This window comes from Homalodisca vitripennis, chromosome 4, assembly GCF_021130785.1.
Source record: "Homalodisca vitripennis isolate AUS2020 chromosome 4, UT_GWSS_2.1, whole genome shotgun sequence".
NCBI classification, from domain to species: Eukaryota; Metazoa; Arthropoda; class Insecta; order Hemiptera; family Cicadellidae; genus Homalodisca; species Homalodisca vitripennis.
The window spans coordinates 11,978,172-12,122,350 of NC_060210.1; the positions used below are offsets into that span (position 1 = coordinate 11,978,172).

The window sequence follows — 144,179 nt, forward strand, 5'->3', positions numbered from 1 at the left end:
GTCCGTGACATCATGTGATATCATTGAAAATCACGGGATGTCCTAGCGATACCGGGTAGTGATTATTGACACATGATAGCGACTACAATAACAGTTATTGGCTCTCTGTAAACTGTGGCATTGACTTGAACATCTTACTCCCAGTTATAAATAGAGTCCGTGACATCATGAGATATCATTGAAAATCACGGGATGTCCTAGCGATACCGGGTAGTGATTATTGACACATGATACCGACTACAATAACAGTTATTGGCTCTATGTAAACTGTGCCATTGACTTGAACATCTTACTGCCAGTTATAAATAGAGTCCGTGACATCATGAGATATCATTGAAAATCACGGTATGTCCTAGCGATACCGGGTAGTGATTATTGACACATGATAGCGACTACAATAACAGTTATTGGCTCTCTGTAAACTGTGCCATTGACTTGTACATCGTACTGCCAGTTATAAATAGAGTCCGTGACATCATGAGATATCATTGAAAATCACGGGATGTCCTAGCGATACCGGGTAGTGATTATTGACACATGATACCGACTACAATAACAGTTATTGGCTCTATGTAAACTGTGGCATTGACTTGAACATCTTACTGCCAGTTATAAATAGAGTCCGTGACATCATGAGATATCATTGAAAATCACGGTATGTCCTAGCGATACCGGGTAGTGATTATTGACACATGATAGCGACTACAATAACAGTTATTGGCTCTCTGTAAACTGTGCCATTGACTTGAACATCGTACTGCCGATATTGAGTGTGAATCTTTTTTACTCATCATTGTTTAAATCGAATTTACCTATAAATAAATTCAAACTTTTATTTTGAGTTAAATTATGTGAAGATATGATGTTTATAGTATTTTATTGAGTATGTAATCTGCTAAAAATATTGTTAATAACGCTTAACACAATAATCGGTGATTAAAAAGATACCTTTTTTATTTATACTATGCTTCATATGTATACTAATGTGGAATACATTTAATTAAAAATCCATAAAATAATGTAACAATTACCACGTTCAAAATTTGGCCAAAATTGCTCCATCATTTTCGTTTTATACACATCCCTCAACGCTCGGACATAATTTACACTCAACACTGTTTTTAATAATAATTTACACTCAAAAAACCATTTCTTGATTCGGGGAAACATATTTAAATGGCACTCTTAAAAGAAATAATTTATTCTTATAAACAAAGCCAACGGACTATTTCCCAAGGATAAGAAGATCCAGACCCATTAAAGAAAGAAAAAAAACCAATAGAGAGTTAGCATCAAATTATCACAAACCTGACAGCCTATTATAATGACGTCATTGATTGGTTAAGCATCCACAAATCGTGATAGAGATCGTGATCGCCTCCTTAACTCACTTATATAAGCAGATGTGTCTCAGTTTTAAGATATTGTATTGTGAGGTACAATATAACTGTATTGTAAGGTACTGGTTACCCAGCAGGGATCACTTCTGGCTGGTTTATACCTACCAGTTGAACCCACCACTGGGCACAGCAAAAACCGACGTGCCACTTCAATCTGGGCAACCTTATGGATGTCCAGTAGCGGCACATCACTAACCGCAAATGTTGAGATTCTGGGATTCATGGGAAATTCGATAGGTCTAGCCTACTGTGGAGGATGGCTGTTGGAGTTAGTGGGGTTTGTTCCCTTACCTCAGAGGCTCTTGTTAACCTCAACAAGGGTGTGCCACCCCCTGCCTACTTTGACTGGAGAGGCTGGTTCACAGCTGGCCTCCCTTCTTCCGGGATGACTTTGAGATGTAGTGCCCTAATTCTTCCTCATGGATCTCGATAGGAGGCGGCCCCTACTCCCTAACCTTACCCATCCTGAATATCCTATCACTCCGGAAGCAGCGCAAAGGTCCTTACAGGACTAAGTGCAATTTATAAGCTTCTTGTCCTAAGAAAAAAAAAAAAAAAAAGGTATTGGTTAAAAATGTTCACTGAAGATGGTCCACTCCAAGAATTTTAATATTTCGGTTTGAACCGGATATGTTAATAGTATGTCATAGTTGTAACCCGGACCAAGTTAGCCTATGAACTAGAAGAACTACGCTCTTGATTTATAAGTACTTATTGATTGTCATTAAGCTCCAGAAAATCCATTTTTGTTTAAAATGTTATTTAGTGTGTGTATTTTTACGACACATTGAATGACAACATTTTCAGTTTTATAAAAAATAAAGAATTGTAGTTACTATTGTGCAAAAGGGAAAAAGTATTCCCTTAGTTCGTTTATGGTATCATTTTGTTGTGAAAAACAAGTTACTTTATGCGATGACTGTAATTGTATCAAGTGATATGCTGCAAATTCACGTACAAAACAACTTATTTTTATGAATACAGTAGTAGCTTCTAAGTTACTTATCGTTACCGAGTCAAACCCCAATGTGTAATGGAAGTTTATCGTAAAATACTAAGTATCATTAAACGTAACGTAATCGTATCAGCAGAGCTCACGGACCACACTATTATCAAACTCCATATATCCCTATTAAACCGATTTTAATAACACAAACAATTTATGAAATGGATACTTACACTTTAATAAGTGTTTAAACTCGGAGGAAAATGAACAACGATTACCGATTACCGATTCCCGATTAGTGATTACCGTCTCGTGACGCTGACATTACCGCGATCACGGGGATTACCACGATATAACCGATACGTATTTGCTATTCAATTATTAGCAGAAGGGGCTTAACGAATAGCCAACTAGCTAACCAAATTATAGCCTGCAACAAGTCATTGAAAATGGCTGCGAAAAGGTCAGTGAACAATCTCCGCTTAATGACAGCGGCCCCGGGTCTGATTACTGGCCATAAATGCAGATTGGCCCAAATTATTGACACTAGGTGCTTTTGTTGTTTTAGCGGTCGAGCATCTCCGCTGCGGGCCTTGGCGTTTGGCGGTCTTTGACAGTGGAACACCGAGCTTCGCTCCATCGGCCCGAGGCTTGGTTCTCTTCTTTAAATGATGGTAGCAGACAATGCCACTTTCCTTCCAAGCTTCTTACAACGGAACACCTGACATGAACGTGTTACTATATAACGTAATTATTTATTTCGCTATATAAATTTGGGGGTGAATAATATGTTGGTCTACGGGTACTTTATGCCTTCATTTTAGCGTTTTGAGATATGCCTCTATGTGTCTTACCCAAGCACCTTTTTCTAAGGTTGTACTTTTTTAATGTTTACAACCACACATTGGTCTTTTTTAAGCAAAACCAGGGCATTTTCGAGTCACTAATTCCGCAGTCCGGACACTGTCTCAGAAATAGCAACAAATTAAATATTCCCCCCCATGCAACCTCTTTTTTCAAACATCACTGTTTTTATAATGCCGTAATTTTTTATAATTCTCTTCCTGTGGACCTAAAGAATGTAAATGATATAATGGTCTTTAAGAGATCACTGAAGACTTTTTTAATAGAAAAATGTTTTCTACACCCTCAGTGAATTTATTGGAAGTAAATAGTCTGTATGATGTAAAATTAATTAGTTTTAATAATTGATTAATTATAATATATAAATATTAATAATTGATTAATAATAATTTTATAGATACAAAACTGTACATGTGGTTTTTTTTTTAATATTTATGACGCAATCCAATGCATGTTACATGTCTGATGGAAATAAAGGATATTTGATTTGATTTGATTACACAAAGTCTGAATAGCCAATAAAATATTGAAAAAAAACTATTGGTTGCGTATTGAATTAAAAAAAAAAACAATCATAATTCAAATTCGTGAATAAAAATTAGGTCATAAAAGCGCATGAGGTCTAAAATTGCACATAGGGGCTAAAATCGTAATGGCTACCAATAGAGCCGGCTCTTGGTCAGGTATGAATCATCGCTGTGTTGACAATGTACACTGAAAATTATTTTTTTAGGTAAATAAATGTTACTGCAAATATTTACAGCTGTTTTTGGGACATGGGATGTAAATGTTAGATTGTTTTATGTCTTAAATAGTCCCCAATACTGAGGGGAAGGGGGTGCACCCAGTTAAAAACAGCAATCACGTTAAAATTTTACACTTTGTAGTAAAGTACACCAAATTTGATATTCTGGTTTAAGCTGTATTTGACTTTAAGACTTTCAAAGCCGAACCTGAAACTTTAGGTATTAAATTAAGCTAAAACCCCAATTTAAGTTAGGTTCGATTAAAATGTAAAGTAAGCGAATAATGTTCCACTTTTGCAAGTATCTTAACGAAAATACAGGTATAAAATTGAAGATTCGAAAAAGTACTGTAACGCCTTATTATTTATTTCAATTCGATTGAGCAGCTGATTATACTATTTGGTTGCATCTTTTTATTGCACTATGTTCTACATTATTATTTATAAAGAGTTAGAAGTACAGGTTTCGCTGAGGTTGCACGCAAAATTTCAAATCTATAGTTAATTTTATTCTTAAGATTCCGCGGACAGATCGGTATAAAAATGACACGTCATATAAAATTCATTCTTGTAGAAATAAAGTTTCACGTAGAAATTAAAGTTTACATATAATATATTTTTCGACATATCCTGCTACACAACACATTCAGAATTTCGTTTCTTAAATCGGGTTTAGTAGGGTATCACTGTTTAGATAATAAGATTCGACACAAAATATAAAGTTGATATATAAGTTGGGGTAGATAGGCTACTCATGTTAATATATCACATGTTTAAATCAGTTTACACACTTAATTATTTTGATATTTTCACGTTGCATTCTTGGTTACCCGTAGACCAATGTAAAAATATTCTTTAACGCTCAGCTAAATCGCATGGTCTGAAATTCATCGAACTCAGTGTTCTTCATATAGAAATGAAGCTTAATGCTCAATTCCGAGTTTATAGGTCGTATCGTTTTCAAGTACCATGCGGACAGACACACATACAGATAGAAATATAATTAGTGAAAAGCTTCGTTATAGCTCAGCCAATTAGTGTAATATAGGTAGCAAAAGCACACTTGCAGCGTAATCAATCTCTTATACTCTGTTAAATGTTTCTGATCTTTACAGCTGTAAAAATACCAAATAAAAAAATTGATTTTGAAGAATAACTGTCAGTTATTGAAAACGTATGTAGTTTTCAGTCACATAAGTTGTTATAAGTAAAACATAAGATGAATAAAGTAAAATTATATGTATGTATAATTTTTTTTATTGTTGAGGTATTTAAATAAATGTGTACATTAAAGATCAATGGTAAATTTAAGTCTGTGATTTATGTTAATTTAATTGTTATTTTAACATGATAATAATAAATGAATGTTCAGGTATTAAATTAAATATAAGTGATGGTATTATAATGTAATTAGCTGTAAAAACGTTCATAATGTCATTCTTAATGTTAATATTGAATAAATTAAAAACTGGTGTGACATATTTCTTAGACCCCCCCACGAAGCATACATTTATTATATTCGATGAGTCATAATGAGATTATCTTTGAATTTTGTTAAATTGTGATATTACGTTTTCCGGATACATTTTAACACAGTATATATATATATATATATATATATATATATATATATATATAAAAGTAAATTTACACAGTATATATATATATATATATATATATATATATATATATATAAAAGAACATAATTATTAATATTGTTGTTTAATGAATTCCTTCTTTTACAAATACTATTTCTCTAGTTTGTCAACATTATGATTCTATTGTAAATTTAAATTTATTGAGATTACCTATACAATTTTGTTTAGAGATCAGGTTTCAATGAGTAGCAGTATTTCCGTGAAATAGAAATCCATCGTACCGAGTTCCAAGTTATTTAGTCGTGTCAAAATCTTTGTTCTGCCGGGTGTTGCACTGATAGAATTTTTATACATATTAACATTTTGAACAAGTCTGAAGTAGCAAAATATTCCAATCTTAGTCTCTAAAGTTGCGAAATATTGATTGATTGACTGTTAAATGTAATCAACTGTTCTGTTTAAACATTGTTTTATGACAGCACAACCACATGTTTAATTTATTTAACCCCTATTTCAAATGTTTTTATGTTTATAGTCTACGCTTGATAGTAACATCACCTCTTATTTCAACCGTTTCTGCAATCACAGCACAGAGTAAGAAATATCCACTTAAAAATTAATAGTTTTAGTAAATAATTTACTTTGAACTGTACATTTCAGCAAATCTTAAGTATCTAGTGCTTGTTCAGTACTGTGATGCAAATATAAAAGGCAAAGTCACTATCTAACTTGTACTACGAGAGACTTTGAACCGTACATTTCAGCAAATCTTAAGTATCTAGTGCTTGGTCAGTACTCTGATGCAGATATAAAAGGCAAAGTCACTATCTAACTTGTACTACGAGAGACTTTGAACCGTACATTTCAGCAAATCTTAAGTATGTAGTGCTTGGTCAGTACTGTGATGCAGATATAAAAGGCAAAGTCACTATCTAACTTGTACTAGGAGAGACTTGTAGTAACTCGTATAAATTGAGAGACTATTACAAAACCCATGTTGGCTGTATTTTGACAAAGGTAGGCTTCTTATACCTGCGTATGTATACATATTTTCTTGCTCGGGAAAGAAGACAAAATCAATTATGGAACAAGAATACTAAGATCGGAATAAATCACAACGGTCATAACACTTTCTGACAGATTGTCTAATTTTGTGGCAACAAGACAAACCCATCATTGACGTCGGAAATATAATTCCCTGGAACCAGAAGTGCTCATACACGTGCGAAACCTACGAAATTCCGTGCAAAGCCGCAGGTAAGTGCTAGAAGTAGGGCATAAATGTATAGGCAATGAAACATTACAGCTCGATAGGAATAGATATTTATTGTACATTTAAAAAAACAGTATCTGACGGTCCGAGCGATATTTCATTTTACATACATACATACATTTAAAACTCACACTAGTATTTACAATTTCATTTAAGTATATTTACAACACTGCTGTAGACCTCGAACTTTAAGACTTTGTCTACATTCTTACAGAGTTTGGCATTCACAGGGTATGCTACACTGGTGACTTAAATAAATTCTTCATATTATTACAATAATTTAATCAAACTTTCTACCAAGTTAAAATACAATAAATTTTTTGTTTTACACACTTTTCATCAAATAATTAAATGAGAATTTAAATGATAGAACAACAGGTTGTAATTTTTTAACATAGATTAAAATACAATTGAATGTATATAACTGTACTGAAAATAAAACTAAGTGATATTTATTTTAACATTTAAATGGTTTGGCACATATGATCACTTTATTACATTACTTAAAATGTAATCTAATTCCAGTTGGTGTTTACTAAATACTATAATTATTATTTGTTACAAAATGATATAAATACTTAGTTGTCCAACAAACCAATTTAAGCTGGGAAAAAAGTAATAATTGTTGGGAAATTATACACACATTTCTTTACATGTATCAAATACTATAACTCATTGTGTGTATTTCAACATAAATCTTTATTTATTCGACTCATTTCACACTAGTATTTTAGTTACCGAAAGAAAAATAAAACAATTCCAGGTAAAGACAGAAGGCAACGCTTTCCTATACTAATTTAGTGCAGGTAACAAGTAAAATCATCTTAAAGTAATATTTCCTTAAAAGAAACTTTTAATATTTATGTGATTTACAATAACAAGGAAACCATGCGTTAAAAAAAGCCCTGTATTTTTGAGAATTGTTTCGTATACCAAATTAGTAAATGGGGGTGTAATTTTTGTCGAAATAACGTTCTTAACTAGTATGGAATTGTATAGTTAAATGAATCACTAAATAGAAAGTATTATAAACAGTATTATTCGAAGACTTCGCTTCAATAAATAACAACATAATAAATTATATTTATAGCTATTAAAACTTAATTAAAAGCTGGTAATTGATCTTAATATTAACACCGGTTTCACTGTTACACATTACTGTCACAATAAATAGAAGAGTCCATAGCATAGAAATATAATTACAAATGTACATCGAAATAGGACTAGGTTAGATTATGTACAAAGTTTTATCAGTGATGAAATCTCATTACTATCAAACTCCTTAAGCACACATCTCATTTTATCGTATATTACTCAGTCATTAGATTATTTGTAAAGCCCTATATATAAATTTAGAAAATTTAACTAAAACGTATTATTTTATTTTTGTCTAAATTTAGTACCCCTTATATAATGCATTATTATTTAAAAAAATGTAAATATGAATTAGGTTATAAAGTTATCAACAAAGCCATTCAGTATTTAATTTTTATGTAGAGTGTACCTCAGATTAAGGATAAATCCAAAAACATCCTCAGTTGGTTATTTTATTTACAAATAGGAAATAGATTATTGTAAATAAAAAACAATAGTTTCATTTGTAATAATAAAGTACTAAAAGGTTATTTAATTGCATTTGTTGTGTCGATTAATATTCAGTTATAGTTATGTAATTTATTAAAGCTTTAGAGGACTAAAATATTAAATATCTGAGTAAAAACAATAATCGAGAGCTATCTTTAGCAGAAACGTCTACATAAAAGGTATATGTGAAAAATCCAAAAATTCAATTAATTTACGTTTTTAAATTAAGTTCACCTTGGTTGGCATGATTAATTTCAGCAGCAATGCACGTTGCTAGGCTAATAAATGCGTTGTGAATATGATTCTTATTTTGATTACTTTGTAAAATCACTGATGCAGAATTTTGTAAAAAAACATCGGCTCTAAGGTTACACCCAGTGGAAGTCCCAATCACTATTCACTTTAAGTTTCAGAACCGGAAGAGCAACCGTCAGCCGAGTCTCTCATATGCCTCTGCATGTGGTGTTGATATTGTTGTTGCTGCTGACTATTCTGTTGCTGTTGCTGCTGAGTCTGCTGCTGATGTGCGGTCTCCTGCTTCCATTTATTTACGTGGTGAGAGTTTTTGTTGGCCGCCGCCGCCTGCTGCTGAGCCTTCGCTTCCTCCTCTTGCTGCATGCGCTTGTGTTTCGTCCGTCTGTTCTGGAACCACACCTTCACCTGGAAATAGAACGGAGTGGTCAGCTTGATATTGTGACACTTTTACTCAACAATATAATTTACTAAAGATACACATTGGGCTTGATGAGCATAGGTGATGATGTGTAAATAGTGTTTTAATACTTCAAAAGAAAGCTCTTAGAATCATGTATGTAAAGTTTACTTAAGGACTAGCTGTAGACCATTGTCTATAACCCAGAATATCATGACTGTGGTTAATATATATATATATATATATATATATATATATATATATATATATATATATATATATATATATATATCTCTTTTAATGTCATTATTAAGCAATATTATGAGAGCTTAATTGAAAATGTGATGTCCATAGATATAATAATAGAAATAGAAGTCTTACTGATATTCCATACAACAGGCTCACTAAATCTAAATCTAATCTGTATCACCAAGGTATTGTATTTTTTAGTACACTTCCAGGCTCAGCTCGGACCTTGAAGACATCAAAATTTAAAAACAAACTGACTGCATTCTTATCGGCAAACCCATTCTACAATCAAAGTGAGTTTCTTGCCATCTCTCAGAGTGACTTTAACCCTTACTTCTAATGCATAAAGTGCTTGCTTTTAGTAATGATTGAATACTGCACGGTTTTTACATAGCCTTTGGTTTTTAGTTTTAGCCATGTTTGTGTTTTAGCCTCTACTGACTAAACTATTATACTAATGTTTAAACGGTACTAAAGTTGTATACTGTGTTTTATAATATAATTTTTAAAGTTCTAAAATGCAATTAAGAACGACAAATATCTTTTGAACTAAATGTCATCCAGTTATTTCTCAATAACACTATTGATTTTAAAATGGTGCAAATAATATATAAATGATTCTGGAGGTTTTTTAACGCCGTGTCTTTAGATATAAGAGATAAAAACTACAACTTTTGGATTTTCACTTCCTAATTATTGAAGACAAAATATATTAATACAAAAAAATATATATATATATAATCTGAAATGACAATAATCTTTAGGATCCTGTAAATTTAACTTCAAATGTCTTATAGTAAGTCAATCATATAAATACATTTAAGAGCCAAAGCAGGCTTATCGAATAATTTTGCCACAACGTGTATCATATAGTTAGAGTTTAATGTGCTGCACTTTCATCGATATTCATGAAGCTTTCAGGGGAGTAGCACCTGAGGCGTGGAAGGATCAGGGGCCACATTAAATTAAAAGGGCGCTAAAGCAAAACATCGTCTCTCGGGGCTTTTTGAATGAACCTTCGAGCAAAGCAAACAAAAACTCGCAGACAGCCACGGGATCACTAAATCACTTAAAGTTGCACAAGAACTTTACAATTAGCTCTAATCGAGTTTATAAAGTAAGTTCTGATTGGTTGGGGAGTTTGACGGTGCCCTCCTATTGGCTGTGGGGCCGAGACACCCCTCCATGATAAAGGGGAGATACAGACACACTTTACAACGTAATTGTTAACGCTTTTTAACGACCTCATTAATAGCCAACATTTAGTCACTCTAGGCGAGGCCATTAAGGCTAAATTTGTTCACGCTATCGGAGATCTTTGACCGTTGTTTTATTGATTGTAAAGCGACGGCCTAGGCAGTGTCGTAAACCAAGTGGAGGCCGTCGATATAATGTAATTGAATGTTGAGCAAGCAGAGGTGCGACCGTACGTCCTCAGTGCGAGGGAGAGTGTGGGCTCTGTATTAAACGTGCTGTTTGATTTTCATTATTCTACAACGTAGATAGTATATTTCACATAAGAAAATGTCCTTTCAGTCCTCTAGAAATTTAATTTGCCGTACGAGAAGCAGTTGGCACCAAAGCATATATCACAAACACAACAATTGGTGTGAATTACTGAAAAATATAGCCTATAATGAAATTAAGATAAAGTTTATGAACATATTAGTTACTCGAAGTCAGATGGATTAGATATGAGTAGCTCAACTATAAAAAGTTCAATATTTAGGATATCATTGATGCCTTTGAATAGAAGTCTCTTCGCATCTTTTGACTACACACCAGTTAAAGAAATAGAATTCAAGGATTGTGAAAATTAGTTAGATCATACTAAAGAAAACAAGTCAAAGGTGGCGTTCCACAAGGTTCTGTATTGTGTTTCAAAGCCAGTTATTATTACATTAACTACTTTACTGTGAAACATATCTTCGAAATTATTCACAACCGTGTTTATTTATTGTTTTCATTAAAGCAAAACATACATGACTTGGTGATACATCATTCCTCTTACCAATAATTCGAAAAGAGCTTTAACAAACCGTGCATTGTGTCCTTATGTCGATCATGGAATAAATACCTTGATAGTATCAGATGTAATGTCAAGACTGTTAGGTTTCTGGTGGAATTGTAAAATTTATTTATACGAGTATGAGTATGGAAAAGTAAATGGGAGACAAACAATTTGACTTCGTCCAATGATAAATGTATTGTGTTTAATTCAACTTTAATTTATTTGTAATTGTGGTCTTGGTATTGTGAGATTCCCTACCAAGCTAAACTATATCACCAAACAAAACTAGTATTATTAGTGTTTTAATTCTACGATGATCGTGTTATCGTAACGTTTTAGCGATCATCGGCCAATCTTACTGCAATAAGTCCGGTTTCAAGTCGTCTAACGTTCGATGGATTATCCAATGAGTAATCCCCACGATTGGTTTTGCGGTTGGGCTCATTATGTCGTAAAGTAGCGAGTGTTCACAGTATTGTAATTGAAAGTGAGTGATTCGCTGCAAAATGTTAGCTCGTGCCGGTGAATCGTGTATCTCCAATGGGGACTATAACGTTTTAAATCTCTTGTAAACAGCATCTGAACGGCTATAGTACTTGTCTTAGCACTTTATTGTGTATTGACCCATATTATTGTGGATCGAGAAGGAAATGCTTTACGAGTATTTTGAAAGGATAATATGATTGTTACGGACCTGAAAGAATTATGGTCTATAATGATTTCAGATTATTGTATTGATTCTTAGACCTTGTGACAATAACTTCATTATTCATATTAGATGATTACCACAATTATTTCCAAACAAAATTATGTTTATTTTTGAGTCTGTGATATCAGCCTTAAGATGTCATGGATTTTAGAGTTTTCGAAAATGTATATGATAGTTCCACGTGAAATTATAGGCACTTAAAGTCAGAACCAAACAGAAAGTCTAATAATAAAAATCAAAAACTTTCACAGCACGTCATGAATTATAGTTTAGGACGTAACGTGTTTTTTTTATTTAAAAAACCATTTCATTTCGTATAGAACAAATATTTTTAAACGGTTTTTTTAATTACATAACTATAAAAGATAATTTATTTAAATCATAAATTACAGTGATAAAAATGTTGCTTTTCTACTTTTTCCGGATTAAGAGAAGTTCTTACAGCTATGAATTTAATATAAGAAAACATTTTACAAACCCAATAATATTTATTGATTGTACCAAATTAACCTTTGAAAGACCCACAACTATGCCTATAAAGTATCCGTCTAGTAAAATATGGCTGTTCCTTTAAAGTAGCTGTCAATAAAAGTACAATTAAGAATTTAAATAGACCCAACAATTGAAACAAATATACACAAATGAGGATAAGTTTATGTAGTCAACTGAAATCCTTATTAGTGAAAAGTTTTCAACGCCAGAATTTGCAATTATTTTTTACACTCTGATTAAAGAATATTGCAAAGCTGCTTTATCACTCAGTTTCATTGATGTCATCAATTTGCGGAATACTAAAATAGTTCTATGACTAGTAAACTGTAAACGGTCTTAGTATAGGGATAAGAACGATAGATTTTTTTCATGCAACTTTCCTCGCTGAGGTGTAAACAAAGGTGGCATAGCACATTCCACCACGTTGCATGCCTACGCACAATGTTACGATGTTGTTTCATAACTTTTGAATGTTGACTTTAACTCCAGTTCACCTTAATGTAGCGTCTGGAACTGACGCTGTCATATACTTGAATCCCGGCATTTTGAGCCATGTTCGTCTGAAGAAGTAAACAAAGTCTTTACCTAGGTTTTAATATATATTGTAGTCTAGCTGTATCCGGTGTCAAAACGATTGAAAGAGTTCATTTTAGCTTCTTCATCACCGACTATTTTTGAATCTCTCCATACGAATATGTCAACATCGTCAACATATAAGTCAACAATCGCATTGAATCGACTCTTCTAACAATGCGAAAGGATGGGTAGTTGCGGATCTTTGAAGTGAGAACGAGAAATTATTTTTTAGTCTACGATATGACTGTTTCTTAGTATCGTAATTTATAAGGTTCCAAAAACTAGAACACATGTTGGAAGATTTTTTTAGTTCGCCTTTTACCACATTAATTTTGTATTTGCATCAGGAAAATAACCGTGAGGTAGAGATTTCAAAGACTATCTCTAATACAAAATGTTTCAAAGCATTCTTAAAAAGGAAATCATACCCGTAGTTTTTAAATTACGAAATAATACTTTTAGGCTATTAAATGTCGTGTCGCTAAGTGTAAAAGCGGTTTGATTGAGGGGGTTTGATTTGAATATTGTTCGTATTTCAATATTAGATTATGTTCGTATAAATTAAAATGACGAAAACGAAATATTAGCTTACATACGATAAAAGTACTAATTCTGTGCTGAATAAATGCTATGTAAATCCTGATATTTCTCCGTTTGGAAAAACTTGGAAGGATTCTTGTTTCTTGGAAAATGACACGGCAGCGTTTTTAAACACGGAGGAGTTGAGAACTATCAGGCAACTTGATTACAGGATGTCCCATAAAACTTAACTAGCAATAAAATACAGCATTATTCCTTGCATGAATATTGGGGCTCTCTGAGGCATTATACAATAAAACGTAATATAATGAAGTTGATGCAGTAATCTAAGTACACCAACGGGATAAAGAGCTATAATGTTTGCATAACGGGTTTAATGTTGCTATGAAATATCTAGTTCGATAAATAACGCATTCTGGTGTTGCTTAATACAATCCGCTTGTGTTTTCTTAAATAATTGGCCAAGTTCACGAAGCTCCCCTAACGTTGACGCCGCTACATCAACTACGCCTATTTGTCTTTAGTACCGCTGCCCTAAGTGGATGCTGAAACCCTCTCCCCTTCCCGCCACCCCTCCCCCAGGGGGTGATTAGTTCTGCTCCCTTAGGGGGGTTATAATCTGCCTTCTCATTGGTCGGATCTGCGCATCGCAGGGGTTAAAGTGGTATAAGCCCTGGGAGCGATATAAGCTGTATTTGCAGCACCATGTTGAGATAAGCCGTTTATCAGCTTTTACCGGTCATTTTGGGTGAATAGTTCAAATTGCATTGAGGTAATTTTTCTTGTTAGGTAATTTTTTGGAAATGGGAATTTTAAAGTTTAATGGGAATACAATTTTGTTTGTTTAAGTTTTTGAAGCAAATCCATTGGGAGTAGACACCTGTATGAGTTTATTTGGTTCCAATATTTTAATAACAAATTTTCAAAATCAAAATATTTTATGCACGAACACTATTATCACAAGTATCTGAAAAATACAAATAATTTTCTAAAATTTTACTTTGATTGAAGTAAACTGTGTGTTTCAGAACGAAAAGCTTAAAAAATAAATTCAATTTGAGTTTTTTAAACTTTGTTCACGTCAGCAATAACAATCTAATATAATTGGTAGAATGTAGTGTCTAACAAGTTCTTAATCCAATTCTAGTCGAAAAAGTGATGGTCGCGATATATATAAAATTATATCAACAGCTGATTCCTAACCCAGTTTGAACTTTCAACATAATAATACAACCCATCTTATTCCAAAGCATAAATTAAACGAGGTATTAAAATGTATAAGTATATTTTATTATATTAAAATTATTCCTGTACCCGAGCAAACAAAATACAAAGTAGGCTATACTTACTTTATATATGCTATATTATGAATTACTAATACAATATACAGAAGGGGGAGACTTTTGATTCAGGAACGAATAGAAGACATTTACTCGAAACTATTTAAAATTCTGACTAAAATAATTAATCTTAATGAAACAGTATTATCGAGCACAATGTCTATGCAGTTTGTTGATAGAGATCCAAGTCATATATTCACACTTCCTGGAATATATGGCTTAATTAATGTGAATCAATTACTGTCGATTGTCTCTTAATATTGCGAGATAAGGCTGTATGACGTCAATCCCGCTATCTTTGACATCTCGCTATCGCCAACAAACTAATATGTCACCAGTCACGAGACTAATTTGAAGCCAGACGAAAATTAAACGCTAATGCCTCTATTTAGACATGATGATCGCTATAATTGGTTTTTTATTGTAACTGCCGGACAGAATTGCACTGTTTAAGTTATTAACAGTTTAAGTTCAAACTCTGACGTCAATTGGCCATGGTTGTGAAACAGTTTAATTGTTTCAAACGGTTTTAATTATTTGTGGAATATTACAAATAAAAGTTTCACTAGTTGTTAACCTTCTGAAAACTACATTAAGTGGGAAGCGACTAAAAATACTAATGCAGAGTTAAATACCGGACAACTAAGAGTAGTAAATAAAATTGTCAATATTTCTATAGCGTACATAATTAAATTAAATTATTTTATACGCCAAACGTTTAACTATAAAATATTTTAATTTTTGCTGAATTTAGTTTACTTTTAAAATGTTTGAACTGCCACCATTTTCTGACTGATAAAGATTTCGAAGGCGTTTTGCGGGATACTTCTTTTCGTGACTAGTTCTTAAAGTTGATGTGCATTACAACCCATGCTTACATTAAAATCTTTCTACTGACTCCTCGTGAACCGGTCCAATAGAAGAATAGCAGGACACAGAATGTATCTAAAATTAGGTGTTTGTATGCAGTAATCATATGTGCAGTTTCGTAGCTTTATGTGATATGGTTACAATAAAATTAAGCCATTCTTAAATTTGCACATAAGATGAATATTAAAACTTTCAAGTACCGCCATTTTGTTTAGGATTTACCTTTTGAAGTATAATTTGTGACATAATGTTTTACCAATTAATACCTTTACAATAGTGTGCACATAAACCTATGCTTACATTTAAGATTTTGAATCGACTCCTTACGAGCCATCTCCCTGAGGTGGTGAAGACCTACTGATTGCACAAAAAAGTTCAATTTTATGCCTTATTTCATTACACAAAGTTTTATGTTTGTAAAGTTTACTTGCACAGAAGATAATTAGATCGTTTCAAAACTTTTCAGCACCCCTGTATAGTCTTTGTCAAATCAGATCAAATAAAAGTTGCATTTAATTCCATAAAGTACATAACTGTACAAACAGATTGTTTAATAATTATGAACACTTGATATTAAAGAACTTAATAGCTAATAATATAAATATGAAATATGTTATGTCGCGAAAAAAATATATCCATGCATAAAAATTAATATAGACAGTTTAAATCGATAAAAAAATAAGCGTTGATTATTCGATTTTGCAACCCAAGTACAGTAGATTTAATACATGTTAAAGGAAAAATAGCATACATGGGCCTTAATGGCCATAATGCAATAGTGTATATATGTATAATGTGGTCTATTACTAACATCCGGTTCGATTGAGGTTTGGTTGGGCCACTTTTTATTTAAACACTTTGCGTAGTACTTTCAATTGCATTACGCAACTAATGAAGAGGCATTTTCTTGTAAAAGTTATAATCCACATGAAAATTAAATCAATTCTAGAAGTGAAATTGTTGTCTAACAGCAAACATCATACTTTATCCCTTTCGTACCCTCCAAATACGTGATAAGGTAGTATAATATTGATAAAAGATTTACTGATAAATCCGCACAAGTACTCGAACAGAAACTTATCTCGAATTAGATCATGTTGATCATACATTATCCCTTCAGTACCCTCCAAATACGTGATAAGGTAGTATAATATTGATAAAAGATTTACTGATAAATCCGCACAAGTACTCGAACAGAAACTTATCTCGAATTAGATCATGTTGATCATACATTATCCCTTCAGTACCCTCCAAATACGTGATAAGGTAGTATAATATTGATAAAAGATTTACTGATAAATCCGCACAAGTACTCGAACAGAAAACTTATCTCGAATTAGATCATGTTGATCATACATTATCCCTTCAGTACCCTCCAAATACGTGATAAGGTAGTATAATATTGATAAAAGATTTACTGATAAATCCGCACAAGTACTCGAACAGAAACTTATCTCGAATTAGATCATGTTGATCATACATTATAACGACAGGAATAATCTAATAAAATAGTTTTTAATAGGTATATCATCCATTTCTATATTTTGTAAAGAGTTTAATCTTAAAAATAAATCTTTAGTGGCATCTTCTTCGCGTTGGAAAAATAAAGCCAATAACATGTTTACGGACGAGGCAGCGCCACGGTTCATTTCTGGCGGAAACTGAACGATAAAGTTGACATCAACATTTCAAGATACAAAGCGACTTCCATGTCGAGGGAATGGATCTGGAATGGTACATAAGGAGGGGTTATCGACTACAGACAGGGGATGCGGGGTCACCCAGGAAGCGGGGTAGAAGCCAACTATGCAACAATAAAGTGATTGTTGGGTGCGGATCCGGATCTGTTCCCATGGCAACAGTCATCCCGGCAACAGTCATCCCGGCAACTGCGAATATCTCGCTCCATCTGTCTTTCTTGCCAGACATATATTGTGTTTACTTTGAACTATGCTGACTTTGTTAGACTGTGGTTCAGCCAGGATGATACTAGATGTAAGATGCATTACCAAAGCATCTTTCAACTTCTATGATGTACTGGTGAACGAGTTTTCGTAGTATACACGTGCGTGTGATGGGTGTCCTTTATATTAGGATTCAGAGGCAGCTTAACAGAAAAACTACGAAACAGGCGTTCTACAAGTTTACATGGATTCCGAACAACATAGATTCCGATTTTGGCCAAATCACCGTTTAGTGAAAGTCCACCTTTAACATTCTTACATCCTTCCAGTAGTGACCTTTATAAGGATCCATGTCATCAAATGGGGTAGCGTAACATGTCAAGAAACTACAAAAGATGAAACTATAATTTCGAAACACTCTAGTACTTGATTCACAAGAAAGTTGATTGTGAATTTTAAATTCACAATTTTAGTAATTTCACTTTCCAAACAAAACTGTAAGTACGTTTTCTTATAGGAGTCGAGAGCCAATTTAGATTGCACACCACACAACCCAATTTTCCGTGAAACGGTAACGCTTTCTCTATAAGAAATTGATTGATCGTCAGTCGCACTAGTTTTGATGAGGGCCAAGATGGAAGGTAGCAAAAAGGGTTTTATATTTACATAAAACTATTTTTTCCCTAAAATTATATTTATTTCGTCAAACAAACAAACCGTCAGAGGCGTTAATATTAGTATTACGCCTTCAGCTAACGTTTTCTGTAAGGTTTGGGAAGAGAGAATAACAGAAGAGTCATACTTAGCTTGTAAAAACCAAAATCGTTGAACTTTATCAGTAAGGTTTGGCAAGAAAGAATAACGGAAGAGTCATACTTAGCTTGTAAAACCCCCATTGGCTGAACTTTATCAGTAAGGTTTGGCAAGAAAGAATAACGGAAGAGTCATACTTAGCTTGTAATGGCTGAACTTTATCAGTAAGGTTTGGCAAGAGAGAATAACGGAAGAGTCATACTTAGCTTGTAAAACCCCCAATAGCTGAACTTTATCAGTAAAGTTTGGCAAGAGAGAATAATGGAAGAGTCATATTTAGCTTGTAAAAACCCCAATAGCTGAACTTGATCAGTAAGGTTTGGCAAGAGAGAATAACGGAAGAGTCATACTTAGCTTGTAAAACCCCCAATAGCTGAACTTTATCAGTAAAGTTTGGCAAGAGAGAATAATGGAAGAGTCATATTTAGCTTGTAAAAACCCCAATAGCTGAACTTTATCAGTAAAGTTTGGCAAGAGAGAATAATGGAAGAGTCATATTTAGCTTGTAAAAACCCCAATAGCTGAACTTGATCAGTAAGGTTTGGCAAGAGAGAATAACGGAAGAGTCATACTTAGCTTGTAAAAACCAAAATCGTTGAACTTTATCAGTAAGGTTTGGCAAGAAAGAATAACGGAAGAGTCATACTTAGCTTGTAAAACCCCCAATGGCTGAACTTTATCAGTAAGGTTTGGCAAGAAAGAATAACGGAAGAGTCATACTTAGCTTGTAAAAACCAAAATCGTTGAACTTTATCAGTAAGGTTTGGCAAGAAAGAATAACGGAAGAGTCATACTTAGCTTGTAAAACCCCCAATGGCTGAACTTTATCAGTAAGGTTTGGCAAGAAAGAATAACGGAAGAGTCATACTTAGCTTGTAAAAACCAAAATCGTTGAACTTTATCAGTAAGGTTTGGCAAGAAAGAATAACGGAAGAGTCATACTTAGCTTGTAAAACCCCCAATGGCTGAACTTTATCAGTAAGGTTTGGCAAGAAAGAAAGAATAACGGAAGAGTCATACTTAGCTTGTAAAAAACCAAAATCGTTGAACTTTATCAGTAAGGTTTGGCAAGAAAGAATAACGGAAGAGTCATACTTAGCTTGTAAAACCCCCAATGGCTGAACTTTATCAGTAAGGTGTGGCAAGAAAGAATAACGGAAGAGTCATACTTAGCTTCTAATGGCTGAACTTTATCAGTAAGGTTTAGCAAGAGAGAATAACGGAAGAGTCATACTTAGCTTGTAAAACCCCAATGGCTGAACTTTATCAGTAAGGTTTGGCAAGAGAGAATAACGGAAGAGTCATACTTAGCTTGTAAAACCCCCAATGGCTGAACTTTATCAGATTGAGGAGTGAAGGGATAACAAGCAGAGCAGATGTGCTCCAAAGCAAATAATCCACATCGGCGGTTCACCGCGCGCGATGTGTGATTGTTTATAATAACGGCCGAGCCCTGGCGGGGCCCCTCCCCCCTCTCCCCCTTCTTCGCACCTTATATAATGTCGTCGTGATCCTGGCGAAATTGTGCCGATCATCCGGCACGCTTGTGTCAATATTATTTTTCAATCCCGAGGGAACGCTCAGGGAAATGGTTCCGCTCCTTCATAAAGGGGGTTACCACGCGCCATTGTCTTTGTGCGGGAACCCCAACAGTCTGTTTAGATTCGGAGATATTTCATCGTGCTCGATTTACTAGTAAGTAAGCAGTACGATTTTTATATCCTTTATTCCAACATTTTTGTTGAAATAATACATGTAATATACCTATTCAGTACAAATTGAAATCGCATGACACCAATACACCGTGTACAACAAATTTAATTGACTTATGACAACTACTAAGAAAGCTAAAAAAATCGAAAATAAAATGTCCTGATTTGTTGTTTCACCTGATCTGTAACTTTCTTCTTGAGAGTCAGCTATAAAAATAATAACTTTAGTGTTTCCCCATAAGAGTAATGTGAAACCACAAGCAGAGTTATACCCTAACTTTAGACCGTAGCGTTATGGAAGGTGTCTGATTTTATTATATCATAATACGCATCCAAACAATGTTTTTGTTACGTGTACACACTTTCATAATTTATACGAGCAATACAAATGTCTGAAAGTTTTTCTGTATAACCAATAAAATATCGAAAAATCTTTACAAAATAAGGAGTTAAAAAACTTCATGAGGTTTAAGGTTGTTCTTAGGGGGAACGAGTTAACATCATTATCATACAGACGGGTTTAATACGTTACTATGTCACATTTTACTTAGTACACACGTTATTATGATTGCGTGTATTTTCTTATTTCTATCGTTGCTATACATTATTATGACACGTTATTCAATATTGTATGTAAAATGGGGTTTTCCTAGATAAATAAAAATCTAAAAATCTTAACTCAAATTTATTTTCCACCTCAACATACTCTCACAAATTTGTCGTTTATAAATATAATGAGGATTACTTTATTTAGTGGTATTCAGGAATGTGTTTACATTGTATAATATTATAACTTGATTGAGCTGAAGGATTGTGTACAAATTCAAAGGTGGAAACCATCTCGAATGAGTAATTTCGGTGGAACCGTTGCGTCAGTTCGCTTTTAAAATACAAACGTGGACATTCTTTTTAAATAATTTTACGCTTAAATAAAATTTAATCTATTCTTAGGACTCACTTAATCTTTTAAAATTGAAAAATATTCATTAAAATGGTTGTTAATCCAAGTGATTTCTGATAGTTAATTGAGCGTTCACTGCACATATTATAATAAATAGTTACGTATAAATTAGGCTACGAAGTTGGTTTTCTTTCTTAAATGTAAACTAATATAATTTTGGTTAGTATCTAGGATTTGATTTTTACGCTCAGACCATTACATAAATAATTATTACTCCAGGAATTATTAGAAGTGATTGTTTTTTTCAATGAATAATCCAGCCGGTGGATTTATTGAAATGGGAGGGCATAAAAGAGTTAAAGATTAAAAATCTAGTTATTGAAAAAGGTGATATATCTAGTTTTGATATAATATAATTAGATCTAATTATTTCTGTACCTGGTTTATGTGTACCACGATTAGAAATATAAAATCTGAGAAAAATGATCATTTAATATTTTTAACCTTTTTCATACTCTAAAATTTCTACCTTCACCAAAAATAGGTTGGCTGACGACCAATTTCTTTCTTAGAGGAAATTTGTATATCCTCTACAATACAAGTGTTTGGTGACAAGTAATTGGTCGCTTAATACAATTTTTGAATTATAAATTAGGCTACGAGCTAAATTTTCTTATTTAAATTTAAATCAGTATATTTTTGTAGCTATACAAGATTTGGCTTTACGCTCAGACCGTTACATGAACAATTACTATTCTAGGAGTTGGTAGAAGTGATTGGAAGTTTTCAACGATTAATGTGACACTGCGGGCACATCGTGAGCGGCATATCCCGCAGTACACGATGGCGGGCGACAATAACCGGCATTGTCCCGCTTTGCCAGACCGTACAGAACACATTACGACCCTCGACATGAACTGCCTGAAATTAGCCCTATTTCCATAACAATCGGCCAAATTTGCACCAATGGGGTGACGTTTGAAAGGGCAGATGCGCGAGTACGGTTGGTCCCATCAAATATGGCGTACTTTGCTTCTAATGACTTGGAAATTGATGGGGTGCATTGTCGTCCGATCGGAAGGGTGAGATAGGGAACCGAGCTTGCGCAAGTCGCGGACGCTGAGAGAGACGGGGAAATTGAGAGAGAGAGCGAGAGCTTGCAGACTCTAGCTCATCTAGTACGTTATATACGATTCTGTATACACAATATTCTTTGAGTTTTACCCCATAAGACCAATGTTAAACCAATATTTCCATTGGCATAGTGTAACGGGTACAACGGTTATCGCAAGTTAACCGTATCAAGCAACGTAGAGTGTGGCTGCTGCTTGGATGGGCGATCGCTAAGCGATCTTTGTTCTTGCAAGCAGCCCGCCTGCCCGGCCGTTTGTGGTGGTTCGGAAGTCACCTTTAAGCCGTTGGTCCCCAGGTTAAGTGTTAGAGAGGGCTTCTTAGCCCTAACTTCCCCTGGCTTTACTTTACTTTTAAACCTGATCAAATCTACGCCAATCAGTTTTAGTTTTTTCAATGTTTTTTTTAGGTTATTAGAAAAATAAATTTCAAACTTTGTTACATCTCATTACTTAAATATTCAAAAGTATACACATTACAAATAAATAGTTCACGAAAATGGAATGAATACTTAAACTATAAATTACAAAACCACGAAAGGATGGGGTTTTGTAAGGAAGAACAACTAAAGTATCGAAACATCCTGAAGAGCATTTGGATGGGTGTTAGTTTTATCTTTTAAATGGGACATCTACCAAAATTGTACTAATAGAAGTAAAGTAGTAAAAGTGTGTTTTGAGATTTAACATTTTGAATTTATAGTTAATTATAAATTTCTAAAATTTGTATGATGGTCTTGTGAGTAACCGTGATGGCACAAAGGTAATCACAAGATAAATACATTTTTAAAGAAACTGAGTACAATCGCACGGGACTAATAATGTGTAACATATGTAAAATAACCTAATTACCAATATGAACATCTACTGAGTGTTTTATTATATCAGTAGATATTTTATAGTAGTGCTAATAATAGTTTAAACACTACTATAAAACCCAAATGTGTTCATGTGGCAAGATATCTCGAGAAAGAGATTTAATCTGTAGATTTTACATTTTTCATGAAACTTAATCTTTACACAACCAAGGAATTTGGCTATAGAAGCCTATCTTTAACTTATAGTTTGAAATAATAGGTCAAGTCATGAAGTTACTTTATTAGATTAGTTTGATGAGCTCATGCGATACTCTGTGTTATAGGTTTATACTATTAGGGTTTTCTGATGCAGGAATTTCATATTGGTTATGCGTTTACTCACTTTAATTTTTATCATTAACACTTTTCAAATGCGAATATTATGCCACAGTAACTTTACGGAACTAAATGATAAATTATATATATATATATATTGTGTATTTGTGAATCTGCCTCACGTTTTTACGAGTATAATACTACACTATAAAATATATTTATGCTAGGAATTCACTGCACAGTCCCACGCTCCCATGGGAAACGAGTATTTTACTAAGGCATTCACGAGCTATAGTAGTAAAGGTACGTTCAGTTAAGTTGAGCGAAAGCTGTAAAATCCAGTTGTACATGTATTTTGTGGCACCCAGATAGCTTCTGCGCAACGTGTAATCGAGTCTGGGGCAATGACCTTTTAGGTCTGAAGTGTTCGCAACTAGAAGTTAAAGGATGTCTTATTTTAACAGTCTACGTGAAGGCTAGAAAACTTCTTCTCGTACAACACATAACTTGGGAATGTTAGAAAAAATATATGACCATTGACTTGATGACTACCGAACCACCACCAATGACCGGGCAGGTGGGTATTTCCAATGACTGGATCGTTCAACGGTCACCCATCCAAGCAGCATTCATGCTCGACTCTGCTTAACTCGATATTGATATGACCGCTGTGTCGTCTAATTCTGAGCTACTACCTCCACATTCATTACTGTCTTTATAGGCAAAAGCTACGCATTTTATTTTCATGAGAATTTCAAAAAAAGAATAAGTAAGATAATTAAAACAAACTACACAAACAATGGAAAAAGGAAAGGAGTTTCGATTATTATGTTACAGTTAGTATTGAAAGAAACAGTGTAAATCTTCTCAGCTAACGTACATAAATAAGCTTCTTCGTGTTTATTTTCTTCTTAACTCTAAATAATATATGTACATACGCACTGCCATTATGTTTAAACCAGCAGAAAAGATATCACGTCTAAGTGATTTCACTTAACTAACTCGTAATATTTAACTCGTAATTTCCATTAACCTTAGCCTAGTTAGACAAGAAAAACTGTAAATAAATTGGTTAAAATGAAATAATAATTTTGTTGGTTTGGAAAAAACCGCTTAAAAGACTTTGAATCTGAGGACGTTTTCAGATGTTTTGGAAGAGAGATAAAAAGTTTTAGCTTTATGTTTATATGTAATACTGTATATTATTATATGTGATAGCCAAATTGTTAATATCCGTGCCAAATATTGTAAAATGGTTTCAGATGGGAAAACACCTTTACTTTTGTACAAAAACAACAAATTTGAAAAAGTAATAGAGGTGGAAAATCAGAATCCCAGAAAAAGTAAAAAAATATAACAGAAACAAAAGTGGACCGAGAATTGTGCCTTGAGGTATTCTGTTTGTGGATACAGCAAAGTTAGAGTGAAAAGACATTTCTTTACATATAATTTAAATTGTATAAGTTACAGAGAATTCATTTTAGTACTGTCATCTTTTAATGCATCGAAATTTAGAGAGAACACTTTAAAATTCTATACATAAACGTTTTTAATACAGGTTACTTGCATTACATGAATTCATTCTATTGGCACTCTTCCAACGGTTTTGTCATTTGTTAGGATGATTATTGCATAATCATCGACATCAAATTAGTAGATTGGAACGTTGCCATTGTTCGACCTCAGGTTTGGACACAGTCCGCCTACACTAGACAGTTCCAGTGATACGAAAGTTAACGGCAAATAATCAGTTTGTGTCCTACTTCAGTTTTAAATTATCCAGTAGTATAAATACCCGTACCTGTGTCTCCGTGAGTGAGAGCGATTGGGCCAGCTGTTTCCTCTCAGCGCCTACAACGTAGTGGTTTTTCTCGAAGGCGTGTTCGAGCTTCAGTAGCTGGCTAGGGCTGAAGGCGGTACGTATCCTCTTGGGCTTGCGGAAGGGCTGCAGGAGAAACCCGGGAATGTCAGGACCTGCACACCAGAGTTTACAATAGTGTGGATGGAATTATAAAACTAATTATTTCAGACAGTAGCAATATGTATCCACAGTTGTCATATTATTTCAGTAAGTGAACATTAAAAGTAGATAAGCTTAGCAAAAGTTACAAAGAAAAAGTTTGATCGTAAACATAACCTAACAGATATGAGTAAAAATCACCTAACATATATGCCTAGCTAAAATGACAAGCCTTATCACTACAGAATGACACAGTGCATTGGAATTAATTCATATTGATAAAAATGAATTTGGTTTAGGTAGACATTCTGTGACGGATGAAAGAAATAATATTAATGTCTTTGACTTCTGAAAGTTGCCGTGTTTCTTACGGCGGATTGTCTTCACGATTAAGGTCAACAACAAAAATTATCTTTATCACGGTCGGTATAAATGAAGCCTGAAGTATTAACTTCCTCCTAAATGAAACTATTCCCTTGGAGGTGGTAGGCTAATAAGAAAGAAGGAGAAACAACGAAATAAAAAAATTGCGAAACCACAACAGCGACAAAATAAACAGAGGAGTGAAATATTAACCTAAGTTATTTAAGTTCATTTTCAGAGACTGCGGTGAAGTTCACACACTTTACGCGGACACCCGTAATCAGCGTAAACCACCGGGAACAAAAACGCGAACAACAGAACAACTGGACCATTGCAACGCGAGGAAATAAAGGCGAGAGGCGTCGACACAGAACTAATCACGTACAGCGGTGGAAAAGTGGGGCAAAAACGCAATGAGGGGATTGGGAATGGTCTCTAATTAGGCTGAAAAACGTTTTGAAAATAAAAGGTGACAAGTGCAACAAAACACAGCCAATTAAGACAATTATCTGGGAGCCAATTAAGGGACAATGCGACGGTGACAACTTGTTCACAGGTCTCGTAGCAAAGCGGCTCTTGTCTCATGTCCTTGCTTGACGTGACCGGGGGACTCCCCTGCGCGCTGCGGGACATCTGTATCTTACAACCAGCATCCGTTACGGAAGCTGTGTCCATATTTGAGAATAAATTAATAACTTTTCAAATTTAGTTTTCCTTGGCTATTGGTTCTGAGCAAAGCGTAACATAATTTGTAATTTTAATGACTCAGAATGTTTGTGTTCCTTCTGTATCGGCGTCTTTCTTCAATAGCCTTTGAAGAAAAATTGGTTTTTCATACGATAAATTGTAAATTGAAGTTCTCAAAATGACAAACATTTAAAGTTGCAACGCTTAAATATCAACGATAAAAAATTCAATATTTTCTACGACAGTTGTTAAAATACAACAAAAAATACATGTATTTATTTAAAATCTTTGATTTTAGAAGAGAGTGGTGATAATATACAATATCTTTGCGCTAAGATTTTGCTAAAGGTTAGAGTTGAAAATCCTCTCCTTCTCCAGATTTTTCGAGTATATATCCTTATATTCAACAGTAAAAAGTCTGTTCTGTCTATCTCATGTTAGTAAAATTTGTGAACAACGTATTTCATGACAGATTTAAAACAGGAGTAAAGGTGATTAAGATTCCCGACTTTGGGATATACATGTTTCACAGTTCCATATTATTCCAGCATACACACCAGTCCCTTCGTTCTCCAGTCAGAATTACCAAAAACCTTCTTAAGTTTGGTTCATTTAATATTTCACATAATTCGACTACTTAGGATGAGTCACCTGAACTCAGAATGTATATTTAGAAAATTGTTCCATATTGAGCACAATGAGGCAGTGAAATGTTTTCCTACCCAACAAACACCGTAACTTCAAAGTTCATGTTCCTTAGCTTTTTCATTCTCTTCTCTATATTTAAACTCGAACAGGATTGTGTTAGGGCAGCTCAGCCGTTTTAAGGATGTGCTTTCCGAAAGTTCTTCACGTTCCGGATGGTACTATATGATGCCCTTAAGTTCCTTCCAATTGCATACAGAACCAATAAGCCCTGTCAAATCCTAAGTTCATGTTCCTCACAAGCCCCATCTAGACACTCAGGAGATTGCACGTATTCAGACAACAAAGAAACACTACCCACCGTCGCCGGAGATTTACAAGTTGCCAATTGGTTAGCCGAGAGCTCGCCTCGCTAATATTCGAAGCGTGAGCCATAAAAGTCCACAACGTCCGTTCGGCTCATCTTCAACTATCCCGCGTTAAATAAATATATTTAATAACTTTGTTAGCCTCCAAGCCATAAAACGGAAAGGACCGGATACGTCCGGCCTAGCGTCAGCGTTTATAGCGTCCGTCGCCTCAGACGCATAAAATCGATATGTAAAGCGTTCAGTAATGTCTGGCCAAGAGTTCATAACTATTTATATGGACTTTGCACTCAGTTTATGTGACATCAGATCGGTAGCTGTAAATTAAAATTGTATTAACAACGTTGCATCAATGGGATTTTAGTCAGGAGGGGAAACGTGTGATTTGAGTAGGCGTTTAGTACCAACGATGATACCGTACTCCAAAAGTATCAAACTTGAGATTTAAAAAATTGAGTTTACAGATTCGTTTTAAAGATTAAGTTGTGCATAGGTTAGTTATTTACCTCAAGAAGAGATCAGATTCCAGATCTCGAAACTTATTGTTACTGATTTTTTGTATCATTGAAAGATGGCAAATGTCCGGAAAGTCCTGTTTCCTTCACAATCCTTCCATCGCCAAAAACAAACTTCAAACATAGTGTTATTAACTTTAAAAGCACAATAGAAACCACTGAGCTCCCTGAGCGGTAAACCAGTAATATTACTAGCTCTTTACTTGGTAGTATACAGTGAGCGATTCACGCTATGAGAGTAACCAGTCAAGATGCTAAAAGATGTAAAAATGGCCTGAATATTTTTACAAATATAATTAATCCCCTTCATACTTTCGGGAGGTTCTCAAAGGATCTGCCGAGGGGCTTGAAACTGTTCACGGATCAAACACCACCCACGTTATAAGTCGGGGCAAAAAGGCGTGAAACGGCAGAAAGCCACTCAAAAAACTGTCTTGGGCATCACTAACAGTAAAAAATAAACAAACCCTACAGCTATTGTTACGCTGTCACTGAGGAGGGGTACAAACCGGGAGTCTGTGTCAATCAGGTGTGCACTGGGCGGCTGTGGGCCCATTGTTGGGGGATAATAGGCTATAATAGTAGAGCGGCGCGGTGGTACATGGCTTGTGTGCTGTGTTAATGTTTCCTTGTGATAGTGACACGTCTAGCGTTTCTGTTAGACCTATATTTCGTTTAACTAAGGTATTGTAATTGAATATTTAAATTTAAAAAGTGTATAGAGATATTTGGGAATACCGATACCCAAAAGAGTTCAAGTCGTTGGACTTTGGATCTGAGTTAGAGATAGCGCAAGTTCAAGTCTTTGACCGTAGTAATTGTTATCAGTACTACAGAGATTGTACTATATCTGCTCTCCGTCTTTATCCTGTTTGATAAGATCCTCGCACAGGCCAGTGGCCCATGAAGATAGCAGAATACGGTTTACAAAGACAATCTATCTCTCCTTTTTCTAGTTCTCCTTTTCCAAACTGACTGATTATAATGCTTTATCCCATATACCTGTAAATACTTGAGAGATTCGTAAATGTTGATGTCATAGCAGGCCTATTAAGCGCAGTCTCATTCCTCACAGGGCACACGGGCTTCCAAACATTACATCAAATCTAAAAAAGGTGTGAAAATGCCTTACCTCATTCGATTTTTATACTGTGCGCCGTGAGAAAATTTGTTCTCGTTACAAAAACGTGTACGACAACGATCTTCTGAGGACGTGTTGAGAGTGAGAATTGTCGATGAATGGTGAATGGTGCGAGAGGAGGAGAGGAGCAAAAGGAAGAGCAAGAGCGGGCGGCGGCCGGCCATTGAATGGAATGGGAGCCGAGAAGACAGACAAGCGTGGAAGCGCTCAACACTTCTAGTCGGGCAGATAATAAACACACAATTTATTTACATTTGATTTATGCCCGCGGATCGGATGGCAGTGACGTATTTACACCTGACAGCGGCCTAGTGGTGCGGAATGGCCCCGCCAAATTTGGTCCGAAGCCTATTAGGGTCCCACGAAGCGAGAATATCACTTACATCTCTAACAAGCTCGGACTGACACTTTACTCAGCCAACAATGAACACGGTCCGGACTATCCCAAGGCACCTGCTTGGGCCCCATCATATTCCAATATTTTTTAATTATTCCATAAAATTGAATGTGATGAAACTATTCAATAAAGCACAGACTGGGTGTAAAGCAAATATAAATCCAGTTACTCAGGTATTTAGTTGGATTAAGTTACGATTAGTTGAACTAAATGGGTTAACATTTCTTGAAAAGAAGTATAAATAGTTTTCATGGTCAGTATTACAATTGCCACATGAGATAAAACGTCGCATAGAGGCCTCTAGAGTTCACCCCATCTCTGATTAATTAGTAGACTTTCCTTCAAGGATCCCGCAGAATATCCATCTTCTATCCATGGACTATATAACTTTACATTTGACAACGTTGTATGTCTGACGTCTTTCCTATTAAAGAACACAACCATTGACAATACTTTTGTCAACAGGAAGAAAAAGGCTTTGCTCTTACCAACAACAACGACTAAGGGTCTGCACCACCTGCAAGCGGCCTGCTGTATTGCTAATCACCTGATGCAATAATTGTGCCCCGATACATAGTCAGGACTTCTACTCAGTCCGACGGTAATAACAGTGTGCCAGCAAGTGTGCCGGTGTTGTGGCGTGGCGTGCTATGTCCTCCAGCCTCGGGATTAATTATTTCCTTGTGGGAAAATTTCGGTCCACGCCTTGCTAAGTGTCGCCGCGAGAAAAGCCCGCGGACCATTGATCAACAGATAATTAATGATAATGCCAATGTAGCCGTAATATGCGACGTTGATGGTTGGTGACTCAGATAATGGGAGCGACTGCTACACTTATTAGATTAAGATTTGAATTATTAGCTACTTCCCAAAGGGAACATAAGTTATAGAGATGCCCTTGGAGTATATTGAATATCACAACTTGAATTATGTAAAAGATTTGGTGCCTACCATAACTCAAGTTAACTTTTGATAATATTCAAATATCCTTTGTGAATTTGTAATAACAATACATGAGGGCTTTTTGATGAGTTCATAACTACTCCTCCTTGCACAAAATTTAAAAAAATGAAACGGGATGACTCATAAAGTAGCCTACCCCGGTTTCAAGTTCAGGCCAAAGTAAGCCAAAACATATTTCCGACCAATCAGTCTATTGCAGGTTTTAATTGAACAAAATAAAAATAAAAATTTTAGTTGAATGCCATGTAGAGTAGTGTCGATTTAGAGAGATCCAATTTTAACATTTTTAAATATTCTATTTAAAAAATTATAAAACTTTTTGTCCTTAAATATTGAGATTGTATACGGATTTGTATTTAAAAACTTCGTTTTCTGTACAGTAAAAAAATTTTATTTTAAGCAAATTTACTTTTAGTATAATTTTTAGGATAATTGTACCAATAAGTTCATGGTTAGAACGATTAATAATAGTAAATGTTTAATGTTTTAACATTTTTCAATCTTAGTCTTAAAGAAAAAAAATATATCAAACTTTTGCATAGAGGGTAATACAAAAATCTAGTAATGGGTATCTATAAAGTACGCACAATCTGCATATTAACCGCATTATGACAAAAAACACAAGAATTTTCAACTGTTTTTTCGCCACATGACAGATACATCAACGAACCTCATCAAGATTATTCTATCATAGATAACTAATAGACTCTAAATTGTTATAGGAATACAATTTACAGGTGAGATTTGTTAAACGTGTAATTCTATACCGTGGAGACAATGACTTGTAACATGACAGGTGTTGTGGCTTTGGGTGTTAGAGACGAACTCAGAACAGCCAAGTAAACACTGTTGTGGTTTTGTTTTTGTGGTGGTCTTTCTCACCTATCTCAGTTTCATACCACAGAAATATTAAAAATATATTACGCGATTGAAAATACCCTAAATAAAATGTAATTTTAATGGAACTGTTTTGAGAAAAACTTTTTTTAAAGCACGAAGGTTCTCGAAGGTCTTTCGTGGTACTCTTTAATTAAAACCTAAGAAGGAAATATGATTGATTTTGTATTATACCAGTTACTTCTGGTAGAGTTCACTTTCGACCAATCAGTCTATTGCAGGTTTTAATTGAACAAAATCAAAATTAAAATTTTAGTTGAATACCACATAGCCGTCTATGTCGCTACCAGGTCAGTAGCGGGTGAAATGCGCCATTAGCATTAGCAATCAGCTGAAGGATGAGTGAAGAGAGCTGAAATGTCTTCACTTACGTCAGTCACTTCAGGGTACGTGTTTAATCTTTCAGAACATTTGTGCCGTGGCGGGAATTTGTTACATTAGTGTTGTGAAACCGAGATGTATCGCCGGCAGCAGTATGCCTTCCACCCGAAGTCGCCGAGGACTCCAGATCGGCGATGGCAATTAGAGTCAAACTCTTCAAGAAGTGGCCCTACTTTGGTCGGAAATGACTGACAGTTTTGGGTAATTTGATACCCTGCTCATTTTTACGAAAGTGTTGGCTATTATTATATTCCTAATCATCGACCTCCCCATCGGCCTTTACCACTTGAGACTGACTGGAATTCAGAGTCGGTGTAGCAATTAGAGTCAAGTATACAAAAAGTGAATGGTTCGACCTTATAATCTTTTGACAGTTTACCGAAGCATAGACCCTTCTAAATACTGCACAGTCAATTTCAACAGTGGTTTAAATGAGTTCTACGAAAATTGTTTTAACCTTTCAGTAACCTATTCATTATAACTGATTTCTAACCGTCTAATCTGGGAAAACACAGTAATGTATTTGCTAATACTATATAGAAGGCTTATGATTTGGTGTCTGGAAACAAAAATGGGAAAAATCGTGACTTCATACAGAGGAGCGTGACATTAATGGCAGCTTGTCATATAGAACAAATCACTCTGTTTAATTTCTGAATTAACTCTGCTGAAGAATATAATGGTAGAGGTAGTGATCAGAGATACACTTGAAAGGGACTTTCACCTTGCTGACACGAAGACAATCTCGCTTAATTTGGTCCATTTGTCACCCAACCACTCCAGCTCAAGCACCTGTCAGGCCCAAAACGGTCTAATGTTCCAGAAGACTTTCCAACATCAAGGGGGCTAGTACATGAGGAAGGAGGCAAAAGACTGTGCCATTAAGGTCGCCCATCAGGAGGTAATCAATATCTATCCCTCGCACTGCGTTCTCTGGGCCCCTTCACGTAATTGTAACTCGCGTCAACATAATAGTTGGACAGATTTGTCGAAATCACTGAGTCCATAAATTGTTCCTAAATTAAGAAATCAAACAATGCTAACAAATGCAATTCCAAATAGCCTTCTACTGGGTAACTAAGAGAAGCCAACAGAATTTGCTATTGATGAGCTAAATTCCGTCAATGGTAGTACTACGCCTGGACGCTGGATTGCGCTATTATAGTCTAACCATTCCAATGAGAATTCTGTGTATAATATATTTTTCGTTAAGAACGCAAGTATGATATTGGCAAGATGGTCCGAATCAGTTATTATGCTTCGTGACTCAAACTGACAGAGCACTTTGGCAATTAAAAGAGTTCCTGCGAAGTCTTTCCACGTTATATTCTTTACAAAAAACTGTAAAGACGTAAACTAAAGGAAATTGGACTCTTTATTTTACAATGGGGCACTTCCTTGTAAAATCCTTGTTTTAGAAGTAATAGGCCAAAAATTAGAAAAACATTTTTGTTGTATTTAAAGAGAACTTCATATTTGCCCTCACTTCAGTTGGAAAACATCATATTCGTGTTCACCAACCCTGAAAACTTAAAATAACAACAACGAAAGAAATATTACACTGGAATTTTCCACCTGAACACACCATTTGCCTGGGCTATATAAAGTTTTACCGGTTAAAATCCAGCTGTACATGCTGCCATCTTGATTATAGCACCATAACAACCATTATAAGGCTATAGCACTTTTGCAACCTTATTTTTAGTCGTAGAACCAATACGAATTGAAACCAGTTTTGGATTTAGTTTTAGTTTATTTAGAAGAAATTCTTTGTTTATATATGTGTAAATAATCAAAGAGTATATCATTGATAAAAACTAGAATATGTTTGGAGGCGTTTTGGTTATTTATTTAAAATAAGACATCTCCCTTAACTGTACGGTCAAAAAAGGGCGTAAAACTACACGAGGTTTAACGTTGTTGTTATGGGGAAAGGAAAACTCAAAGCCGTTTCACCATAGCCGGCTCTTAATAAGACTTATCTCATGGATACGGTAACTAGAATCTTTGGCTTCTACGACAGGAATCATGTAGGAATTTCAAAACATTACAGAGCTCTGACAAATTTTACTTGCTACATTTTTAAGCAGGTTTAGTGACAAAAAAAATCAAATTTATCTTTTAGGTTTCTCAGAAAAGCTCAGTGTTCCACCAAGATCTTTGAAACCTCTAAAACTGCTTATGCATTATAAAAGAAGAGATATGTTAAAAACTCGGAAACGATCCTACACTCTTAGTAAATGATATACATCAATTTCTGTCCTATAACAATACCGGATCCCATTAATAATAACACTTTTCTCTCTAGAGCTTCATAGAAACAGAAATAGTGATTCCCAGATGGTTTCTGGCCAGATAAGCTGAGTTATGAGCTCTTATCAAAGCAATGAGATATAGAAGTGATGGACCGAGGATCGTTGTCAATAACGTTAATAATAACACTTTTCTCTTCAGAGCTTCATAGAAACAGAAATAGTGATTCCCAGATGGTTTCTGGCCAGATAAGCTGTGTTATGAGCTCTTATCAAAGCAATGAGATATAGAAGTGATGGGCCGAGGATCGTTGTCAATAACATTAATAATAACACTTTTCTCTCCAGAGCTTCATAGAAACAGAAATAGTGATTCCCAGATGGTTTCTGGCCAGATAAGCTGTGTTATGAGCTCTTATCAAAGCAATGAGATATAGAAGTGATGGGCCGAGGATCGTTGTCAGAAACATTAATATTAATTAATGACAACCATAAACTGGGCGACTAATTATTGACATTACTAAGCTATCAACTAAACTGTTATATCGCGCACATTAAGATAATACGCACTGAATTACGCTCTTCCTCGGCAATTACTCACGGCTAGGCTGTGCTGCGGGCTGGGAGATGTCAGAAAAGTGATTTAAAAATACTTGGGATTGTTTTCGTGTTGCACAAAACATGATATAACTAGACTTCCATAGAATAAAGTCTACTATGAAATGAAATAATAATAATAATAATTTATTCCATCAATAATTTACAAAGTATAATTCACAATAACTTTTTCGGAATTTACTGACCACTATTACCAGTAGTGTGGCCAGTGATATAATCTAATAATAATATTAATACACTCAATCTAGAGTCCAGCAACTTAAGTAGTTATTTAAAATCGAGCCTCCAATTGTAGTGTTTTCTTTTTATTTTATTTATTTTTTAATACTTTTTTAATACTACTGACGTGAACCAGAGCTGATAGGTTTCTATGAATATAGTCGCATCCCTATGAGAGAGGGTTAACAAAGCGGCTCTCCAACAAAAAGTTCACTGGTTCGATTACCGGGTAGGTTAACTTACATTTTCAAATTGGTTTGATAAGTCTGGAAAATGTTCAATGCAACCAATTAAAAACGCCATCGGCGTTGTAGAAACCCCTAAAAATTCTATGCCCCTAAAAAAGTATAGAAAGTTACTAAGATTATAAAATTCTAGGGTCAATCTGATACCTTATATTTTCTAACCATTTCAGATGAATAAGTACTTGTCCCAGAATACTCTTAGGTATTGTTAAGCTTTTGTAACTTATAACGATGGCAAATGTTTGAAATCCTGTTATCTTTACATGAAAGGGTTTTGTTCATTAACATAGATCAAATAAATCTATTTGTGTCGCCATCTTGCAGATTAAAATGGCTGAATGATGACAAAATCTTTTGCCTGATAGTAATTCCCAGATGTGTTCCTGAGAATATTGTGAGCGACAACTAAACACTGGTTGGGGAAAAGTTGTAAAAATGAAGACAATAGGAAATGCAACTAAATACAACAATTAACTTTAAACCATTAGATATGATCTAAGTGCTATTATTTTTAACGTGGTTAAGAACACAGTCGTTCATAGTAAAAATAAGTAAATTGCAAATAAGTTACATGTAATTAGTCAAGATGCAGCTCTTGTTATCGTACTCCATTTTAAATGAGTAATTATTGTTACTGAATCCGTATTTGGCCATTAATTTGGTGAATGTTTTAACCGCTAAATATATATGAGTAATGTGCATGAATCAACAATAACAGACGTGATAAGTATAAGCCAAATATTCACTACTTACTTTCACGCAATCAACCAAGAAAGTCGTTCTTGGTTGAATTCCGTGGCAGCGTCTTCCGTAAAATACATTATTTTAATAGAATCTAATTTACATCTTGGATGTTTTAAAATCAATACTTAATACACTACATAAATACACTTAACATCAACTCCGACGTTATGAAAGGAATCATTAAAGGTCCTTAAGAGTTTGTGTAGAATTTAGTTTAGTTCTCTTTTTGCTCGCTTCTGCTCCACAGCGTTTTATATTTTTGGAATCGCTACTGTTTCAATTGAACAATAAAGGATTGAACTGTGTAGTATTTCTTTGCCTTTTGCAAAGAATTTACCTTTACCCTTTCTAGTTCATGTCTCTGAAAAATTCCAAAAAAGGGAAAAAGGCCAGAGTAAAATAATTATGCACGGTTAAGTCAAGTAGTAGTCTAATGAAAGCAGAATAATTTTCTGTGCAAAGATATTGTAAATATGATCCAATGATCCAGGAAAATGTTAAAATGGTTAAGGAAAGTGAATTGTATTTTATTAGTTTAATATATATCAAAAGAAATAAAATGTAATAAATTTGGTTAACAACATTTTAATTTCATCTATTTAACGAAACCTTTGGAGTATCTTAACTCCAATAAAGTGGTAAATGGTTTGTTTACCAATATCTTATGGCCTAACATATCATATTAATGTGATATGTTGTAAGTGTGGGAAGTAAAACCATACAGAACTCCAAGGCTTGAAGTCATGAATGCCTACTATGCGTTAGCCCTCGCCTTGATCCAATGAACTTACACGACCACGGACGGTCCAGGATCATCTAAAGCCCGGTAGATCCTTGGGTTTTAATTATTCCCGCTAACGGAGGCCCTGAAACCGCAATTATTTGTCCATCAGAGCCAGTTGATGGCTTTTTAAGTAATGCCTCCCGATGACTGAGTAGCCAGATTTCTAAACTGCTCTAGCATGTGGGGGTGGGTGTTGTCGGCAACGATTCCCATAATCAGGTGGCTGGGACGTGGGCGGGGTGCGCAATCATATGAGATATGAGTTTTTAATTTAGGAAATACGACAAACTACCAACTACCAACAACGTTGAGTGTTTCACAAACAATCCGTATTATTAGAGGGACAGTGAATGAATTGTACCAGAACCGGTTAATTTTTCTTGAATGAAAACACGGTTACTTTTTAAAATTACTAACTTAACTAAATATGAACACGGATGATTTCTTGAAATATCACCGAGACCATATGATCTCTTAGCGTTAACGTTGAGTTTAGAATATGGTGCGGCGTTCCACTTTGTTAATAATTCCGCGCTGTGATGTTCCCAATCAACACGGCCAATACTATAGAAGTCATGACTTATTCAGTAAGAGAGTAATAATTAAATGTTACCTTCGCCAAATTGCCTAATAATTAATCTCTTTGGATCCTAGATTAAAATATACGTTCCTAGATTTCCTTGGTTATTGGGATGTTGATGAAGTCCCAGAAGAAGTCAAACGATCTTATGTATTACTACATATGTCTTATTTGAAAATTATGATTCTACCAGTTACCCGCGGCTTCGCTCGCAATGTCGTAGGTTTTGCACTTGCGTGAGCACTTCTGCTTCGAGTTAACTTTATTTCCGACATCAGTATTGAATTGGACTTATTCCCTCGATCAAGAAAAGTATATAAAATAAACGGTATACATATATAGTCATTTTAATGTGCTCTGGTCTTAGTATATTTGTTCTAAATCTGATTTTGCCTCTCTTCCGATCAAGGAAATATATATACATACACAGCTTTGAGAAGCCTACTTTTGCAAAATAAAACTTAGATAGGTTTCATAACAGTCTTTCAATGTGTAATAAAAGTTAGACTACATTGTCATATCTGCACTGATAGCAGTGACCCGCTGCTTTTTATAAAATTTAGTAGGCGTTGCACGTTTATGACCACTGCTTGTTCAGTGAATTATGTTTCCGACGCCAAAGTTGAGATTGCCTTGTTGACCGATCAAAAAAATACGTCACAAAGTTTATAATTATGGCTATTGTAGTTTACTTCGTTCTCAGTACGTTTTATTCTATAGTTGATTTTGTTTTGTTTCCCAATCAAGAAAGTATTTACCACAGATCGGAAAACCCTACTTATGTCAAAAGAGAACTAAGATGAGTTTTATATGCCTTTAAATTTATAGTAAAAGATTTTTTATAACTTTTAGAGCTGAATTTAGTATATTAGTTCAAAAGAATATTCCAGCAAAATGTTATATAGCATAGTTCTTGTCGACTGCTTTGAAGGGAGTATTTAGATCTCATTTTAAGACATGTTCTACCTAAACCAGTATTCTAACGGCATGAACAATAATAGTTACTCTTTAGGCAACTTTACTCACTACAAATGTAAATAAATTGAAAACAAGAAAACAATGTTTACACGTAAGAGTTGATTACAGTTGACAGACTCATTCAATAAATAATACACAACTAGAGACCAAAATGGGTTTTTTGTTACTTTAAAGAGCAGTGAGGCGTAGCCAGAAGGAATAGACCTATATTTCATCCCAGGAACTGTAAGAATACCCTTGTATACTACAGTACAATCGAATTTTCAATGTCCAATAAAAAGGGGAAAAAATGACTTTAATTTATATATATTGCGATTTCCTTCACAATAAGAAGCAAGCAAAAATCCTTCTTTTCGATAGAGCAAAAATATGATATTTTTTACACATGTAAAAGATATGATTAATACGCGTACAATAAAATTTCGGTTGAAGGTCAAGGTAAGATTAAATATTTGGAATATATAAATAATATAACAAAATTTAAATAGTTTGAACGACTACTATAATATAGAAAAACTATTTACAATTGTACATTTTGCATCAAAAGTAAGAATATGTAAACTGTTACGAGTTTAAAAAGTTTCGTATGAGTCTAAAACCATAATAATCGATTAATAACCATTTTCAAACATTAGTCGACCTCATACAGTGAAAAAACTCACTCTCCCTCATTCTTCAAAAAGTCCATCAACCTCAAACATAATTTAACATCCTACGTTTTTGAAGAAACAAATAATAACAAAGCAATAATCTACTTTCTTCACAGCATAGTATTCTTTGTTTGAGCATTTAAATTTACGTCGCAAGTGTTTTATCATGACTATTCTAGGAACTCAATCTAATCAAGTAAACAAATACTTGGGGATTTTTATTATGTTGTTTCCATGACCGCAAGGAAGTGTGAATAATTTGCAGATTATCCTATCTGAGTGGTACTGATAAGCCTACATCAACAGATAATAGTTTCCTCTATTCGACGTTACTGTTCTTCACGCAATGCTTATTTTATTGCATCGTTAAAATTAATTTTTATCTACAAATAAACAACAGATAAGGTGTACGAAGAAACGATCGAAAATCTTGAGTTTATACTATGTCGTTGTGGTTAACTTTCTTATGTTATGTTTTACAGGTAGGCCTATGTTATACTCGAATATTAAATTTACGATGCATCATAAATATCACTATGTTAGTCATATAATTCGGGGGAAAATTTTATAGCTTTAATTATATTTCTATAGAAAGTACAAATGAATAAGAATCTTAACTACAGTAACTATAAAAGTTAACCTTTTAAAATAACGAGTATTTAGTGTTGTATAAACAATGTAATTGTTATTTTAAGAGTAGTAAATATAAGATACGAATTCAGAATAACTGTGATATCTGTGCAATTACATGAGTAAATAATTTATTTCTTTTAAGGATAACTCAACGTAAAATATTTTAAATATAATAAAACAATTATTCGTGTAACATTACAGGAATTATAGGCAACTTTACGATGCTATTTATTCATGCACTAAGATAATAACGCAATTTGCAAAAACTGCAAATTCTTAAGCTTGTCGGCTGGTGTCAGACTATCACCTAGGTTTCTGTTAGACCCCGAGCCGAAAATTTTTAACACAAGTCATATCTTGAAATGCCTCGCTAGTCAACAAATGTTTTCTCTAACATTTTAAAAGGGTTTACGAACTATGCAAAACGTGTGGATACTATACAAGAACAGAATGAGCAGAAGTTTCAGCACCACGTGTTTGTGAGATTCTGGTTCATTCAGAACTTGGCGCAACATCCAGAACATCTTACTTTTTGTTCCAACCTGAGTCTCAATTACAATGGCTTCTCTTTAAGTATATCGGGTACTCAAGACCTCACCACAGTTCCTCTGTAAAAGCCCTTTAATGTTTACACCTTTCCTTTTTCTTGATTTTATTTTAAGGACACTAATTGCTTGATTTTGTGTTCACCAATTCAAATATCTGGAACCAAAAGGGGAAAATGTTTAATACAAACTTCCAAAGAAATCCGTATTGGCCTATGCAAAAAAGTACAAAACTTGGAATGCTAGCTTTTGGGGTACTGCATTACAGTGCTTACATGGTTAATTGGAATTCAGCCCCAATTTATGAGTCAACAAAAATATGCAATTCCCTCAGCACAAACAAAAATAAATATGATTAATATTTTCAAAATACCGATATATGAGGCCGTAAGGCCTGTTTGTTTTCTTACATGCATCCAGAATTGGAGTATTATGCCTACACTGTTACTCCAATGTAAATTGAAGTTGAAATGGTGTATTCGTTAGTATAGTTCACGCGCCACTTTCAAACGATACCTTCATTATTTTCCAAGTTTCCAAATAGGTACAAATTAAAGGAGCGAGCCTGTCGAGTCTCGGCACATCCTGTACAACTGATTGCCTCCAGGTGACGAATCGTGCTCCCACAAAGCGCGCTATACCTTCCATTATAACCATTCTAATTGATAGAAAATCCAGTGGGAAGGGACGAGATGGGCCGGTGTAAAGCAAACCTCTTGTTAGCACATACCAGGCGGCCGAGCACGGGCAGACTCGGCATGATATACTGACGCGGCGGCAAGCCCCTCCCCCCTCATCTGATTGGTCGGACCAGGTCATATGTTCCTGTAATTGTAACAGCTGTTACACCTCGCCTGTCCCCACAGCGGATATACCGATCCCTAATTGCCTCACACTCGGCCTTTGTGTGAACCTGTCGATCGGTTCACAACTGAAGCCTAACCTGGACATAGCCTAACGCCTAAGTCAATTTCAGGATTTTAACGGTAAATTGTCTCCCTTGTTGAATTTGTGATAGCTCTTAAGAGCCTACTGTAGCAAAATACGCCTAAGTCAATTTCAGGATGTTAACGGTAAATTGTCTCCCTTGTTGAATTTGTGATAGCTCTTAGGAGCCTACTGTAGCAAAATACGCCTAAGTCAATTTCAGGATGTTAACGGTAAATTGTCTCCCTTGTTGAATTTGTGATAGCTCTTAGGAGCCTACTGTAGCAAAATACGCCTAAGTCAATTTCAGGATGTTAACGGTAAATTGTCTCCCTTGTTGAATTTGTGATAGCTCTTAAGAGCCTACTCTAGCAAAATGGCCTTTAGTTTTCGCCATAAGAACAATGCTACATTTCGTGCAAGTTCGCTTTAATTTTTGATCGTAAAGCTATGGAAGTTGTGTCATTTTAAAAGATAAAACCAACACGGATCCATTCTCCTAATGAGAGCTCTCCAAGTGCCTCGCCCTCACACTCACAATATTCAGCTCTTTGCCAAGCATCACCATTCTAACAATTGTCTACGACATAACGCTTTACCTAGGCTGATGAGAACTGGCAATGAGATGTGTTTCAATGTAGAGTTCTTTTCGCACCTTCAGGAATATCGTGCAGCCAGTTATCCGAATAGCCCACTACCTTAGTATGCTGTTATGTGTAGTAGTAATACTGTGCCTTTATTAAGACGTGTAGTTATTGTTTTTTTTTTTTTCAAATATTTATTGTTGATGACCGTTTTCTTTTATTATTATTAACTTTGTTACTGTTTTCTTAATTAATTTTATGTTTTTCGATTTATTATTGATCTATTACTTTTTGCTTTGATCTATTATTTATTATTTTCCAATGCTTTGGTATTATTTATATTTCCTTTATTGTTATTATAATTTTGAATTTTATTGTTGAAAACCTTTTACTTTCTACACGTGACACACTGGTTGGTTCATTGCTTTGTTTTTGTTTTTTGGCTGTTGGTGGTTGTTAACTGTTAGTCTAGCTATTTGTTACGAAATGTAAAATGGTGTATTGTCTTAGAATAAAAATAAATAAACAAATACGCTTCTAAAGTCTTTTGAGTTCTTTGTAAAGTATATACTTTTTTAATATATACATAGAGAATCTACCTAATCATTACAAATCTACCTATGTGTACAAATTTTGTTATGCAAGTAAAATTTTAGTTTAGGTAAATCCCTTTCGTAGAAGCTAAAGAAGGACTCATATGAACAGATTCAAGTAACCGTATTCACTTGATGCATTGTGTTAAGAGCCAGCTTTAGTGCTTGAGGATTGCTATTGTTCTAAAGAAGCTACAATCAAGGGTACCGTTAGTGCTAGAGTCTAAAGAAGGGGAGTTTTTAGATGATGGACGTTTATGTTAGGAACAAAGCTGTACTTCGCATTTTACTTAATAATTTATTCAAGAGTACGTCGCGTCGTGTTTTAACGAATGTTATTTTTTCCCTTTTTTAATCCTTAACTATACCAAAACTCAATAATTTGGTAATCGCAGTCAATAATTAAAATAAGTATGTGTCACTAAAGGATTTTTTCCCAATTCTTGACCACCACGACACATGGGACACGTATGATATGTATTGAAAAGTTAAATTTAGAAAACTGTTACTTAGTAACACCAATCTGGGAATTATGATCTGTGAGTTATGAAGTAATTTTGAACCGTAAATTCAACTATGTATTGAAATTATTTCTAGCCCTACAGTTTCCCAGACAATTCATAAAGAAATTAAACCTTGCGTATTAACTATTCAACAGTTTTAGGTTTCAACATAAATGATGGGCTAATCATAAAAAATAAATATCATGTTCTTGGACAATATATATGATTGTCTATGTCACAACTGCTAAATGTTTTACTTTTCAAAACTAGCTATTCGATTAAAACAGTAAAAGTAACACATCCTAAATTTGTGTAATTTACAAGTAGGCTATTTTACGTCCATTAGGAAACTTAATAGGCGTGTGTGTGTATAAACTAATTGCGCCCAATGTGTACATTTAGAGACAGTCAACTCGTCTACTCTTTACATTAAAAAAAAAACCTTGAGGTTGTTAATACGTATAAAAGTTACCGAAAACCGCAAGTCATCAAAAAATCCAAATCCGCCTTAAGAGGGGGGGATAGTGAGTAGCGTACAGCAAGATTATACGTTATTTCCTAACCATCCAACACAATTAGGCCTACTTTGCTTATAGATATTTCATGTTAGTCTTCTTACACAGATATATTCGTTTCATAAAACAATGACATATGAATCATGTAACTGTTAGAGAAGGAAAACCACGAGTATAAATCAAACCACGTGAATCATCCAGTGTAAAATTACTGCTTTTAAAAACTCATTACGCCAATGTCAGATGTCTAGCTATTGTGTCAACAAGTGACGTTCAGATCTGCTTACCTCTGTTATTATCATAATGACGGTAAAATAATGACCGGAAATGTTAAGTTAGCGTCAGAGACACTGTTTCCGGTGGGAGGCGTTATTACAAGCGCCGCTAAATATCAGTCTGACGTCTAACACTTGATCAACTTGCTTTCTCAAACGTTAAATGTATTTTTGAAATTATAATTTTTTCTAAAGGTTTTGCATTTGAGTTCACGGATATGTTTACACATTAAATACACTACTATTTACTCCTTTTGAATGTTGAGTTTAGTTCTAGTTCACCTTCCTTCTATTGCAAGGTCTGGTAACTGACGGTGTCTCTAACTCATTATATTCACTGCTATTCTTTCTAAGATAGAGAAAGCTTTAGAAGAGGTTTTAAACGGATAAGGTCAATATTAATGAAGGATGTAAAGTAAACAAATGGCATATGAAATAAAATTAATGAACCGAATCCAATTATCCATTCACTCTGGAGGGATTCAACAGTAAGAACATGTCTCGGGTAGAGACTTCCAGCCTCATCCGTCGGTGATTTGCAGAAAGCAACAACCTCCCAGCCTTATTTTTATGTATTTATGTTTATTTTAATAAAAGAACATGCTTTCAGCCTTATCCTACCCGTCTTCATGGGAAACTGGCCTGTTCTATGGTTTTATCAAACAGAATAAGATGGAGAGTCGGTACAGCTCATGGTGGATTTGACCCTGTGGTATATCTAATTTAGGCCCAAAGTCCGATGTCTTTGACCATTCGACCCCCGTGTTACATCTATAGCAAGATGTATCTAAAGAGAATTCGAAATACTTGTTGAGTTGTTTCATCATTTAAACATTCTCTGATAATAAACACCAAGCGGCTATGAGCAACTATTTGTGCCCAAACTAGCTTCCAGGAATTAAGGAGGGTAACGCTTTAAGATGTGTTGGTTAGTATTTAACGAATAGATGACGTTATTGTGGTCTTGAAGACGGATAAGCGGCCACCTAGTAGTGGTAAGGTAGAAAGAACTGTACTCGGTCCGACTCCAGGGATAAACAACCGGGAATTTAGATCAAGTGGACGATGGGGAAGTGAGCATACCGGAGACCATGAGACAGCGACGTTGACGGCGACGCCAGGCGGCAGTAAATACTGGCGAGGAGAGTACATAAGTAGCTGTAAGCGCAGCGACCGACATAATGTCCAACATAGACGGCAACAAATTGGCGTAATCAGGGCTGGTTTGCATATCGGCATAATTTGTGCAGCATTGTCCTGTCTGCCTGGATGGTGGACAAATTGTCCAGAGCTCGATTCTGGAGTGTGGTGGTTGTCTTTTGTGTGCCACCAGCTGGTTCTTGGTTCTAAATCTGCTTTAGGGCTTGTGCCAGAATTTCGGGGCAACTCACTCCTAGGCGGTACCATGTCTCTAGCAATAAAAGTAGCTGGAGGAATAGAATTTGCCTTGTGTCAGAATTTCAAGTTAATTCATTTTTAGGCGTTCTGTTGTCTCTAGCATTGAAAGTGGTTGGAAGAATTGGTAATTGGTCTTGTGCCAGAATTTCAGGTTAACTCACTCCTAGCGTTACCATATCTCCAGCAATAAACATGGCTGGAGGAATACGTAATTGGTCCTGTTCCAGAATTTCTATTAATCTCACTCCTAGAGGAACTTTGTTTCTAGCAATAAAAAGGGCAGGAGGAATAGGTAATTGGTCTTGTGTCAGAATTTCGGGTTAACTCATTCCTAGGCGTTACCTTGTCTCTAGCAATGAAATTGGTTTTAGGAATAGATAACTCCATGTCTTAATAAATGGTCTTCTTTCAGAAATTCGGGTTAATTCACTCCTCGTCAATATCCTGTCTCTCGTACTTAAAGTGGCTGAAGGATTAGGTAATCCCATCTCCAAATAAATAGTCTTGGAGCAGAAGTTCGGGTTAATTCACTCCTAGGTTATATCTGTCTCTAGCAATGAGGAGGATTAGGTTACTCTAAGTCTAAATAAAAGGCATTCTTATTTTACGAATACATTATGTAATACCTACTACTAAAGAACTAAATTAATTACCTCTCAAAAAAGGTAGTTCTCAAAATAAAATTCTTTGGTGGAGTGGAGGTTTCTGAGTGCAACTGTAGACAGCTCAGTTAGATTATGGATTGCAATAGATGTGAGACCTCTAAAATATGTCAAATCCTGCGTATTATATAATTAACTACAAGTATATTTGAAACGCGTCAATAACCTACTACATGAATGAAGCATCGTCTTCGTGAGAGAAACTCAATAAGCACGAAGTGTAGGTACAGCCTAATTGTTGGACACAAAGTCGCAAACAGGCTGTTGAAACCGATCGCGATAAGACAATGAAGGAACCGGAGCAGTATACGCGTGGACCACATAACTGTTGTCTGGACAAGTCTAACACAATTGATTAGCCGAGAGTTGACATTGTGGTTGCGGTCACAGAGGTGACGAGCCCGCCAGCCGTGCGGTCTAGTCTGGCGGACTAACCACACTGATACTTCTTAGAAACAATTATGTTTAAACACTTAATACACGATGACGTCAACTAGGACCACCCATGTCTCAGTCGGTTACATGCCGACTGGCTCAAGTGCTGATTAAGTTCTTCCGTTACAACCCGATAGATTTTAGTTCTTGGAAGGAAATATTTTGAGAATGGTGTAGTTCAGTTGTGTGTGCCAGTGGAAAATTCCTAGCCTTCGATATAAACCGTGCAAAGGTTCAATATGATATTTCAGAATAATACTAAGGAATATGCAGAATTTTGAGGAACATCTGACGAGAGTTTAAGTCATTTGTGTTGTGTCCAAAAGCAAGAGACAAGACAAGAACATGATACCATCATTGTAACCTACATGGTAAATGTTTAAAACTCTAAACCAGCGTAATTATTTAACAGTGAACCTTTTGAGCTCGGATTTGCGGCGTTGCACTATATTAATAAAGACCTTTAATTTAATATACTACTCGACCTATGCTCCAATTTAAGATTTCCTTCCGACTCCTAACTAGCCACCCAAGATACTTCAAAAAGCAGATTTATAAGTGCAGTTAAATTTTTATAGCTTTACCAAGTGTTATAGATTTACTTGAAATCGTTCGGGAATTATCAAGCCCGACTTTTACACCATGTATATTTCAGCATTGCTTGGCCTTCTCTGCGGCCTTCTATAACTTTAAACAAACCTATCCAATCTCGTAATTATCTTTAGTAGATTTTACATTAAAAAAAGAAAATTAAAGATTGAATGTTTTGTTATGATGATAAAAATGAGCACAACATTGCCTACAACCTATAAATATCACGACAAAAATATTCTGTCGTCCAAAGTTTCAATTGCCACGACTGAGTAGGTTGGTACTTCTGTAATGAATACCAAAACATTCCATTCAGTTCACGAACAGCTAATACGCATATCAGCATAGCTAAACAGTGGCAATGTTAGACAAGCGGGAAATCTACAGAGATAACACGCTGATAACCACATTAATAGAATAATGATGGCATGTGCAATCAGTCTAGAATCCGGTCATGTGGTTGATAGTGGGTTATCTGTGGTTCTGGCGTTATTTGGCTATCAGCGGGGGTATCCTGTGGTTATAACGGGGGCGGTTGGCTGTACAAAAAACTTGTGTAAATAGGCAAATGACTCATAGCAATATTGCTAAATACCAGATTACAATGCGAAGTATGTGGAAAAACAACACACTTTTAAGATCTTAAGGAGACGTATTTTAAGATGTAAATACAACTAAGTCCAGTCATAATTGGTTAGAGTGAGCCCAGTAGATCCTTTGGACAAAATATTGCTAATCCACAAAATCTTAGCATGCTGTCGCGAAACAGTTATGTAATTGGAAATTTTTCAAAGTTCATAAAAAACGAATATATTTTGCTATTTTTTGGCAGTATTTAAGTAACGTTCTAAAACTGTGTTATCAAAACAGTACCCATAGAATTTCAGTAGTTATTAAACGTAAACATTCTCTCAACATTTTACGGTACAACTTAACAATCCACCTGTAATGAGATTTGTTTATCGTTAACCTGAGATTTTAGAACAATGTTTGGTGTTAAATTCCGTAATTTTGAGTAATAATTGGACCCACGATGACTTTCACTAATATTTTGATAAAAAGGTGGAGAGCAATCTGTTAAACCAAAATAGCATATAGTAGTACATATAGTAGTAACTTCCTGACTCGCCTTGAAGCTTTTTATTTCTCCATTTTAACTGTCCTAAACTCAAATTGTGAAAAGAGTGCGGAAATCCGTATACTGCATAGAGTTGTAAATCGTATGTCAAAAATTAAACATAATAATTCGCTTTTGCCCATAGAAGTGCGTAACATATGATGAAACTTTAGGCAAGCTTTCCATCCACAATCATGGTTTGGAAACACCCTTTTCCGTGCAGGTCGTGAAAGGCTCCTTACCTTTAATTGGAAGAGGCCACCATTTTATTTACCGTAGGTGTACAGTCGATCTGGGTATGTGTGGTATTCTTACTATAGTTGCCGACCGGCACGTAATAACGGTGCCTGCCGCTATGGAAGTTACCAGTGATACACATTCATGATCTAGGAATCTGACCGAGCCAACACTTGTGGCACCTATGTACTTTATCCACTTTGTTTCTTAGAACGAATAGTCTCAGATGTGCACTTGGAAAACACAAGGTAGGAATGAGCCCGACACATGTCCCGCAACAGGCTTCCGTGAAGATGTGCAAATTTCAAGTCCATAGCTCAATTTATTCTCAAGATATCACCGCTTTCATAATGCTCAATCTTCCATTGAGGGATGTGCACCATTATCAAACTACATCTTGTCAATATAAAAATAAACTGATACTTCGGAATATCAAAAAATCTAACAGAACATAAAGAAAGCGTACCAGTATAAAACTAAGAGTGTATTTAGTTCGTTTGCAAATTTTTCTACGATCTTCTTGTTGCAATCATTGTCACCCCCCCCCCCCCTAGTTCTCAGCAAACTCAATGTTGTATACATAAATGAAGCTTCGTTTGTAGCTTAATTTTTCTCGCGATATCGTGTGGACAGACATAACAATTTTTTTCTAGCCCATCGAGAGATAGGCTTCGCTTACGCTCAGCCAATATGCATAATAATTATTGTTTAAAGGTAATCTGAGCCAAATGTGTCTAAGGAAACTTGAAAATATTAAGTTTTACTACAACAGAGAATTGCATTCAAGAGCCCATTGATTTTTGTTTAACTAACTAAAGAAAGCACTTAAGGTTAACATGTGGAAAACCACCCTAATAAAGTGTACAATTTCGTCACTGCCCCACCCTCTCTTATCGCAGCCAGCTCGCATGTCTGCCCCGTATCACTTGTAGTCGACACCCTCTACAAGGGGCAATTAGGGTCGGTTATCCACCTGACCACCCACCTCACTGCCCTTAAAGCGCCTCTCCCCCACCCCAGTACAGGGCCGTAACATCTTTCTAGAGTTTTCGTATAGTGGGGCATTTATAATTTTACTTTTAGATGATGTGATTCCTGGAAAAAAACTGCAGTATAACTTTTCATTCAACCTCCCCGAGTAAAATGTCTATTTCCATCAATTACACCCTTATTCTTCGTAAAATACAGCTTATAACATTGTTCTAATTACATTGAATTGTATTTCAACCCTCCCACCTACTGCGTATATCACTGTTTCGGTGTCATTGAATTCGTCCCTCCAGCCGTGTTATCTTTAGAGGTAAACAGAACTGGTCAGGTGTAGAGAGATAAGGCCTCCACGGAAAAAAATGGACTGCAATCGCACGATAAGTAAACAAACTTATCGCCAACGAGAGTTCGTGATCAATCAGTGCTTGTGATGGAAACAGTGACGTTCAGTGTTATTCATAAAAATATACAGTTACTCTCAAACAACACTATTAGTTCAATCTGAATATCTTATCGTAGTTTAACGTTTTGATAAATGAATATCATTATAAGGCAAAAGTAAAATAAAGTTATATTCTTATTGCATTTCAAGGTTAGTTTTTATATTTGCAGCACTTGTGTCATAGTTATAGCCAAATAAACATTTTATATATCTAGAACATATAAATTAAATGGCATTACTTAAAAAGTTACATTCAAGATATTTTTATTACACTGCTCTAGTACACTGCCTGTCATGCTCAACATGTAATGACAAAATGATCAGTATACATACAGGAAATCTTAATTACGGACTAAAACGTTTTCTAGAAGGTCAGACCCAACATAAATAATTCTTATAGCGATTTGTTTTAGAGAAAATACAGCTAACACGAGTTACAAAAATAGTAACCTATTTATAATAAACCTTAAAATATAATGGTTATAATGTGAACTCCACTTGTGGGTTCCGACTTAACTGCGGCGCTGTCCCATCCTACCCCACTGCGTGGTTGCATAGCGTTTCTCTTATCTCTCCGTCTCGTATTTCAGCCTAATGGGTTCATCACCAGACGGGCTGATGGGTGAGGTCGATATGCCCGAATTAACCCTCCACGTCGGCCGACATCCAAATTAACTGTTAATGCTTGTATGGCCCGCCCGTTAACACTGTGTTGTGATAAGGCGCCGTTGGAAACAATTTACTCTTGATACGAGACTAGGGGTGACTCGCAACAAATTGGGGGCGAGGGGGATTTATCGGTCTGATACCGTTTTAATGTTGGCTTTCTGCCTTCAGAATTGTTTAACTGATTAAGTGAAGAATGGTTTTGCCTTGTGAATATCCAAATGAAACCTATATTTCTTCCTCGTGCTGTATTGGTGCCATCAATTTGTTCTCGTTGCCATCACTGTCACCAATTAGACCAATTTTAAAATATTCACTAGCTCTCTATGTTGCCCCATGTGACTACCATCAAACTCAATGTTGTATAGATAGAAATGAAGCTTCGTTTGTAGGTTAATTTGTTTTTGAGATATTGTGGGACAGACATAACTATTCTTTTCTAGCCCCTCGAGAGACAAGGAGAGATTTCTTTAACAAGGAAAGAAATCAGACCCAGATTGAATCTTACATTATGGAAACCTTTTAAGAGCACATTTTTAAAGGAGATACCGCTCTACAGTACAAGATAAATACTACTGATATATTGTACTGGCTACATACAGGATTTTAATGTGCGCTATCTCTAAATCCGATCTATATAGGCACTGGCGAAAGTAGGCTACACTTGCACAGTTCCACTATTGAAACACTATTTGAATTTAGAAGTTTGGTTTTTGCTTTTCAAATACATTTTTTGCGAAAATAGAAAAGATAATTAGGAAGGTTGAAGTATAATACAAAGAATTCGCTAAGCTTTAGCCTCTTTTATGGGTTAACTAGAGCCCACGTTAAATGTTCAAACATTTATCACTCAATGACAAATTCAAAGAAATTAGTAAGTAAAACGATCATTCAAAAAGTACTCAACTTTGATGACACAGTTATTAAGCTAAATATAATGGGGATTATAATTTGTTTAAAGCAAGCATACATTATTCACACTATGTTTGAATAGTTTAGTGACAACTGGGAAAACAAATATAAAACCACGAGCTGAATCATCGAGTAAAAAACCAACACTGGTCGACCCATATGATGGATGGACTCAAAAAACCGATTGAGAGATTTGAAGTCCACCTCGAGCTTGTACAGCGACTACAAAGAGAAGAGGACAAGGAATTACCTAATGAGGTGATTAGTCTTAGGCTGGACAGGAGTCGGAGAATCGGACCATCAGGATGAGAAATGGAGCGGGTAGATCAGCGGGGCAGGGTCCGTACCGTGGATGTCTGCAGGCTGGCTGGAAATCGGGGCCATTGCACGCAGCTGGAGACTTGCACAAAGCTACCAACATCCTACTTTGAAATCTGGCAGTGGTGAAGTGATCTTGAGTTTCCTTCCAAGGGATCAACTTTAAACCTCATAATAAGTTTTGGAATACCCAATGAGAAGGGTGTTGGTACACTTATAAATTGTCGCCTTTTTCAATTAATCCGACTCCCATGTGTGAAATAGGTAGAAACAGAACCTGACAACGTGCAGCCCCTGCAGTTCTGTTGGTCATCGTGTTCAACCTACTTCATATTGTTGCCTTCAGAATCATACTACAGTCCCACATCTAGGATGTGAAGATTAGTTAGCCAGTTATTATTTTGCAATGAGAAAAATATTTCATAAGGTTCAATATTTAAATTTAGGGATACAGCCTTATTACCTGGTTACTAGCATCATCAATACTTGTTTTGACGATGAAAGGATTGTGAAGGAAACATGATTTTCCAAACATTTGTCATCGTTCAATGAAAAAAAATCCATAACAAAAACTCCAACAATAGTTTCAAGATCTGCAATCTGATCTCTACTTCAGGTTTCTCTACAGTACTTGAAGAAGAGATCAGATTGCAGATCTTGAATCGTAGTGTTACTGATGTTTTTATTTCACTGAACGATGGTAAATGTCCGGAAAATCCTGTTTCCTGGTATCAATAATCCGCAGGCTCTAATGAGGACCATGTTAAACTATCCACATCAGTGATAAAATGTTCCAATGCCTTTCAATTTTTATATTCTTTAGAGTGACAATTAGCACGATCTGGGGGACTAATAATAACTTTTTAGTTAGTTTATGTGTATTCATTTGTACAACGATAAAAGAGGGGGAGAATTAAACTCTACTAAAGGTACTACGTAAGATGGAAAGTGCATTAAAAATCCTCAATTTCTAAATGTATTTATCATCTCCGGTATGATATAGTAGTATCTCCTGCACTCACAAGCATATTCAAATATTCACATTAATCCGGTCCTCTCTCAACAATATTTTCATCATGCTCTTTCTAATTATATCCTCCGCCCTGAGATCTCAATCTGGACCGGTCGATCGTGTTAAACAAACCCCGCACCGCGCCACGCCGTCAGTTCGGGCCAGATCTGCCACTCACGGCCGCGGACGCTGTCGACGGGGGTCCCTGTCTGCAGCGATCGGTCGATCAGTTGCCCCGCCTAATTATCCCGTGTTCTAATCGATCTCTCGGACTATCGATCTCGTGTCCTCCTGTCGACCCACCTCTAGCCGTCATTAGGCCTTGTGTTGGTTATACCTAGACGATTTGTCAACTTTCAGTCGACCCGGCTGGACGTGTAGACCCACCATAATGTCATTTCAGACGATTGGTTTTTGGAGTAATTCGTAATCAGAGGTTGCCTCCCTTGGCCTCAACACATTTGGCAAAATTTTAGTACGTGCCACATTTAAATGGAGAATCTGTTATTGGCGCTCAATTTTTAAAGGTTCACAATTTTGTTACTGAATCCTTTGTTTGAATCTTGAAGTTTATATCGTGAGCGGTGTTAAATGAGTTATTCTATAGGGAAATTACAAATATTTATACGCAGGCATAAGGAGTGTATATCATATTATGGCATTAATGACGTTTTTAACTACGCTGAAACCAACCGAGTGGTGTGAACTCCCCAAAACCGTAGACCGTCTCCACCACGTAAACAGCACAAACGGTTGGTTGCCTTCAAGAGAAGAAGATTAAGTCATAAATAACTTTGCGTGTTTACAGGTAATTTGAGTGGAAACGTTGTTCCTTAACCACCCGTAATAAATTCGGGGCCCGTAGAGCCATAAAGGATGGATGAGGGTCGTTCCGGGTCCTTATCCTGCGGGACATCAGGATCTCGATGTATAATTACAGGTGATAAATAGTGACTAATTCGAAGTCGCCATCACGGTAATAGAGTTAATTGTACCTCCAGAGGACAATTAATTAGGGAACTTGTCGGAAACAATTAGGTCCATTGTTGTGGCCCCTCCCGCCTCCTGTCAACAATGTACCCCTCCACTTCCACTGTCAACAATACGACCCCCTCCACTCCTCCTTCTTCTCCTCTGTCAACAATGAGCCTTCTCTACAAATTGAGACTGTACGTGTAATTATAACGTCCCGCCCAGACGGACCGAGCTGTCGAGCCCGATGACGTGAGTTATGGGTCTCCCGTACGTTTGTCAAGGAAACTAACTGATGGGTTAATTTGTTACTTGTTTGTTTGCTAATTTGAGTTGACCTTTAACCGATTGGCGCCCAAGCTCGGCTGAATGGCAGTAATCAACGATTCCAGTGATTAATAGCCGTGGATAATAACTGGTCCACGTCCCATTCAGATTATGATGCTCTGAAATACATCTTAACGATGCACCTAAGAACTCTTTCACGGCTCTAAGGATGAGTTATAATTGTATCATCTCCTACTGTAAAGATCTCAGTGGGTTTTATATAAAAATGGCCTCTCTATTAATTACATTTAACAAGCTATACTGAGCGGATTCTCAGTTGATTTGCTTACGATCGCGATGAAGTGACGATCAGTGGAAATAAAACAAACAAAAAATTATATACATGGTTGTCCAGCGTGTTATTGAAATCCAGGTAACTATAATATCTACCGTAGTGAGAAATTAAAAATCATTAGTAAAAGCATAAGACATACAGATTAAAAGTTTTATTGCCGAAATAGCAACTTTAGACACCTATTCCTGTTGGCTGTTCATAAAGTACCTTTGATATTTTAATTACGATTTAAATGTGTGTACTTAAGTATTATTTGTTACCTGTCATTCGACGTAACAAAAGTATTATTTATGTTTTTTTTTAAAGCTGAGGGAAATTTATACTTACGTTTTGTAAATGTAGTTTAAATACGGAACAGGATATTGAATACGTTGTGTAAAGTATTTTGAAAATCTTTCGGACAATCCAATTACTGTAAACAAATTATGGCACTTCGATATTATCCGAAGGCGACTCTGACCCTATCTACAATTTTACATATATACAGACAAATACATATGTAAGTATTATAAATATAAAAAGACAGATTTAACGTTTACAAGAGCTCGCGTTATCTGAGCTTGAATTAGGGTATATCTCGAGGGATTTTTTTTCTTTTTTCGGCAAAAGTGCGGGTGACGTCCCTGATCATCTAAATTTTTCTGGCATTGGACGATCTGGTACGTTACCTGATGTCTGGCAAGTACCGATCGGAGAATGCCCCTATCAGTACGGGCGTTTGTGCCACCCCACACTTGGGGCATCTCTACAGCAATGTTTTTATTTTTTCGCATTGATGTTCAGGGGCATTTTCGATTGGTACTTTCTGACCTCAGATCACGTTCGACGATCTGGCAGGTGATCTGAGGTCGGGAAAGTACTGATCGGAAACGCACCTGGTCAATAATGCAGGCTTCTGCGGTCCCGCACTTTTGGCGGAAAAAGAAAAAAAACTTTCCTTAAGATATAACACAAATTCAAGCTCAGATCACGAGAGTTCTCGTAAAGGCTAACTTTACTTTGACAGTACTAGTAACATATTTATGATAACCTAATCTAAACCTACTTATATTGCGTAATCACAAATAGTAGGTAGGGATAAAGTGACCTTCGGATAAGCACAAAACTTTGTTTACATCAATTAGATTGTCCGAATGATTATACAAATAACTACATACCGTACCGTATTCAATCTCTTGTGGTGGACTCAGTATTTCAAATATAAGTATTAACTTCCCTTAACTTTAAATATACACAAATAACACTTTTGTTGTATAATGATAGGTAGAGCACTAAGTATGACACAGGAAAATTCATTATTCACCAAACTGCGTGATAAATCTTACATTGCATTCCTATCACAATTTGATCGTCCATAAATTCTTCACGGGTGCCAGTTTTGGCCACAACTAATCTGGGACGGAGTCAAAGCAAATAAATTTTGATTGGCTGAACAATATGAGCGAGAGAGTGGTGGTAAATCAACACAATTTCCATAAATGTCGAGGTGTGGGTCGCGAGTAGGCCTGGACACGCTTTAACACGCCTAAACATGCCTCACACGTCAGGCACGGCTTGGCTTGTCTAGCTGTCCAGTGTTTACACGCACTCTACGCGATCAATTATTCATCTAATTGGTGACCTGTCCACTGTTCCCCGTCTAGTAGAGTCCACTCGTTTCAATTTTACCTAATTAAAAAAGCTAAGAACTTTGTCAGACCGCCTTTCCTTAGGCTATGTTATATGGGAAGTTATTCCAAATTATGTTTAAATTACGATTATCAAACTGTTTGGAATCATGTCGTCATTGCTGAAGTTTGTACATCCATTTTACTCCAAATCACATTGGTTGAGTGAAATGCACGAACCGTATTGTCAATCGATATACCGTATTGATCATTGTTCCCCGTCTAGTAGAGTCCACTCCTTTCAATTTTACCTAATTAAAAAACTAGGCGCCTTTGCCAGACAGATTAATTCCTTAAGCTGTGTTGTATTGAAAGTTACTCTCATTAGGTTTAAAGTACGATTAACAAACTGTTTGGAATAAGTAATCATGTTGTCATTGTTGAAGTTTGTACACCATTTTGCTCTAAGCACATTTGTCGAGTGAAATGCACAAACCGTATTGTCAATGGACCGTATTGTCCACTGTACCCCGTCTAGTAGAGTCCACTCGTTACAATTTTACCTCATTAAAAAAGCTAGAAGCCTTGTCAGGCCGAGTCATTGCTTAAGGTGAATTCTATGGAAAGCTATTCTTCATTACGTTTAAAGTACGATCACCAAACTGTTTGGAATAAGTGACAGAAACCATGTTGTCATTGTTTAGGTTTGTACACCCATTTCGCTCTAAAGCACATTTGTCGAGTGAAATGCATAAACCGTATTGTCAATCGATATACATCTGACTATCAATCTGGAAACATCATATATATACATCATACAATCTGGAAACAAGGATGTTAATTATTGGCCACTCATCGTTATATTACATGCACAACCTTCTCTTCGGACAATTTGTTATCCAAAATAAATACCCAATCAGTAATTCCGTACTAGACAAAAAGAGTAAGCGGGGAGGGATTGCTCTGGACGCTGGCCCACAAGGCAATTTAATATCGGTAAATTGCTGACACGGATATATGAACTGGGTTTCGGAAAAGGTATAATTATTGTAATTGGGTTTAAATGAACGAGCCGACAATTTAATCCGGGCGGACTCATTTATAAAGCAACTTAATGAATAAAATGTGCTCGATAATGAGGGAGACTCATCTTGGTGTCAATTAGACAACTATCCTGTCATTAGCACATTCATCACGAGGTTCCCGCGATCGCCGCGCCGCTACCCCAGATTGGGCAGCATCGCGGCTTTATTAAAGCGACTACTTTTTGCGTTCCCCAGTTGTTTTTGCTCAGCGCCATCGTAATTAATAATACAAATTTAAATAAATAAGCGGTATAAACCGAATTACCTCTGCACTTTTTATGTCCTATGATATAGGAACAGCTGTTCATAATCTAATGAAACTAAATCATTTTATTAGATTCTTCGTATAATTGGATTTGGTACTTTCCATTCACACTTATATTGGAAGGTAACATTATTGGTTTCACTTTAAATTGTTCAAGCCAGAAAGATACTACAGGCATAATAATTACACATTGCGGTTCCTCAATAGTCAAGGTAGAATATCCACACTGATTAAAGAAATCTGTGCCCCATAACACCAAGCGAACGCCCACAACCGTAATACACGATATCTATTCCTAGTTAGGAATCACCTAATTGTGGTTAGGAATAAAATCGTGATCTGCTAGAAATGTGGAAAGTAACAATACAAACGCTGATCTGTCTGTACAATGCTCGCATAAGAGCAAAATCTCATAAAATATGACAGTGAGATTTAAGTCGTATCTCTGAACTCAATTTTACCAATAGTGCATACAAAATTCTTCAATGTATGGCAGCATATTTAACAGCTACGTATACAACTGTATAGGTTTGATCCTTTCAAGAGATTCCGTAAATGCTAAGAAAATGAGCTACTAGAGGAGTTAGTACTAATAAAGTACCCACTTAAGTGCAATGCTACCTTAACTGACTGTAAGCTAATATACTGGTAAGTGTTACGAAGTTCATGCGATGGGTGGCAGCACCTCAGGAAGCACGGTAGGCAACGTATACGAGATAAATAACCGGAAGTAACGAAAAAAAGGATTCTGGTATTTCAACCAATCTTTGAAATAAAAACTTCAAAATCCATAAAAAAACCATTACCCACAAAATGAATACCTGCAAATTTTCATTTTCAAATTTAAGGGATTTGTTTGTAATAAGTAAAATAAGTTTTTTTGCTTCAATACGTCACATTTATGATAATATAGTTTACAAATTAGTTTTCAAAGTTAAAATTGGTTTAAAATTATGGGGGGAAAACAGGCAAATAAATTTGTTTCATCTCGGTGCTGCTCCGTGGTGGCTCAATTTGGAACTAATCCCGGAGCACCGCCTTAACTGTGTTCTTTCCGCGTATGACAGCTACTCTCGGTTTGAAACGGAGTTGTAATCTGTACCATCTGATTACTCTGTGAAGATGAGACCTCAGATGATCTACTTGTAGATGTAAACGTACCACAATTTGTGTTTGCAAGATGGGAACCTCGAGTGAGTAAGAGAGGCAGACAGACAGACAGACAGACAGACTGCCTACCCGATGGAGATGTCAAGGGGACGTAGGCCGGGAGTTATGGGCCTTACATGCCTATGCTGCCTCTACCCGCCATGCATCACTCCCTAATAATGGCGATTTAATTTGCATATATCCCGTATAATTGCGGATTTATATTTTATGGGCCAGAAAGGGTTCGCGCGTACAGGGTTATTTAGCACAACTCTTGATTTATGGCAGTTTATGATTTGACTTCAATATGCTATAAATTCCTTGTAATTTGCTTTTGTTGCTCTTTTACTGCAATGCTCGTTTATTCCTCCGTAGGTGTCGCATTATACTGACTCGGCTAATTAGCCTTATTTATGTGTCCCCTCAAGACAGTTGTTTGTTTATTTAACAGTCTGGCTGAATACTGTGTTTTAGTCCGGATTTTGGTTTATATTGACACAACACATGGCGGGGTACAGGTGAGAGGTTTCCATTCTATTATATTATTGCTCTTCGTTTGAATTTGACTTATGCATACTAAGGGATGTTGAAACCGTAAGATATACAGCAAAGATTAAATGGACAAGGTTGTGCGTAAAAACAAGACCAACAAATCAGTGTGGTTACTGGTTGCGTCGTTCATTCGATGGACCCCAAAAAACTGTATTTGGTCAAATTTTTAAACTGTCACAGTTCTCTTATTAGTACCTATATTGTAACGTTTTTACATGAAATATTATTTCATCTAGTTTTCAAATATTATAATGGCAATTGTTTAAGACCAGCAATCATGGTGTATAGGGTTCGGGTCCATTTCTTTAATGCAACACAGTAAGTAGACCTTTTACTAATTTCAAAAATACCATATGTATATATATATATATACACACACACACACACACACACACACACACACACACACACACACACACACACATACACTCTTTCCTTGTGGTTTTCATCAGATAAATAATATAAACTTTAATTTTGAATATTCGTTTGAAGAGAAATTGTATTCTATTAGTCGGATGGTTGGTAAACCTGACTGATTACCTAATTTTTATGCATATTTATACATTGTTAAACAGCTGATCGTAAACCAGTACAAGTTTACCAACCCTATAAAGTATTAAAATAACAATTCCTTGTATTTTGTAACAGCTGATCCCAACAGTAAGTGCAGTGCCATACCTTACTTTGTTCTTTATATGATTATTGCTTACAATCCTAATAGCAATAATAATGGTCAAATCTTGTTTTGGAAAATTATTTTAATATGTTCGGAGAAGAATGTTTTAGAAGGGATTTTTGAATTGCATTGCACATCAACAGAAGGCTTTTTTTATTATAGAACGTTGTGTTTGCACTTGTATTTTTTTTTTTTTTTTAAATAAATATGTTAAATTTTTACGTTTTTATACAATATAGTACATACTCACTGTAATGTAAGTATAAACATAAATGGTACTTTATAAGTAAATGCATTTAATTGAATCTAAAGTACGTTTGTACAAATTTAATGTATTGGTTTCATATCACTGCGATATTACCTGGATATCACTTTAAAACATACGTTTTTCTGTTACTTTTTAAAACAAAAGTAACGTCTGTTGAAACCAAAACGTGTATTACTTTACATATATGGTGCATTTTCAAAGTGTGATATTGTAATTTGTACTAGTGTGTTGTAAAAAATCCGCTAACGAGAACGCAAAGTTGGAGCGCGATACACTCACAATTGAACAAAAACGCTGATTACCACTTCAGACAAGTCTCCTGAAGACATTACCAACCGGCCAACAAGCAATTAAAAGTTGACTCAAAAAATTCCAAACAAGGCCTAAAAAGCCATAACCGGGCGATAATAGGGATTCATTAACAGCCGCAATGGTCCTGGAGTTTATAAAATTACTCGGCGTGACTCGGTCCTAAATTAGGCAAAAATAAACGCGTTACCGCCAACCGCTCGTTCGGCGTGGGACTGGCGATAAATTAAAGCCAGCTAAACAGAGACCTCTGGAAAATATTCCAAAAATGTCAAGTTAAAGCGCCGAAAAGCTCGGTTGTGGTTTTTGTAGCGGCCGGCCGGCGACTTGTTAATGTATATGGTGGTAATCGTTGTTCTCTCGAATTCCCCGGTTTTTACTGCTCGGTTAGCCCGGTACAGGCACCCTCAAGATTGTCTTGTTATCTGATTGTAAAGGTAAACCTGTGTACAGTCCGTGCCACAAGTAACCGACAAACTGGCCGACTATGAATGGGACGAGACGAGATGGATTTTTGTGGTTTACGACCAAGCTCTGCTTGGTGAATGGACTACCTCAAGGTACTGTAATTAGTGCCGCGATTTTATACATTTTTGTTCTTTTATAATTATATTTAAGGGATATAAAGAGAATAAATTGAAACACTATTCACTTTTCTTTTACTTTCACTTTTGCTTTTTGTTTCACTTTAAGAAATAAATTTAATTCTATATTTTTTATTTAATTGTAAACGAATTTAGAATACTGATGATCCACAGCTTTATATTTCCATAGTTTCGGGATCACTTTATTTTCCTCCACATTTGGAATTACCAATACAATTTGTGATGAGAAAGTTGACATGGAATTGTTCTTTCCAAACTAAAAGAACGGTGTGTGAAAATTGTATAAATATATAAAATGCATAAGAGTAATAATTTTTGTAATTAATTTTCAAAAAAGATTATAGGTATCTTTGATCTATACAATTTTTTTGGGAAATACGTATTCAGGTTAAAATCACACACAATAATAAAAATAACCAGTTTCTTGAAATTTGCGATTCAACTTTATACTTTATAACAAATTCGTATAAATATAGTTAAAATCAGTTTAAAATTTGGAATGGTCACAGTCAAAGTTCCTACAGCTATTCCTCAAAGCATTATACGATCATGTAGTGGCGAAAACGTAAATATATCGAAACATAAAAGAACTAGGAATAAAACAAGAAATATATAATTTCTTTGTTTTTGGTAAAACTGTTTATAGACAACAATTTCCTTATAACCAAGAACGTAAGTTATTTTTAAATCTTGAATCACCTACGATCACATGACTGATTTGGCTATCAAACTCGGATGTGAGAAGTGAAAAGAAGGTGTTGGGGTGGGGGGAGGTGTTGGAGACTAGATCCTACTTCTAATGTGAACACCCCCTTTGAAAACCGTGCTCCATCAGCGGTCGATGCCTCTTCGCGCTAGACGGCGACTACGCGACCGGACGCGCTGATGGTCTCCTGGAACCACAGTCGCCGCGACTACTAGTTCGCTTCTATATAATGCAAATGGAGTTCGATAATGGTGAATGTAATCCCATGAGATTTACAAGAGCGTTATTGAAGCCTTTCACAAAGTAGGTTGGCACAATAGTTGAATGAACTTATTTCTCTTGTATGCCGGAGGGATGTACTGTAAAATATATTTTTCTGTATGCATGTCTATCTGTCTGTCCATCCGTAGGACATATAAAGGATTAAATAAGTTTTACACTTGAACATTTCCACGCAACTAAGCGAAGTCTACTGCACGGCACGTAGTGAAGCTTACTCCTAGCTTGTTTATTTATTGCAGACTACATTTTGCTTGTACAAACAGATTAATTGCATCGGTGGAGAAGTTGCTAAGTTGAACACAAATCCGTGATTCCCTTTCCTGAACCCACAAAGAGGCTGTACCTGAACATCCCAAGTATTCGGAGAGCGGGGGGGACTGTCCCATGTGGCCCATGTAAGCCTCACAATTAGCGATCCTCCCGGCCTAATGTCTCTATCCTCGATGGTATCACAAGTACACGTTTCTTCTCTCTGATCCCAGGACTCGGCGAGTCCCACACAAAGGCTGTACCTGAACATCCCAAGTATTCGGAGAGCGGCGGGGACTGTCCCATGTGGCCCATGTAAGCCTCACAATTAGCGATCCTCTCGGCCTAATATCACTAACATCGATGGTATCACAAGTACACGTTTCTTCTCTCTGATCCCAGGACTCGGCGAGTCCCACACAAAGGCTGTACCTGAACATCCCAAGTATTCGGAGAGCGGCGGGGACTGTCCCATGTGGCCCATGTAAGCCTCACAATTAGCGATCCTCTCGGCCTAATATCACTAACATCAATGGTATCACAAGTACACGTTTCTTCTCTCTGATCCCAGGACTCGGCGAGTCCCACAAAGAGGCTGAACCTGAACATCCCAAGTATTCGGAGAGCGGGGGGGACTGTCCCATGTGGCCCATGTAAGCCTCACAATTAGCGATCCTCCCGGCCTAATGTCTCTATCCTCGATGCTATCACCGCTCAGCTCGGGCCGCGACGGGCATTCTTGTCCCTATCTCATTATGGCCCGCATTCCCCTGCACACCTCGCCCCATCTGTTTGTAAATATGTCCAATATTTCGGCCCGCTCGGCCCGGGGACCCTAATTAGCATAAATATAACGAACCCGTTTACCGCGCTTCCCCCACACTGCGCTCTGAGCCACACCACTCTGCTAACCGCGGTCTGCTAACACCCGAGTTTATTGGCTGAGGGATTAGGCGCGGATACGAGTGATCGTTATATATTGGACTTCTAATATGCCAATAAAATTTCGAGCTTAAAAACAATTTCAGGCATCAAAACGGTCGATGATATCAGCTGTTTTGAAATACCCATAAGTCTAAACTGTAAAGCCAGTAAAACCTTACATTTCCTCATAATAATGTTTTTAGGAAATTAAGCAAATTTGAATAAATGTATTATACTAAATTCAATGATTTAAATAAAATTTTCTGTTTTGAGTATCTTACGCGAACGCATAGTTATATTTTTAAATATAAAATCAATATCTGTAATATTTTTCTATCAATATAGCGTTACTTTATCTGTATGTTACAAATGGAGGTCCAGATGCGCGGCCTGCAACTAAGAATCGTTCCCTCCTAAGTTGTTAAGTAACTGTTCATCTCGTCAGAAAGTACGGTATTTTTAAACACGTCTCCTTTTACCTCACGCTAAATAAATATAAATCTGGTCAAAAAATTTGGTGTTGTTAAACACGTCCCCTCTTTAGTTGTTTAATATGTGTTCTTCACGTCAGAAATTATAGTATTGTTAAAACGTATCTTCTTAAGTTACGGAACAAATATACATCTGGCCAGAAATTACGGTGTTGTTAAACAAGTCCCCTCTTAAGTTACTAAAATATACATCTCGTCAGAAATTACGGTATAGTTTAACAAGTTCCCTCTTAAGTTGCTAAAAATTAAAATATGGCCAGAAAGTATCGTGTTGTCTTACTCGTCCCCTCATAAGTAGCAACACAAATATACATCTGGCCAGAAATTACTGGGTTGTTAAAGACGTCCCCTATTAAGTTGTTAAACGAGTATACATCTGGTCAGAAATTATGGTATCGTTAAACACGTTCCCTCTTAAGTTCTTAAACAAGTTTATATCCGGCCAGAAATTATTGTCGTTAAACACGTTCCCTCTTAAGTTCTTAAATAAGTTTATATCCGGCCAGAAATTATTGTCGTTGAACAACGTTCCCTCTTAAGTTCTTAAATAAATATCCGGCCAGAAATTATTGTCGTTGAACACGTTCCCTCTTAAGTTCTTAAATAAGTTTATATCCTGCCAGTTGTCTTACTCGTCCCTCTTAAGTCTAAGGACTGAAACACGTTCCCAGAAATTACTAAGTTCTTAACACGTCCCTCTTAATAAGTTATATATCTGGCCAGAAATTATTGTCGTTGAACACGTTCCCTCTTAAGTTCTTAAATAAGTTTATATCTCTTCAGAAACGATAATGTTGTTAAACACATCTCGAATATTCAGTGGCACCGGTGGTATTTGCTTAAACTGGCCAAACAACCAGCAATTTCGGCCGGTTATCGTACATTCAGTAGACAAACGAATGGAGGCAGTTATTAATTAATGAGGCAATGCCTGTTCCCACGCTGCTGCTAGGCGGCAGTCGGCGATGGTGGCACAGCATTCGTAGGCACAGTCAGGTGGGCGTTTGTTATTTAAAACGGTCAATTATAAATCGTTTACGCCCAATTTGACGGTGATTACTTTAGTGCCACCGGTCAGTGATGTAATGACTTGGTAATGACGCTGTTTAAAATTACTAATTACTCCCGACTTGTTATTATCTAACAAGAACACAGGAGTACTGTAGTCACGATACGCTTACTTAACCAAGTATCCACATACAGGAGTATGTAAAGAATATATGTCATATAAAGAATGATTATTTGGTATTGTCTGCTGACCACTCTGTCCCTATCTACTACTTATTATTACGCGATTTTAGTAGCTTAGATTAGGTTATCAAACATATGTTACTAGAAGTACCAAAGTTAAAGTTAATATTTACAAGCATTCGCGTGATCTGAGCTTGATTTTGGGTAGGTTCTATCGAGGGATGTTTTCCTTTTTTCCGCCAGAAGAGCGGGGCCACGGAAGCTCGCAGTATAATTGGCCAGGGGCATTTCCGATTAGTACTTTCCCGATCTCAGATCACCTGCCAGATCGTCTAACGTGATCTGAGGTCGGAAATTAGCGATAGGAAATCCCCTGGCCATCAACGCGTCTTCTGTGAAGGCTTAGGTGTTACTCCACACTTCTGGCGAAAATAATAAAAGCATCCTTCGAGATAGTGTTCAAGCTCAGATCACGTGAGCGCTCGTAAATGATAACTTATATACTTATTAACTTAATATTTATAATATGTAAGTATTTATTTACCCAAGTATATATATATAGCAAATTATGTGTATAGCCTAATAATAAATAGTATATAGGACCTCCGGGTAGTACTAAGAAAAGTTATATAGTGGTTAAAAATAATATAAATTTTGAATACAAGTTATACTTTTCAGTTATCTATGTCAAAAAATTACTCAAATATCTCTGAGTATTCACCAATGTTCATCAAATTAATGATCATTAATGTTCATCATGTGATTAATTAATGTTCATCGGATAACATTGTTTCTATTTGAGAGTTGCTCAAACAGAATGTTCTAACGAATTTGATTACTATATAAATATCCGTTCCCACCCTATTATATAACTAACACAGTGGCACAATAATTGAAATAATAATTTATTATTGTAAAAATAATTTTAATTTTGCCTAAAATTAAACTCGGCAAATAAAAAACAACAGACTGATTTATATTAAATTAGCTATGTTACTGTATTATACATACATTAAAAACTTACATTACTCATGTTGGAATACTTTCATCTTAATAGGATTTAAAACAGTCCTGCGGATAAAACACACTTTGGTTCCGGATTCAATTTTGAAAGAATTATTGAATGAAAGTAGCTGCGTGCTGGTCAAACTCGAACGGAAACAAAAAGATTCTTGGCAGAGAACGGCATATTTCACTATTATCGCCTAAACTCATCCAAAACTTATCAGAGATCCTTATCATTCTGTTAACACCCAGAACATATAAGGCAACCGGTTTATATTTTAAACACACCATAACTCTGCCTTATCAGACAGAGATCTGGCACGCAATTATTTACGGACCGCCCCATTAGTCATAACAAATGTTTCTTTCTTACCGGGTAGAGGTGATACAGCGAGGGCTTCAGGGCAACTACCAACTCACACCGACTTAATATTCATAATCTCCCATTTATATAACACTAAATCACGGCCGTTTTGTTTTGTCAAGTTGGCAGCACTATTACGGCCAGCAACAATGCCGTATATTTGGCGGGAGATCGTATCAGCTGTTGTTTGTTGCGGATCTTGTCGACACCATAATTGATACTTTGTCAGGCAACAGATCAGGCCTTCTCTCGCCCCTGAAAGGCTATAATTTGCCCCTCTTAATTGGGGGATGATGATTTGAAGGAATAATAAGGACCTTGATGACGTGCTTTATAGCGTCCGTTAGTCATTCCTATCCTTCGTGGATTAAAATTTTATGCAACAAAAACAATAAGGAGAAGGGAACCATTGATTACTGCACGAAGAACAATATTCGGGATTTCATCTAGTGTCAATTTTAATTGACGAAATGCAGTTAAAGAGAAATAGTTTTCTTTGTGATTTCTTGTAAACTTAGGCGGAGGTGTTATAAGCAAATATTAACAATTTGTCTCCTACAAACTCAAACAATAAACTCAACTCAGTACGTTTATCTCAATTGAGAAAGTAATAGTAGGAAACATGTAGAAAATCTTAGATGCCTTTTCCAAGAGAGTCCAGTTTACTGTATAGGATACCTTAGCATTACGAGTAGGCCCGTGAGAGAGGATAACCCCACCAACACTTTTACTACAAGGGGATCTTTTAATCCTTCAAGAGAAATTAAATTGATATTCTGAAATTACTGAAATAATTTTCCCTTTGTTGATTGTTATATTTATTATTTTATTTTCTTATTGTTTTCCCTTATCATTGTTATTTTATTGTGTGTAAATTGTACTTTTATATCTTACACCCCGTTGAGGACCTTTTAAAATTGCGTCTCACTAAACCGGGGATCGATATACCTCCTTGTTAAAGATGTCGAGAGAAGAGAAATAAGGCTAAGTTTTAAGGTTGTGAAGTTGGTAGGGTTATTTACCGTGGGTTTCCCTAAAGGTGGCAGCACTGAACGGATGTTATATGCCGAGCTCCGGCCTGCTGTTTGTAGTATAACACCACATTAGTTTCTTGTCCTTTGTGTTGTTCCGAGGTTATGTTTGAACATTTAAAAACTAGGGCTTTATTATATTATAACCAGCGTTGTTATAGTAGACCCATAACGCGTGGTGTGGAGAAGGTTTAATAGACAACGAAGTTCAGTGTTAAAAATTACCTTACCCAAGTACTAAATAAGATTATTCAGCCTAAAAATAATGAAAACCAAAATATTTTGGGGGAAATTGGCCTATTAAAGTCGATATACATTTGTAGGTAGAAAAATTAGGGCTTTTCATTTTGTTACTTTCTGTTTTGCTTAAAATTTTAGAACATTAAACCTTTACCTGTATACATGTTGGATAACCTAAATGATCACATCTTTAGTATTATACCTAAAATACCGCATTTTCTTCATACGTCTACCGAATTTGAGGTAAAAAAATACAAGTTTTGCTCATCTTTCGAGTCTCTTGCGGACCCAGTTCTTTCTATTGTGTTTTTATTGGCCTCCTCACGTTAGCCATACTGTGATTTGATCATAATAGGGTTACAATATTTTATTAAACTATTATTTTGTAATATCGTAGTCCTAAAATTTGGTTAATGTAGATTACAATAAATTGCTTGTTTTCTTTAATTTTATTGTTAAATGCAGTACATCGTTCCGAACATCACGTACAAGCACTTGGACGGAAGATTGTCCCGCAGGAGTGCTCGGCGGTCCCTGTCGAAGAACATTTGTTGGTGACCCAGAAAGCTCTCGATACCGTTATACAACTAGGCAAGACCATTGGCTGACAGTGCTTAGTACGAGATATGTAGTATTTATCACCAATTAGAGAACAGCTGTTGTAACGATGGTCTTGCGTCATCAGAATACATGTAGACCGCTTACTACGACCCACTGATGCACGTGGCTGTGCAGTCTGCAGCTGATGTAGGGTATACTTACCACTCATTTGGGTGGGTATAACATTATACGGCCCATTATTGTGCTCACTAATTATGTTATTAAACGCGAAACCGGGTGGGAGATAAAGAAATTACTGCAAATACTGTCCTAGCTGATTACTACCCAGGTAATAGCCCGGTTTATTAGATTACGGAGCGATAGCGCGAGGTGCATTTGGCAAACATTTTCTAAAATTATTAATTATCCTTGTAATTAATGAGATGGTATCGGCCGACTGTTGATCGGGGATCTGGGTCGCATTGCGGCTAATTTACAAGATGGCGTTAATTTAATTTGCCAGGTGGCTGCCAAGAGGCTAATTGCAGGGTTGTTTTAGTAAGGCTGTCATTTTGTTTGTAGACTTACTAGGTTTCCAAAAAGGTTGTTAATGTTTGAATCTACTCGATTGCTAACAACTGTTGTCCATTTGTTAGTTACAATTTTTCTAAGAAAATTATTATTATAAAATTATGAACCCATGGAAATCTAAGAACTATGAGATTCACAAGCCGATTACAATTTTCTGGAATTCAAAAAATTACTGGAAGTTAGTATACTGTCCAAAAGTTAGAACTATGAGCACATTGAGTTTACATACCAGTAACCAATTAATAAGTCAAAAACATTTTATTTATTGATATTCCAACGGATTAAAAAAAATATAAAAAGGAGTTTTGCATGAGAAATATAATATAATACAAACACAGTTAAGAAAATCATATCTATTTAAAACGAAATATGATGGTTGGTCTAGTGTACCGTACACGTCAGAAAACAGGATCTTGGCGGGAAAATGAAGTACGAGCGCTCGCGGTTTGTATTTTGCTATAAAACATTTTCAAATGCGAGGTGAACATTTTTCTCATAGTTGCAAACTTTACAAAAAAATTAACTAAAACAATTTAAAATTTTTAAGATCAATTAATACTTCAAAGTTTTAACAAACTTGATCAATTACACTTAGGATCCATAAATTATAAAAGTAACAGTATAAAAGTAAAAATAATTTTGTAAACAAAGGATTCTGCAAAGAAACAGTGACCGAACACCTTTAAGACTCAGGATTAGTCTAATAGCCTACCCCTTCAAGAATTCAGTAGGATCCCGGAAGTAACCATGGATAATATCTCACCAAGATGTGTGCGACTCTGTGTCTAGATAATGAATGCATCCATTTGAGTGCGTTCGATAATCTCCCGAGATTGCGACATAATTAAACGAATCGTTTAAATATTTTACAGACGTCCAGAGCAATTTAAATTTCCACTCAGTATTGATAGCTAAGCCTTGTTCGCTATTCACCCCCCAAATGGCACAGCATGATTTACACTCCCTTAAGGCCAAAGACATGCTAAGTAAGTACGCAACGCACCAACCGAAAATTAAATCGAAAGTTGCCCGAGGGTTGCGCTCGCGTTGGGACTCATATTTTGAGAGGCGTGGGTAGCGATCTGCAGTGCCCCGGGACTTCACCCACACGACCCGCTCCTCGCAGTCCAGCACGATCTCCCAACACAAGGCGAACATCTCCAGTTAGCTCCTAAACACTCGCCATTACAATTTTTATGTAGGGAATCTCTCAGGGAGTTGAGAATGCTGACTTTGCCCTGCCTCTATATTTTTGAGGTGATCATGTACTGCCTTGATTCGTGGCAGGAACGTTCATCGATATGAAACTAGAGGCTCGGACAACTTTCGAACTCATCAACGCAGACTGACATTAGCGCAACATCTACCGCAAGAAGTTGGTGTCAGATTAATCAACAGACTCCCTGAAGAAATAAAAATGTCCAATTATCAAAATCAATTTTAAACGCGTCTTAAACTCCTTTTGGTGTCCAATGATTTTTACTCTGTTGATGAATTCATGATAAGCCGCTGGGATATTTGAGAGTGTTGGATCTGAGGCCAATGCAATTATTGTGTCTTGAATGATTGTATGAATTTTGAGTAAGAAGGTGTGTGAATGTGTTGATGAAACCGCGTAAATTGTCTTAAACTATTGACGGTTGCGATACGATGTAAAAATTGTTAAAAGAATGCAATAAATATATCATTATTTTTACTATCCCTGATGAAATATGTTCATAAATTCATGAGTAGAAAAGATATAAATTTCAGTAAAACAAAGAAAAGTGGTTGAAAAGATTGATTCGATGCGAAAGTTGAGTTTAGCTCCTCATAAGATTTTGTCGATGTTGACGTTCAAAACGAACTCTTTGCATCGTTTCTACATCAGAGCTTCCTAGAATACAACATGGCTCTCTGTTTGGTTTACACAGCAGCAATCTAGATGAAGAGTGTTCTAACTGGTGCACATCTTCGTTACCGACTTTTTGGATCTCTTCTAACGAAATTGGTTCCAGGAGTCAAGTCTGTGACAGTGTCAGAATTCAGACGCCGCACTAAGAGTAACGCATACTGGTGATAAACTCAACATTTCCACGAAAAAGTAATTAATTCTGGTCATGATTTTAAACGGAATTTAAAAATTATTTTTTTAGGACTGTTATTTGCCCACGTAAGTATTTAATGCCAGAGCGTTATTAGAGTGGTAGGAATGAAATCGCCTTCAACAAAAAAACTAAATTTTTATTTTTCAGACAAAGCCGGATTTATGTTCACCATCTTTTTGTTTATTCCTAACTGATATTGTTCATAGAATAGATCAATAGTTTCGGACATGTGTGCTATAATAATATGAAATGTTATATATTAAGAAGAATGTTATATTTACAAAATATTTTTATCATATAGATATTGCTTGGTTACTAATTAAATAATCATAAAAATTAAGAACATGATATTGAGAGCTTATAAGTGTAATTGTTTCCTTACAAATAAAGACAAAATCACAAAATTATTTAAAATTGTCTACTGACTAAGAAGAATATTCAATATTTCTTATACTATGTGTATTTAGTCCGTCATATCAAGGGTTTTAACTTACCAAACGTTAAAGAGGAACCTTGTACAACGACTATCAGACCATTTAATCCATAATAAATACAACAATAAACTTCATTAACTAGAGATCTTCAGTAATGATTTAAGTTGTTGTGCTGACGGGTTTATAGAGAAATCATCCAAGTTATCTTTATCGCACCGCGTTGAGACATTGTTAACACACAAATTGATCTTGAAATATTTTCGTCCTGATTTAAAACCAATCACTCATGAGGTTTACTCTGAAATCAAGAGAAGCATAATCAACCGTAACGTGGCATATTCATTTACCTTCACACTGTTATCCATTTGTAATGTGTTTCCTATTACAGATAACCGGGAATATGCTTTTCCTTTCCGTAATTTAATAACCGAACGACTGTGAACATCATATGATACTAACTAACTTATCGTTGTAACATGACAATTTAAAACATAGATTGTGTACATAAGGAATATTATAAATCATGTATACTCTAAACGACGTACGTTTGTGTGGATGCTGGTGAAGGAAGATGAGGTTAAAGACCAAAACTGATACAGTACCGAAAAATGGTAGGAACAAGTTATATTTACTTGCCTGAAAATCGTACACTGCACATACCGTGTTTTGGAAAAAGGGTATGAATTACTGACTTTTAATTGCGTCCAAATTGAGGAAACAATAAAAGTGTACGACTTGAACCTATTTGAATAATAGTTCATCCATCGTGACCTACAATGCAGAGTGAACAGCGCCAATTATACACCATTAAGCGATGCAAGAGATCTCTAGTTGCACAGGAGGGCAGATTGTTTTATGGGTAGGACGATGAAGAATTGGCCCTATATACTAGTAGTTTTATAGGGCACAATGAAGTGGTTACTTCAGTTCTATTGAGCATGGATTATGGATTAACGTCCTCCATCATTATTACGTTGATGGGACGGGATCTCAGTTACTTCTAGCTGGTTTGCTGATGGACGTTAACTAGCAGAATTAAATTAGCTCATTTAGTACAAACACCTTTGTCTTCAACGCCAGGTCGATGCATTCCGCACTTTTCTCAGCCTCCATAATAAAAGTAAGTAATTGTATGACAAACGTTCTTGTGTACATGTAAGGGATTATACTACACATATGACTCATAGTTCTAAATAGTACAGAAATAAACAATTACTCAATTGATAATTCCGGTCTATATACAGCATAGGGAGTCTCCCAGAACTAAGGTTGACTTTTTAATACTGAAATCGTTTTAAAAATACAAGCAAAAAGGAGAACTGTGTCGAATTTTACTTCGTGTGGGCTTATCTCTCTAAACATTTGTGTTTTGTATCACAGTTGTTTCATTGTTTGTTTTGTTAGAAACAACTACCACCCTACTACCACGAATTACAACCGAACCTCCACCGGTGACTTCCGAACTATCAACCTACTACCACCAATTACAATCGAACCTCCACCGGTGACTTCCGAACTATCAACCTACTACCACCAATTACAATCGAACCTCCACCGGTGACTTCCGAACTATCAACCTACTACCACGAATTACAACCGAACCTCCACCGGTGACTTCCGAACTCTCAACCTACTACCACGAATTACAACCGAACTCCACCGGTGACTTCCGAACTATCAACCTACTACCACGAATTACAACCGAACTCCACCGGTGACTTCCGAACTCTCAACCTACTACCACGAATTACAACCGAACTCCACCGGTGACTTCCGAACTCTCAACCTACTACCACGAATTACAACCGAACTCCACCGGTGACTTCCGAACTATCAACCTACTACCACGAATTACAACCGTACCTCCACCGGTGACTTCCGAACTATCAACCTACTACCACGAATTACAACCGAACCTCCACCGGTGACTTCCGAACTATCAACCTACTACCACGAATTACAACCGAACTCCACCGGTGACTTCCGAACTATCAACCTACTACCACGAATTACAACCGAACTCCACCGGTGACTTCCGAACTATCAACCTACTACCACGAATTACAACCGAACCTCCACCGGTGACTTCCGAACTATCAACCTACTACCACGAATTACAACCTAACTGTCACCCTACTACCACGACTTAAAACCAAACTATCAACCTACTATTACGTATTACAACCGAACTCCACCGGTGACTTCCGAACTATCAACCTACTACCACCAGTTACAATCGAACCTCCACCGGTGACTTCCGAACTATCAACCTACTACCACCAATTACAATCGAACCTCCACCGGTGACTTCCGAACTATCAACCTACTACCACGAATTACAATCGAACCTCCAACGGTGACTTCCGAACTATCAACCTACTACCACGAATTACAATTGAACCTCCAACGGTGACTTCCGAACTATCAACCTACTACCACGAATTACAATCGAACCTCCACCGGTGACTTCCGAACTATCAACCTACTACCACGAATTACAATCGAACCTCCACCGGTGACTTCCGAACTATCAACCTACTACCACGAATTACAATTGAACCTCCACCGGTGACTTCCGAACTATCAACCTACTACCACGAATTACAATCGAACCTCCACCGGTGACTTCCGAACTATCAACCTACTACCACCAATTACAATCAACCTCCACCGGTGACTTCCGAACTATCAACCTACTACCACGAATTACAATCGAACCTCCACTGGTGACTTCCGAACTATCAACCTACTACCACCAATTACAATCGAACCTCCACCGGTGACTTCCGAACTATCAACCTACTACCACGAATTACAATCGAACCTCCACCGGTGACTTCCGAACTATCAACCTACTACCACGAATTACAACCGAACCTCCACCGGTGACTTCCGTACTATCAACCTACTACCACCAATTACAACCGAACCTCCACCGGTGACTTCCGAACTATCAACCTACTACCACGAATTACAATCGAACCTCCACCGGTGACTTCCGAACTATCAACCTACTACCACCAATTACAATCGAACCTCCACCGGTGACTTCCGTACTATCAACCTACTACCACGAATTACAACCGAACCTCCACCGGTGACTTCCGAACTATCAACCTACTACCACGAATTACAACCGAACCTCCACCGGTGACTTCCGTACTATCAACCTACTACCACCAATTACAATCGAACCTCCACCGGTGACCTCCGAACTACCACCCTACTACCACGAATTACAACCTAACTATCTCCCTACTACCACGACTTAAAACCAAACTATCAACTACTACCACGTATTACAACCAAACCTCCACCGGTGACTTCTGAACTATCAACCTACTACCACCAATTACAATAAAACCTCCACCAGTGACTTCCGAATTATCACCCTACTACCAGCATATATATCATCCATTTAAAAGAGTTAAAGGATCGCAAGCCTTTCTTATAAGGTATGTACCTTGAAATGCATGTAATTCGCAAAGTTTATGGCTATAAAATAAAATATATTTTCAAACCAGTAAGTACTAGTTTTTTTCGTGTAGTAAAATATATCTTAGCCAGAAAAACTACTAAATATTTTTCACAACACTCCATTTCGTGTAAAACAATCAAATAGTACACTTTTAGTGGTCCTTATGTATAAACTAGTAAAAAGATAATTTTGCTTCTAATTATTCGATTAGTAAGATCTGATAAGAGGGACTTTCCACAGCAAATAGTATTATTAAAGCTTGACTGAAACGCTTTCAGTCCCATAGAACATTTTTCATCATCAGCATACTAAGTACAGTCAAGAGCCAACATGCAAATATGTTGCATGCAGGAAAATCAAATGTTGCGTTTACTTGCAGGCGTATATTGTAATAAATATATTTAATGATTATTCATAAGGCAATAAATGGATTACCACAAACTGTAAAACAAGGCAATAAATTGAATGCAAACCAAGCGATAAAACTGTTCAATACATCACAACAAACAGCCGTGTGGTCGATAATACTTGCAAATCATATTATTATATGTTATAAACGTATTTGTGAGTCGGCCACATATCCTACGTTGATCGGTTACCTTGCTTTTTCATGTTAACTACATTAGTTTTTTTAAGGAGACATTTTTATTACAAATGTGTTGTTTTTCAACTGTGCATAAATTAAAAATTTTCCCCAAGAATAGACATCCAAGGCTGTATCACAAAATACCAATTTTTGACTCAGAAGACACGTTTGAATAGTTAACAAATACCAAATAGTAATTGTTGATTCCGTTTGCTTTTGTGTTGTTCTTGTTTTCTTATCAGATGTTTGCTACTAAATACATTACTTATTGTAATTATAAATTGTTATTTTTATCATATTTTGTGGTTTTATACATTAGAATCGTAAGAACTTTGATTTTAATAATAAAGAATTTTCCATTTCAATGGATTTCTAAGTGTATCTTCATCTTATCCTAAAAATACCTTTTTTGAGTCTCAACTTAAGGATCGCAGGCATTTAGTTGAGATATACGAAATTATGAATATTGCTAAATTGTTTAAATACATGCTGGTGTTCTACAAGTGTAAGTTTGGAGCAAAAATTTTGACTTTATCAAAATAAATTATCTGTTTTGATATTTTAAGTTTTAATTTTACAGAAATTTTGCTGAAGAAAGTTTACTTTAGAATCTACAAAAGGTATTCAACGCCTTAATTTTCCGTATACGAGTAAATTCACTTCGTTATTCAATGTGAATTTGTAACATATCTTTATGATATGCATTTCTATCTTTAAAGGCACGGTCTCTGGAATTAAAAAAAAATCTATGAGGTATTTATGAGAGTTAAAAAAACAATGTTGCTGATAAAAATGTATAAAGGTTTATTTTTGTTTTAAGACATCTAAGTCTTGACTTATTAGACAGTCCAGTTTTAAGTTTTTACTGAATTTTCTTTATACGGTAATCCGCTAATAAGCTCAATATGATAAACAAAACTCTTCAAGACAACATGAAAGATTATAAGATTACATTTTAGGTCTTAATATAATGTGTGTTAATATAGGGATCATAATAAATAACTATATCATTAAACAAGTCATAGTTATTATTAAAAAATACAGTTAGTCATACGAACATACGGTTCGATAAGCACTAACAACGCGTGGATCTTACCTATAAACTAGACGTATACAATACTGTCATGAACTACATAAGCAGATTACAAATTATGATAGGAACCGATATTAGGACTAACCCTCAATAATTTCAATGTTAAAACGTAACCTTGTTTAAGTTTGTTATTGATGATTGATGGTTTAAAAGAAATATCTGGGTTATAACTTTTGTGAAATAGCCTATAACGTTGGCAAATTCTCGAAAAACCTGTTCCCCATTAAAAGTAGTTAATTACATTCGTTTTAAATCCCGAGTTTGTACTTATGTAAATGCATAAGTTGTTAATTTGTGCTAAGTTAAATCAATGGTGGAACGTCGCTGGGTTTCAATTGTCAGTCGAACGGTGAAAATCTCATAAGAAACTCACAAAGTACGTCTGCCTTCATCAAATATCACGTTTCTTGCGGGCTTAAGAGGTTTTTGCAGGGCGCCGGTAGTTGACAAAGTTGTCCTGGCAAATGGCCTCCTTGTACGGTAAGCACGACCGAGCTGCAAAAACCTCCTCTGGCAGGAAGAGCTGCAGTCCATAGTCTGGCTGCAAAAAGCCGTGAAGCCCCTCACAATATCCATTATGGACGACTGACGGGACTACGGACAGTCTTTGACTTTGGCGGGAACGCACCAGGGGAGCAGCGGCCTGCGTGCTAGGGAGGACGCTGTACGAGTCGGGAGGCGATGCAGCACTGAGTTTGTTTGCCTATTCAGTGAATAGTTGGAAAATATCCAAATTTTCTCAAACCTGATAACAATGAAGACGCAAAAAAATTTACTTTGAATTGATTTAAATTGAATTTAGATTATTATCACTTGTCTTAAAAGCAGTAAAAACTAAATTCAGTTTTTTTTTAATTTACTATCTAAGAGATGCTTTACTGAACGAAAATTACCTTCTTATTTATTTAAATTCATATTTAATTTGTATACAGGGATAAATTTCTATAAATTAATAATTTCGTTTTGTAGATATTCTAAATTATTTACTATTACACTAATTTCCTGGTTTTGAATCCGTAATTCATCTATAGAAATAAATTACATAAATTAATATGAATAAATTATTTCGAAACTGAAATATCCTCATTTTTTACTATTATATTTTTAATTTTAAACTGAAATGTAACTCATCTACAGAAATAAATTACATACATTACTATAGTTAAATGATGTGTTTCTTAGTGTATCCTCAATTTTTTGACTATTATATTTACGTTCTGCCTTTGTAATCTATACACGTAGTGTTTCTATAGAGATAAATTACAGAAATCACTATAATAAATAATTTTGTTATTGGTATATCCTCAATTTTGACTAATATATTAATTTCCTATCTTTTAATTAAAAACTTAAATATCATTTATCGATACAAATAAATTACATACATTATTATAGATAAATAGTTTTGTTCTTAATGTTTCCTCAATGTTGTGACTATTATATTAATGTTCTCCTTTGTATTCTAAACCCATATGTAGTTTTATCTATAGAGATAAATTACATAATTCATTATAATAAATAATTTTCTCTATTGTTATATATTTTAATTATTTAAAGTTTCTAAAATTTCTTTCTTTTAATTTTAAACTAAAAAGTAATCCATCTATAAAAATAAACTAAATACTTTACTATTGATAAATAATTTAGTTCTTGGTATATTCTCAATGTTGAAACTATTGTATTAACGTTCTGCCTTGGTATTCAAAACTCATATGTAGTTTATCTATAGAGATAGATTACATAAACTACTGTAACAAATAATTTCGTTATTGACATATCTTTAATTTTTTACTGTATATTATTACAGAAAATGTTTTGTTAGGAGGGTTTTAAACATATTTAATTTATTTTAAGCAATGGAATCCACTATCTTATTAAAGCCAAACAACGATTTGAACAGTAAAAAATCAATTTAATGTAGCCTACTATTCAAAATTAACAAACTTATTGAAGATTATATATTGCGACAAATATAATACATTTTAGTCTTCCGTATATGTCAAAGTATTCCGCCCAAACAGATGTTAAGCGAACGACAAATACAACTATGCAACATAGATTACACGATGAAACATACTCAATACAATATAATGGATCTGTAACAACAGATAATCACATAGGCGTTTGTAATGTTCTAAGAACTTGGGTTTTGCCTAAATTATCATAAACTCATGAAAAAGAAGACAGTGTTTTATTTAAAACAAAAAATGTTGAATCATAAGATGCCAGGCATGGAACCAAGTATGTTAACAAACACTCTGATGGCCTATGGGTCATCTACTGGGTTGGCTATCACAACGTCAAATATTTCCAGTATTGTTCATTTTTAAGATTTTAACAAAAACAAGTCATTATTTTCCAAATCCTGAAAAGTATGAAATGATAAAATAATACATTCATATGCGTTTAATTGAAGAGTAAATGTAAATAAATAAAATACAAGTATAAAAATTACTTAAAAAATTGTAAAATTAATAATATAGGCCTACATAAGTAGTTGCAATAATGATTACCCCGTTGATAAAACTATTATAATCGCAACCTCTAAATTTGTATAGTTTGAAAAAAATAATTGAATACAATACAAATAAGAAACTTAATAGTTTTAAATGTTGCTTTTGCATTAAAATAATAAAAAACTAAAAATAGTGGCGAGGTGGCTTTTGCTGTAAGACATCAACATTAGGAACAAAAAAACATTTGTTAAAAATGTAATTCCTATACCAAATCTCATTTTTTCCAAGCCTCTTTCATAAACCCCGACAAGACACGTTCACACCCCCTCACCTGTTTATCACGCTAAAATAGTCATCCCAATAATTGAGAATTTAGTTTACAATAAGTTTATTCAATTATTGAATAAACTTAAACCAAACCAAAATCCATTTCCCTGAAGGTTAAATAGAGAGAATCAAAGTTTCTTTGCTGTAACCAAGGTTTAAACTTCAAATCGACTGGTTCAGCTCAAACTTAAATTTCCCAAGATATAGTGACGGTATCATAACATCCATGAAAGAAACGAAGTTAAGTTATATAATTAGTCCAAAATTTACTGAAGTATTTGTTGTTAGTATTAATTTTCAGGCTCAAAAGAGAGTCAGGTAATATTTCAATTTCCAATAAATTAAACCAGAGGTGAGTTATGTTATGGAGCCCTATTAGTAATTCAAGAACGAGACTGTCGGAAATTGGAACATTGGAACAATCGCGTGACGATCATCCTTACAGCTACCTTAAAGGTTAGACAAACCTTTCCACCCATACCTATGAGTGTGCTATAATCAGCTAGACTGATTATTTGTTTGTGTAGTATTAATTTATATGCTCCAAAGGAAGTCAGATGATATTTCAATTTCCAATAGATTGCTCCTTGAAGCCTGTCACAGGTGAGTTAGGTTATGGAGCCCTATTAGTAATTCAAGAACGAGACTGTCGGAAATTGGAACATTGGAACAATCGCGTGACGATCATCCTTACAGCTACCTTAAAGGTTAGACAAACCTTTCCACCCATACCTATGAGTGTGCTATAATCAGCTAGACTGATTATTTGTTGTGTAGTATTAATTTATATGCTCAAAAGGAAGTCAGATGATATTTCAATTTCCAATAGATTGCACCTTGAAGCCTGTCACAGGTTAGTTAGGTTATGGAGCCCTATTAGTAATTCAAGAACGAGACTGTCGGAAATTGGAACATTGGAACAATCGCGTGACGATCATCCTTACAGCTACCTTAAAGGTTAGACAAACCTTTCCACCCATACCTATGAGTGTGCTATAATCAGCTAGACTGATTATTTGTTTTGTAGTATTAATTTATATGCTCCAAAGGAAGTCAGATGATATTTCAATTTCCAATAGATTGCTCCTTGAAGCCTGTCACAGGTGAGTTAGGTTATGGAGCCCTATTAGTAATTCAAGAACGAGACTGTCGGAAATTGGAACATTGGAACAATCGCGTGACGATCATCCTTACAACTACCTTAAAGGTTAGACAAACCTTTCCACCCATACCTATGAGTGTGCTATAATCAGCTAGACTGATTATTTGTTGTGTAGTATTAATTTATATGCTCAAAAGGAAGTCAGATGATATTTCAATTTCCAATAGATTGCACCTTGAAGCCTGTCACAGGTGAGTTAGGTTATGGAGCCCTATTAGTAATTCAAGAACGAGACTGTCGGAAATTGGAACATTGGAACAATCGCGTGACGATCATCCTTACAGCTACCTTAAAGGTTAGACAAACCTTTCCACCCATACCTATGAGTGTGCTATAATCAGCTAGACTGATTATTTGTTGTGTAGTATTAATTTATATGCTCAAAAGGAAGTCAGATGATATTTCAATTTCCAATAGATTGCACCTTGAAGCCTGTCACAGGTTAGTTAGGTTATGGAGCCCTATTAGTAATTCAAGAACGAGACTGTCGGAAATTGGAACATTGGAACAATCGCGTGACGATCATCCTTACAGCTACCTTAAAGGTTAGACAAACCTTTCCACCCATACCTATGAGTGTGCTATAATCAGCTAGACTGATTATTTGTTTTGTAGTATTAATTTATATGCTCAAAAGGAAGTCAGATGATATTTCAATTTCCAATAGATTGCACCTTGAAGCCTGTCACAGGTGAGTTAGGTTATGGAGCCCTATTAGTATCCAAGAATGAGACTGCCGGAAATTGGAACATGCGGTATTAAGGCGCGAAGTACAAAGTAATCGCGTGACAGTCCTCCTTACAGCTACCGTAAAGATTAGACAAACCTCTCCACCCCCATGAGTGTTCTATACTCAGCTAGGCTGATTATTAGCTGTGAAACACCTTAAAATTCCCTTCATTATTATATTTATTAATACATGACTAAAATTCAATTAAACCAAACCAAGGAATTCCATGCTACATTTTCGATTTGTAATTGAACTCTGCTCTAGGAATGTAGGAATAAACATTCTGCATGTGAACACGTTGTGCTAAGTGAAATTAGAAAAGTACCTGTTTTCAGTAAGATTTGCATTAGAACATTTTGAGACAAAAGTTACAATTTGTATTATTGACCGAATTTGAAGGAATTTGAATTTTCCAGCTGGCATTGGTGGTACATGTGCAAAATATAAAACACAATTTTCAACAATAATTACCGAACTCAATGACGTAATCAATAGTCAGTGATAGTCATTGGACTATCAGTTTGATTTGCAAGAACCGGAAGTAATAAGACACGGAAACGTATGCTCACCAATCATGCAAATAGTAAAGTTCCCTAACGAAGCCAAACACGGTATTGATTATTACTGTGAAAGCTACTGTCTGATGGTTCTTTCATCTACACCTCAGCACAGACAGAATCAAAAATAATATTACTTGAAAACACAGAATTGTTCAGTTTTCATTTCTTATCTGTCAGTTACATTATAGTATTATAGAGTTTATATTTCAGAAAAAAAAAACATATTGAACCATAACTTATTTCAAAATATTACAGAATTATGTTTTTCACTTCATCGTATTTCTAGAGATACTCGTATTGATAATTTGTAAGGAAACAAATGCACATAGTTCCTGACAATTCAATGTAAGAGAACGCCAGACTATTATGTCAAGTGACAGACTTTGCTAAGGGCATAACGAAGTAACTTATATCCCATACGTCATCATCGAATTTGGTCTTGCGTTGTAGAAATCTAATATCTTGTGAAATTTAAAGTCTATACCTCAATGTATCCTGAGGAAATGCAAAGAGAGAAGCTTAATTGTGTTTTCCTTACGCTCAAATAACCTCAAATAATGATTATTATAATCAAATACTATTTTTCCATGGATAGAAGTGGTTTTCGTCAAACGCTTCAAGTCTCTAGCCCAATTCTTTTTTGAAATTAAGTGCGGACAGATACATAGGAGCGAAATATTGTTCGCTGTTCAGCCAAAAATGACAAAATTATTCACAAAACATTATGTTTTGGTTATAGTATTATAAGCTTATGCTGGGTTGGAGAAATAATAAGTAAGTACATACACTGTTACTGAATCTCAAATACAGTTGCTTTTGCTATTCCTTTAAAATACTTATTTTGGTTCATTTTGCGTGTGATCAGAATTAATTATGAAATATGTGAAAAAAGAAATGTCATTATTTTCAATAATTTAAATGTACGCAGTTTACTGATTTACAAATCTCATCTATACGGGTTTGACTATTTCCTTTCATAAAGATAATGTTTTTTGCTTAAAAGTTAAATCAAATCAGATTTATTTTCCATGAAGATAAACACAATCAAGAGTACAAAATAGTAGTCTTTTCGTGGGGCTATCTACATCCAAAATCCATTGAAAAATTCATTTAAAAAAGGCGGACACATTCTTTCAGTCCTTATTGAGATGCTTATACCCAGGCAATAAATATTTGATGACTTATGTAAGGATTAAACCCAAAACTAAAAAAGGAATAATTCATTAAATTTTATTTAAGGATATGTTACATTATGCCAGAGAATGAAATGTCTTCATAACATGTCAAGTTTAGCCTGAAATAGCATTTCATCTATAAATTTGACAATTTAATTCATATTATTCAAATCTATAGTTGCCAATACGAACCGATTTAATGTACAATAACCGAAATTACACACGTGAACAACAACGTCAAGAATTTTAACTATTTAATTATAGAAATCCATGTAACTGAAAGGAATCCATAAACTATATTTAAGCACTGAGAACAAATTGTAAATCTAAAACCTCAATTGACTATTTAAAATGTATGAACTATATATATGATTCATACTTGATCATAAAATGACAATACTACCTGGACTGAAACGATAGAAGTTTTCGAAATCTGTTTCCGTTATCCAAACAATATTTTTGATGGATATTAATTTTATTAGTTTTCTTGTTCAAAAAATGTGATTGGGGTCGGTGGAAGTAGGAATCACTATTCATCGCATACAGAAGTTTTTTACCTGCCAGCTGTAAATACGTGGGAATACAATAATCCAGCGCCCCCCCCCCCCAAAAAAAAGCAGCTACTTCTACATTATAAAGCAGCTGTTTTGGTTTATGAATGGAATAAATTATTTTCAGGTAATTATTTCAAATACATAAATATTTCATACGAGATAAAAGAAGTACTATTGGTAGTTCTACAACTATGTTTTTATATACATTAATATATTATTAATTATTAAATTTTGAAATGTTATAACTTACTTTTTATAGCTTATTAGACTAGTATATTGGAATAGTAATATATTATTCAAAAAATAGAAAGAGACATAAACAGTTATTTTAAAAATAATTTTAAAAATAATTTCTGTTAAATAAAATTAATGATATAAGAATTATATTTCTTAAAATATTAGAAATGCATGAATTAGTAGGCCTACATGGAAAATTTCACTATATAGAATGTTTAATAAGATAAGATATTGGAAATAAACACATTATTTTATTTATTTATAATTAAAATTAAAAAATTATTTTTCTTTTAAGTTTGTCCAAACAGCAAAGGAACACAGTAACATTTATCATGTTAATATACGTTTTATATTAATCATGCGTATTTTTCTAGGGGCCCAAAAATTAATTTTAGACCATAATGTATTGAATACGACATTCTGGAGGGTAATATGTAATACGCATTAAGTGTAGTTAATTATTATTAATTAACTACACAATTAATAAGTAACAACTTCTAAGAAAACTAATAATAAATGCTATAATTTGATTCCTATCATTTAAATATGTCGTTATTACAACGCAATAGAGTGGTCCACTTATAATGGGTTAATTTAATTTTTCAACAGATTTAAAACGTACTCCCCCCCCCCCTACCTTATAAAAGAATACCTTGAAAGCAAAAGAATTTTAGAACAGGGCTATGAAATGCTATGCGTGAAACACCTTGGTGAAAATAAAAATAATTGATTCATATGGTAATGTACATATAGTGTCCGATTACAAAGAATCTTTCATATAATCAATAGATGTAGTCGAGGAAACTTTAGTATTACGTAGAAATGGAGATGTTAATACAAAATTTCTAATGTATTATTATGCCGATTATTTTTTAACCACTTTGATTTTTTAAAGTTAATCTTGAAAGGGACTGTTTTGCAGATGTAAAACTAGTGCATTTTTAAAATTATAATCGTATTCAAAACACATTAATATACACTTGGAAATAATTTATATAAAATAAAATGGTGGCAAGAGAAACTCTGTTATTTATTTGGATTATTAATTTGTAAGTCTCTGAGAAATAGCGCCGATTTCCCTTGATCTTGAAAAATGATGTAAGTCAACAATTAGTAATTAAAATTTGCATTAGTGAATTAATATTACAAGGAAAGATACGTTTCTTTGTTTAGTACTTGTTAATTGAATTGGTCTTGTTTTCAATAACCCTAATGATGCAACATAAGAGTAATATAGCGTATACGGCATGTTTAGCCGGTACAAGTAAGTAAAAAGCTGTTTTAATTTGATACCGCACACGGGGACTACATTAATAATACATCCAACCAACGTAGTGGCTTTTAATTACTAGAGTTTTTACGCCAGTGTTTGTACAAACAGTGGAGATCAAATTACATTCTAGAAAACTAGTAAAAATAATTTGTGTCAATTAAATGAGCATCACATTGATTTCTGATTGACTGTTTCTCCAAATTACTTTTGATTCCGAAACATGCAATAAATTTATTGTAATTGCAAGACACAATCATCTGTGATAATTAAAATAGCTAAAAGGTTTCCAGCTAATCCAAGAACGTAGTCAGGAAAAGATTTAAGGGGGAAGGGGGATCGAGACAACTGATATTTTCCCGTAGGCTATTGGACAGAAAGTAAGGTAAGTGAAGTCATCCGCTCATTTTCCTTTTTGTTCCTTAAATAGTTCTTGACCCGTTTCAATGTTGAGAACGATCTTTCAGCAGTAGGCCTACATGTCAGCAATACTGAATTATTGAAATAATACATAATTGTATATAAATAGTAATTGAAAATTTTAAAATTTGGGAGAGAACCCTTTTGGACCCCGTCTAGCAACGTCCTTTCCTAATGTTCATTTTAACATTGAATTATGGATTTAATTTGTAATTTGTTTACAGTTAATTTTAGTTGCATTAGTAATAAATACTTTTCTAATTTGTCACCGAAGATTTCAAAAATATAATTGTTACTCCAATTTCAACAATTGTGTTTATTCTGACATTTTTAATCCATCATTTAAAATACCGTAACATTAAAGATATAAGAACATTGTATTAAACAATTAAGCTAAAATAGTTTATATAAATGTTTTCTAACTGTTGCTTATAAAACATTTGGGCTAGTTCATGTATTAGATATTTTTATTAAAGCATTAAGTGCCTTGAAATCAAAACTAACCTTAATTTTTCATTTGGATTTTAAATAAAGTGTTTCATTGAGTTCTGTTTGAAATTTGTCCAATTAATTAAATTGAAATTATCTGATTATGCTGCGAGGTTAATTAAAAGTTTCTAAACCTACGTTTCAACATGTATTAATTAGTAAATTAGGCTCACTGACTTAGCGCTGTTATATATTGTGACGGGGATTCCGCAGGGCGCACTACTGTTTATCTCATAACTAACTAAAAATGAGATTGTTAGTTCAAAAATGTATACAGAAGACAATAGTTACTTAGCAAGCAAATCATACATACAGCAGTTACAAAAGAAATATTGATGACACGTAACTAATCTTAAAACGGCTCGCAACTAACGAGTTATAGCGCAACAATGAAAAGAGCCTCATATCGTGTATGCCTTGAACAGGGAGTGAAATACAAGTCAGAAATATTATTGGGTTCCAGGTTATCGTATACCGATTTCAATTCATATGTAACAATTTGTATAATCATATCGATAGTTTTCTTATAGTAAATAAATTTGTTAATTTAATTTGAAAAAAAAAAAAATTTAATTAGTTTTTTTAATTTTGAATCCAAATGTTTTACATATAAAAGGCATAAAAATAATTATTAAATATATCATTTCTTTTTAATAGAATGGAGCAATGCATAAACATGATGCAATAGAACACAGTATACTCTGTGTTTTTTTAAAATATTTTATAAGGTATACGAATATTAGTGTAACCATATATAAATATACCGACTAAATCGTCTCACAAAAATGTATTTAACCCTAATAACACTCTTACTGTTGGATGACACGGATGATAAAACATTTCCGGGCGCAATGTAACAAGTTTTGTAAGGACCCTAACAAATTAAAAATTTAAGTAGAAATTCTTAACTACCCAAATTTATTTTTATTTTATTTTTTTTATAAATTGGATTTGTGGTTTGAACACATTTATCAAAAGACCATTTATTTTAAGGACTTTTGATTTTTGTTGCAATTTTGGAGTAAAAAGAATACAGTGTTTAATATGTAAAAATGTATCCGTTTATTTATTATTATAATTCTTCATCGTTGATAATTCTATTATTATTTTGTTTAAATAATGAAAAAGATAGTATTATTTTAAGAAATCTAGCTATATTTATACAGTAGTATAATATGTTTTTATTATAATAATTTGATGATTATTTATAATATTATAGTTATTTGCTACTTTATGATTTATACTTGTTAACTATTTGATATCCAAAAACAATTTGTTTTATAGTTTAGTATTTTCTACACATACAGTATTTATTAAGCTTTATTAATTCTAAGATATTTGTTATTTCTCTTCCATCTTTGTTGCTATAACACAAAAGTTCTAAAATAATATAAAAATGTTTAATCGAATAAAGACCTACTGCACTATTTTTCACAGTGGTTAGTAAAATATATTAGTAAAACATAAAATTGTAAATTTATCTTTCATAAAAAAACCCCATTTATTTCGCTAAAATGTGCAGTAGGTAGTAAGTATGTTTAGAAACAATAACATGTACCAACTACACTGAGTTTATTACTGCATTTATTAAACTATAGCCTATTGGTGAGATTTTCTGTACATAACATAATAACTGCACAAAGACCATGATTGGTGCATGAAAATATTTTCATTCACAAGTCACTTTTGAGTTAATGTGTATTAATCAAATTACATTTTGCCGGCAGCTATTTTGTAATTTCTTGTCTAATTACGCTTGAAGCAATTTAAAAATACTGTTTAGCTGTAAATAGACATACAATATCTGGTTGTAAATCTATACACAACAATTAGCTTGAATTTTAAAATCAAATTGAAGCGTACTTTAAATTGTGTAGGACTGTATTAAAACAGTTTGATTTATTAATAGTTGTTTTTTACCTTTTTTACTTTCTTTTACTTGCAGTAAAACAGAAGGTGCACTGTATTGTTCCATTTACTGCATATGAGTACAAAATAGAGATAAACCAATAATTAAATGTGACCTAGGAATTAATTTTTATATTTCGTCCAAAACTTCAAGAGTAATCAACATTTTTTAGATTTGGTACACATCAAAATTGTTCTCTGACCAAAATAAAGAACGAGTTTATATTAAACCACAGCTAAAAATAATAAATCATGATAATAATAGATTTTCAATAGGCCTATTACAGCATAAATTGAATAAACTATTACAGATAAGCGTTATTTATGTAATTACCTTCATTACAGGTAAACAAACAGTTGCTTAGTGAAGCAAGCAAATTTTACAAGAGTAATTTAATCTTTTAATGTTATAACTGAACACTTGTTATTTTTATCATTTTGTAGGCTACATCCAGTGCAAAACATTTTTCACAACTTTTGAAGTTGCTCAATCTTTGTACTTTTATAAGACAAAGCAACTATATCGATGTAGTCTAATTATAGTCCTATACATAACACTGATGTACACTTAGTTTTGTAACTATTTATTTAAACAGTTCAGTTATCCTTTTGGGTGCTATATGTTCCAAAAGTTTTGTATTTACCCGAAGATTTGAGTGGAATGTAGTTGCAGATTTAAACTGTAACCTGCCAGAAGTGGGATATTAAATAGTTGGTAATGTGTTTTTTTACGGGTCTGTTTTTTTTGTTATTTTTTACTAGTTTTAACCTTGAAAGTCTACAAACTAGAAGAAATCTACTGGAGGTACTCACCTCCAGGAAACCTGTGCGGGAATATCCTGCCATGCCTGGAGAGAAGCCACGGGTAGAGCGGGTAAGTATCGCGGGGTGGCTGGGGGTGGTGATGGGCCGGCGGGAGCAGTTGAGGACCGGCCTGGGGAGGTCCGTTGGCGGTGGGACCCTGAGGGCCTCCGGGGGGTAGGAAGGAACCGTTACCGAGGGCGGCGGCGAGGCCGGCAGCCTGGAAGTGCTGGGCGGCGGCAGCAGCGAGAGCGAGCTGGTGGTGGTGTCCATGTACCAGATGGTCCGGTAGATGGTACAGGGAGGACTTGGAGAAGGGCGGAAGGGCTCCTGGCGGTAAGGCGGAGGGCCTCACTATCGTCGGTGGCCCTGGGGACGTCCTGCCGGGGTCCAAGGTCGGCGACGCCGCGGGTGAGATGGAGGGCGAGGGCGAAGACCCGTGATGGGGAGGAGAGTGGACCGTCGTCCGGTGATGACCGTCGTGTTGGTGCGGCGAGGATATCGGACTGTCGGACAACACCGACTGATTGCTGTTCTCCCCGTCACTCCTGGGGGACGCCGACTGAGTCCTGGTGCCACCCCCTACGATAGAGTCTATGGAGAAACCTATCTTGGGCTTGGAAGGGACCGCTGCTATGGGAGTCGGTGCCAACGGCATCATGGTTTGGTTAAAGCACAGAATTTTGAATGAAACACTATATCAGTTGCGGTGTCCAACTAAATCATCCTAAACTGACCTTTCATTCGACCACGTAAAGTTCTAATCTCACAAAACTGTTATGGCTCAGTTCGTGCAGGGTAGGCTCCATAATTAACACAACTGGTCACTCAACGATCTCATCGTAGGCTCGAGAACACACTAGGAGGAACACAACTTCGCTCGTTCAGACAGAACCGCTGCCAGTCAGTAGGAAGAGACACATTGTGTGCTAGCCCGGTCACTGATAAACACTTCAGCAAGTCACTACACAATCACGTCGTCATCTCGGTCAGTTGACGGCTCTACTTTCGTTTCGTTACTGAGGAGGAGAACCGAGCGGCAAGGCGAGGAGGCGTGTACCCGCCCTCCCCTCCTGGGAGGGGGAGATCCCGCCTCCTGGTTGGTCGCTTCAGTTGACAGATGGGCTGGCCCTATCTCGCTCCCTATTGGTCCATCCTGCTCTCTTAACAAGTATATTATTATCCTCACATATTGAAGGTGTCTATCCGCCTATGTGTTAAGATGTTTTTTACCGAGTATAATAAAATGATCCTTCCCCTTTTTGCGGCCTTTATATTTCGCGCGCGATCGTTCTGCAGCGAACTATACGCTCTGCAGACCGCTGTGTAAACAATTTGTTGCCTCGGGTTTCCTTAGTTAAAGTGGAAAATTGAGAATTTCATTGAATACCTTGAGCTGTGTAATTTTCGATGCAAATCACGACGTGATTGTTTGGCATTTTGTTGCTTAATTGTAAGTAGCTAGGTGGTAGTCACGGTCACGAGAATGTACTTTACTTCTCCCAGAACTGTATACAACCTAAGCGGACTCGTTTGATAACCGCAGATTACAAGGAAGTCCAATAAATAAGATCACGCAAATTGAATTCTAGGTACACATAAATTGTAGGATAAAACAAACCACCAACCTCACAGGTCAATATCACTGATGTCAATTTTCAAGGAATTACAGAACATACATAAGTCAATAAGCAAACATTTACCTTATTTAAAACCAAATTAATACTTACAACAATGTAAAATTAATGTTTTATGTACTTTAGACGAAGTTTCTCACGGGTTTAAAATACAGTGGTTGTTTTGTTGAAGTGTGAATGTTTTCCTAGACACTTTACAGATCTATCATACAGTAAATGGTAATAGGACAATAAATTAGTCAAGTATATCAACAAGAATAACGAAGTTGTATTGATAAATTCAACGATTCACCAAAGCAAATGTTAACAAAATGTAGCTTAATACCATGTACGGCTTATTATTACTTAGCATTATTTAAAGAAATTGTGATAGTTATGAATGTAATAAAATTTTAATTCTAATAAAAGTCTTTTATTGGAACAATTTCAATTGTATTATCTGGATGTTTGAAAAAATTTTAGCAATGCATTTTATTTTTTATTTCTCTTTTGTTTTAATTGTTCTTATTTCAGCCATGTACGGTATTTTGAAATTATTAAAAAAGTGTTTAAGTTTCACTTGCAATGTAGGCTACTAATGCGAGATATATAAAGTATAGCAGACACCAGCATCACGCTAGACAAAGAATTAAATTAAATTACAGATTTAACAAATTTAGAAAAATAACAAATAAAGTTCCTAACTACATATATTGAAATTAAATTTCTTAAATCTCGTTTTAAATTTTTTTTATAGTTCTTTTTTAAATTATACTGCTGAAGAATTTAGAAAACAAAACCATGTATCTTAATTCATTAAGCTGTATAAGTTACATGAACATTTTGTATAAAACTGTGTAAGTATAGGGAGTTCTTCGTTTCTCAGCTTACCGCTACCAACTAGCGTAAAATAAAGAATTCATTACTATTGGCCGCTAAAAATACTAAATATAGCAATCGGTTTCCACTTTCCACTTCCAGACAACAGGATTTCGGACATTTGCCATCTTATAGCTTATAAACGGTATATCACAACGTTTCAAGGATTGGAATCTAAAACAAGAAGAAAATGAAGAACTTCTTTATGTTATTTATTTTTGTATGTATTAAAACCACCCCTACCTGACGAAGAGGATAGATTCCCATCCTCGAAACGATGTGTCATACCTTTTATAACCTAGAACGATGACAAATGTCCGAAATCCTGTTATCCTTTCAAACCTTCATTCGTCAATAACAAACTTTAAAAAAATTAGCTCTGTGTTAATTTAATTTTGAATCGTCCATTTTCATAATATAATTTCTTGCTGTGTTTTATTTATATGCGTGCAAATACTTATTAGTAAATATTTAGTAATAAAAAAAAACCAAAATTCAATTAACAGTGTGGTGTTAGTTAAAAGTAGGCTAATATTTTAATGTAGGCCTATACACAAACTGGGAAGTTTTTATATTTTGTTTCTTTTTTATGAAATTTTTCTTATTTTAGTCATTTATATAGGCTACAGAATTTATTGTTGTATTATTATTATTTTGTATTAATCTAGATTGCAACTGAATATCACGCATAGCCGTTGCATTATATATAGTCAATTTTCACGCTTTGTTCATGTGAAACTTGCCTTGAAAATAAATATATTTGAGTTAAGTATTGCTGGCCGATCCATAGCCTACAGATGGGCTTTCTTTTTGTAGCCTATACTATTTTATGATTGTATTGCACCAGTTGTTTATGAACACAATATTTGTATTCCACTTGACAATGAAGATTATTATTAGAAGTGTATTGGTTATTTTAAATGCTTGCTTGCTAACGAATCATGGGAGGGTATGTTACTGCGATGTAACAACCCTTAAGTAGACTACTAGGAATTGTAAGATTAATACCAGCATTCTCAGGCTGTAACACAAATAAAAACTTTGTCCGAACGTGAATAATAAAAAAAGACCTTTTATTTTATTTAAATACTAGCTGTTACCCTTGGCTTCCAACAGGATTTTCAGAATCAGCGGTGCACGCGCATGGCATCGCTTTAACAGACATCACCCCTCTAGTTCGCCGCGTGGTTTCTTTATTGGTCGCTAAACCTTGTTGTTACCTTGTTTTTTGAACATGGAAAATATTTTTTTCCTAATTACAATTTTAAAGGTCCTAGTCGGATTGTCGATTTTATCTTGGCATATACTTAGTAGCCTTTATATTATTGATAACAATGTCTTGAAACAGTTTTTTTTTATATTTTCAATGTTTAATATTTTAGTACATGGTGAAAAAAAAAAACAAATAAAACATAAATAATTTATAAAGCTAAATATAAATGTTTAGTTTTGATGAATGTTTAAAACTATATTTTTACCGACATTAACTAAAATAATACGTTTTTAGATTTTGCTGGTTCTTAATAGTTCAAAAAATGACTATCTGAAGCTTACAGCTAGCCGTTCTCTGTTCGTGATTGATTTCCTGTAATTCGTATCTTTCCTCTTTATTTTATTCTCTATAGGCCTAAATTTCCTCTAAAACCTTCGAATAGTTCTTTACGTAGTTTAAATTCCGTCTGAATCTCTCTTCACCACCTCTAAATTTGCTATAAATTTGTGGAATTCACCGAACACTTTTCTTTTTCTATCAATGGAGTGCACTCAATGTTTTCATTTACTAATTTAATGCAGTAGGACCTTTTCGTCATCACTGATGGCACAGTCAGCAGCAATCCATGGTACACTCCTCACAACATCACTGCTAGACCAATGTACACCAAATGCCACTATTTCAGTGTTTTCCTGGCGGAGATCGCAACTCAACTGAAAGACGAGGTGCAAACAAATTCACCCGGTCATCCGCTGGATGGACGTTTGTGGTGTGGGTTAGTACCCCGTGAACGTCCAAGGCACAAAATCCGTCCAGTGGATGAATAAACGTTCGGTATGAGGCATCTTTAAGAGCATTTCTGGTTCGTATTCATTGTATCAAACGCATAGCTGAGTCTGTCTCCTTGCCCCAAAAGAAAAAAAACGGAGGTCTTGGAAACATAGTAAACGCTTACCTCTAGTCCTTCTCACACATTTCCAGTCTTTGATATGTCCCATGCCATTTAGAGTTTGCCTTGTTGTCCCGTCAAAGGAAACTTCGGTTAAAAGCTGCCTACTTCTAGCCGTTTAAATTCACTTACGGTGCAAAAGTTTTGTTTACCTTACAGCCCCAACCAAAGCTCTCGGAAATCTACTTCCGTCAGGGTAAATAATTCAGAGCTATCATTAAGGTTGGTTTCATAGCATTTGGTGTTTAAATAGCATTTACTGAATGCATTAGATGTTTTTAATTCGCTACTGATGTAAAGTGAAAGTTAGACATTAACTTTGTCTTTTAAAGTACAAGTACAACAGGTAACGTTATACTCACACAAATATGCAATAGCAAGAATTAAGATATTGGAAATTGGAAAGAGAATTCTCCCTCGATGACATCTTCAATTTGGATCAAGATTTAAATTGTTTTTCCTTGACAAATAGAGCCTTGATATGCTTCGTTCGCACAGCGGATTTTGGCCCATTTTCAATAAGGGTGTTGCCCTCAATGAACTCTTTTCTTGGATTGTAGGACTTTAGGTCCACGCGTAGTTTTGAGGAGGGTGGCTGACGTCACTTTTCTGCAGGTAGGCCAGTTGGTCAACGCCGGCACCCGTGGACTATCTTTCCTACTTTTCAAAACTGACCTGGTCGTGCGTTCGTTTTTCTACCTGCACGCATTCTTCATTCTTATCAGTGATGCTTCCACTACATTCGCACAGCGTATTGTTGAGGCAATAAATATTAACAACAACAGTTTACTCAAACCAAAAGTCAAGCTATCACATATGACGTAGATCACTGATTGGAATTATATTTAAACAAATTCCACAGCACTTTATTACTATATGAATAATTCGGTATTAAACTAATGAATCATAAACATCTACAGTAAGTTTGTATTAATTATTCCTTCTCTTGATCCATCGTTAGTATAATACTGTAATGCGAGTAGATAGTACACAGGTTAATTGAAATGTATAGTTTATTGTTTTTAACACTGTTAATAATTAAAAAAAAATAGTTCATATCTAATATATCACATATATAGTTGTATCAAATTACTTTAAATAGGTAACTGTACGAAGACAAAATATTTTATTACCCTTAATAGTGGATCTTGGCCTACAAACCAAAAAATAAACGAAACTTATCTGCCTACAGAGACATAAAGCCGCTAACGATAATTTGTAAATATCACTCAAAACAGCAATTCGATGAAGACCGGATACAAGGGATTTTATAGTTTCATTCAAACTTCCATTTGCTATTCATAGCTATATGCCGCTACGACATATTGTAAAGTTCGTTCATATAGTGATCCAGGAACGACAGTAGATAATATTTTTAGTTACTAGCAGTTAGCAGCGACTTCGAACGCAACAAATTCTAAAATATATTCTTAAACCATATTAGTGTTATACCTCTTGGAAATAAACTGTTTCAAATTTGCAATACCGTAGTTAATAAAAGAAAAAATACAAATTCTGTAAGGTTTTTGAAAAGTACACGATACAATTCATGTTAAAGCTAGTAGTTCCCCGCGGTTTTACACGCAATTTCGTAGGCTTTCGTATGAGCAATTCTGGTGAATTATATTATCCGACCCCAATATTGAGATTTCCTTGTTCCTACGATCAAATATTTGTGTCTTAGTTGATGTTGCCGATCAATGAAATACACACACACTCACACACACACACACACACACACACACACACACACACACACACACACACACACACACACACACACACACACACACATATATATATATACACACAAATATTTCTGTCAAAAGTCAACTAAGATGCGTTTTATAACAGTCTTTAAATTTATAGTAATAGTAATATCATACATTTTTGTTATATCTGCATTACAGTATTCACCAAGCACCGTACACGTAATGTTTGATCAAAAAAATGCACAGTAGATTTGTAAAGTAGATTTTGCTAAAACTTAATTTTCTCATTAATCATTAACTTGTATTACTCTGTGCTCAACAGTGGTTGCAGAACAGGTTGAAATAAGAAGTGTTGTTACTATCAAGCTTGCACTTTGCTTTCAAAACCAAATGTAAACAAATTGAAAATAGTAGTTAATCAATTACACATATTATTGTGCTGTCATAAAACAATGTTTACACAGAACTGTTGACTAAAGTTAAAAGGCTCTTTCAATCTATATTATCATATAAAAATCTTGTTCTATTTCCCTGGTTTTTAATACACTTTTACAATACTTTAATCCTTATTCTGCTAGACGGATTGAAAACAAATCCACTAACGCAAAGACCATTAAAATCGTTATAGACATTTTTAAAATTACGAATGATGTAACTAACCCAACTTTGTTTTATGTGTTTAGGTTTTGTTTAATTCTTTCTACATCTGTCTTCTTGTGTAGACTACTGAACAATATTTAGCAGATGTAGAGTGTAGATCTGGTACATCCGCTCAAGTGCTGCAGAGTGAGTACGACGATCCCTTGTCAACCTCTCGTCAAAAGAAACCCGTGAGTCGGACAGTGGGTCCCAGGTCGGGACCTTGGACCCACTGTCCACCCCGTAAGAAGTAGATAAGAAATGGCTCGACAGTTGTAACACGTGAACCTACAGTTCATTTACCCTTTTCCGTAATCTTCAAGAATTCCACCCAATGAGTTTGCCTTGTTCCCATCGTGAACCCAAAGTTCTTTCAAGGTTACGGAAGATATGATACATGAAGAGTTATAACATACTGAAAAGCTATTTAAGAACATTCTAGTGTTTGTTTGGTAAACTTAAGTATACGAGTACATAGAGACGCCATGTGGTTCCAAAGAGTAACCGATGACTTGGTTGCATCGCATATCATTAAATTCACCAAGTGGCAACCGCATTTACCGAAAAGGCTTTTTGTATTTAGCCTACAATGCAAGAGACAACGATTGCGGGTATTTGTATTTATTGTAATATCGAAATCCAATTATAATTATACGAAAAGCAATTTTAAAGCGCTGTATTAGAAGGTTTTACTTAAAATTATGCATTAAAAACAACATTATCTGACTTGATGCCCTCTCAGGGTAAACGCGCATTAGCACGACCACAAACTCGACCAAGACCAAGACAGTTTGTAATGTACTTAAAAACAACAGTCAGTCTGGAAATGGATGTCGAGGAAATAGCAGTGACCATGTATGTGTACCGTAAATATGTAAAAGGTAAAAGAAAACTCTGGATACACCCCTTGAGAGCAGAGAGGCCTTTAAAAGGGTACTTCGTTAGTTTTATGCTAATTTACGTGAGCATGAAGAAGAGTTTTTTTAACTACAGACGGATGAGCGTTAAAAGTTTTGACGAACTGTTGGTGAAAATTGCGCCTCACATAAGTGGAACTGATACTATGTATTGCGCTTGTGTATTGGAAATGAAGAAAAACTACTAGTAACGTTAAGGTAAGTTTAATAATTGAATAATATTCTAAGTAACATAGTAAATGGATATAAACTTAGTACAAATGACAAATTGTAAAAACTGAGTTTTTAAATTTATACACCAGTCTATCTTAGATCTAGCAACTGTTGTTAATGTCGTCAAAACATTGAACCAATGGGGACACTTGGTCGTCTTCGTGTATACTACTTCCAGTCATTGAATGTGGGGTTGAAGTATTTCTTTGTAGACTGGTGAGAAGTTCGTAGTTATCGCCACCAGTATTCATAGGAGGAGCTATGGAAGATCCTTGCTGGTAGATTCTCTGGTCACATCCACCATAAATAAGCTGTGTTTTTTGCCCAAAAAAATCGAAGGCTTTTGAAGATCCCTCATGACAGTGGTTCTAGTCCATCCAGTTTTGAAAGATGTAATTAAAAGTTAGAAAAAATACTTTCTACTTACATAACTCATTCTTCTGTACCGCTGTTGCACAGACATCGCCACAGAATAGCAATGCTGTTTCTTCCCTTTTATCCTTCTTTATTATTCTATTAGCATAATCATCTGATGAAAAATCCCACATTATATTGCCATTTTACAATACTGTCTACTAAACTTGTTCACAAATCGGAAACAACTCAATCGCACACACCAACCTCTCTCAACTACTCCTGGTCGCAGACTTGGCCGTAGGCAGTGCGCGTTGTTCTATAACAGCTGATGGAAGCCTGGCCGCAACGTCAAGCTGGTCTGGCGCTTGGTCTGTGCGACCAGAGCGTACAGCTGTGGTCTTGCGTCTGTCTTGCGTTTGTCGTGTCTTGGTCTGACTATATAGTGCGCGTTGCTCCACATCATTTCAGGTTGTCCTGGCTGCACGTTCTTGGTCGTGGTCTTGGTCTTGGACGTGCTAGTGCGCGTTTACCCTCAGAGCTCGCATATGCGGTAGCGCACGTCGTACATGTCTTGAACTTCAGTAAAGGTGGTCATCCTGATGTATGTACTGTATAATGTTTTGGGATAATTAACTACTATGAAGCACTTGATGAAAGGGAGTATTGGTTACATAAATAATGCCCCTATGATATAATAATGATTATAATTTGAGTCTCTTGTAAATAGTCTTTTTTTGAACAGGTCCAAAAAACAATATCCACTGTTTAGGTACTATCGTAGGAATACTATATACTATATAGATTATTAAATATACTAGGTATGCAATGAACATGATTTTCCGTTTTATCTTCCAGAGCTTTGAATTCCTATCTTATTACTGACTTAAATATTTCTTTGACAATTGTCGTGTTTAGTTAAAAAAATACATGCGATAACATATTTTAAATCAATCTAAGAGTTTGTAGCCTCTCACTGAAAAATAACTATGATTGTAAGGGTTTACGCTAATTTTATTCAGAGACGTTCATACCAAACGCCTTGAGAATGAAGGATGCATATTCATGAAAAAAGTAACCTTTCCCTACGAAAAAATGTTGCGACTCCAGATTCTAGGAGTCAAGTCTGTATCAGCGATTTCAAACTCTGCGCTAAGAGGAAGGTGAAATGGAACTCTAACCAACATCAATCTGCCCAACATCTATTATTTTATTACATTTGGGCTAAAACTAACTTAAAAGTAATAAACGTTATTGATAGGTCTATTATTACAACAAATCTACCACAATTGCCCTTAGACTTAACTATCCTTTGTGCCTCGTTAGATGGACTTTGCATAATCGTTTATCTGTAATTCGTAATTAGGCGTAGGGGCATGTCTACCGGGATCTAAAGTGGATCTAAAGTGGATCACCTTCGACGATCTATCATTGGTTATAAACATTGACTCAACGTTTGCACGCAAAGTGATGCACAAGATCTATAATTTAGTGAATAATTACTTATAGGTTACCAAGTTAGAATGGTAACCGATGCACAAGTAAACTAAGTACATTTATGGCAGGGTTACTTGCAAGATTGAAGCTAAATTCTGTTTTTGCTTTACGATACCGTTTAGGCTGAAAACATGATAGGTGTACCACGGTGGTACACCATGGTAGGTGGTGGTGTTTGGTATGCTAAACCACGTGTCACGTGACATGCTTCACTTAGGATGGAGAGAGAGAGAGAATTCCCGTACAGGGAAATGTACCACAATTTAAATATTCTTGTTAAGGAGAGGACGTTCCCCTTTTAAGATTTATTCTGTCCGTCCTCATAGGCCGGCGAGAGTTATATAAGGTCATAAGTTGAAGCGTATATAAAATAAATCAATCAATTATGAAAAGATCTTCACATTTGTCTCAAAATTATTACCACACATTGCCACAGCAAAAGCTATGTTTAATCTATAGATTAGGAATTTATGAAGCATATTTTATATCTGTCCGTAATATTTTAGCGCTACGTTTTTATTCATTCCAGCGGTACATACCATTTTTTACAATAAGGTTCAAATTAGATGACAAAGTGTAGATAGTACATATACATCAGTGGTAAACAGTAAGCACGACTTGTATCACTCTTGACTTTAATAAACTGTTTTGACAGTTTCTAAAAGGAATAACAGGCTATTATAGGAATAACGTCGCTGCAGAGCGATTAACATGGTTAAACTAGCCAGTTCTTTGTTTGAAGTTTGTTTTTGACGATGGAAGGATTGTGAAGGAAACAGGAGTTTTTCCGGACATTTGCCATCGTTCAGTGAAACAAAAAACCAGTAACACTACGTTTCGAGATCTGCAATCTGATCTCTTCTTCAGGTAAATAACTAACCCAACACATAATTACACACTAGATTAAAACAAACAAATCATACCAGAGCGTTGTGACACGCTTGAATCAGGAATCACAACCACCATGTTGTGTGTCAACTTCACTAACTCTAAAACATGCACTTAATAAAGAACTAAACACAACACTAATTATTAAAACACTGAACTACAGAATACAGGTCTGTATTCGCCGATCAACCACCTAAAACTCAGTCGTAACCTAATTATGTGTTAGGTTAATTATTTACCTGAAGAAGAGATCAGATTGCAGATCACGAAACTTAGTGATACCGATTTTTCACTGAACAATAGCAAATTTCTGTAAAACCCATGTTTACTTCACAGTTTTTTGTTGTCATAAGAACACTTCAAGGAAATGTCCGGCGATTTATGGTTGCGGCATTGTAATAAAGACTACCTCTATATATTCTATAATATATATATATATATATATATATATATATATATATATATATATATATAATGCTGTTATTAAACATTGGATATTATTTTTCAATGATAAGTCAAACAAAGTAGATGTACACCACACCACGTGTCGCATAACTAGCTTTACTGAGGCTGTACCCAAATTTAGCTTTATGTGTTTTAATGTCTCATGTTAAAATGTCATATCATTGTATCCATTTCATTTAGAACTTTAATTATCTTGTAATTTTCTCTTTACCATCATTGTTATCCATAAGAGTAGTGTTACAATGTTCACTGACGCTCAGCCAAATTCTATGGAGTGACATGCACCATCATCTGATTCGATGTTGCCGATTTGAAATAAAGGTTCATGCTACATTTATAATCTTTTGCTCACTTTTTAGGCCATATGTGTTGCTTTGTCACATGTTACAAAGTGAAATGACTGCACTTAGTTTTTTATAAAATTGTTAACCTAAGATTTTCTAGTCACCGTCATGGTTACCCATGACACCAATGAAAGAATGTTTGCAACGATTAGTCAAATTACACGGAGTGACATGCACTACCATCTAACTTGATGTTGGCTTCATAAAAAATGTCATGTCTATAAGTCAAGTTTTTGACATTTTCCAACCCTTGAGAGATTAGCCTCTATAACGCTGAGCCGATAATAAGTATATCCTAGAGTGGTGGCTCAGTTAAAGCTTTGATCATATTAGTTACAAACAACTAAGTAACTAATAATAAAAACAAAGTGAATTGCTTGACTTAAATAGATTAGTACCTGAGTAATTCAAACAGTACGAACTATTAATACATATTCTGTCATATATTATAATGCATCAAATAAAAATCGAGTATGACAAAATTACGGGTTTAATTACACTTACCTAATTAACAAAGTGTGATGTATAAATTAAATATCCAAGTTTGCCTCCTAATGGCTGGGTGAACAGATAGTTCCTATGACTGCCACCAGTAGCAGCACAACACAAATGTTGGTGTCGGTAAAGAGGTTATTATTGAAGAAAATCATTATCATCCAATTAAGTGATTGGGATTTATAAGTTACACAGTTGGAGTTTAAATCGATCACTCTAACAGAGGTTTTGAATCGACGCTGGGGGTAAGCGCAAAGGAAGACGACTCAAAAATTATATTTCACATCCAATTTGATGGAAATTTATTGTAGGCATGGTATATAAGCTAAGAATAAGTTTTCCAATAATGTTAATTTGTTTTAGTACTTGTATTTTGATTTTTTTACAAATTGTATTATTGAAAATGATTTTTTTAAACACTGAATTTGACTCACGAGGAGTAGAATTTTCCTGTAAATGTATTGGGAAGTGTTCTAATAACCTCTAAGTAACTTGCAACTATAGTGGAGTATTAAAAAGGCAATACAATAACATCTAAACATCAGCCTTGCTAGTTTCTTCAGGGCTGGAAATAGGAGGGTATTGGAAGGGTTAAAAATATGAAACGTTAATTTTTTTATTATATTATATTTTTCCTATCACGACACCTGTACAATCAACCGTTAGATACCGGTACGTAAATAAATGTTGAATCATCGTCAACTAACTGGATACAATCACTGGCAGTAGTTTTACTCTAGTAGTCTGACTGTGATATAACAATTATTTATGCTTAAAATGGTTAGTATTAGGGGTTTTAATCTAAAAAAATGTGATCTGATAAAAATAGCTATCTTCTCATACTTTTAACCCTTTTGTTGCCCTCCTATTTCGACCTCCACCGAAACTATCCTGACTGACGATCATTATTAATTTATTTATTAGGAAAAAAAGTCTCTATCGATACAAAGAAAAACCAGAGTGTGTGTTTGTACAGTACAAACTGAGTCTCAGCTTTTACACTAAAACGTTTTACCTTCATTGCATCAAGACAGTATCCTGCAAACTTTGAATAAATAAAATTTGAATTCTGAGAAGTATTGTATCAGTAATCTATCTTAGATCGAGATTTGATTTTCAAGCAAAACTTCAAATTCAGTTCTTTTAAAATTATTACTGGTCCAAATATTTTTTTTTCTCTTCCGTCCGATACTGGCAGACCAGTATTTTCAACTTGTATTGTGTGTGATAAAATATCTTGAATGAATATAAGTAATCCTGTAGCCTAATTTTTATTCTTTTCACTAACTTTCACCATACACACGGACACTATACCTAACAAGCAGGGCAACATGGAAGTGCCTTTTTCAGTTTCCCAAACTCACAAATTTCCAATTTTTAAATTTACCCTGCTATGTGTAGTATATTAGTATTTTATGCAATTAACTAGGGTATTGTCTTTGTATTCTTCGTTCACACAGAATAAAATCACCAACTTTGTATCTCTTGATTCAAGAGAACGTTTTTCATTCATTGCCTTCAAATGATCATCTGTTGAATTTCAGGTGACGGTTAAGATTTATCACTAGGTTCATATGCTAAGACATTGAACACTCATACTTCACCGCATCGCCCCAGCTAATCCTACCACTCCACCATAACCCTTATGAATGTTGCCATCCTAAATACCTAATTCACGCTAAAAAAACTTTATATATATATGTTTTGCAAATGTATTTAACTTATTTTACTGAATATCTCTTCACCTAGATTGCACTATTTTTTGTAGTCTGGGTGTCTGAAGTCGAAACGACGCGGAGTGGGGGGTTTCTTTTTGAGCTTTTTCGTTACGCCGACTTAATTTTGGATCTCTTCAGACGAACATGACTTCAGATTTCAGACGTCAAGTCTGCAGCAACATCAAATTTCAGATGCTGCACGTAAGAGGTAGGTGAACTGGAGCTAAACTAAACATTCGGTATTAAAACAACCATTCTCACTATAGCTGCGTTACGTGTTTTAGTCTAGTTAAGATTAGGAGGGAAAAAGAGATTAGTTTCGTTAAAAAGAATAATTTTAAAGGTATTAAACTATCAATTTACAGAATGCAAAGACTAAAAATTCAGGTATATTTATTTAATGGATGTTTCAATTTAATATTAGAAACCATGGTATAACAGTCATACCTAATATGCTGTACTGAATAACAGAGAATACAAAACTTAAACAATGTGACGTTAATGTTTCAGTAATTGTGTAGTCACATAATTACATTTACTAAAAAAACAGTTCAAGAAATATAAGTTAGAGTTGTGCTTCGTTAAATTCTGGTTGTGTTGAGTCAAATTAAGGTTAGCGTGATTACTGTACGATCAACGTTACGTAAGTTAAATTATAATAAACACACAACAGACCGTACTACGCTTTGTTGAGAGTGTTTTGTCTCAAGAATTAATGTTGATTCTCAAACCGAATAATGTGTTAAATTTTATAGTTCGTAAAAAGACTTATTTTCTAAGGATAAATTATACAGACAGATTTTGTGGGTTGTTTTTTAAATTTATACATTACTTCTACTGAATAAAACCGCTCAACTAGATCTAAATGGTTCAAAAACGTTTACCACATTCAAGAATGGCGATAAAGTATCATGAAACACGTTAAGAAAAACATAGGTGTGATTACTTTCTATAGTTTAGGGAATTATATCAAGAACCGTGTATAGAGGGCTAAAACTGTATGTTTTACGAAACAGGCGAAAGTTCCTTTTTAGAGACTAATACTTTTTCTCCAATTCAGAGGTAAATATGTCAATTTAGGAGGTTCAATAGTTTTGTAAATATAAACGTTCAAACTTGGAACGTGTAACTTGGACGATAACTCATAAAAGACCAATTTTGCTATCAATTTGTATAAAAGCGCGCCAGGAAATAAAATTCGATCTTGCCCGATTGCAACAAAGGAAAGATATACGATCATCATTAAGTTATTTTAGGTGCAATTCAGTAGAGGCATGGATTCGTAACGAAACAATCTACTTAAATACAACTGGCAGACTCTTAGTTTAAAAGCAAACATCAAAGATAACCAGCTCTGGAACCTTTGATACAGATTGTTTTGTCCATCTCTAAGATGAAGTGCAAAGATACATGGGGTTGCAAGAAGGTAGATCTAAAATGTTTTTATTTTTGCGCCAAGTGCCTTAGGTGAGTTAGTTTGAGAACACGCCGATACTAGGCTACTAACAGTCGGAGTGACAGACCGTGATGAAGAAAGAGGGCCTATCACACGAAAAGTTTATGAGCATGAACTATTTATATCAAAGTTTTGGACTTACGTTATAGGCCATCTTTATGCAATTGATGTTTTAATTTAGGGAATAAATATTTGCAAACTCCCTAACGCTAAACGTGAAAGTGTACAGTAAGATGAAATGAGTAGGATATACAAATGTTCCAATTTTTATCAGCTTCACTACTACTTTTGCATTAAAAAAATTTCAACTAACATTGTCGAAAAAGTTTTACCTTCCGAATTACCATACAGTGCAGTTTTAGATTTATAAAATTCCACAAAAAAATTAAAATTTTCTTAAGGTTTTTATATATATTAAAACTTATATTAACAATCCTTATATTATACTAACCGTTTTTCACTCAAACTACAGGTAATATATTCTTAATAAAAAAATTATACTATTCATAACATTTTTAATTTAAAAAATAAAAAATCACAGCGCATATAGTAAAAACATAAAATAGCCATATTATTTTTTAGATTTTTGAAAGGAATGTACATTACTTTAACAATTTCATTCGATAGTCAACTGGCCTATGTATAACAGTATGTATATTATTGTTTTGTGCTGAATAAAATAGCAAAGGCATATACACCTGCTATAGAGATCAGCGGCAGCGCTCCTAGTAGTAATTCACCAAACTACTAGGAACACTTGTGTGGCTCACCGACTGGATAGTTGTCGGCCGGGACTCGTGGCGTAGTCCTGTAATCCAGCTACTTGGAGGCCGGGTGTTTGGTTTCCTGTCTGCCCGGGGCCCCTCCCACCGGAAACTCAGCTGAATCACTGTGACCGCAGAAGCAAGCTCCATGTTTCTAGCAGAAGTGAATAGAAGATGACGTCAGCGGCGGTCTAATGAGCAGCAGCGAAGTGATCCGGGGGCACACTTACCGCTCACTCAAATAAGGGGGTCTGGTCAACTCCCGAGACTTGCAGCGACGCGTCTCTTCACTCGTGTGAGGCGTTGATGAAAGGGTGGAAAGCCTAGGCCAGATATGGAATACAAGCATCCTTTTTGCATCATATTCTACTATATGTAATAAAAAGGCGTAAGAAAATATATACTTTTTTTATTATGAGGAATTTAAATTATTAGGCATATTAACTAAACATTTACTTTAGATACATGTTATTTTTTGTCTTTGAAATTCTCTCCAGCTTCACGTCATTTTCTCTACGATGATTTGACTTTTCTTAGATTTTAAGAAATCTAGAAGTATTGTCAATTGCATTACCAATTTACATTATTGGTTTCAATTGACAACTCTCTTCACCGGTGCGAGACGTTGGTGAAAGGGTGGAAAGCCTAGGCCAGATATCGAATATAAGTACCATAATTTTCCAGCATATTCCTCTACAAAAAAGAATAATTTACGCTTTTGTTCATATACATACGAATTTTCAGTACGTCGACTACAGCAATATGTTGTCAGCCATGAAGGACAGGCATATCGAGCATCTAATTAAGAATCCAATTATTTATAATTAATACCTTAAAATAATTTGTTATATCTACATTTAATTAATGTAAATGTTCAATAGTCAGGTTTTATTGTTGCATTTTAATTACAGTAACAGCTGATTTAAATAACAGCTCTTCAAATACTGTCAAATTACGGACTATGTAGTTTGCATGTGTAGTACGAATCCTTCCATAAAATGGTTATTTCTTAAACGATTTTTATAAATAAGGTGTCTTTGTAAACATAAAAGTATTTAAAAGCTTTTTTGTGCCATGTACCATTTTTATAAAAACAGTGGTTTATTAGATATTTCTTAAATAAAACAATTAAATAACCGTCATTTTGTAAATAGGCTACTAAAACTTATTTTAGAATATTTTTTCTGATATAGCAATTTTTGATTTAGATCCGTTTACCAAGTTTTGCAATAATCGTAAAGATAATAAAGATAACATGGTTTTAATAAAAAAAAACAAACAAAGTGGCGTTAAATTGCTAAATTAAGTGGAAATTGGAATAAAGTTATTCTTCACTTTTAGCTTAGAATCATAATTAGAATCTGAAAATGCATAGCCAGCCCAACCTTTTTGTTACACACCCTGTACTTGTCCAACACTATTTCGTACAGTACTGAGTTGTGTATTAGGAAATCCACATTAGCTTGATAACATTCTCGGAATGGCATGTAGCTACATCTTGTAAATATGCTTAAAAATCCAAACAATTTAACTAGAGGACAACTATTATTTTTGTCTGGATTTGGTATAATATATTTTACTTTTTAGGTGAATACTTATTACTATACGGGGGACTTGCTTGGAGGTTAGAGATAAGCTGAAAGGTTCTTTCCTGGTCATTTTTAAAGTTCTGAAAGTTGAAGAACCGTTAAATGTTCATGAATTTTTCAAACTGCCTAAGTATGTTCAAGGCCCTTACAATTTTTATATAATATGTCGGTACTACTAGGCTATACAGGGATGCTCGAGATAGAAGCCTGTACAAGATCTTATTATGGTACTCCTAATCTTATATTGATATAATTATCTATTCTATTTAAAACATTTTGTTAAGAAACATTGTACATGCTATTATTAAATTGCAAATTTTGACAATTTTTTAACGACATTATTTAAGAAATAATTGGATCTACATTGACCAATTTATTGTTCAAAACATAAAATATTTTTCTTTAAATAAGAAAATTACAACAGATACGCCAAAACGTGTGGTTATAACAGTCTAGACCAGACAATAAAAAGCACCGACATTCCATTGATTTATTAATACGCAGTACGCGCCTACTCTTGTATGTTGAAATCTATCTTTCTTATGTGTATTCCAACTTTAAAAATACAAAAACACTACACATTACTTGATCTTTTACATCGAAAGGGTTAACACGATTAAACTACGTCTAAAAAGGTATTAACAGTAATAAATCGTGTAAATCTACCTGACCGACTGTGAGACAACAGAGTGCTACGCTCTAGCGGAGATATTAAGCACTACGTTCACAGTCTGTTATCTCAAGAACTACACACTTATCTCAGCTTCATATAAAACGTTCATTACTATACACGGTAAGACGAACATCTGTGATAGGCTCAATATCATTTCAATATATTAAATTTACTATCAAATTATTTAATTTTTACGATTTATTATTATTTATTCGATTTCCATGTAGCTATGAAAAATAAGCTATGATACTATTGTTATTTAAAATCGATCAGTACATTGAAACTCTTATTTGAACAAAATGTAAAATTAAAAATATAAATCGTGTATTTTAAACTTAATAGCATGTATGTGTTAAAACTATTTTTAAGGTACCATAACATATAATATAAATTAATATTAAAATAATAATTTACCAAGTAACCTAGCCAGTGAAAAATTCTTACATCAGAAACAATTCTTCGCCTTAAAACGTATCACATAAATAAACAAAATTAAACCTTTATTTAGTTATCAACTCCTTCTAAGTTGATTTTACACACTTCCATTTTTTATTACGTATTTCACAATACTTTACAAAACCTGATATATATAGTATAATGTATAACTGAAGCAATATTAAGATCATGTGGATAGTTTGATTAAAATGTTTGGCGTAAAGCCTACATCTAATTTATAAATACTTGTGAACAAAATAGAAATTTTATTTCGTTGTGGAAACAATGTATTTTTTTAACTATGGATTATCTCTAATAATGACTTAAAAAATATAAAAGATATTAATAGCTTGATTTGAATATAGAATATGACTCTAGATGCGTTTGTATTTTAAGAGCGCCGTTAACCTTTGACGTAAGACTACTGATTACGATGCTTCTGAAAATCGTTCAAAATTAGCATTATTTGGTATCGTGGAATGTTAATCCAAGCTTTAGACCAATTGGTCCAACAAAATCACTAAATTAGATGCAACATGCTTTAATGACACGGATATTATAATATAACTTATACGGTACCGGTACATCGTTAAGAAATTTAATTTTGATAATTTACTGAACGATTTATTCATTTCTAGAAATTAATGTGCAACTTACCATACTTAGACACATATAACTAAATACACATTTTTAGCGTATTTGAAAGATTGTCTAACCACTAAATAATTGTCTGTTGGAGCAGAATGAGATTATGAGTTGTATATAGACTTTTATTTAATAAAAAGACTCAACAAGAAATGACGAGTTCTGGAATAAATATGTATTTATACAAACTGACAGATGCTATTGCTACATAGGGAGATTAATCAGGTACAAAAGATTCAGGTATACAATATTTAGGTGGTTACATTAAAATTATGTTTTCAAAATTAGCCGAGTAATAAATAAAGATATATGATCTTAAATTATAAAACAAATCCTAGTTTGTATTAAGTGTATTTATTGTTAATAAGAGATTTCTTATGGAAGTATCAAGTCAGGAAGATGAAATAGATTATTCCTTGTATATTTTACACGCTGTTAAATAATATTGAAATTTACTTAGCGGGAACCTTTATTATTCTATTAACGTTTATAGGCAAGATGGCATTTAAATTATCCCTAAGAATCAAAATAGTAAAAGTTGTACATTTCCGTGTTTTCCCGCTGAATGTTTATGGCATTTTTAAATGCCTCCTCTATCAGTAAGTTTATACATTTCTTGCTAATTTTATGTAAGTTAAACATACATCACTTTAGCATTGATTCGGCGAATATTTATCTTTATAGTATTGGACAGATTAGATTAGAACTACCTAATACGGTCTGTGTAATTGCCCTTATGTAATTTCCGAAAGGACTTGTATATTGTCATTTCTCGTTTAAAAAGATATTTCATCATCCACAACAATTAAAATAACAGTTCCTTGTTAGTTAGTATGAGTCACCAACTAACATAGACTAATAATGATCTTACAACGTCTCTTTAGAGATTAAATAATTCAATAACACGTTTTCAAATAAGTGAAATAGGTTTACGGCATAAAACAATTTTGGCCGCTTAAATTAGCCGAATATCCCTCAGTGTGACGTTTAGCAACAGGAAAGTTTCGTATGGACAAATATATATTATGATGTATTATAATGTAATATAATATGCTTTCGAATTTGTTTCCCTAATCGAATTTTAGAAACAATTACATGAGTTCTTGATAAAAGTGAATAAGTTCAGATATACCATTCGTAAACTTCAGATACCAACATAGACTATCTGTGATACAAAAGAGCATATCTTGCTTGTTTAAATTACCCCACCAAGACTTTATCAAGCAGCAAGATACTTTGGAACCCAAGAAAACCAAATGGTTAGTATTTGTGTATGCCTTTTCGTTTTAATAGAGTCGAAAAATTTTGAAAATGAACAAAATGGTTTATAAAAAAAAATATGGTTGCCTGTAAAGTCGGTTTTACGGGCGAAGATTTTACGTGACAACGTCTTTTTCTCGGTAGAATATTTATTGATATGAATATTATTAAATTGCACAATAGGAACAAGGAATTGAATGAAAATAAGAATTGCACAAATTTTAACTATAGAAATATATTTTGTTTACTAAAACATTGTACATAATTTGAAATTAATTAAAATTGTTATTGTAAATGGTAAAGTTGAATAAAACATTTACTAAAATTGGAATTTGAAATTCTTGCTAAACACAGTTAAATTCTAACTCCGCGCGTGGTGATTGGTCGGTTTAGTTCGTTTGTTTGGTCGCACTGTTATGACAGGTTAGAGGTTATAATTTGTTATTTTAAATGTTTGACTAGCAATACGCGCTGTGTCTTCTCAATCTACTGAATTACGATTGATTGCAGAGTGATTTAAACTAATAATTTACTTAACACTATCAACATTTGTCAATAGTATGACATAACCTATAAACTCAGTTTCTCAACTTTTGTGTCAATCTAACAATTAATCAATCAATCATAGTTTACGATAATGAAATATCAGTGTACAATTATTTACCTTTATTGTTGTAGTTGTTGTAAATGACGAATCTAAGCACTCCACATTTTCACGAATAAACATAGTTATCTGCTTTATCCCGTGCGGCGGACCCACAGTTATCTGCTTTATCCCGTGCGGATCTCGTGCGGCGGACCCACTGGACGGGCATCGTAACGTTACCGGGCGTTACACTTTTTCATGAGTGACTCCGAGCCGCAACCTAATTTAAGACGTTGTCACGTCAACAACACAGACGGTGTATGATTGAAAGATATCCTTTAAATTTTGAACTGGGCACAGGAAATGACTGCTACATCTGGCGCCGTTCTATGTCGTTGAATCAACATTGGCCATGATTTCTAACACTACCTGGAAACCTTAAGTAAATAGACTAGTCCAATAGATAACTAGTGAAATAGTTTAAACCTCACGTGTCAGTTATGGTACTAATGGAGAGGATCAGAATTAACATGCGCCATTATATTCCTTTTTGTCACATCCGTGAACTAGAGGCTTCAAGTAGTGGTAAAATTGAACGTCTTTAACTTGATCTTCAGGTATCATAAAAAACGTTTACAGTGGATAATGGCAATTGTATTCAAACCCCTCTTGGAAAACCCCTTCTACTACAGAGAAAATCCCAGCAAGAGTACATTTGAACGCTCTTTTTAATGATATACTCTTATTTTCAAGTACTCGTAATATCAGTGGTTGTTATAGTGAGTACTTTAGTCTTCTTCAATCAATCCTGAGCAACTGCACAAAACCCAAAATCTCACAGTTTTTAATAGTGGAGTCATAAAGTACCCTTGCTTGCATGATGATAAGTTCTATTTCAATACCGTGGTCAGTATTACGCATTGAGAGAACATGCCCAAAGACCAAGTCCAATTTCATCTTCCTGCATCATTAAATCCAGAAGCTTGTATGCCTCATTAGTAGTGAGATGAAACACTTTACCTAAAGGTATGTGGTCAGCAAGATTTCCTCGCTCTATACGCTCATAGATTTTTAAATTGACCACGGTAATTCAGCATCTCGTCATGGTCAGTAACGTTTTTCGTATCTCACTCATAACTACTCTCGTCGAAATAAGCAAAATAATAAAAAAGTGACCAATCCCCGTTCTAGGTATAATCATGTTGTCCTCATGGGGTAGTGGATTGTGCGAGGATATTATCAAACAGAACAAGAAAGAAGGTCGGTATAGTACAAGGTAAACTACGTTGATAAAAAATCAACGGTCGTATACAGGGTTTGAATTTTCTCTGTCACTAACTTAGGTACAAAGACAGACGTCTGGGGTCGTGCTTCGATCCGTTGTCCAAACCGCTGTAGTTTATGTTTGCATCAATTATGAAATCTAATATAAACTGTTCTAGGTCATTATCAGGCATCCTTAACTGAGTGGAATCTTCATTGTCCACATTGCTTTTAATATAAATGTATGCTTTGAATAAATATATTTCAACGCATCTTTCATTCTTGTACAACTTAGACTGTACATTAGGTTAAATGCTTTTCTGAGGTTTCATCCAAGATTTCAAGCCTATTGCTCTCTCTATTGTTATAAAAGTGTTACTATATCACATGTTAAAATTTAATATTGATGTACTCAGTTTTTTAGCAGATTTATTTATTCCGGTGATTTATCGTTGCCATCACGGTTAGGCATAAAACCGAAATTGTTTTCCAACGCTCAGCCAATAAAAAATAGGGTGACTTACATAATCGGCGAAAATGTTAACTCAATATAAATTAAGCTTAATGCAAATTTTGTTTAAGCTTAATGTAAATTCTAAATTTACTTCGTTCTGGAGACAGACAGACAGATAAACAGACATGAGTTTTTTCCAGCCACTTAAATGATATATTTCGCTAACGATCAGGCATTATAAAAACACAGTTATACTATGTTCATTATCTAAGTAATATGTCAGAACTTGATTTAATGTTAAATTTATAAATTTAGTACTCATTTAAACGTTGTGCAATCATGTTATAACTATTAAGACTTAATTCTTAAGTTTTGCAGTTAGCAAAACTATTAATACAATTTAAAACAAATTTGTAAAATGTACTAAAAGGAAATGGTTCCATAAATTGGTGGCTCTAGGTCTGAGGAACGTTCTGCTTCCTGATTAAATAACATATTAAGTATATTTCCTAATAAATACATGCCATGGATAATTATAAAATATATAACAATTCCCCACACTCATAGCCATCCTCAAAAGGGATTTATTTTATAATACAAGTAATTAAATAATATCTTCTATAGCCAGAAACTGTATTCAAAAGTAATTGCAGCTTAATAAAATATGTTAATAAAGTAATATAAAATCTCGTACTTTGCATACGTTCCAAAATAAGTTTAATTAATTCCTGTGTGTTTCTCTTTAAATTAAGGTAAGTTACATTCGCTGCAAAATTAAATTCTCCGAAGTGAGTTTCAGTACGAAGAGCAGTGGTGGTGAGGGGAACGGAGGATGAAATTGAAAAACATTTACTGCGACAAAATGAGTTTCCTTACTTTGCATAGAGAAATAATATGAAATGATTTTTTTTTACTATGTAAAATTTAAATTTGCTTGAATTATTCATTTATGAGAGAAGTGGATAGCCTTTCACATGAAAATAACGCTAAACAACAAAAGCTACACTCGCATTGTTCTAGTTGTTCTCATGGTAGTGGATTTCATTTGTTTCTTATACCATTTGTATATACCACATTTCATCAGATTTATTTGTAGCTAAATCCACACATTATATTCACTTCCTTTTTAATGACATAGTTCACAGATTTAAGCTTTTTTCTATCTGTTCCACCATAAGTGATCTTAACAAAGAGAATTATTGTAATGTGTTCAGAATATTACGGGGTATCGCTTTTATACCTTTATCCATAGCAAGAACCGTTTTGATTTTGATTCGAGCCATCACTTCTAATAAAGTTAACAAAAGATTCTATCATGACCATTATAGCCCCTCAAACATAAAATAATATATTTTTTAAAGACATCTGATTTCTTATTAGACGGGTTATTTGTATTTGTTAAACTATGAGGATGCTATTTGAATTTTACAACTCTATTAATCGTACTATAATATATTTCCTAGTACGTAAAAGCTCAATTATTTTAAGAAGTAGTGCTTCTTGTTACTTATAATTTGTTGTGATGATAGAGGTCCACGTGAGAAAATATAATAAACAATTTAGTATTGTATTTACTAGATAGTATCGTTATTACAAAATGTCAGTAACATTGTATTGATTAACACTATCACTACACTACCTTACAGTAGCTGATAATTGGATTAGCTTGAAACATTTTAGCCAAAGAGTTAACATCGTGTAGGCTACTTTAACTCGGCAAGTATTGATTAACACTTTTACTAAACCACCTTACAATAGCTGATCATTGGATTAGCTTCAAACATTTTAGCCAAAGTGTTAACATCGTGTAGGCTACTTTAACTCGGGAAGTATTGATTAACACTTTCACTAAACCACCTTACAGTAGCTGATCATTGGATTAGCTTGAAAAATTTTAGCCAAAGAGTTGACATCGTGTAGGCTACTGTAACTCGGGAAGAATTGATTAACACTTTCACTACACCACCCTACAGTAGCTGATCATTGGATTAGCTTCAAACATTTTAGCCAAAGTGTTAACATCGTGTAGGCTACTTTAACTCGGGAAGTATTGATTAACACTTTCACTAAACCACCTTACAATAGCTGATCATTGGATTAGCTTCAAACATTTTAGCCAAAGTGTTAACATCGTTTAGGCTACTTTAACTCGGGAAGTATTGATTAATACTTTCACTACACCACCTTACAGTAGCTGATCATTGGATTAGCATGAAACATTTTAGCCAAAGTGTTGACATCGTGTAGGCTACTTTAACTCGGGAAGTATTGATTAACACTTTCACTGCACCACCTTGCATTAGCTGATAATTGGATTAGCTTGAAATATTTTAGCCAAGGAGTTAACATTGTGTAGGCTACTGTAACTCGGGAAGTATCGATTAACACTTTCACTACACTACCTTAAAGTAGCATATTATTTGATTAGCTTGAAACATTCTAGCCAAAGTGTTGACATCGTGTAGGTTACTGTAACTCGCGAAGTATCGATTAACACTTTCACTACACCACTTGAAAGTAGCAGATTATTAGATTATTTTAGCCAAAGCGTTAACATCGTGTAGGTTACTTTAACTCGGGAAGTATTGATTAACACTTTCACTGCACCACCTTACATTAGCTGATAATTGGATTAGCTTGAAATATTTTAGCCAAGGAGTTAACATCGTGTAGGCTACTGTAACTCGGGAAGTATCGATTAACACTTTCAATACACTACCTTAAAGTAGCATATTATTTGATTAGCTTGAAACATTCTAGCCAAAGTGTTGACATCGTGTAGGTTACTGTAACTCGCGAAGTATCGATTAACACTTTCACTACACCACTTGAAAGTAGCAGATTATTAGATTATTTTAGCCAAAGCGTTAACATCGTGTAGGCTGCTTTAACTTGGGAAGTACTGATTTACACCTACACTACACAACCTTAGAGTAGCAGATCATTAGATTTTTTGACCCATCTTAGCCAAACTAATCGTGTAAGCTACTTTAACTTATTTTACCTTACTTTAACGCTGTGGCTATATGGCCGGCTACCGTCTGTAGATTAGACAGACGGGCGATGAGTGGTGACGTCAACTGTGACGTAACGAAAGGGTAGCCATAACTGTCACCTTTACACCACTGCGTTAGAAATATAAAAAAGACAATTTGTTGACTATTTTATTAATTGCATATTATGCATTGGTAATGTATTGAACGGTAATGTAATAAAAGTGTACGCTTAAATAAATTAAAAAGAAGAAATACACAACTAAAAATTAACCATGTACCAGAATCTACACTTCGTAGTTTATTAAGATATAGTTATGTTTCTCTCAACTTTACTGGAATGTTTCAATTAATAGTCATTAAGAGAAATCATAATTAATTATAAACAATTTTTTTCATATAAATATGTATGTCATTTAATAGCATAAAATAACTGGAACATTTGTTTTATTTACTAATAACACTCAAATGGTTATGATTTCATTGTATATTGTATGTAAGTGGTAAGAGGGAAATTAGTCTCTCGTCTTGAGATATTTGAAAATAAATTCAAAAATAGTTTTATTATTAATCACTTATGTATTATCGGACTTAACAGGACCACAAGTACTTATAGAAGGGATATTGGTACAGTTTAAAGTATATAGCATATCTCGAATAACTTATTCTTAATTGAATATGGTCCGTATTTTCTTTATTATTGATAAAAATTTTCAACTGGTCAAAAGAACATTTATAAATTTTCTACAACCCGCCATTTTAATAACAATGCACAGTGCTAGAGCTACTTCAAAACCTTTGGCGTCACAGTCTGTGAAGTCATAGTCTTTCCCGTTCTTTGAAACCAAGACCGGTGACCGGGTATATAGCCACTCCGTTTAACTTAACAGTATTAACACCTTCATTATATAACCTTGTAGTAGCATATCATTGATTAGCTTGACCCATCTTAGTCAAAGTTTTAACATCGTGTAGGCTACTTTAACTCGGGAAGTATTTATTAACAACACTTTCACTACAACTTACTTACTTAGATTATAGTAACAGATCAGAATTTAATGTAAGAGTGGCTAGCCACTTACATCTTAGACAAAGTGTTAACATCATGTAGTAGGCTACTCTATCTAGTAAAGTATTGGTTGGACAACAACTTCACAACATCAACATGAAGGCTACCGTGTAGGTTTTGAAAGGCTATTTTAAAAATCTATGAGCATGAAATATAGCTTATAATATATTACATAGATTTTTGAAGTTTTAATAAACTACATTAACGCATTTGTATTATACAATTTACACCTGAATTGTCGAATATTTTTACTTTTATATTAATTACCATAAAATGTAACTTTAGCACTGCATACAACTTGTCACAATAAAATAAAATTTCCTGCAGTTATTAAAATATATTAAAACCTATATTAAACAAACTTATTTTTCATATCGACAATATTTCACTCAAGTCAAATGTAATTTATTCCTTTGAATGTAAATCAAAAGTGAAATTTATAACAATTTCTGTTAAAAATTAGTGTAGCCTCAAAGCGCATAAAGTAGGTACAACTTTCAAAGTACTTTTATAGATTTTTTTAAAGCAATGTACATTACTATAACAATGTCATTTAATACCTCAAAATACGACAGATGTTTGATCAGTGATTACAAATATAGCCTAGGTATATATCTACCATAGAGATCAGCGGCAGCGCTCCTAGTAGGAATTCACCAAACTACTAGGAACACTTATGTGGCTCACTGACTGGACTATTGTCGGCCGGGACTCGTGGCGTAGTCCTGTAATCCAGCTACTTGGAGGCCGGGTGTTTGGTTTCCTGTCTGCCCGGGGCCCCTCCCACCGGAAACTCAGCTGAATCACTGTAACCGCAGAAGCAAGCTATGTAAAATGTTTCTAGCAGGAGTGAATAGAAGGCAACGTCAGAGCAGTCTAACGAGCAGCAGCGAAGTGATCCGTGTGCACTTACCGCTCACTCAAACACGAGGTCTGGTCCCCCTCAAGACTTGCTGAGACGCGTCTCTTCACCGGTGTGTGACGTTGATGAAAGGGTGGGAAGCCTAGGCCAGATATGGAATACAAGCATCTTTTTTGCATCATATTCTACTGTATGTAATAAAAATGCGTAAGAAAATATATGCGTTTTTGATAGTGAGGAATTTAAATTATTAGGCATATTAACTAAACATTTATTTTAGATACATGTTATTTTTTGTCTTTGAAATTCTCTCCAGCTTCACGTTATTTTCTCTACGATGATTTGACTTTTCTTAGATTTTAAGAAATCTAGAAGTATTGTCAATTGCACAACCTAATGGTTTTCAATTGACAACTCTCTTCACCGGTGCGAGACATTGGTGAAAGGGTGGAAAGCCTAGGCCAGATATAGAATATAAGTACCATAATTTTCCAGCACATTCCTCTACAAAAAAGAATAATTTACGCTTTTGTTCATATACATACGAACTTTCAGTACGTCGACTACAGCAATACGTTGTCAGCCATGAAGGACAGACATATCGAGCATCTAATTAAGAATCCAATTATTTATAATTAATACCTTAAAATAATTTGTTATATCTACATTTATTAAATGTAAATGTTCAATAGTCAGGTTTTATTGTTGCATTTTAATTACAGTAACAGCTGATTTAAAAAAACAGCTCTTTAAATACTGTCAAATTACGGACTATGTAGTTTGCATGTGTAATACGAATCCTTCCATAAAATGGTTATTTCTTAACCGATTTTTATAAATAAGGTGTCTTTGTAAACATAAAAGTATTTACAAACTTTTTTGTGCCGTGTACCATTTTTATAAAAACAGTGGTTTATTAGATATTTCTTAAATAAAACAATTAAATAACAGTCATTTTGTAAATAGGCTACTAAAACTTATATTAGAATATTTTTTCTGATATAGCAATTTTTGATTTAGATCCGTTTACCAAGTTTTGCAATAATCGTAAAGATAATAAAGATAACATGGTTTTAATAAAAAAAAACAAACAAATTGGCGTTAAATTGCTAAATTAAGTGGAAATTGGAATAAAGTTTACAAAATCGTGACCATGGAAAGGTATGTTCATTTTTTTTTTCCTGAAAACTACAATTTTTCCTGAAAACAATAGTGAAGAAAAAATTCGTCGGCAACGAAAATCAAAGGAGTTACGATTTTTTGAAATCCTCTGAAAACTCTGTTTTTGACAGTACCTCTGGCAATTTTACTGAAATGATGACGTTTAATCCTGTCAACGATGCCTGCCCGCTGCGCAGTGCTGCGCACTGCTTGCTCTTTTAGAAAAAAAATTAACTCGAGCTTGCAAAAGTCGAATCCCAGATCACGTGATGCCCCTGATCCTTAACCCTTCAAGTGTTGTTCGACAAAATTTTGTCGGTTATTTTCCATCTTTAATGCAATAATGCCCGAAAGGCATCAATATAATACAATGATATACTTTCCCCCCAGTTTATATGCACCTGTGATAATAACACTTGGCTATAAATGCCCAACCCATGAAAAAAAGTCCATTTTTCATGGTCACGGTATTGTAAATAAATACCGGAAATTGGAATAAAGTTATTCTTCACTTTTAGCTTAGAATCATAATTAGAATCTGAAAATGCATAGCCAGCCCAACCTTTTTGTTACACCCTGTACTTGTCCAACACTATTTAGTACAGTACAGAGTTGTGTATTAGGAAATCCAAATTAGCTTGATAACATTCTCGGAATGGCATGTAGCTACATCTTGTAAATATGCTTAAAAATCTAAACAATTTAACTAGAGGACAACTATTATTTTTGTATGGATTTGGTATAATATATTTTACTTTTTAGGTGAATACTTATTACTATACGGGGGACTTGCTTGGAGGTTAGAGATAAGCTGAAAGGTTCTTTCCTGGTCATTTTTAAAGTTCTGAAAGTTGAAGAACCGTTAAATGTTCATGAATTTTTCAAACTGCCTAAGTATGTTCAAGGCCCTTACAATTTTTATATAATATGTCGGTACTACTAGGCTATACAGGGATGCTCGAGATAGAAGCCTGTACAAGATCTTATTATGGTACTCCTAATCTTATATTGATATAATTATCTATTCTATTTAAAAAGTTTTGTTAAGAAACATTGTACATGCTATTATTAAATTTCAGATTTTGACATTTTTTGAACGACATTATTTAAGAAATAATTGGATCTACATTGACTAATTTATTGTAAAAAACATAAAATATTTTTCTTTAAATAAGAAAATTTCAACTGTTCCTCCAAAAACGTGTGGTTATAACAGACTAGACCAAACATTAAAAAAGAAACGAAATTTCATTGATTTATCTACATCTAATGAAATGTACTATAATGTAGATATTAGTATATATAAATTACATTACGCAGTACGCGCCTACACTTGTATGTTGAAATCTATCTTTTTTATGTGTATTCCAACTTTAAAAATACAAAAACACTACACTTTACTTGATCTTTTGCATCAAAAGGGTTAACACGATTAAACTACCTTCTAAAAAGGCTATTAACAGTAATAAATCGTGTAAATCTACCTGACCGACTGTGAGACAACATAGTGCTACGCTCTAGCGGAGATATTAAGCACTACGTTCACAGTCTGTTATCTCAAGAACTACACACTTACCTCAGCTTCATATAAAACGTTCATTATTATACACGGTAAGACGAACATCTGTGATAGGCTCAATATAATTTCAATATATTAAATTTACTATCAAGTTATTTAATTTTTACGATTTATTATTATTTATTCGATTTCCATGTAACTATGAAAAATTAGCTATGATACTATTGTTGTTTAAAATCGATCAGTACATTGAAACTCTTATTTGAACAAAATGTAAAATTAAAAATATAAATCGTATATTTTAAACTTAATAGCATGTATGTGTTAAAACTATTTTTAAGGTATATAAAAAAAATTATGGTTGCCTGTAAAGTCGGTTTTACGGGCGAAGATTTTACGTGACAACGTCTTTTTCTCGGTAGAATATTTATTGATATGAATATTATTAAATTGCACAATAGGAACAAGGAATTGAATGAAAATAAGAATTGCACAAATTTTAACTATAGAAATATATTTTGTTTACTAAAACACTGTACATAATTTGAAATTAATTAAAATTTGTTATTGTAAATGGTAAAGTTGAATAAAACATTTACTAAAATTGGAATTTGAAATTCTTGCTAAACACAGTTAAATTCTAACTCTGCGCGTGGTGATTGGTCGGTTTAGTTCGTTTGTTTGGTCGCACTGTTATGACAGGTTAGAGGTTATAATTTGTTATTTTAAATGTTTGACTAGCAATACGCGCTGTTTCTTCTCAATCGACTGAATTACGATTGATTGCAGAGTGATTTAAACTAATAATTTACTTAACACTATCAACATTTGTCAATAGTATGACATAACCTATAAACTCAGTTTCTCAACTTTTGTGTCAATCTAACAATTAATCAATCAATCATAGTTTACGATAATGAAATATCAGTGTACAATTATTTACCTTTATTGTTGTAGTTGTTGTAAATCGAATCTAAGCACTCCACATTTTCACGAATAAACATAGTTATCTGCTTTATCCCGTGCGGCGGACCCACAGTTATCTGCTTTATCCCGTGCGGATCCCGTGCGGCGGACCCACTGGACGGGCATCGTAACGTTACCGGGCGTTACACTTTTTCATGAGTGACTCCGAGCCGCAACCTAATTTAAGACGTTGTCACGTCAATATAATATAAATTAATATTAAAATAATAATTTACCAAGTATACTAGCCAGTGAAAGATTTTTACACCAGAAACAATTCTTCGCCTTAAAACGTATCACATAAATAAACAAAATTAAACCTTTATTTAGTTATCAACTCCTTCTAAATTAATTTTACACACTTCCATTTTAATGACGTATTTCACAATAGATTAAAGACCTGAAATATATAGTATAATGTATAACTGAAGCAATATTAAGGTCATTTGGATAGTTTGATTAAAATGTTTGGCGTAAAGCCTACATTTATAAATACTTGTGAATAGAATAGAAATTTTATTTCGTTGTTAAAACAATGTATTTTTTAACTATGGAATAACTTTAATAATGAGTTAAGAAAATATAAAAGATATTAATAGCTTGATTTGAATATAGAATCTGACTTTAGATGCGTTTGTATTTAAGAGCGCCGTTAATCTTTGACGTAAGACTACTGATTACAATGCTTCTGAAAATCGTTCAAAATTAGCATTATTTGATATCGTGGAATATCAATCCAAGTTTTACACCAATTGGTCCAACAAAATCACTAAATTAGATGCAAAATGCTTTAGTTACACGGATATTATAAAATAACTTATACGGTACATCGTTAAGATTTTAAGAAATTAAGAATTTAATTTTGATAATTTACTGAACGATTTATTCATTTTTAGAAATCAATGTGCAGCTTACCATACTTAGACACATATAACTAATTACACATTGTTAGTGTATTTGGAAGATTGTCTAACCACTAAATAATTGTCTGTTAGAACAGAATGAGATCTGAATTGTATATAGACTTTTACTTAATAAAAAAACTCAACAGGAAATGACGAGTTCTGGAATAAATGTGTATTTATACAAACTGACAGCTGCTATTGCTACATAGGGAGATTAATCAGTTACAAAAGATACAAGGTATACAATATTTAGGTGGTTACATTAAAATGATATTTTCAAAATTAGCCGAGTAATAAATAAAGATACATGATCTTAAATTATAAAACAAATCCTAGTTTGTACTACGAGTTTGTCATACACTGTTACTTATAGTTAAACTCTGAGGTGTAGTTATAATAATACTCTATTATAATATTGCTTGACGCACAACTGCATGACAAATATAGGCCGCTGTCAACCTTATTTTATAATTTTTAAGAACGATTTGAATGGACTTGGTAATTATTGTCAAAATTGTTTGGAATGGAATGCAACGCAAGATTAACTCAGATAACGTAATACAGGAAAACCTATTTTAAGCACCATATATTTTTTGCGACAGCAGTATGCTTTTATATTGTTATACTTGCTAAAGTGTATTTATTGTTAATAAGAGATTTCTTATGGAAGTATCAATTCAGTAAGATGAAATAGAATATCCCTTGTATATTTTACACGCTGTTAAATAATATTGAAATTTACTTAGCGGGAACATTCATTATTCTATTAACGTTTATAGGCAAGATGGCATTTTAATTATACCTAAGAATCAAAATAGTAAAAGCTGTGGTACTTTTCCGTGTTTTTCAGCTGAATTTATGGCATTTTTAAATGCCTCCTCTATCAGTAAGTTAATACATTTCTTGATAATTTTATTTAAGTTAAACATACTTTATTAAAACATTGATTCGGCGAGTATTTATCTCTATAGGCTAGTATTGGACAGATTAGATTAGAACTATCTAATACGGTCTATGCAATTGCCCTTAAGATGTAATTTCCAAAAGAATTTGTATATTGTCATTTCTCGATTAAAAAGATATTTCATCATCCACAACAATTAACAGTTTATTGTTAGTTAGTATGAGTCACCAACTAACTAACTTTACTGAGCCCCAAACTAACATAGACTAATAATGATCTTTCAACGTCTCTTTAGCGATTAAACAATTCCATAACACATTTCCAAATAAGTGAAATATAGGTTTACGGCATAAAACAATTTTGGCCGCGTAAATTAGCCGAATATCCCTCAGTGTAACGTTTAGCAAGAGCAAAGTTTCGTATGGACAAATATATATTATAATGTAATATAATATGCTTTCAAATTTGATTACCTAATCGGATTTTAGAAACAATTACATGACTTCTTGATGAAAGTGAATAAGTTCAGATACATCATTCGTAAACTTCAGATGCCAACAGAGACTATCTGTGATACAAAAGAGCATACTTTGCTTGTTTAAATTACCCCACCAAGATTTTATCAAGCAGCAAGATACTTTGGGATCCAAGAAAACCAAAATGGTTAGTATTTGTGTATGCCTTTTCGTTTTAATAGAGTCGAAAACTTTTGAAAATGAACAAAATGGTTTATAAAACAACACAGACGGCGTATGATTGAAAGATATCCTTTAAATTTGGAACTGGGTACAGAAAATGACTGCTACATCTGGCGCCGTTCTATGTCGTTGAATCAACATTGGCCATGATTTCTAACACTACCTGGAAACCTTAAGTAAATAGACTAGTCCAATAGATAACTAGTGAAATAGTTTAAACCTCACGTGTCAGTTATGGTACGAATGGGGAGGATCAGAATTAACATGCGCCATTATATTCCTTTTGTCACATCTGTGAACTAGAGTCTTCAAGTAGTGGTAAAATTGAACGTCTTTAACTTACTGATCTTTAGGTATCATAAAAAACGTTTACAGTGGATAATGGCAATTGTATTCAAACCCCTCTTGGAAAACCCCTTCTACTACAGAGAAACTCCCAGCAAGAGTACATTAAATTTGAACGCTCTTTTTAATGATATACTCTTATTTTCAAGTACTCGTAATATCAGTGGTTGTTATAGTGAGTACTTTAGTCTTCTTCAATCAATCCTGAGCAACTGCACAAAACCCAAAATCTCACAGTTTTTAATAGTGGAGTCATAAAGTACCCTTGCTTGATAATTTCTATGGTAAGTTGAGAAATGATAAGTTCTATTTCAATACCGTGGTCAGTATTACGCATTGAGAGAACATGCACAACGACCAAGTCCAATTTCATCTTGCTGCATCTTTAAATCCAGAAGCTTGTATGCCTCATTAGTAGTAAGATGAACACTTTACCTAAAGGTCTGTGGTCAGCAAGATTTCCTCGCTCTATAAGCTCATAGATTTTTAAATTGACCACGGTAATTAAGCATCTTATCATGGTCAGTAACGTTTTTTGTATCTCACTCATAACTACTCTCGTCTAAATAAACAAAATAAAAAAGAAGTGACCAATCCCCTTTCTAGGTCTAATCATGTTGTTCTCATGGTATACTGGATTGTGCGAGGATATTACGGAACAGAACAAGGATGACGGTCGTTATAGTACAAGGTAAACGATAATTGATGAAAAATCAACGGTAATATACAGGGTTTGAATTTTCTCTGTCACTAACTCAGGTACAAAGACAGACGGCTGAGGTCGTGCTTCGATCCCCTGTCCCAAACGGCTGTATAGTTATGTTGCATCAATTATGAAATCTAATATTAACTTTTCTAGGTCATTATCGGGCATCCTTAACTGAGTGGAATCTTAATTGTCCACATTGCTTTTAATAAATATTTTCAACGAATCTTTCATTCTTGTACAACTTAGTCTGTATATTAGGTTAAAGGCTTTTCTGAAGTTTCATGCAAGAATTTAAGCCTATTGCTCTCTATTGTTATAAAAGTGTTACTATATCACACGTTAAAATGTAATATTGATGTACTCAGTTTTTTAGAAGATTTATTTATTCCGGTGATTTATCGTTGCCATCACGGTTACGCACAACACCGAAATTGTTTTCTAACGCTCAGCCAATAAAAAATAGGGTGACTTACATAATCGGCGAAAATGTTAACTCAATATAAATTAAGCTTAATGCAAATTTTGTTTAAGCTTAATGTAAATGTTCTGGAGACAGACAGACAGTTAAACAGATATGAGTTTTTTTCCAGCCACTTAAGTGATATACTTCGCTAACGATCAGGCATTATGAAAACACAGTTATACTATGTTCATTATCTTTGTAAAATGTCAGAACTTGGTTTGATATTAAACTTATAAATTTAGTACTCGTTTAAACGTTGTGCAATCATGTTATAACTATTAAGACTTAATTATTAAGTTTTGTAGTTAGCAAAACTATTAATACAATTTTAAACAAATTTGTAAAATTTACTATAAGGAAATGGTTCCATTAATTGGTGGCTCTAGGTCTGAGGAACGTCCTGCTTTCTGACTAAATATCATATTAAGTATATTCACTAATACATATATATATATTTTTTTTCCTTTAGGATATTGGGGTGGATTCATAGATCCTCACACGTCAACCTGAGCTTATTGTGTGCCCCTTTGATGTTAGAGGGGTAAGCCTATCTTCGTGCCCTTAATTAGGCTAAGAAGCTTTTCCCCGATACTAGCATCTGGTTCGTCGCCTGGTTGTTTATCACCGAAAAGAGCCCTTCTCCTTGCTCCCAGTCTCTCACAGTCCAGTATTATGTGTTTTGCAGTCTCTTCAGACTTATTGCTGAGTCTACACTCCGAGTCCTCATTTCGTAAACCTAGAGTGTTTAGGTGTTTCCTGAAGTGGCCGTGTCCAGTGATCAAGGCAATCACTTGCTTAACCCGATCCCTGCCCAGCCCCATCAGCCATCTGGTGAATCCGGAGCTAGAATCGGCAAGCAGTCTTTTGCCGAGTGCTTGTCCTTGGTGACTCTGCCACCGCAAGCGGTGTGTCTTCCTGGACCATTTGTTTATACTTTGGTAAGCGGCTGACTTGCTTATACCACAACTCGGTTCTGGACCAGTGTATGGCATGCTTGCTCCGCTTTTGGCAAGCCTGTCGGCGCATTCGTTGCCACCTATGCCTGTGTGGCCCGGTACCCAACCAAGACGCACACAGTTGCGTGATCCAAGCTTGCAGAGAGTGTTAAAGCACTCCCACACAAGCCTGGATGAAATGCTGTTGGAGTCAAGAGCTTTAAGAGCTGCCTGACTGTCTGACATTATACAGATGTTCATTCCCTGGTACCTTCTGGTGAGGCCTAGGTTGGCACAGGCTAGGATACCATAGATTTCGGCTTGAAATATGGAGCAGTTCCGACCCAAACTGCCGCTAAGGGCAGTTCTAGGGGATTGACTAAACACTCCATATCCAGTTCTACCCTTAATAAGCGAGCCATCCGTGTACCAGACAAAGCTCTTTCTTATTGTTGGGATGTTATCTTGCGATTTCCACTCATCTCTGAAGTAGAAGTCAACAGAGAATGGCTTATTGAATACGAACTCCGTTCTCATTGTGTCGGAGACCATTTCGAGAATAGCGCTTGGGTTTACAGCTTCAGTGATGGCGCCATGGCTCGCGTTAGACGCGCCATTCCTCCACAAGCCAGCAACCATCAGCCGATAAGCTGACTTACGCGCTTCAGCTTTTATATGGACATCAAGAGGTAGAAGTCCTAAAGCCACCTCGAGGGTCGCTGAGGGACTGCTCCTGAATGCTCCGGTTACAAAGATTGTGCCAAGCCTTTGTAAGCTTTCAAGCTTGGCTTTGGCAGTTACCTGATTCACCTTTGTCCACCAGACTAATGAACCATAAGTGATTTGAGGCCTTACAACTGCTTTGTAAAGCCATAGTGCTATATGGGGTTTTACGCCCCATGAGATTCCTGCAAGTCTCCTGGACGTCATGAGCGCCCACTTTGCTTTGCGCAGGATATTATTAAGATGATCATTCCACGTAAGCTTATGGTCTAGAGTCAGTCCTAAATATTTGACTGTCTTTGACCACTCCAGCTGAGTGGATGCGAGTTTCAGCCTAGAAAGAGACTCTAGGTTCTTTTTTCTAGTGAATGGTACAACTACTGTCTTAGAGGGATTTACTTTCAGTCCCTCTCCCTGACACCAGTTGTGTATATGTTGAAGGTTGGTATTCATGATATCAACAACAACATTTGTATATTTTCCCTGTACCATAAGGACTATGTCGTCTGCATATCCTTGGACATAGATTCCGTTGTTAGTAAGGTCCTCAAGTAGACCATCTAGTACTAGATTCCACAGTAGAGGTGACAGGATGCCTCTTTGAGGACATCCCCTTGTGGGTGCGATCACAAGCGATACTTCATTGAGATCGGCCCTGATCCGTCTGGAGCACAGCATGGCCCTAAGCCACCGGCACAGAGCTGGCTCGAGGCCACGTCGCTGTGCTCCACTTACCATTGCAGTGAATTTGGCATTGTCGAAAGCTCCTTCAATGTCTATGAAGGTGCACAATGCCAATTCCTTGGCGGACAGGCTATCCTCAATCCTACTGACTAGTTGGTGCAGTGCTGATTCACAGGATTTGCCTTGCTGGTATGCATGTTGGTTGCGATGAAGGGGAGTGTCTGAGAGAACTCCCTTTCTCAGGTGCCTCTCCACCAGTCTTTCTAATGTTTTCAGTAGAAACGAAGATAAACTGATGGGACGAAAAGATTTAGGGACAGAGTAGTCCGCTCTCCCTTTTTTAGGGATGAAGACCACCCTGTTGAGACGCCAGACTTGTGGTATGTACCCATAAGCTAGGCTCGCCCTGAATAGTTCACATAGAAGGGTAAGGAGATTCTCCGGCCCTTGTTGAAGCAGGGCCGGAAAGATTCCATCCCCTCCTGCAGATTTGAAAGGGGCAAATTTAGAAATTGCCCATTTGGCTTTAGAGAGAGTGACAATCCTTCTGGCAATGGCCCAGCTACCACGACAAGCTCTTGGCCGTGAGCCTGCCTCGTGGTTACCAGACGTTCCAGTGTCGTCATTCTCAAAGATACAATCAGGGAAGTGAGTCTCAAGGAGAAGTTTGAGGCTATCACTAGACCCGGAAGTGTGTTGACCTCCCTGGGACCTTAAAGATCCCAAGTGACCGGTTGGACTTGAGGCTAGTAAGCGTTGCAGTCTAGCTGCCGCGCTTAACTCATTTACCTTCTGTGTAAACTGCCTCCAGGAACTTTGTTTTGCTTTTTTAATTGCTAGGCTGTATTCTGTTAGAGCTCTATGATAGGACTCCCAGATACGGCTCCTTTTGCATTGATTGTACAGCTTCCTGACATTAGCCCTTTTGCGAGCGAGGTCCGCAGTCCACCACTTAGTATTGGTTCGACTCTTCCCCCGTCGCAATGGGCAATTGTCGTGGAAGCTATTGATTATAGCATTCTGCAGGTCAGAAGCTATCTGATCTATGTCTGTGAAGCATCGCACCCTTCCGCCTACCGATCCCAACTGTGACTGAAGGTCAGACTTATATCCCAACCAATCAGTCCTCCTGGGATTGCGATAGAGGACCTCTGCAGCCTTATCTTGCAAGTTAAAGCGGATATACCTGTGATCCGATAATGAGGCCTCTTCGCTTACGTGCCACTTATCAACCATTCCAAGTATACCTTGTGTGCAGATTGTTATGTCAATAACTTCTTGTCTAATTCGTGTTGCGAACGTAGGGCGGTTACCTTTATTACATATAAATAGGTCCCTACTTAGAAGAAATTGTAAAAGTGCCTCACCTCTGGGGTTAGTGTTGGTGCTGCCCCATCCAGCAGAGTGATGGGCGTTGGCGTCACAACCTAGAAGAAGTTGTTGACGTCTGGCTTGTGCTTCTTCCACCAGGAGCTCTAGGTCTCTTGATGGAGGGAGTTCCCTGGTATCATATGGCAAGTATACGGAGCCTACAATTGTGCTCTGCACTATGCCTCCATTCTTCCAGGTCAGTGTGCCCACAGTGAGATCTCTGGAGCAGAATTCGTTGAGGGTTAGAAAATCCAAACCTCTCTTCAACAGGATGCAGGTTCTGACATTCCTTAGAGAGGTACAGTAAATTAACTTACCTTTGGTTTCATTTAGGCCCGCCACTCTCCCTTGGTGAAGCCATGGTTCCTGAATCAATGCCAGATCAAATCCCTCCTGGAGGAAGAACTGGCAGAAGGCTGCCGAGGCAGCCCTACTGTGCTGGAGGTTGATTTGTAGAACTCGTGGCATTGTCCTTGACTGTCGAGGAGACAATTGAGACCTGCCAGAGTCCTAAGTTGGCTCTACAGTTGGAAGCCTTCACAGCCTGTAGATAATACATATATGCTGTGGATAATTATAAAATATATAACAATTGCCCACACTCATAGCCATCCTCAAAAGGGATTTATTTTATAATACAAGTAATTAAATAATATCTTCTATAACTATAAACTGTATTCAAAAGTAATTGCAGCTTAATAAAATATGTTCATAAAGTAATATAAAATCTCGTACTTTGCATACATTCCAAAATACAAGTTTGATTAATTTCTGTGTGTTTCTATTTAAATTAATTTACATTCGCTGTAAATTAAATTCTCCGAAGTGAGTTTCAGCACAGACAATGGATACGTATCCATTGTCTGTGGTTTCAGTAAGAAGAGCAGTGGTGGTGAAGGGAACGGAGTATGAAATTGAAAAACATTTACTGCGACAAAATGAGTTTCCTTACTTTGCATAGAGAAATAATATGAAATGATTTTTTTTTACTATGTAAAATTTAAATTTGCTTGAATTATTCATTTATGAGAGAAGTGGATAGCCTTTCACATGAAAATAACGCTAAACAACAAAAGCTACACTCGCATTGTTCTAGTTGTTCTCATGGTAGTGGATTTCATTTGTTTCTTATACCATTTGTATATACCACATTTCATAAGATTTATTTATAGCTAAATCCACACATTATATTCACTTCCTTTTTAATGACATAGTTCACAGATTTAAGCTTTTTTCTATATGTTCCACCATAAGTGATCTTAACAAAGAAAATTATTGTAATGTGTTCAGAATATTACGGGGTATCGCTTTTATACCTTTATCCATAGCAAGAACCATTTTGATTTTAATTCGAGCCATTACTTCTAATGAAGTTAACAAAAGATTCTACCATGACCATTATAGCCCCTCAAACATAAAATAATATATTTTTGAAAGACATCTGATTTCTTATTAGACGGGTTATTTGTGTTTTTTAAACTATGAGGATGCTATTTGAATTTTACAACTCTAATAATTGTACTATAATATATAGTTCCTAGTACGTAAAAGCTCAATTATTTTAAGAAGTAGTGCTTCCTGTTACTTATAATTTGTTGTGATGATAGAGGTCCACGTGAGAAAATATATTAAACAATTTACTATAGTATTACTAGATAGTATCGTTATTACAAAATGTCAGTAAAATTGTATTGATTAACACTTTCACTACACCACCTTACAGTAGCTGATCATTGGATTAGCTTGAAACATTTCAGCCAAGGTGTTAACATCGTGTAGGCTACTTTAACTCGGGAAGTATTGATTAACACTTTCACTGCACCACCTTACAGTAGCTGATCATTGGATTAGCTTGAAACATTTTAGCCAAAGTGTTAACATCGTGTAGGCTACTTTATCTCGGGAAGTATTGATTAACACTTTCACTGCACCACCTTACATTAGCTGATCATTGGATTAGCTTGAAATATTTTAGCCAAAGTGTTAACATCGTGTAGGCTACTGTAACTCGGGAAGTATCGATTAACACTTTCACTACACCACCTTAAAGTAGCAGATTATTTTAGCTAAAGTGTTAACATCGTGTAGGCTGCTTAACTCGGGAAGTACTGATTAAAACTTTCACTACACTACCTTAAAGTAGCATATTCTTTGATTAGCTTGAAACATTTTAGCCAAAGTGTTGACATTTGTTTGACCCATCTTAGCCAAACTAATCGTGTAAGCTACTTTAACTTAACAGTATTAACACCTTCATTATATAACCTTGTAGTAGCAGATCATTGATTAGCTTGACCCATCTTAGTCAAAGTTTTAACATCGTGTAGGCTACTTTAACTCGGGAAGTATTTATTAACAACACTTTCACTACAACTTACTTACTTAGATTAGAGTAGCAGATCAGAATTTAATGTAAGAGTGGCAAGCCTCTCACATCTTAGACAAAGTATTAACATCATGTAGTAGGCTACTCTATCTAGTAAAGTATAGGTTGGACAACAACTTCACAACATCAACATGTAGGCTACCGTGTAGGTTTTGAAAGGCTATTTTAAAAATCTATGAGCGTGAAATTATAGCTTATAATATATTACATAGATTTTGGAAGTTTTAATAAACCACATTAACGCATTTGTATTATACAATTTACACCTGAATAATCGAATATTTTATATTAATTACCATAAAATTTAACTTTAGCAACGCATACAACTTGTCACAATTAAATAAAATTTCCCGCAGTTATTAAAATATGTTAAAACCTAAACTAAACAAACTTATTTTTCATATCGACAATATCTCACTCAAATCAAATATAATTTATTCCTTTGAATGTAAATCAAAAGTGAAATTTATAACAATTTCTGTTAAAAATTAGTGTAGCCTCAAAGCGCATAAAGTAGGTACAACTTTCAAAGTACTTTTATAGATTTTTTTAAAGCAATGTACATTACTCTAACAATGTCATTTAATACCTCAAAATACGACAGATGTTTGATCAGTGATTACAAATATAGCCTAGGTAATATATCTACTATAGAGATCAGCGGCAGCGCTCCTAGTAGGAATTCACTAAACTACTAGGAACACTTATATGGCTCACTGACTGAGCTGTTGTCGGCCGGGACTCGTGGCGTAGTCCTGTAATCCAGCTACTTGGAGGCCGGGTGTTTGGTTTCCTGTCTGCCCGGGGCCCCTCTCACCGTAAACTCAGCTGAATCACTGTAACCGCAGAAGCAAGCTATGTAAAATGTTTCTAGCAGGAGTGAATAGAAGGCAACGTCAGAGCAGTCTAACGAGCAGCAGCGAAGTGATCCGGGGCACTTACCGCTCACTCAAACAGGGGGTCTGGTCAACTCCCGAGACTTGCAGAGACGCGTCTCTTCACCGGTGTGTGACGTTGATGAAAGGGTGGGAAGCCTAGGCCAGATATGGGATACAAGCATCTTTTTTGCATCACATTCTACTAAATGTAATAAAAATGCGTAAGAAAATATATACGTTTTTATAATAAGGAATTTAAATTATTAGGCATATTAACTAAACATTTATTTTAGATACATGTTTTTTTTGTCTTTGAAATTCTCTCCAGCTTCACGTTATTTTCTCTACGATGATTTGACTTTTCTTAGATTTTAATAAATCTAGAAGTATTGTCAATTGCGTTACCTAATGGTTTTCAATTGACAACTCTCTTCACCGGTACGAGACGTTGGTGAAAGGGTTGAAAGCCTAGGCCAGATATAGAATATAAGTACCATAATTTTCCAGCATATTCCTCTACAAAAAGAATAATTTACGCTTTTGTTCAAATACATACGAATTTTCAGTACGTCGACTACAGCTATACGTTGTCAGCCATGAAGGACAGACATATCGAGCATCTAATTAAGAATCCAATAATTTATAATTAATACCTTAAAATAATTTGTTATATCTACATTTATTAAATGTAAATGTTCAATAGTCAGGTTTTATTGTTGCATTTTAATTACAGTAACAGCTGATAAAAAAAAATTATGTCTAACTTTATTAAATGTTAAATGTTCAATAGTCAGGTTTCAATGTTGCATTTTAGTTACAGTAATAGCTCTTCAAATACAATACAATTCAAATAAAATGTAAAAAGTAAACTTAATTTATACATATATCGTTGAAATTGTTGTTGATCCTCTTATTGACTTAAATATTTGGAAGTAGCAATCTCATTTAAACACCTAAACTGTTTGGGTTAAATAACCACGTTGATTATGAGGAATTGTTTATTTCTAATAATGTGAATTGTATTATTAAGGATTTCCCTGAAGTGTTTAATTATAAATTTGGAGAGTATAAGGGTGGTCAAATTAAGCTTAAAATTAATCAAAAAGTCAAACCAAAATCTTTCAAAACAAGGCCTTTGTCATTTACATTGACGACCGAGGTAGAAGCTGAATTGAAACGTTTAGCTGAAGCAGATGTTTTTGTCCCGTTAATAGTAGTAGTAGGCAACTCTCATAGTAACTGTTAAGACAAAATGTGGATCTGTTAGAATTTGAGAGGATTGTAGAGTACTAAACAACAATATTGAAATTGGACGATACCTATTTCCAAGAATTGACAATTTGTTTATTAAAAAAGGTGAAAGATTTGGTAACATCGTTTTAAGTCATGCAGCTTAAGGTAGATTCTGACACACAAACTTTATGTACTATTTCTACACATAAATGTTTGCTTTGTTGTAAAACATTTACTTTATAGGAACAACAGTAGGCGTAGCATTTTTTTCAGAAATTAACTAAACAAACATTACGGCGGTTACCAAGAGTGGTATGTTTTCTGGATGTTGATACCTGTTTCTGACAACGAAAAACATGTTAACAGACTAAGAGAGGTTTTTAAACGACTTTCCTCAAACGGTTTTACCGTAAAAAAATAAAATAAAAATGTGACCTTTTTGGTAAATAACTAGAATAATCGGAATTTGTTATTGATAAGGATGGTTTGCATGCCTGTAAATCTAAAATCAAAGCTATTGTTCAAGCGTGAATTAACAAAAATTTAACGCAAGCCAAAGTCTTTGCTCGCTTACTTTACAACTACGCTTGTATTATAACTAGAATTTGCTAGCCGTAATTACGGTAGATGCAAACACAGTGGGGTTGGGTTGTGCACTAAGTATCATTGACGATGAAGGGGTTGAACGCCCTGTACCTTAACGTCACGTACGCTCTCTCCAGCTGAAATAAACTATTCAAGGGTAGATTGCCATAGTTGTTTTTGTTGTTAAAAATACCCTCAATATTTTGCGAACTTAGCCTAATAGCGCATGGTATGCATTGCAGACAATTTTGCATTTCTTTTCGTGAATTAGGAACACTCTGATATGACAAGCTATGAGTTTGCTTTGAAATGGCATATTTGCATTGTTTAAAAGGAAGTTTAGTACCTACTGATTGGAAACAAGTTCATGTAGAAGCTCAGAAATATGCAAGTCTAAAAATGGTATAAAACTTTATAATGTAGCCTAATGTCTGTCAGAGGAAGATACGACCGTAGCTAAATTCTTTCAAAGAAGTTAAGAGATAACACTCGAGATGGGTATATAATTATGGTGGTATCGATAATTGTGGTGGTATCTGTTAGTTGTGCCTAGGTCCTTGTAGGAATTAATTTTAAAATTACCTTCATGTATCTCGCCTGGGCATTGTAACAATGAAAAGTGTCGCTAGTAGTTATGTGTATTGACCGGGTATAGACTCAGACATTGAGCGTATGGCAAATAGTTGCTCTCCTTGCCTTTAAGTACGACTGAGTCCAACTGAAGCAGAATGACATGTGTGGCACTATCGGAGTAAACCATGGGACCGTCTTCATATCGATTATCTTGGTCCATTTAAAGGAAAGATGTACTTTATTGTAGATGATGTCTATTCAAAGTGGTTTGAGGTTTTTCCAACTGCCTCAACAGCGGCCCATCTGGCCATCAACAATTTAAGATCTTTATTTTCTGGGTTTGTTTGACCTCTCATGGTTCAAATTGATAAAGGTCTAACATTTAATTCCATTGAGTTTCTTGAATGCAATAGTATGAAACAGACAACGACTACACCGTATCATCCACAGTCTAACGGTCATAACGAAAAGTCTGTCAAATATGTTAAACAGAATTACGTAGTGAATTTACATTGACAATGAGTACATATTAGTAGCATTAAGTAGAAATGTATTTGAGTATCATAACTCCTACTAATGAAACATGCATGACTTGATTCATGCAACTACTAATGAAACACCTACAAAACTCATGTTTGGTCGTAATCTGAGAACCAAATTTGATTAAGACCCCATTTTTGTACATCTATATTACAAACGCAAGAGAAACAGAATAATTACTTTAAGGGTAATAATATTAGTTATTTGTCTATAAGTCAACTTTTTTTGGTGAAAGACTTTAGTACAACTAGAAATGTGTTAAAACTATTGTAATTAATCAGTTGAGTAGTGTCGTGTATATAGTAAAGATAAGTAATTAAGGTATTGTGTAAAAGACATATTGAGCAAATCATAGCAATAGGGACTGGTGTGGTTGACATAAGAGTAGTCACTGAACAGCTAGTTGTGAAGCATTTAAAACATCCGGACTTGACAATTGTAAAATCAGCTGAGCGCTACTTCTTTAAGGGTATATTGAACAGAACTCCTTAAGGTACTTGAAACCCATGGTGTCATCGCCAGTGACATAGCTCCTTACCTATTTAGGTTTATCACTCCTGTCCAACCTTCTCCTAGTATAACTGTCCCATGCTTAGCTGATCGAGTAAACATAAATAAACTAATTGTTGTTAGACGCTCTACTAGAGAGCGGAAGACGATTTAAACAAATGATTTGTAAATATTGATTATATGTTAAAGGATATATACATATTTTATTTGCTTTTTAATTTTGTTAGGAAGGTGTTAGATGTATTGTTAAATATATCTATATTTATTTTGTATGTATTGGTTTTGTACTAGAATATTAGAATTCATATTATTCGGTGTTGGTGTTGGTAACACGTATCGTATGATCTTTGTTGATTTAAGTTACTGTGGTCAGTTATCCTATCTGGTTAGAACCTGGTAGTGAAAATTTCCTATCCTAATCTGGTATAGCAACTTCCACGATCCTGCTACGTAATGTTCCTCTCCGTACTTGACTCCTTTTCTGGTGAGGTAAAATATAACTCTCGAACCAGTGTTAACTTAAAATGGACAACGCTCCACCTACCACCATTGACGTCCACGTTAATAAAAGTGAATTTATTTAAAACCGAGTACTCCTATAATGTATAAAAGTATTGAATACACCACACTTCATTACATCAACTTACTGTAACAGATTAAAATTTAATGTAATATTGGTTAGCGTGTCCGATATTAACAAACCTTATGGTTTTGTACCGACTATTTCACTCTGAAACTATAGATATTATATTCTTATACCAATTGCATGGTATACTTTAGATAAAAATAAAAAAAAAATTAATAAATAAAATTTTATTTTAGAATTGTAAATGGATAGGGAATAAAAAATAGTAAATTTATATTGTAATCCAGCGGCAGGCACGACGCGCTTGGAATCTGGTCTAGACCTGACTTGATGGCAGTGATTGCCAAACAATAGTCTACAGTGGACTCAATCTTTTGTTAGGCGGCGAACCTGCGTTGAGAGAGATTCAAACAGGCCTGCAGGAACAGGAGCGTAGTCGGTGCAGGCCGAGAAAACACGCTCTCCTCCCATTCCGAGTTGAGAAGCGATAGAGTAAAGTCTTTAGTGCGAGTTTAAAAGTAGTGTCGGGCGTAGGATCCGTTGGTATAGATTATTTTAATACCGAACTCCAAGACCTTCACGACCAAAGAGCTAAGTACTTTTGACTGAATTATTAAATTTTTCTAAATTTGAAATTTGAAATTTTAAGAAGTGAATTAATTTGAAATTGGAATTGAAATTTGAAATTAACGATCAAATTCTGTTGAGTGTGGACTAATATATATCTAAATTGTAAAGGAGTTATTTATTTAAAGTCAAACGTAAAAATTTAATTGAAATTATAGGGATTCTAGTTAAAATTAAGAGCTGCAGGTGCTGCACCATATCCTGTAGGAACTTGTGAAAAATTCCTGTTGAGAACTGTTTAGATTTGTTTGAGAATTTTATTTTAAAGAAGTTTATAATTTTTATTTTATTAGTTTTGAGAAGAAGCCTATTTATTTTATTTCATACAAATTTATTCAAGATTATTATTTTATTTTATATTTTATACACACGTATTTGGAGGACAGTGAGTCCATGTTAAATCGAAAGTGCCTTGCCTAAGGAAGTAGTAATTTTAAACTATTGTGCAAAACATTTCATTGGTGGAATACAAGGTTAATAATTGAAATTTGGATTGATTTAATAAACCTGAATATTTCTAAAAAGGTGCAGTTTTAATTTCCACCAGTATCTACTTAAATCTTATGAGTTCGAGAATATTTAAGGTCATCATAATAAAAACAAAAAATTTTGTATATTAACATTTAGTATACAAATAAGTGCGCGACTCTGCTTTATTCTGGTGAACCTTAATAAAATTGAACTTAGTGGTTGTTCATTAATAAGTGGCTTGGATACTGGAAATTTATAAAGTGTTTAATATTAAACTTTTAAAATGGCACTTAAGGTGGACTTGTTAACCAAGGAGGAATTGGACTATGAAATTAGGTTAAGAGGTGTGGAAGTGTCTCCTAGTCTTAAAGTGATAGATTTAAGGAAAAAGTTACGGCAGTTAATAAGTCTTGATGTAAATAGTAAATTATTTGAACCTGAGTGGAAAGGTCGCTTTCAAGGAGGAATGGGATAAAATTAAGTTAGAAACCCAAGTATTAGGAAGTAGACTAGAGGAATCCATTGAACAGGGACTAACATTGGACATAGTTAGGTGTGAAACAAAAATAAATCATTGGCAGCGCCGACTAACTAACTTAAGTAAATTGTTTAAAATCGAAGAAAAGGATATAGCTAAACATGTTGAAAACCGGAATAGTATATTAAGTGAATTGTTGTTAAAAATAAAAAACCTAAAAATTGACAAGGAAACATCTGATAACTTGGTGCGTAAGTTATCTGATTCCAATCTGGAAATAGAAGGTGAGCTGGAAGAGGCTAGTAAACCGGAAGTGAAAGATAAGTCTGGTCTAAATATGAGAGATGAGGTGTTTGTTTCGGGACGGCCACATTTAAGTTATAATAAACTACCGAACCCCATTGAGCGTTATTTGAAAGAGTTAAAAATCTGCGATGGATTAAATGTTCAAGAATTATTAGAATTCTTTAAAATAATCTTGAAACTTAAAAAGGAAACTAGATGTACGGAAGAGGATATTATGGAGATTGCGATTTCACATAGTCAGGGAGCTCTTTTGTCGAAACTATTAGAAATAAAACAGGACAATGTCACGGTCAAATTAATGCTTGAAATATTATTGAATTATTTCGTGCCATATCATCAGCGTGAACTTTTGAAATTTGAAAAGGTGCACCGTCCCCAAAGATATAATGAAAGCTTATCCAACTACATTATAGACATTAAGGAATCAGTAGAAGTACTTTGTTGTAATATAAATGAAAGGGATGTTGTGGAATTAATTAAGGTGGGAATTAATCCTGAAACCAGAAATAAACTAGTGTTTATGGGAAATCCGAGCACATATTCCGAACTGGATGAGATGTGTATAAGGGCGAATAATGTAGGTTATGCTGACAATGTGAGGAAAACAGGGAATAATTTGAATGTGAATAGGAAGTATAATGTACCGGTTAACAGCATCAGGGCGAGGCAAGAAACAATAACTTGTTATAAATGTAATAGACCTGGTCATTATGCTTATCAGTGCCGGGAGGTAAACAGGAAACCTGTTGTAAACCAGCGGAGACCTATTGTAAACCACACTCCAGCTATAAACCCCGAAAATGTAGGTCGTAATGTACAGGAGTCAAAAAACTAGTTAGTAGGGAAAGTTCGAACAATGAGTTAAGGAAGGGCGAACTTTCCCGGTTACCTAAAATTGTGTCCAACAAAAATTCACATGAATTATCTGCTAAATTAAATCATACTTGGCAAAAGAAAAATTCGGAAAATATCAGTTCATTGCACAGCTTAGAAATAGATTTTGGCAAGAATATATCATTAAATGTATTATTAGATACTGGTAGTAGTATAAATATAATAAGTGATAGACTGTATAAACTATTATTAGAGAATAAGATTGTAAAGTGTTACCAGTTATCTAACCTGACATGTATGAGTGCTGAAAATAAAAAAATGTCCGTAATCGGCAGTGTAAATATAAAAATAAAAATAGATATGTTCACCTGGAAAGTGGAATTTGTTATAGTGAAGGACTTAGCTCAAAAGGCAATTTTAGGAGCGAACTTTATAAAACATTCTGGTTTGTTAATAGACTTGAAAAATAATTGTTGTCGATTTGACTTTAATATAGAAAAGTGTATAAAATTTGTGCAAAATATTACAGTAGCGTGTATGAACACCAATCACACTTATAAAATAGGATGCGAAGAGGCCAGTAATGAAATAATAAAAAATATAAAGGAATTTCCAACGGTATTTACCGACAAAATTGGTAAAACTCTAGATTATGAGTATAAATTAAAAGTTAAAGATCATGAACCCGTAAAACTTAGACCATATCCATTGAATCCACCTAAACAATTAAAAATAAAAAAAATTATTACTCAGGGGAACAATTATTACTCAGTAATAGACTTAACCAAAAGTTTTTATCAAATAAGTTTAGCGAAGGAAAGCCAGGAGTTAACTACGTTCTCGGTACCTTTCGGAAGTTACAGCTTTAAACGAATTCCTTTTGGATTATTAATTGGAAGTGGGGTATTGTCGTCATATATGAATAAAATCTTAGGAGAATTGAGATTTACTTGCACTCTCGCCTTTTTGGACGATATTATTGTGTATTCGAAGACATTGGAGGAACATTATATGCATTTGAAACAAGTGTTAGAGTGTTTAAAGAAAAATAATCTTACTGTGAATCCGGAGAAAGTAAAATTTTGTTATAATGAAATTAAATTTCTGGGACATTTGGTTTCCAAAGACACTATAAGAATGGACCCTGACCGTACACGGACGTTATTAGAATCTCCGAGGCCCCGGGACAAGAAAGGTATTGCGAGATTCATAGGGATGACTAGTTATTTCTCTAAATTTATTCCAAATTATGCGGAAATAGCTCATCCACTCAATGAAATGAGGAAGAAGTCGTCCAAATTTGTGTGGGACCAAAAATGTCAGGAATCGTTCGATAAACTGAAACGAGCGGTTACCCGTCCCCCCGTGTTAGCCATCCCTGACTTCAACAAGGAGTTCACAGTCCAATGCGACGCGAGTGATAAGGCCCTCGGTTCCTGTTTATTACAGGAAGCGGACAATGGACATTTAAAACCGGAGGCCTATTATTCGAGAAAATTTAACGAAAGTGAGGTGAAACTTACTACCTATCAAAAGGAAGCTTTGGCAGTTGTCTGTTCAATAAATAAATTCCGTAATTTCCTAGAAATGAGACCATTCAACTTAGTGACCGACAACTCAGCATTGGCTTGGGTATTGTCCCACTTTCGTAAGTTAGGAAAATTAGGGCGCTGGGTGGAGGTTATATTGTCTCTACCATTTAAAATTACGCATGTTAAAGGTAATCAGAACCCAGTAGCGGACTATTTATCTAGATTATTTCAAGATAGTGAAGTTGACCACAATGTGTTACATGAACTAGAAAAATTAGTGAATAAGGACAAGATGAATGATAACTCTATAAAAATGAACAATGAAACTGTAAATAATAAGGACTTAGTAATAAGAGAGGAAACAGTGTCTATAAATAGTATAAGTACGATGCCTTTTAGCTTTATGGACTTAAAAACGCATCAGAAGCAGGATGTAAATATAACTAAAATTATGGAGGGTGTATTGAACTATACCAATAGTGATGTTTACAGTGTGGAAAAAGGGGTGTTATTTTATGTGAACAATAAAAAACAATTCTAAAAGGATCTATTTACCTGAGCACTTATTCAAGGTCGTATACGAGTATTATCACAACTCATTGTCTGGCTGTCACTTCGGCATTTTAAAAACACAACAGAAAATAAATGAAAGGTTTTATCACCCTAAACTAAATGATTATGTGAAAAATAATGTAAAATGTTGTGAAGTGTGTTTTGAAAGCAAAAAGTAGCAACTGGAGGGACCAAGGACCTTTGAACAGCAATCTGAGCAGTCGTCCAATGCAGAAGTTATATATGGATATTTATGGGCCATTACCTGCGTCGTCCAATCGAATGCAATACATCCTGATAGCTGTAGATGACTTCACCAAATATAATTGGATAATGCCACTCAGGAAATGCACCTCAGGTAATGTAATTAATGCATTAGAAAATAATATTTTCAAAAATTTTTCTTTGCCTGAAGAATTCGTGACGGATAATGGAACATATTTTGTCAGCGAGGAATTCAAAAAATTATTTGTTTAATTTGGGCATAAAACAAAGGACCATAATACCTTATACTCCTCAAGGAAATAAAAGTGAAAGGCAAATTCGAAATTTAAATCAAATTCTGACAGCTTATTATCATGACTGTAAAAAGAATTGGGACAAGGATTTGTACCATGTGCAAATGGCCCTAAATACTTGTCACAATGAAAGCATAAAGTCGTCTGCATTTGAATTGATGTTCAGTTTCAAAGCAAATGATGGTTTGTCACTAAAATGGCAAATTAAAGATATTTGTGATGAAAAATGGAGCAAAGATAAGAATGCAAAGATGGTTGAAGCTATTCAAAATTTAAAAAGACAAAATGAGCTGAATTCGAGAAGAAACCGATACAACCGAAATCACAGGCAATTAAAAATGTATGATGTAGTCTATTGTAGAATTACAAATCAGCGATATAAGCTAGATCTGAAATATGAAGGACCATTCAGAATAATTTCAATTATTAGCTCCAACTCATATGTGGTTCAAAATTTAAAAGAATTGAATGAGTTCCGTAGAATACACTTGCAGGATGTGAAACCCACTGGGGAAAGAAGAATGTATATTTTAAATATAACAAAACAAAATAATTACCGAGGGGTAAATAATTGAATTACAAAAAATTTTTAAAAAAGGAACTGATTAAAAATTATGACGAATTAAATTAGTTGTAAGAATGAAGAAAAACTATATTGGATGTACGTTGTATGTATGTATGTTTGATTTGAGAAATTTCAGTGACAAGGAAGATTAAATTAAAATATAGTGAACAATTGAGGAAATTCTACAGCCCTGTTAAATTGTAAATATTAATTGGAATTGTAATCTTGTAAAAATGTATTTTAAACTTGAAGAAACCTCAAGAGGAATAAAAAGTTTATGATTTAGATAAAAGGGCACAGGTGAAGTACACAGTTGCGATAACTACATGGTTTGGGAGAGGAGGAGTGTATTAAACCAATTCAGTATTTATTTTCTGAATAATGCACAAATCCGAAACTCATGGTCCGTAATTAATCTTATTAACATGTGTTATTTATGTTTGTATGTAAATTAATAATTAACACGAATGTTGGAATATTAATTTAAACTTGTTAGTTTGATAAAATTTATGCCAAGGAAGAGGGGAACAGAAGAAAAAAAGACTGTTATTTCTATGATAAAGAATGGTATAGGTAAAAATAATAAAATAAGAACTGACACCCCCGTCTGGGGATATGTTTTAATTCTATATGAAGCTGCATCAACCAGTGAATGGGCGAGCCAACACACACAGCCGTGCAGGGCAAAGGTTCCAGGGACGACCCAACTGATAACAGACCGGACCTGCTATAAACATCCCACAACAACAATCACCGTCTTCCTCGTTCGACCCATTGTGAAGGATTATCTGGATGGACTATCTTTATGGTAGGACTTAGAATTGTAAAAAGGTAGGTGGCAATTGGACTCTTAATACTTGCCGTAGTTTAGGTCAAGGTTTCTATTGGGGAACTTAATTGTTTAAGTTTTCAAAAACAATCTAATAATGTATGGACTCTTTTAAAAAGAATTTATAATAATTAACGCTTGGTTAAAATAACTTGACAACTTGTATGCTGCCACTTCTTACAACTATTATCAAAAATAAATTAAACAAATAGTATAAAAAAAAGGGTTTTTTGTAGATTTTATGATGCATGTTAGCTACAACATGGCTAGGTGGAAATACAATTTCTAAAGGATGTGAGATAAAAAATTTTAGACTTAAGTATTAAACTTGGCAGATACCAAGCGCTTTAAGGGGGGGTGTGTATACCAATTACATGGTATACTTTAGATAAAAATAAAAAAAAATTAATAAATAAAATTTTATTTTAGAATTGTAAATGGATAGGGAATAAAAAATAGTAAATTTATATTGTAATCCAGCGGCAGGCACGACGCGCTTGGAATCTGGTCTAGACCTGACTTGATGGCAGTGATTGCCAAACAATAGTCTACAGTGGACTCAATCTTTTGTTAGGCGGCGAACCTGCGTTGAGAGAGATTCAAACAGGCCTGCAGGAACAGGAGCGTAGTCGGTGCAGGCCGAGAAAACACGCTCTCCTCCCATTCCGAGTTGAGAAGCGATAGAGTAAAGTCTTTAGTGCGAGTTTAAAAGTAGTGTCGGGCGTAGGATCCGTTGGTATAGATTATTTTAATACCGAACTCCAAGACCTTCACGACCAAAGAGCTAAGTACTTTTGACTGAATTATTAAATTTTTCTAAATTTGAAATTTGAAATTTTAAGAAGTGAATTAATTTGAAATTGGAATTGAAATTTGAAATTAACGATCAAATTCTGTTGAGTGTGGACTAATATATATCTAAATTGTAAAGGAGTTATTTATTTAAAGTCAAACGTAAAAATTTAATTGAAATTATAGGGATTCTAGTTAAAATTAAGAGCTGCAGGTGCTGCACCATATCCTGTAGGAACTTGTGAAAAATTCCTGTTGAGAACTGTTTAGATTTGTTTGAGAATTTTATTTTAAAGAAGTTTATAATTTTTATTTTATTAGTTTTGAGAAGAAGCCTATTTATTTTATTTCATACAAATTTATTCAAGATTATTATTTTATTTTATATTTTATACACACGTATTTGGAGGACAGTGAGTCCATGTTAAATCGAAAGTGCCTTGCCTAAGGAAGTAGTAATTTTAAACTATTGTGCAAAACATTTCATTGGTGGAATACAAGGTTAATAATTGAAATTTGGATTGATTTAATAAACCTGAATATTTCTAAAAAGGTGCAGTTTTAATTTCCACCAGTATCTACTTAAATCTTATGAGTTCGAGAATATTTAAGGTCATCATAATAAAAACAAAAAAATTTGTATATTAACATTTAGTATAATTCTACTTTAAAAATAAAATTCATGACAGTTTACATGAAAAGTTATTACAGCGTCAAAGCACATAAACTAAACACGTAGAGAGGGTCAAAATTATTATTATTATTTTTCTTTTTTTGAAATGAATATAAATTAATCTCACAGTGTTATTTAATACCTACAATGGCCAATGTATAATTATGTTTTATTAGTTATGACTAATGGCAAAGGCATTATTCTGATTGTAGAGATCAGCGGCAGCGCTCCTAGTAGTAATTCACCAAACTACTAGGAACACTTGTGTGGCTCACTGACTGGACTGTTGTCGGCCGGAACTCGTGGCGTAGTCCTGTAATCCAGCTACTTGGAGGCCGGGTGTTTGATTTCCTGTCTGCCCGGGGCCCCTCCCACCGGAAACTCAACAGAATCACTGTGACCGCAGAATTACGTCTGAGCAGTCTAACGAGCAGAGCGAAGTGATCCGGCCGCACTAACCGCTCACTCGAACACGAGGTTTGGTTCCCCTCAAGACTTGCAGAGACGCATCTCTTCACCGGTGTGTGACGTTGATGAAAGGGTGGAAAACCTAGGCCAGATAAGGAATACAAAGCATCTTTTTTGCATCATATTATACTATATGTAATAAAAATGCGTAAGAAAATATATACGTTTTTTATAACGAGGAATTTAAATAATTATAGTCGGCTTATTAACTATACCTTTATTTTAGGTACATGATATTTTCTTGCCTTTTGACATTCTCTCCTGCTTGACGTCATTTTCCCTTCGACGAATTAACTTATCATAGATTCTAAAGAATCACGAACTAAATTGCTAATGGCTTTAAGGAATGGGTTTCAAAAATGATTTAAAAATTATTTGGCTTGAATCATATTTGTTCAACATTTTCGTCACAGAACTGAGTTCTGTATTATGAACTCCATATTACCGTGATAAAGGTTATATGATTGGCAAAGGTACACCTTATAAATTAGTTTCAAAATGCAAATAACTTAATTAAGAAGAAACTCAGAGTTTTGTATTATATTTGATATTTTTGGGTGAAGACGGGTACTTACTGGATATTGGTGACTCTTGGAAATTTTAAATAATTTATGACAGTTGTAAAATTATTGAAAGTTCATTAAGTTTTCGTACTGTGTAAGTATGATCAATGACGATCCTAACTCTGATATAATATCATTTCCTTAATGTCGTTTATAATAATGTAATTCAAATATTTAATCTTTAATATACGTAGAACCATTTATTCTAGCTTTTTATATAATGAACCTTTAAATGTTTTAATATCGTCATAAAATAAAAAATAGTATTTATTGTTTCTTAAACTCGAGTATGCACTAGTAATGAAGGTAACAAAACATTTTAACTTGACAGTTATATCATCTTAAATATAAAATAATATAATTTACAGCTATCTGATATACTAATAGATTGCTTGTTTTTATTAAAAATAATAAGAACCTTATTGGAATTTACCTACCGGTACTGAAATAAAGGTATTATCATATATATTTTCTAAGATGCAAGAGAACGATTCTTCAAAGAACAATACTGTTTTAACTGCTACTTATGGTTGTTAGTGATGACGGGCCCTTCGACGAAGTATAAGAGCAAACTACGTGGTTACTAGATCATATTGTTACTACAAGAGTATAGTGACATTAAGATTTAAGTTACTGTGCCATATCTTCGCCAAATTGTTATCGTCATGTAGGTT

General features: G+C 34.7%; 1 protein-coding gene across 1 annotated transcript; it reads right to left on the minus strand.

Annotated features, from left to right (window-relative positions):
- Nucleotides 1-6,880: 6,880 nt before the first annotated feature.
- Nucleotides 6,881-88,682, minus strand: LOC124358958 (homeotic protein empty spiracles-like). The gene is made up of 3 exons (XM_046811244.1): nt 87,688-88,682; nt 25,244-25,416; nt 6,881-9,070 (listed from the first exon to the last, which is right to left on the minus strand). The coding sequence occupies exons 1-3, from the start codon at nt 88,334-88,336 to the stop codon at nt 8,813-8,815; spliced, it is 1,080 nt and encodes a 359-aa protein (XP_046667200.1). The 5' UTR covers nt 88,337-88,682; the 3' UTR covers nt 6,881-8,812.
- Nucleotides 88,683-144,179: the final 55,497 nt, after the last annotated feature.

Bases quoted from the DNA above. Each gene is read 5' to 3' on its own strand.
- LOC124358958 (XM_046811244.1), bottom strand. From the start codon at position 88,336: ATGATGCCGTTGGCACCGACTCCCATAGCAGCGGTCCCTTCCAAGCCC. The intron at 25,417-87,687 runs GTGAGTACCTCC...TCTGGTGTGCAG, and splicing joins CCCGCACAGGTTTCCTGGAG to GTCCTGACATTCCCGGGTTT. The intron at 9,071-25,243 runs GTACGGGTATTT...TTCTATTTCCAG, and splicing joins TCTCACTCACGGAGACACAG to GTGAAGGTGTGGTTCCAGAA.